Source organism: Carcharodon carcharias, chromosome 10, assembly GCF_017639515.1.
Source record: "Carcharodon carcharias isolate sCarCar2 chromosome 10, sCarCar2.pri, whole genome shotgun sequence".
Taxonomy (NCBI): Eukaryota; Metazoa; Chordata; class Chondrichthyes; order Lamniformes; family Lamnidae; genus Carcharodon; species Carcharodon carcharias.
In genome coordinates, this window is record NC_054476.1 from 40,080,129 (window position 1) to 40,224,307 (window position 144,179).

Consider the following 144,179-nt stretch of genomic DNA (forward strand, 5'->3'; position numbering starts at 1 on the left):
TGTGGCTGTTCCTTCACTGTCACTGGATTAAAAATTCCTGGAACACCCTTCTTATTAGGATTGTGGGTGTACCTGTATCAAATGGACCGCAGTTGTTCAAGGCAGCAGCTCACTGCCATCTTCTCAAGGGCAATTAGGGGTGTGCAACAAATATTGGTGTTGCCAGTGATGCCCATATTCCATGAAAGAATTAAAAGAAAGCTAAAAAAAGATAGTAGGAGGGATGACTAAAAACTGCCAAATAATGGGTGTTAAAGAGGGGCTTAAAGAAGAGGAAGGTGAAGAGATTTTGGGAAGGAATTCCAAGCTTAGGGCCAAAATGGGTGAAGGTACAGCTGCTAATAGCAGGGTGAAATAATGGGGGAAAAGTAAAATGCCAAAATTGTAGGAGAAAAATTGTACAAGGATTGTACGGCTGGGGTTAGATATAGAGATAGGAAGTGGAGTCATTATTTAGGGATATGAACTGTTTGATGGAGTAATTTTAAATTGAAGGCACTGGGGATCAGGAGCCAAAATAGGTCAGAAAGCACACAAGTGAAGGGTGAGGGGGGCAGTGAAGAATAGGACATGGCAGCAGATTTTTGGAATGACATGAAATTTATTGATGATCCTAGACAGATCAGCCAGGAGAACATTGGAATAGCCAAGTCTGGAGGTGGCACCAACACAAAGAGGGACTGAGGCAAGGCTGAAGGTGAGAGTAGACACTTAATGGAGATGAAATGGATTTAGAGGCTCAAATCTAGATAAATAAGGCGCAAAGGCTGTGAGCAGCCTGGTTCAATATGGAACAATTGCTGGAGAGGGGATGGAATCAATTTCTGCTGGGGGCCAAAGAGGATAGCTTTGGTTTTCCCAATGTTCAACATGAGGAAATGGCATCTCCTGCAGGACTGGATGTCAGACAAGCAATCTAATGACACAGGCAATGGAGGGGTTGAGAGGTGGTGAGGCAGGGCTGTGTTATCAGTGTACATGTGGAATCTAACTGTGGATGATGTCGCCAAGAGGTAACAGACAGATGAGGAAGAGCAGATAGATCCCCTTGGTAGACCCCAGAAGTAATTTAATCTGAAATACGAAAAAATATATACTGATTGATAAAACTTTAAAAGGAATCAAGTACTGGAGAAATGGAGAATCTGAGGCATTCTGATACACAAATTTGTTTGAAATTGAAAGCCAAAAGTTTAAAAACATTAATAACAAAAGTGGAAAGGTTTTATAACTAGGTATAGCATATAAAGCAGATTTGATACAAAACCAGTGCAAGACATTGAATAAACCATAATTGGTAATGTTGTGTCCAGTTTTGGCTGCCTTATTTTAGGAACAACACGATCATGGATAAGATGGAGAAGAAATATACAAAATAAATAACAAAAACAAGTTTACCCAATGTTTGGTGATTCTAAAGACAATTCAAAATTGCATCACCTAAGTAGCTCTGGAGGCAATAGAAATACTTGTCAAGAAGGTATGTCAATAAGGAAGCAAACAGAATATTTCTCAGTAATAAAAATTTTACTTATGCATCACTATTTACCATGCTTATATTTTAGCACATTATAATACAATCAGTTTTAATTACAAATAATCTTTTTACATAACAAATACTATAATTTTGTATTTATTGTCTTCTGTATATAGTAGAAAATAAAGCTCCAGTAACAATTCACCAGTTTATAAACATGATTTTGGAAACTTTGCAACATTAAGTACAGTAGTTTTTAGGGTTGGCAATAAAATATTTACATAATTAAAACTGGAAATAATAGAAATGCATGATACTGAACTGCTTCCAGCATTTTTTTATTTCAGATCTTCAGCATTTACAGATTTTTTTAAAAAATCGCTTACAGATAAAATAGACATGAATAATTTATTTTGAGTCACTATTCAAGAAGGGGAGCATTAAAAGAAACTGAGGCTGAGCATTTTCTGATACATTCTCATGGGAAAAAGTTTGATTCTATTGCCAATGATACTCAAATATAAGATTATCACAGTTAAAGGAATGGCAAACAATGGAAAAGGGAAGACATTTTTTTTTAAAAAGACTGCCACTGTGCTGTCTTTTATGGCCATAATTTTCACATTGGTGAACCTGGAGTATCTTGTGGTTACCACAAATTACTGCCTAAGACAATATTAAATCCCAAAACCCATGGGTGCTGTGGGAAATATTTTGGATTATGCCTGCAGTTAATTTTACAGTTAAATTGTAAATTTTGTTGCATTTAACCATAATATTCAAAATGACTTAAGCAAGATACACTAAAGAAAAATTTACAATCAATAATTATTAAAAGCATTCCAACATAATCAGACTTAAGTCTGAATTAACCTTAGCGATGTGAAGGACATGATCTGATACATTAACTGTTCTTAGCGATATCAAGACATGATCTGATACATTTGGAGCTAGGACTTGATTGGATACGCCATGTATAAGAAAAGTTAACACAAACTTCCTTTAAATCTTTTGGACAAACACCTCTAATTGCGTCTGGGAGCCTGTCTAGTGTAGGACAGAGATTGGCTGCAGAAGGCCTTTATTTATTCAGCAAACTTCACTTCGATTCAAAAAAGTTTCTTTTCTTATAAAGTTGGCACTTATGTTTATAGGTTTTTAAGGCCTTTATGCTGCCATAGGAACAAAATGGTAATATATCAGATGATGCATATGATTTTGATATAATCACCAGTACATTCCCATTCTGGAAGAAAATCCCAAGAATGGCAAAGGGAATCACAGAACTGATGAGGTAATTTCCTGCTCATGTCCATTTAAATTACATCAGTTTGCTGGTTTCAGTCCAGTAGGAAATCAATCCCATATGCAAAAAATGACAATACACTGTTTTCTTTATCACAATTTAACCTAATAGCATGTTTTTTGGATTCAAAAGGCACAATTTTTATGCTGTGATCAATACTAATGACAAAATTTGCCTTCCAGCCTCAATAGTTCGGTAAAAAGTATCTGTCAATAGTAACTTTACAAATGAATTACAACAAACAGTAATTTTGATCTGTTAACAGATGTGTGGGAATTCCTGGAGTACAGTTCACACTCATTCTGGAGTGACTGTTGGTCTACCTTCTGGTTCAGTGTGCCAACTGATGTCTTATTTGCTGGACTGCAGACCTATTCTTATGCAACTGAACTGTTTAATTACTTCACTTCTTAGCAGGCAAGAACTTAAGCTAGTCTATTTAAATGTGGTGAATGAGATCCCTAAACATTAGTCCTAATTAATATAAAATCATAAAATTAGTCTATTAATCGAAATCTTACAGTCCCCACCTTGAAAATTTTTATACTTGATTCCTCTCAAAATCTGAATCAAATCTATTTGTGTCATGTTCCCAGGAGGGCAGGTATATATTCTCTTCATATATCTGACTGCAATGATCAAACCAATGATCAACTGAATTGCAACCAAAATTTGTCATTCCACTTTAATCGATGATGGTATCTTAATGTTTAGACTAAAGTTCCACCAACATCTCTGAACTCCAATCTCAGGTATTTCTTCTTTAACTTCTGCATTCCATTGTTGCAACAGATAAAAATGTCAAAAACAAAAACAGAATTACCTGGAAAAACTCAGCATCGGCGGAGAAGAAAAGAGTTGACGTTTCGAGTCCTCATGACCCTTCGACAGAACTTGAGTTCGAGTCCAAGAAAGAGTTGAAATATAAGCTGGTTTAAGGTATGCGGGGGTGGGGGGGGGGGGGGAGAGAGAGAGAGAGAGAGAGAGAGAGAGAGAGAAGTGGAGGGGGTTGGTGTGGTTGTAGGGACAAACAAGCAGTGATAGAAGCAGATCATCAAAAGATGGCACAAACAACAGAACAAAAGAACACATAGGTGTTAAAGTTGGTGATATTATCTACCTAGATAAAAATGTCAGTTGGAGGAATTAATCCTTTGTATCAGTTCCACCAGGTGTTTAGGCAATGGGAAAAATATATCAAAATCTGCTAAAGTACTCATGTAACTGTGCCTGCACATCATGCCAAACAGTGATGTCCAACTGCCGGTGGTTGTACAGGCTGTGTAAAACTCATCAGTACGGATGGGGCATGGGTCAATCAAAAGATACCTGAGTCAGTGGGGCAAGCCAGATTACTATATTGATATCCTCTGAGGTAGCGGTTATATAGTATTTTGCTTTCTCTTTATGATCTGAAATTCTCTTGTACAGGAAATTCTTTTCCTCAGTTGCCATCATGGTGCAGTTAGGGTCTTTTTGGTCCCAGGAAAATCCACATGCTGGTGTTGTGTGAGAAATGTTATAAGGGCAGACCAAGTTATAACCTCTGTAGGTACAACCTTTCAAGTCAGGGTCTACCCAAATTGTTCCATTTATCAGGGCTATATTTTCTGGATTCTGATGGTCCAAGAGTATGTGACCTTTGTTTTTAATTTTGATGTTCTCAATCCTAAACAAGGGACTAGCTCTTTTATTTGTTTTCAATATGGGGTAATAATGGACTATTCCAATTATGTTTGTCTCATCCTTCAGGTGGCATCCATGTTTAACCTGCACTAAAGCTCTAGCTATACAGACGTCATGAGTGAGTCTGAGAGCAGGCATGTAGGTGCATGTCTGTGATCCAAGAAGGTAATTTCCCTTCTGGAATTTTTAAGTTCTCTCTAATTTGTTCTACAATCCAAGAACCACAAGCTATGAAGCTATCATTTTCTATTGCTTCTGATAATCCATCCTGATTTTACCTCAAGATCTTATTTATTTGGTGGGCACGTTTCTCAAGCTCTCCTTCTATATCATAGCTGTACCGTCATAATCTGACCCTCAGCAAGTTCTTTCTGATCTATATTATTTGCTTTAGTTAATATCTTTCTCAATCTGTTTCCAATGGTGCTTACAGAATAGTCTAGGCCAGCCAGGCCCAAGCTATTCAATATGAACACACCTGTGCTGAATGCTTCATTATATTGATTATACCTTGGGCTCATTTGTGTTCTGCACTAGTCTCTGATGCCTTAAACAAATCAGTGATTTCTTCCTCATCTACCATGGTACCTGTTCTTTCCCAAAATTCTTTAATTAGCTGATGTAACATTCTTTCCTGCAAGGTTCTGGTCTTGTGTTTACACCATTTTGGTAATCCCATATCAGTTAGATTGATCATTACTGGTACCACTTTATGGTGTACATCGTGATACAATACTGTGTTGCAAGGAATGACAACTAAACCACTGCCAGGACCCTGTCAGTGTTTGGGACACTCTACCTTTGCAACACTTTTTCCAAGTCCATTAACTAGAAAGGGTGGTTTAAGTGCGACAATGTGATAAAGTCTTCTAAAACATACTGTGGAGCAGCCCACTATGCCAATAACTGTGGGTTTCCAGGCATACAGGTATGATCATGATTGGGATTGCATAGAGCAAGTCTCCTTCACACGATGGGGGTGTGTTTACCTTGTTTGGGCTTCCTGGAGTACCAGGAATCTGGTTCACAAGCCATTTCAGGGGTTGCTCTTTTACTATGTCCCAATTTTGAATGTCTGAGTTCATCTTTTCTCCTCTTATGCACATGTAGTTACCTGAGTGGAATTCACTCCGCTATCTAGGCCAACATAATGTCACATAATTCTCAGGTGGGTTTGTCATAGTTAGGGTTGGGGTGGGTTTTTGTCCCGGGATCTCCTGTCTTTTCCTATATGTCCTTGTTTGTCACCTGTCTCAGGAACCAAATAAAATTGTTAACTTTAGATCCTTCCTTGAAATGCTTCCAACAGTATTCACACAGAAGACATACCCTTGCCCTTTTTTAATTATCCATGTATGTCGCCTACCTTTCAGGGTTCAGTTAGCAAAACAGCTCCCCTTAATTTTACCCTCTATAACCCCAGGGCTCTACCTTTCCTGCATTGTCTGGAATCACCTGCAGTCTTTCAAAAGCAATATCATAAGTCAGTTGGATCTGACTGACCGGTCAAGTGAGTGTCTTTCAAGTTCAAGTTAAGAGGGTGATGCAGTATCGGGTCTGAAAATTATGCAGTTCTATCTTCTTCAACATAAACAGTCATCAGCGACACGAGTCGATAACAGTATCAGACGGGGTCCACATTTCACATCTTCTCGCTGTGGCCTGTAAGGCAAGTGTAGTATTTAGTTTTACAGTTTTCAGCTGATTAATATGATACCACTTGGTTTTGTTACATTTCCCATTTGCTTTGACAAGTACTTTAATCAGACAGATTGCTGGGTTCAATTTGTCCATTACATGGTACAATCCCTTCCATTTGGGTTCGTACTCTAATTTATGACCTGATCCCTGACATGGTATTCTGAGAGATGTACCTTTTTGTCAAATTACTTTTTAATCTGTTTTGATTTTCTGAAATTCTTTGCTACAATCCTGTTCACAGTGTCTATATTCTGTACCAATTGCTCAAGCCTATTCATGTTACAGGCTTGAAGCATTGAAGGAGTTGTTCCAGTCAAGGTTCAATGGCCTTGAAATCTCATCAAGCTGCCTGTCATGGCTTCACAGGGGACACTTGTGTAGTGTGGTGTGGTGTGGACCAAATTGCCACCAAACAAAGGTAACATGTTGATCCACTGAGCGGGGTGTTCTGTACACAACTTGATTAACATTGTTTTCAGGGTAATTTGACCTATTTCAGTGGTAATTTTACCTTTTTCAGCAATCGCCTGATCTAGTTCCTCAATAATCCCTTCCTTTTCTTGCGCACAAAGAAAAGCTGCATAACTGATTGGTTTCATAACTCAGTCAACTCTCATCTTTTTACACTAAACTCAATCCTTGATGCTTGCCAAAATTTCCTTAAATGAAATGCTGACTGGAGAGCCCGTACTGTTCAAGCACTCATCCTGGAGAAACATAATGTCACTCACGTTGCATATCCTTTCCAGTCTTTCATGGAAAGTTGCCAACCATTTGGCATGATATTCTCTTCCTCCTCTTTCATGAGAAGGTTTTTCCTCTGGCTCTACCTCTGTATACCTAATTGAATTCCTGCTTAGAAATTTAACATCATTTCACTGCCTGTTTGGTCCTGATACAGGGCTCCCTTTAGGGGAGTTGATCAGATTAATTAGAAACAAGGCTCCATTATTATCGCTACTGATTGTTCTCTCAACACTGATTGCTTTTAGCTTTTACACAGCAAGACCCCATATTTGCTAGGCAGCATTTATGTAAGAATTTGGACCTGATTAAAATAACATGCTGTTATTTTTAGTCAATTTAACTTTGTATCCCAAATTCACAATTTCCATGGGTTTTGCTGAACTGACTGACAGAGACAATCAGGTATAGTCAACCAAAGTAGAATTGATTAAACAAAGGTAAATGTACTGAACTAAAGTCAGTAAAGAGAGCAAGGATATTCTTTTCTCCCACCTGCACTCTCCCCTGCCCCCATTCACCATACACCTGCCCCTCCCAAGAATCCAGAATCCCCTAGTTGCTGACAGAACATGAAGTCTTTGTCCTGATTTGATGTGTCTCAGGAAAGTTGTCACCATACAAGTGATGATGTGACTGTGCCAATGGTGTCTTGAAACCTTCAATATTTGTCTTTAATTCTGAGGGTGCTTAAGCCATATTTGAACATGGCTTGATGACACTTCCTCCAGAGGTCCCCAGCATCACAGATACTAGTCTTCAGCCAATTTGATTCAGTCCACATGATATCAGGAAACAGTTGAAGTCACTGGATACTGCAAAGGCTACAGGCCCTGACAGTATTCCAGCAATAGTACTGAATACACTAGCTTCACCTTTAGCCAAGCTGTTCCAGTACAGCTACAACACTGGCATCTATCCAGGCAATGTGGAAAATTGCAGGTATGTCCCGGACACAAAACACTACTCTCTATTAGCAGCAAGGTGCCATTCACAGTGCTATCCAATGGCACTTATTCAGCAATAACCTGCTCACTGACACACAGTTTGGATTCCGCCAAGGCCACTCAGCTCCTGACCTCGTTACAGTCTTAGTCCAAACATGACAGAAGAGCTGAACTCAAGAGGGAAGGTGACAGTGACTGTCCTTGGCCTCAAGGCAGCATTTGACTGTGTGAAACAAGGAGCCCTAGCAAAACTGGAGTCAAGGGGAATCAGGGAGAAAACTCTCCAGTGGTTGGAGACATACCTGACACAAAGGAAGATGGTTATGGTTGTTCATCCATCATTTCCATCCCAGGACACCACTGCAGAAGTTCCTCAGGGTAGTGCCCTAGGCCCAATCATCGTCAGCTGCTTCATCAATGACCTTCCGTCCATCAGAAGGTCAGAAGTGGGGATGTTCACTGATGATTGCACAATTTTCAGCATCATTTGGGTGACTTCTCAGATACTGAAGCAGTCAATTTCCATATGCAGCAAGACAACTTTCAGGCTTGGGCTGATAAGTGCCAAGTAACATTCACACCTCACAAGCGCCAGACAATGATCATCTCCAACAAAAGAGAATCCGACCATCTCACCGAGACTCCTTCGTCAGCACCCCCCAACCCTGCAATCTCTACCACCTAGAAGGACAAGGACAGCAGGTGCATGGGAACACCACCACCCACAAGTTCCCCTCCATCCGCATCAACCATGACCTAAAATTATATCGCCATTCTATCACTGTCGCTGGGTCAAAATCCTGGAACTCTCTGCCTCACAGTACTGTGGGTGTACCTACACCACTGCAGCTGTTCAAGAAGGCAGCTCACCATCACCTCCCCAAGGGCAATTAGGGATGGACAATAAATGCTGGCCAAGCCAGTAACACCCACATCCCATGAAAGAAAAAAAAAGCTTGTATTAACCCTCTCAATTGGTTAAAAGTGAGGTCACTAGCTTTCCCTCCCAATCTGCATGGCTAAAGACTCATAACCAGTTACTGAAAACAGACATTCATTCTTTGTACTTAATGCTATCTCTGGATATTACATGATTAAAAGTACAGATGACACTCCCATAAAACATGCTGCATCCTTACCAAAAAATATGGCTAGTTGGCCTTCTCAAGTTGTTTTCACATACACACAGAACTGGTCACGCATGACTTGAAAGCCATTTATACCAGGTGTTAAACAATGTCTCTCATGGTGAAACAGGATAAGCAAAGATGTCTTAAATGACTTACCCGACTGTTATACTTAAATGATCAACATGTTATTAAAAAGGTGTGCACATGTTCTACTAACCCTCATCCCTATAGGAAGGGATCTATATTGAGGGTAGAACTATTAGCACTGGAGCTGGTTCTTACTGTCACTTTTAAAATAAAAGGGTGCAGCAAACAGTTCAGACAAGCAGGTTCCTAGCTCTTATCAATAGCATTAGTACTGACAGTCTGATTAAAACTGCCTCACAGGTGCTTGCACCTTATCTAAACTGTTTAATTATCCATCCTCTCAGCAGGCAAGAAGTTAGGATAGTCTATTTAACATTAGGTTGAGATCTCAAAGTGTTAGTCCCAGTTAATATAAAATCTAAAATTAGTATATTATCGAAATCTTTCAAGGGAAGTATTTGGACAGTGCTTCAGACCTCAGTCACATCTTGTAGAGAGGTGTAGGATTAGAATGGGCTAGGTATACCCAATAGCAGACAGAGTAAGGGAAACCCAGGTAATAAAGAGAACCAAGGAACTGCAGAAACTGATCCTATCCACAGATACAATGTACTTGTTACCTATGAGGATATGGATGAAGACTGTTGGAAGGATAGCAAGAATGCTGATCACAGCACCTTCATGCAAGAGGATGTCCAAAGGGAGGAGATGAGGAGCATAATTTCGTAGTTGTAGGGGATTCAGTAATTAGGGGGACGAATAGTATCGTTTGTAAGCAGCATCAAGAGGCCCGACATGCTATAGTGCTTTCCTGGTATCAAGGTGAGGATCATTTTGAATAAGACTGAAAGGATATTAAGAGAGAGGGAGAAAGATGAAGTCATTGTGGCCCAGTTAATAAAAGCAAAATACTGCGGAAGCAAAAATCTGAAAGAAAAACAGTGCTAGAAATACTCTGCTTTGGATTTCCAGCACTTTCTATTTTTGTTGTGGTCCAATTGTTAGAACTAACAACATAGGAAAGAGGAGGCTAGTTTAGATAGTACCACAAAGCTAAATTTAAAAACTGGACTTCAGGGGTTATAATCTCTGGATTATTACCTGAACCATATGCAAATTGGCAGAAGGGTAAACAAAACGAAAGCAGAGAAGCTCAATGTCAGAAAGAATGCATTTCTTGAGTGCATTCAGGATGGTTTTCTACAACAATATATCCTGGAACCAACAAAGGTAGGAGTGCAGCAGGCCATATTAGATATAGTAATGAGCAATAAACCAGATTTATTTAACATGAACCTTTATCTAATTCTTCAATGAGAAGAGATTACATAAACTAGGGCAGTGTCCTCTGGAATTTAGAAGATCAGGGATGATTTGATCGAAGTTTTCACAATATTAAGGGAAACTGATAGGTTAGAGACAGAAACAATTTACACTAGAAGAGTTTAGGATGAAGGGTCTTTTTGTTGTGCACATGCTCCCCAATCTTAGAAGATTAAACAATCCACCAACAAGAGACAATGAGCGCAAAGTTTCTTGCGGAGCGTTTTGCTAGTGCTGTTGGGAGGGCTTTAAACTAACTCAGCAGGGTTGTGGGAACCAATAAAAAATATTAGAGAGGAATATCAGGGTGCATAAAATATTGGGAGGGACAGATAGCACTAGTATAGGGAATAGTAAGTTAATAGGTAAAATCTGGGTAAGGGAGAAAGTAACACAATCTAAATCAGGTTTACTATGCATATATGTGAATGCACAGAGTATAGTAAATAAGATTGGGGAGTTACAGGCACAGATTACCATGTGGAATTATAATGTTGTGGTGATAACTGAGACCTGGCTCAAGGAAGGGCAGAATTGGATGTTAAATATGCCCAAGGTATTCAGAAGAGGTAAGGAAAGGAGGAGGGGTGGTGGTATTGGTTAAGGAGAGCATTGCAGTGCTGGAGAAAGAGGATGTCCCAGAGGGTTCAAGGACAGAATCAATTTGGCTAGAGCTAAGGATCAAAAAGGGTGCAATTACATTGCTCGGTGTCATCTATACACCATCAAATAGCGAGAAGGATGTAGAAGAACAATTCTGCAGGGAAATCACAGAGAGATGCAAGCATTATAGAGTAGTTATAATGGGGAACTTTAATATCTGAACGTAGACTGGACAGTGATAGTGTAAAGGGCAGAGAGGGGCAAAACTTCCTAGATTGTGTTCAGGAGAATTTTCTACAGCAGTATATGTCCAATCCAACAAGAAGAGTCCTGGTTCTTGGAAATGAGGTGGGCTATGTAGATCAAGCGTCAGTGGAGGAACATTTAGGAGACAGTGATCATTATATGTTTTAGGATGATGATAGAGAAGGAAGATAGGCAATCCAAAGTAAAAATAATTAACTGGACAAGAGCCGACATCGATGGGGCAAGAACGGAACTGGGCCAAATAGACTGGAATTAAAGCTTGGCAGAAAAACTGTAGCTGAACAATGGGCTACCTTCTTTTCAAAAAAGAATTGGTTCGGGCGCAGTCAAGATTTTTCCATCGAAAGGGATAGGTAGGACAAACAAATCCAGAGCTCCCTGGATGAAAAAGGAGATTGAAGTTAAGATGAAAAAGAAAAGTGCGCTTATGACAGGTGTCAGGTAGAAAATACAATTGAGAACCAAGAAGAGTACAGAAGGTTCAGAGGAGAAGTGAAAAATCATATTAGAGAAGCAAGGAGGGGTTATGAGAGAGGGCTGGCAGCCAACATAAAAGGGAATCCCAAAGTCTTCAATAGGCATATAAATAGTAAAAAGGTGGTAAAAGGAGTAGGGCCAATTAAGGACCTAAAAGGGAATTTATAAATGGACGAAGGGGCCATGGTTGAGGTATTAAATGAATACTTTTCATCTGCCTTTACAAGGGAGGTAGATGCTACCCAGGCCATGGTGACAGAAGAGGAAACTCTGTCACTAGAAGGGTTCAAAATTATTGTGGAGGAAGTGTTGCATAGGCTATCAGCACTTAAAGTTGACAAAGCACCAGGACTGGGCAAGATGCATCCAAGAATATTAAAGGAAGTGAGAGCAGAAATTGCAGGGGCACTGGCCGTAATCTTTCAGTCTTTCCGAGACTCAGGGGTGGTGCCAGAGGACTGGAGAATTGCAAACATTACATCCTTGTTCAACAAAGGTTGTAAGCATAAGCCCAGCAATTACAGACCAGTCAGTTTAACTTCAGTGGTGGGCAAGATTCTAAAACCAATTATTCGGGATAGAATTAGTAGTCACTGAAAAATATGGGTTGGAAAGGAAGAGCCAGCATGGAATTCTAAAGGGGAAATCATGTTTTAACTACTTGCTGGAGTTTTTTGAAGAGGTAACAGAAAAAGTTGATGAAGGTAATGGTGTTGATGTGGCGTACATGGACTTTGAAAAGGGATTGATACAGTGCCACACAGCAGACTTGTGAGAAAAGTTATTGCTCATGGAATAAAAGGTACAGTAGCAACGTGGATATAAAATTGGCTGAAAAATAGGAAGCAGAGGGTAATGGTCAATGGATAGTTTTCAGGCTGGAGGAAGGTTTATAGTGGAGATCCCCAGGGGTCGGTATTGGGACCCTTGCTTTTCCCAATATATATTGATGATCTAGATCTTGGTGTGCAGGGGACAATTTCAAACTTTGCAGGTGATACGAAGCTTGGGAGTGTTGTGAACTGTGAGGAGGATGGTGTGGAACTTCAAGAGGACATAGATAAGTTGGCAGAGTGGGCAGGTAAGGGGCAGATGAAGTTCAATGTAGGGAAGTGTGAGGTGATGCATTTTGGTACAGACAACATGGACAGAATATAAAATAAGGGGTGAAATTTTGAAGGGGGTGCAAGAGTAGAAAGACTTGGGTGTATATGTGCATAGATCATTGAAGCTGGCAGGACAGGTGGAGAGAGCAGTTAAGAAAGCACATAGTATCCTGGACTTTATTAATAGGGGCATAGAATACAAAAGCAGGGAAGTTATGCTGAATTTATATAAGACACTCGTTAGACCTCAGCCGGAATATTATGTGCAGTTCTGGGCACCATTTTAGAGGAAGGATGTGAACACATTGGAGAGAATGCAGAAAAGGTTTACAAAAATGGTTCCAGGGATGAGAAACTTCTGTTATAAGGATAGATTGGAGAGGTTGGGACTGTTCTCCTTGGAGAGAAGGCGAATGAGAAGAGATTTGATAGAGATGTTCAAAATCATGAAAGGGTTGGACAGAGTAAATAGGGAAAAGATGTTCCCACTCCTAAAAGGATCAAGAATAAGAGGGCACAGATTTAAAGTGATTTGCAAAAGAAGCAAGTGTGACATGAGAAAAACCATTTTCACACAAGTAGTTCGGGTCTGGAATGCACTGCCTGGAAGTATGGTGGAGGCAGGTTCAATCAAGGCATTCAAGAGGGCATTAGATGATTATTTAAATAGAAACAATATGCAAGGGTACGGGGAAAAGGCAGGGCAATGGCACGAGGTCATAATGCTCATTTGGAGGGCCGGTGCGGACATGATGGGCCGAATGGCCTCCTCCTATGCCATTAAGATTCAGTGATTTCATAAGCAAGAACACATCAGTGCTGACTAGCAAAATTTATTTTGATACAACACATTTGTGGTAAATCTGCATTTGTTGTTATTTAATTATGTGAAAGTTTGACAAAATATTCCCATTTATGGAATTGTTCAGCTTAAATGAAGTTTAGTCCCAATTTAGTAATAGAAAAAATATGCGCTAAATTCTTACCTCCAAGACACAAGATGAAACTGGACCTTGAAGGCTTGTGTGAAGTTGGGAAATGAAGAACCTCAACTTTGAATTCCATCTGATGATATTCTGGCTTAATTAACAATTTCCATCGACTTTCACGGTAGAAGAAGCCAGTCGCTTCATCTAACTGGGGGTCGGTAGAAGTGATTCCTGGATCATCAGTTCTCTCATCATTTTTAAACCACATGAACATTGTTTCTTTTGGAAAGAAGCCATATGCGTTGCATACAATCGTTGCTTCTTTTCCTGCCTCTGGGAATTCTGGTTCACATCTTATGTATCCTACTAATGGAGGAGATACTGTAACAACACAAAATAAATGTTAGATGTTGTAGTATCTTGCAAGTTACTTCAATAACTGACAGAAAATAAAATTAAAAATGCTAGTAAAGTTATTTGTCACAAACATATAGCTGGAAGATGAGGTTACACTAAATCTCAAATTTTGGTCATTCAGATCCTATTGTACAACTATTATTTAGTGAATATCATTGTGTGCCATAATGATATACACAACGCAAATTCAGACATTTAAAATGACTATAGAACCTGTTGCTTGTTTGCATCAAAATTATGCACATAAATAATCATTTAAACTGATGTCCTACAAATACATTGCCAGCAAAACTACGCGACATGTCAATGAATGGAACAACGTGTGATTATATCAGGTTTTGGCATGAATGTGCTTCTATCCCTCAGTATAGATAATACATTGGGAAAACAAATATTCTGTTTGTATTATGATAAATTATACTATAAAGCAGATGTACCAAGCTCAACGCAAACTGGAGGAACAGCACCTCATCTACCAACTAGGCACTTTACAGTCTTCCAGACCGAATATTGAGTTCAACAACTTTAGATCATGAACTCTCTCCTCCATTCCCACCCCCTTTCCGATCCACCTTTTTTTTCCAATAATTTATATATATTTTTCTTTCCCCACCTATTTCCATTATTTTTAAATGTATTTCCATGCATTGTTTTATCTCCACCTTTTAGCCTATTTCGATCCCTTCCTCCCACCCCACCCCCATTAGGGCTATCTGTACCTTGCTCGTCCTGCTTTCTACCCTTAATGTTACCTATTAGCACATTTCTTAGCTACTATCACCACCGTCAGCACCTCTTTGTCCTTTTGTCTATGACATCTTTTGGCAATCTCCACCTATCAGTGGCCCTCTATCCAGCTCTACCTGTCCCACTTTCCCCTCCCCTCCCCCCCAAACCAGCTTATATTTCACCTCTCTTCTATTTTTCCTTAGTTCTGTTGAAGAGTCATACAGACTCGAAACATTAACTGTATTCCTCTCCACAGATGCTGTCAGACCTGCTGAATTTTTCCAGGTATTTTTATTTTTGTTTTTGTTTTTGTTTTGGATTTCCAGCATCCGCAGTTTTTTGCTTTTATCTTAGTGTACCATATTATATGCTGTGCTGATAAGAACAGAAATAAAAGTATCAAGCAGCTCATGATATGATTTTCTCCCTTTTATTAAACAACATGTAATTATATAACACCTTTAACATAGTAAAATGTACTAAGGCACTTCACTGGTGCATTGTTGAACAAAATTTGACACCAAGTGACATGAGATATTAGGGCAGACTGGTCAAAGGGGTAGGTTTTAAAGGAGCATCTCAAATGAAATAAGATGGGTAGCAAGATCAAGGAAGGAAATTCAAGAGTTTAGGGCCTCAGGAGCTGCAGAGAGGACCACAAATGATGGAGTGATCAAAATTGGGGATGCGCGAGAAGCCAGAATTGGAGGAGCTTCATTACATCTGTTGTAGAAAAATATGCATTGCTTACATGACACTAATGAATAAAGGTAAAATCTGATTGATGGCACAACTCTCTCCAGTTCACAGGCACTATCTTCCCTCCCCTCATATATATATATAGCCTAAAAGGATTCTTTTTACATACCCACTCAGCTGCAGGCCACAGGTCACAAATACACTACTCTTCCCACTTAATTTTAGAGGCTCTCCTTTAGCTCCTATACTTCAGAGGCATTTTTGTCTCTCCCCAAATGCTGGCTAACATTAGCTATACTGTAGGTCAAGAGTATAAATCAAGACATAATGCGAGAAAATGTGCTGCAATAATCATGGGCAACTTTAATGTTCATATAGATTGGACAAATCAAGTTGGTAAAGATAGCCTTCAGGAGTTCACAGAGTCTATTCAGGACAGTTTCTTAGAAAACTATGCTGTAAAACTAAGGAATGGGCTATTTTAAATCTGGTAAAGTGTAATAAGACGGGATTAATTAATGATCTCATTATAAAGGATCCTCTAGAGAAGAATGATTATAAACTGAATATGAAATTCAATCATGCTGAGGATGAGAAACTTGGGTCTGAAACCAGTGACTTAAATAAAGGCAATTACAAAGATATGAAGACTGAGTTGGCTGAAGCGGACTGGAAAAATGGATTAAAAGGTAAGGTAGATATGTAGTGGCAGGCATTTAAGGAGATATTTCATAATTCTCAACAAAGACATATTCCTGAGAAAGACAGACTTCCAGAAAGATGAACCATATATAGATAAAACAAATGTTGGTCCTTTGGAGGATTTGATGGGGAATTATTAATGGGAAACAAAGAAATAGCAGACTTTGAACAAATATTTTATTTCTGTCTTCATGATTGAAGACACTAAAAGCATCCCAACAATGGGAGAAAAATAGGAGGCAAAAGAAAAGAAGGAACTTAAAACAACTGTCACTGGTGGAAAAAGTACTAGGGACCAAAGGCTGACAAGTCTCCTGAACCTGCATCCTAGGGTCTTAAAAATATAGCTACAGAAATAATGGATGCATTGGTTGTAATATTCCAAAATTCCCTAGATTCTGGAAAGGACCCAGTGGTTTGGAAAACCTCAAAAGTAGAGCCTATAATTCAAGGAAGGAGGGAGACAAAAAGCAGGAAATGACTGTCCAGTTAGTCTAAAATCTATCATTGAAAACATGTTGGAATCCATTATTAAAGTAGTAGTAACAGGAGATTAAGAACATTAAGAAAAGTAGATTCAACATAGTTTTATAAAAAGGAAATTTTGTTTGACAAATTTATTAGATTTCTTTGAGGGTGTATGGAGCAGGGTGGATAAAAGAGAATGTCTAGATGTGGTACAATTGGATTTCCAAAAGGCACTCGATAAAGTGACACAAAAGATTACCACAAAATCAGAGCTCATTGTATTGGAGCTAATATATTAACATGGATTGAGGATTGGCTAACCAGCAGAAAGCAGAGTTAAGAAATACGGATCATTTTCAGGTTGACAAATTGAAACCAGTGGAGTGCCGCAGAGATTCGTGCTGCATTTACAATCTATGTTAATGACTTGGATGAAGGGACTGAGTGTGTGGTAGACAAATTTGCTGACGATATAATGATAGGTGCAAAAGCAAGTTAAGAGAACACAAATAGTCTGCGAAGGGATATAGATAGGCTTAAGTGGGCAAAAATTTAGCAGATGGAATATAATGCAGGAAACATGGTAGAAAGAATAGAAATGCAAGATTTTTTTAAATGGATAGAGACTACAGACTGCTGCAGTATAGAGGAATCTGTGCATCGTCAAAAACAAAGCACAAAAAAAGCATGCAGCTACAACAAGTAATTAAGGCAGCAGATGAAATGCTGATCTTTATTGAAAAGGAAATACAGCATAAAAGTAGGGAAGTATAGCTACAGCTGTTGGCAAAACTACATCTCAAGTATGACAAACTTGTTTTGGTCTCCTTATTTAAGAGGGATGCATTTGCATTGGAGTCAGTTCACAGAAGGTTCACTAGTTGAGTCCTGGGATGAAGGGGTTGTCTTAAGAGGAAAGGTTGAGCTGGTTGGACCTATACTCATTGGAGTATAAAAGAATGAGAGGTAATCTTATTGAAACATGTAAGATTCTGAGGGGGTCTTGTCAGAGTAGATGCTAAGAGGATATTTCAGAATAAGAGGTCACCCATTTAAGATGGAGATGAGGAGTATATTTTCTCAGAGGGTTGTGAATCTTTGGAGGGAACCATGCAGACTGAATATATTTGAGGCTGAAGTAGACAGTTTCCTATAGAGGAGTCATGGATTATGGGGAACAGATTGGATCTTGGCCTCAACTCCATTTTCCTATCAGCCACGATCTTATTGAATGGCAGAGCAGCTTTGAGAAGTTGTATGTTCTGAACCTGCTTCTACTTCTTATGTTCTGGCTCCATTCATTACTCTGAGATGCTATGCTCACAGGTCCTCGGTCTTACCTGAAGGCTTTTCCTTTTGAGCACACCACCTGCCACAAACTGCAGAAAAAAAATCCCTTATACAGCAAAATCTACTGCACGTTAAATACAGCAAAGAAACTAGCCTTGCAGCTAAGCATCTTCAGACAGTGATGATACCAGCAGAAAGAATGCTTCAGGGAACAAACCAGCAGGGAAGAAGTATTCGGGAAGAAACCAACAGGAAAGAGCATCAGGGAGCAAACTAGTGGTGATCCACTTCATTTGACCTTTGTCCAATCTTTTTATGAATTGAATGCAGATGGAAAAAAACTTGAATTTGATACACAAAGTTTAAAGCTTGTCCGATAAAAAATTGTGAAAATCTACTACAAGAAATAGGTGAAATGACTATAACAGATACATTCAAGGGGAAGCTAAATAAACACAAAAGGGAGAAAGGAACACAGGGATATGTTAATGAAATTAGGAGAAGGAGGGGGATGGGAGGAGGTATGTTTGGAGCATAAATACCAACATTGGGCTGAATGGTCTGTTTTCGTGCTGTTAATACTATATTGTAATTCAAAACTTTTAGTAGTGTTAGTTTTACTTTTGGAATGGTGGCCTTCAAGATGAAAATGGTCAGTATTAAAGGGTGAAATTATTTTTTCCAACTTCATCTCCAGTGTCAATTTCAAGTATTCCCAAATCAAGTCTAGTACAGCCAGCTACTGAGCAAACCCCATTCAGTCTGTCCAGGATTGTAGCTCGAGCCTCAGCCGGCATCAGTATGAATTTTTCTACTTTCTACGATATTCCTTCTGGCATTTCTGACTAGGTTTCCAGTTTTGTAATGAATAATATTAAGTTAAGGGTAATTTCGTGTTCGTGTCAACTAGAAACTGAAGTTGCCAATCTCATTTCACAGAAGACAACAGGCAACAAGGAAAAGAGATCTTCATTTCATCAATCTGGCTGTTATTGAACTACAACCCAGAGATTAAAATAAGGTGCATGAAACCAGTATGTTACCTGTTCCACTAAACAGTTTTTTTTTTACAAAAAAGTTAACAAAATCTACCATAGAGGAATTGTTTTCTAAGGCGAATATTAGAATGTTTTAAAATAATATGTTAACAATAAAACATTTTACTTACCCAAAGGAATCAGTGCATAATCAGTTTTTCTGCACTCTCTGATACTTTCATGTTGGAATTCACAAGTTAACATTTTCCCGATATCTTCCCTAACAGGAACAAATCTCAAACGACTTATGAAATTACAAAGGCCATCCTCTCCGAAGACCACTTCAGAATCAGCATTCGTTGTCTTCAGTAAGATACCATCCTTTTTCCAAATAACTTTAATAATTTTTGGAAAGAAGGAATATATTCTACAAGATGCATATGCAGGTTCATCTACAATTGGAATTTCTGGTGACAGTTTTATATCATCACATTTTGGGATAGCTGAAGAAAAATGAGAAAAGAAATTGTAAAATTTTGATAGGAATGAACAATAGTGAAACAAACTGCAACAATTTTTTGAACTAATTTTAGATTGAATCATCAAAAGGAAACAGATAACTGCTAACAGAAACTGACTTCAGCTCAGCAACATCATAAACAATGGTACAAATGTTTGATTTTAATTATACATCTGTATTGCCACCCCTCCACAAAATGCAATGAAGCAAAGTTAAAAACGAAAAAGCTACTATCTATTCTATCCCTGGATAAGGCCATTAGCTGTACCTCCCTGATCATTTCTGAAATGTAACCCCACTGGAAGGGATATTCTAACTTCACAGTGCTGGTCTGCATGCTTTGAAGTTCCCGCCCTAAACGCCTGCACCTCTCCACATCATTCTGCTCTTTCAAGATTCTCCTTACCCTCCTAATACCTGCTTCTCTAGCTTTTTTCTGATTACACCTCTATGAAGCACCTTCTCTTCAGGGGAATGGCAGACTAGGAAAGTGTGAATAAGTCAAGAGAAAGTAACTCCAGTCACAAAAATCAGTCTGATATCAAAGTTAAATTCACCATAAATTGAGGTTAAAGCAGATGAGTTCAAAATTTTAGGAAGATGTTCAATACATTAAAATTAATGCAAAACAGAATCCACTATATTTAATAACCAGAAACTCTTGGTTACAATTTTCAATTCTTCACTTGATTACTTTCACTGCAGAAAGATAATCCACGAGAAGTACTTCACATTATAACAAATGTCTTTCTCACCCCCAGGTGGAATGTTCCACTATTCTGAGTTGTTCCACCTACTACCTTATCCAAGATCTTATAAATCTTGTCACATCTTAAGGGGCAATTAGTCCTGGGATTGCAACACAAGCAATATTAGGTAACATTTTTATTGATAATCAATCATTTATCCTACCCAATATTCTTTTAACCGCTAAAAATGCATTTCAATTATTGATTCTGTGCTGAGACATGTTAAATATTGTAGCTAAATTTGTAGAAAAGCATTTTAAATAAAATGGAGAAATGCTGACAATACCTTTTATATTTAAATTAACCTCTTTACATATTTTTGAAGCTGTGGCTGGATGTGTTACTTCACAAATATATACTGCTCCATGGTCTTCATTAATGGTTGGTATAAAATGCAAAACACTGGTAACACTGTGCGTCCTATCTTCATATTCCAGCTCAGTTGTACTGTGGGCATATTTGGGTTGCTCGGTTTCACTCCCTTCAATGAACTCTGCTTGTTCTGGGTGCAGTTTCACAATTTCTTTTGTTACATTGTCCCGCTTTTTGGACCAAGTGATAGCCAGGGGTCTGGGTTTAAATCCATTAATTGGGCAGGTCACAGCCAGCACTTCTTCATGAATAATACAAGGCGGTATCACTATATCAGTCATCCTTGGTTCAACTTTTTTTTAAAAAAGGGAAAAAATAGAATTATGTTTTAAAAGTTCTCAGAAATTATAAAATATAAACTACTTAAAAAAGCACCCCAGAGTTTATAGAACCTACTACCCTATCAAGTATAAAGGGCAATTCTGAAATCCTGGCCAAAAAAAGCTGCTAATGTTGCTGCTGTAAGATTCAAACTGTGTGTTGGCAAACTGGTCAGCTGGCCTTGCCAGGTGCTACAAGACAGCCAGGATTTAAAACATGGTCTGCGCTACTTCAGTCATATTCAGAAAATGTAATATGGGAGACCATACAAAATATTGCAAATGTGCAGTTTTCAAGGCTCAAATTTAAAAGGATGTACCCACTTAAAAGAAATGGCCAAAGGAGAGAAAACAAAATTAAACATTTTAACCTTTACAAATGTAGCATGAGAGAAGAAAAAATGGCAAGCAAGAATTAATCGGCAAGATCTGAGAACAAGTGTGTGTGAAGATCTTAAACTTAGAAGAATCTCGTAAGTGAAGCCATTCCAACAGTACCATATATCTGCTAAACAGCCCAAAGTTCCAAGTCACAAAACATTGCCTTGCTCACCTATGCCAAGTCTTCTCTCAACATTACACTTCTTTCACTGTCTCTCATGCCTCTGCAGGGCAAGCAGTCAAGTTGCAGTACACTAAGATAAAAGCAAAAAACTGCAGATGCTGGAAATCTAAAACAAAAAATAAAAATACCTGGAAAAATTCAGCAGGTCTGACAGCATCTGCGGAGAGGAACACAGTTAACGTTTCGAGTTTGTATGACTCTTCAACAGAACAGGTCTGTTGAAGAGTCATATGGACTGGAAACATTAACTGTGTTCCTCTCCGCAGATGCTGTCAGATCTGCTGAATTTTTCCAGGTATTTTTATTTTAAGTTGCAGTACACAACTGAAAGCTTTATGGAACAGGGGCTTAATTCGATAATCCATTACAACACAAACGTAGCCACTTGCTTCATATAAAATGAGCCTTCAGTCTGGGCACATGTCAGCATCAGCATCTTTGCCCTTCCACCCTACTTTGCAAAGTGAAGCAGTGTGATGACATTGGGAAGCTGTGTCATGTGATCAAGTATGAAAGGAGATGAAAGTGCTGATCACCGTAATTGTTTGCTTTGGTGAGCATCACATTAGGTATAGGAATGAAGAGAAGGTGTAGTAGCATTTATTGGCAATTAGGGATGGGCAATGAACGCTAGCCTAGCCAGCAACGCTCTCATCCCGTAAATGAATAAAAAAAAGTAGCCTAATGGACTGGTGACCTTGCCTCCCACTAAGGCTGCCATATGTATGTTGTAAGGTGTCTGCAAATGTCCTTTTTGTAGATAGTATAGGCCAAGAACTGATTCCAGGTAATTTATAGTAAACAGGGACAGATGTTCTTGGCCATTTGCAAGATGGTGTGCCAATATCTATATTATGGTATAGTTCCTACTGATTGCCTGGTCATGATTTATTTTATTCTGTCAGTTCATTCAAAAAAAAAGTGCATGTGAGACAGTTTGTTAAAAAATTACAAATAGTAAATAAAAATTGGCTTCTAAAAATTGCTCTATAGATTCCAATAACATGGAATCAAAAACGGTCCTAAATACGACCAAAAGCTCCTTCGCTTATAGCTTGTTCTCATTCTCATCAATTCACAAAGAAAAATGAGCAAACCTGGCACAAAAGCTACAGAATTGTGTCTGATGCTTGTTCAAATATTCTTCCACATAACCTTGAGCTTAAATGACACTAAGACATAAAATCTGCACAAGTACTTCATCTATCTAAATCAGGGATTGGCAGCACCTGGCTCTGAAGCCACATGCAGCTAATTAACATCTCATTTTCAGCTCCCAACCTTTTCCAGTTTAATGGCATTAATTTTTTTAGGTTTTTTTCTAAGTTAAGTCAAGAAAATGACAAATCAAAGAGCTCGAGAGCAACATAATTTTCCTATTGAACTATTCAGTTGCTTCATCAAAAATTTAGTTCTGTGCCATTGGGTTTCAAAGTGGCATCTTTAGAAATTATTCTAAACAATATATGCTAATTGTCATCTTAAAAATATAATGTTCAAACCACCCTTAACATTACAGTCTCCTAGTTATTGACAGTTTATCTCATAATTCAATTCACAGATGTCAAAGAATTTAGCATTCACAATTATTTAATGCTGGAATTTATTAAATTATATCGAAGTGATATTAGGAGAAATATCACTGGGAATTTGCTTGCTCTTTTTAATGTGGGGATAAAAAGTTAATAAGGCTGCACTTTACGGTTTTGAAAAGTTTAACAAAAACCATCATTGTGCTCTAAATAAACTGTTTGAGTAGTATAGCTACAGCACAGTTATAAATAGTGCTTTTGGCTCAAGCAACAGGTTTTACGGTTGCAACCATTATTGTTTCTGGAATAGGGAAAGCGATAAATTAAATGTGCTGTTAAAATCTGTCCTTTATCATTAAAATCAATGGCTGGAAGAACTGTCACAATTCTACGTGAAAAGAAACATATCACTATGATTCTCCAGGATATAATTCAAAGTTGAAGGCAATTTGAAGATCGGTGTAGCATCAAGATTCAACTTTGAAAGCCAAAATAACTGTTTTTACCTATTCAGGCAATGTAGGAACTGGATTTTTTCCCCAATCTATATACAGGGTTGTTTTTTTTTTTTATTCATTCACGGGGTGTGGGCTTCGCTGGCTCAGCCAGCATTTCTTGCCCATCCCTAACAGCCCTTGCAAAGGTGTTGATAAGATGTCTTCTTGAACCGCTGCAGTCCATGTGGTGTAGGCACACCCACAGTACTGTTAGGGAAGGAGTTCCAGGATTCTGACCCAGTGACAGCGAAGGAACAGTGATATGTTTCCAACTCAAGATGGTGTGTGGCTTGCAGGGGAACTTCCAGGTGGTGGTCTTCCCATGCATTTGCTGCCCTTGTCCTCCAAGATAAAAGCAGTTATGGAAGGCGCTGTCTAAAGAGGCTTGGTGAGTCCTTGCAATGCATCTTATAGATGGTACACACTGCTGCCACTGTGCATCGGTGGTGGAGGGAGTGAATATTTGTGGATGAGGTGCCAATCAAGCGGGCTGCTTGGTCCTGGATGGGGTCGGGCTTCTTGAGTTGTTGGAGCTGCACGCATCCAAGCAAGTGGAGAGTATTCCATCACACTCCTGACTTGTGCCTTGTAGATGGTGGTCAGGCTTTGGGGAATCAGGAGATGGGAGAGGAAATTACCCGAAATTTACTTGTAACTGCAGTCATTCTTATAAACGCCAGAGAGATTAATGCAAATGACCTTTTACAGCATCAAATATGTGCATGATATTCCTTAGGCTCCCAATAAACAACTGCTTTCCTCTTAAAGTGTGCTTATGCTTTTAACCATTGCTTATTTTTGTTTTGTTGAGGTTCCCAATAGTTTGTATTTTTTTTAAACAAGTTGCCAACCCCTAGTCTAAATGTACAAGGTTAATGAATTACAGTCCAGTAAGTAATATAGTATCTGCTCTCCAAATATTGCGATCCTGCTGCATCTATTGCTCTTTATGTAAGGTTAATTCTAAATACAAGGGCAGTGGAATTAAAGGAGGCAACAAAAAACATACAGAATGAGTTGGATAAAAGACATAACTGGACAGAGCGATTAGGGACTTGACATGCCAGTGACAAGTTTATTCTGGAAACCATTCTACAACAAGATAGTTTCATTGTGTCAAAATAAATGTACATGTATATCTCTTTATGAACAATATTTCTTTGACTCTGTTCACTTAGCATCACTTGTAATTTACACTTACTTCCTTCAACTTTCAGCTTGACTTTCTTAATTACAGGCTTTTCAAGAGTACTATGTTGGACTTGAACCTGGAGGATAGCTTCATTATCTCTATGAATATCAGGCCAGAACATAACTTTACAATTCACACTGGAGCTACCATCATTGTTGTGTTCAACAGTTGGCATCTCAAATTTGAAGGATTCATCTTGTTCACCAAATTGAGATCCACAATTTGAAATAAGCTGCTGATGGTCATCTGCTACAGGATCCTGCAAGTCCCTCGGTGTATAGTTCCACTGATGAATGGTATTTGGTTTCTTGTCCCATTTTCTTTGTAGCAACCAGTGAACAGAAATATTCTCGGGCCTATACCCAGAAATCTGACAATTCAGAAGAGCTTCTTGAAAATGTATAATCCGTGGAGGTTTGCTGATGTCAGAAACTTTTGGAGGAACTAAAAAAAGAACATTTGGCAGTTAATCCATTCTTTATCACAGAGCCTGTCATTTCAAAAATATCAGCATGAATTCATCCTATGCTGGACATTATTACTGGAATAACAAATATTAACACAATACAACAGTTGAGGTAATCTCTAACTAAAAATGAAATAAAATAACCTGTTTCTTATTGAAACAAATTTGCTTTGATCAAATGATCATTAGGATTCCTGAGTTAAAATAAAAGTATGAGAGGTAGAAAGGCACAAATAGACAAATCACAAACCAAGTATGAAACTAAGGCAAAAGTATAGAAACATCAGGATAAAAGGACAGAAGTCAGTAACTAAACAGAACAGCAGAGATCAGTAAAGCATGAAGGAAACCAGTGTTCCACAAAATAGTGAGAAAATCATCCAAGAAAAAGCTAGACCCAGAGGGAAATCAAATAGGCATAGAGATCTGGGGAGAAAGATCAGTGGACATAAAAATCAGGCAACCACCACAATGAGCGTCACAAGAAGGGAGAGAGAGGACAAAATAGAGAGACATTATGTGTCTCACCATGAGCAACATTATAGGAGATTTAAAATATACTGGTATCTTAAAAACAATCTTACATCTCCAAATATGCCCCATGACACTTGACTTCCTGCTATCACTCTCTTATTACCCTTTTTATAAATTGTTCTGCTCAGATTTACAATGGTTTTGCTGATGCAACCAAGTCATTTTGTGAAATCTTGGAACACAAGTTCCCACAAATAACTCAAAATACTTTGTAAAATAGTTTTGCATCCAACATTATAACTATTAGTTTCTGCGGGAAATAATATCAAAATAAGATGTAAAAATACTTGTAATTATCATATCAACATGATTAAATTCATTGATGTCTTCTAATGCATTCATTAAAGTTTTTACTGAAGACTTCAGCCTGGCCCAAAGCTTTGGCTTAGAATTGACGCATTTGCTTGAATCTGTGACTTTCAGTTGAATTTATTTTTTGTACTATGGCCACATGTAGGGCACCGAATTTGTCTGGATACATTCGTACCAGTTAGCTGTACCGTTTTCATCAGCTGCTAGCACTTACACCTAGAAGTATTCTTGGGCAAGAAATCAAATGGGATACATTTCAAAAGCATAATAAAATATATTGATTTTTTTTAAAGACAATATTTATGAATGATCAGCACTGGTGTGTTAACAGAACACTGTATTGTGTTTATAAACTCAGAAAATATATTTAGCCAAATGTGAGACAGAGGTGAGAACACACAAAGGGGTGAAAGCATGAGCGCTCACAAACATGATAGTGGTGTGGTGGGAGGGCAAACAGGGAGCAGTAGTTTTCAAGCTCCTTGCATTTAATTTCTACATTTCCTGCTCCTCAGTTCAGAGCTGTTATTTCATTTTGAGTAAAATGTTCAAGCCAGAGAACAGAAGTTCATGATATCTTATGAATATTTATATTTCCCTCTTTTGATGGACATTGTAACTTTAAACTGAGCTGTTCAGAAGTAAACAAATGCAAAGTAGTATTTAGTCACATGCAGAGTAAAATAGTTATTTTTAAAAATGTGGAGTTTGGTAACTTAAGAAAAAAGCCTGGGTTATTACTTTGTTTACAGTACTTTTGATTGACTATTTGCAAATAATATTGATAAAACTAAGTTTATTCCCAAAAATCTAAAGTTTCTTATTTGAAAGACCTGCTATGTTGGGGCTCCTTGCCAATATACTGCAGTAATATCACTCATGCTGCTTGCTGCATAACTTTAGATGACCTCTGATAAAATCAATAGTTGCCCAGTTCTAAGAAAAGCACTCAAACAAAAACTCCAACAGAGATGAGCCATCTCAGTACAGATCAAGAATAATCCCTCTTGTATTTCTAAAGTGATTTGAAGAATATTTTACCTTTTCTGAAATACTTCAAGTACATTAAAAATCCAATGCCAATGATCGCTGTACACACCCATATGCTAACAATTACACTTGCAGTTATTATCCCCACTGGTATAACAACTTCTGGCTCTGTAGATAAAATAAACATGTATTTCAACTGTGAATAGCAAAATGGAGCAACATCTGTAAATTGAGACTTATTCCAAGACAATGGTTTATCTTAAAAGTAAAATAAAATACAAATGGACAGCAAGTTGATAAAGTTTAACGCCTCATGTTAAAGGCTCTCAGAGTTGTGATTAATATTAACCTATATCCCTCAAATGTTGATCAGTCTTTGCATCTTTTCAGAATTTCTTAATTTTACTTGAGCTCCAGAATTTGAAGTTTTTCTAAATCTTCACAATACTTCTAAGAAATGAAAACATTACTATGATGTAGCTTTCTTAACTCATTGTACACTGCACTGGACAGGAACAGTATGTCACATCAATTAAAAAAATTCAAAATTCCAGATATTAGAAATCTGAAACAAAAACAGAAAATACTGCAAACATTCTGCTGGTCAAGTGGTATCTGTGGAGAGAGAACAGAGAAGTTAATTTTTTGGGTGCTGAATCATTATCAAAACAGAAGAAAGAGGTAGACATGGGTGTTAGTACAATTAGTTGTGACGGGGAAAACTTTTTTTTAAACAACCGCCAAACCCAGTAAGGAATCATTAAGTTCAAAAGATCACTGAACTGGATTAAAACATTAAATAAAGAACATGACAAATGAATAGCATTTAAAAAGGAACTGCAGAAAATGAGACAAGAAGCCTGAGAGATATAAACAAATAAGGAATATACATTACACGGAGTACATGCAAACAGCTGAGGCTGTGGGAAGCTAGGCAGATAGAATTAAAGTACAGAAAACTGACAAAGCGAAGTTCAATCCAGCAGCTCAGGAACCTTGGAAAAAAATAAATAAAAGCAGGTTAACACCAAGAACGAAGGTTGCCTGCTAGTCGAGCATTTCCTAACCTGGAAACGCAAGCACATCCATCCCAATCACCAGTACCTCCTACCAAAGAGAAAGTGGGAACCGAAGCTAGTAAAGTCAATGTTAAGGTTAAAGGATTGAAGAGTGCTTGATAGAAAGGTAAGGTGCTCTATCTGGAGCTTGATTTGAGCTTCATTAGAACAATAAATGAAGGCTAAAGACAGACGTGACAGAGTGGAAATAGGATGGAGAAAGTAGCAAGCAATAGGAAATTTTGGACCACACCTGTGTTCAGCAAAATGATCACTGAATCTGATGTTGGAACTGATGGAAATGGAGGAAGATCACCTACTGGATATGGAAGTGGACCCAGCGTGGCTTAAAACAGCACAAGGAGGAGCAAGAACAGACTCAAAATCTAATGTGAACTTTTCAAAACATTCAAATTAAAAGACATGCTCTGAGTGTTTCTTTCAAATCTGGTTAAATAGTGATCAGAACTTGAAAATTGTTTCCAAAGAGATATGGGAAGTATTCTGTTCCTCTTCTACAGTTGGTCTGTACGATTATAATGTTTTTTTTGAGAAGCTGTCTTTAATTCTTTTGGTCTTAACATCCTGGCTACACCAAAAAATAATCTTAGGTGAGAAATGTCTTGCAAAACATTAAAAGATTTTGAAACAACTGCAATTTAATCTAAGTTTGAGCAAAGTTGAAGAAAGGGTAGCAAAATAATCTTTTGAAAAAGCAGAGTTTAAAATGAAGTTTGGATCTTCTGATCAGAGTGTTTAAAAATACTTAAACTGACAATTGTGAGCATTTGAGAATGTCTTCCTCTACCCCTTGGAAAAACAAGCAGAGAACCCTTTTTACTGACAGCTGTTTTTTAAACTCACCATACAACTTTCATATTGCTAAGTGCATATATTTTAGACCTTACTAAAATTTAAGTTTCTAAATTTATATATATTAAAGACATTTATAGACAGATTAACCCATTGGGCTCCTAAAAACAGCCAAAATGGATTCTGTTTTTTTTGTTTATTTTTTAAAACAGGTTTCCAGGGCTACATGAGTACTGATAATACAGCAAGGGACCAGGTGTCTTACAAATTCAAGAACTTATCTACAGACATCGAACTTGGACTAAAGGTTTGCCTTGTGACTTGGTTTTAAACATTTAGTCTTTTGTTACCACTTGTAATCTTTCGAGATAAAGTGTTTGAGTAGTAGGAGCTGGGGGAGGGGAGGCATGAAATTCACCTCTAAACTGACTGCAAACACTTCTGTCTCTAAATATAAAAACATCATTTAAAACCAATCCTGGCCATAATTATTTCTGAAATTGGAACTGATAAAATAACTTGCTATGAATTGCTATTTATTAGTATTCTTTGTGAGATCATAAGCCTCTTCCTTTAATCTAGTACTATCCTTTATCTCCTTAGTAAGCCACAGATGGATCTTTCTTCCTGAGTTTTTGATTTTCAATGGAATGTGTTTTTGTTGAACGGTTTGAATTGTTTCTTCAAAGAGTGAAGAAATTATGGTAACTAACATCAGTAAAGAAAAAGTATTGGAGAAATTTCAGGGACTAAAATCCCAGCACCTGTTGGCCTATATCTCAGAGTTCCAAAAAAGAAAGCTTCAGAGATAGCTGATAACGGTTTTCTGAAGTTCTCCAGATTATGGAACAATCTCGGCAGATTCAAAGTCAGCAAATGCAACACTCATATTCAAGAAAGGAAGGTGGGAGAAAAAAGGGAGAAAACTGGCCAGTTAGCTTGACATCGGTTGCTGGAATCTACGAAGGGAGTCTTAGCAATGCATTAGAAAATCACAGTATGATCAGACAAGGTCAACATTAATTTACAATTGTGTTTGACAAATTAATAGAGTTTTTTGAGGATGCAACTAATTGGGTAGATAAAGAGGAACCAGCAGATATAGCATACTTGGATTTCAAAAAGTCATTTGGTAAGGTGCCACATAAAAGCTTAATAGGCAAGATAAAGGCTCACGGAGTAATATATTAGCATGAATGGACATGAATAGCTAATGGACAGGAAGCGAAGGGTAGGGATAAATGCCACAAGGATCAGTGCTGGGGCCTCAGCTGTTTGCAATCTATATTAGTGACCATGACGGAGATACAGAGAGTAATGAATCTAGGTTTGCTGATGATATAAAATTAGGTGGGAATGTAAGCTGTGAAGAGGTCACAAAGAGGTTGCAAAGAGTTATAGATAGGTTAAGTGCGTGGGCAACAAAGTGGCAAGGTGGAATATAACGTGAGGTAGCGTGTAGTTATTCACTTGGTTGCAAGAATAGAAAAGCAGAATTTTTTTTTTAAAAGGTGTGAAACTTGTAAATGTTGATGTGCAGAGGGGCTTGGGTATACTCATAGAAGGAACAATTTAGCAAGCAGGTCCAGCAAGCAACGGTGAGGCTTGATGATAACCTAACTTGAATTTCATCCTTGATTGTAAATTTGGTGTTTAAGTATGGCTAGAGGCATGACCAGCGATTTAAGTAGCTGTTTAAAAGTAACAGCAGAAGCTATTCTGATGAGAACCACCATGAGAAAGTCCATGTGAAAAGCCCACCTGGAGATGGTTTTGGTGGGGAAAGAGATCATTGTCTACTTCCCTCTGGAGTGTGCCTTTGCAAACAATGTCCAGAGAGTAATGCAGCAGTTTATATTGAGGTTTATCCTGAGCAGATCTGTGATGCAGGATTCTGTGCTCTATAGTCTGTTCCCAGGAATGCACACCAAGATAAATATCAACTACGGCTGGAGGGCCATCAACTTGGTGAAAGATACTCATTCGTCTGCCTGAAATTTGGTGTCTTCCAGTGCAAAGAGTCGTCCTCAACTGAGTGTTGCAGACTGGCACATTCTAAGACCCAGGACTGCGTGCTAAAGGACACACTAAAGCTTGGGGCAGCTGCAGCAGAGGCAGAGGCACAATGGGGAAAGACTGCTTCTAAGGCCTTTCAGCCATCGTACAATGAGGGGCTGGAAACTGTATAAAACACCTGGGGCTGTATGACTGACTAAGAATGTACATTATGAACATCAAGAGTATTGAAAGGGTATTGAGGGGCCTCAAAGTGGAACATGCTGTATGGAGAAAAGTTGAATTCTATTACACTTTTAATTTTCAATTTTTAACGTTTTGGCCAGAATTTTATGTTCGGTCAGGCGGGCCCGACTGACTCGGTGGCGGATGGGCTGCCAATTGCCGCTGGCAAAACCGGCCGCGCCACCATTTTCCGTGGGCAGGCCTCAACTCCCGTAGAGAACGGGAAAATAGTCGCGGGGGCGGGCAGCCTGTTCAAAGAGTGGCCAGGCAGCCTGCTTGAAGCAGTGCACCATGGTCAATTGGCAAGTTAAGGGGCTTAATGAGCCCTTCAATTAATGGTGGTAAACTGAGCGTGCTCACCCACCGAAATATCGTGATGCCACACGCTGATGTCAGCACGCTCGCGCGACATTTTACATGCTGACGTGCAGGGTACGTCAGCTGGGAAATTCTGCCCTTTGCTCTATGGTTGTATTCTTGACATGGAATGTATATTGTAAATATCAAGGGTTTTACAACTCTATTGAGGCACCCTAGAGTAGAACCTGCTGTATGGAAACAAGATGAATTTTTTTGCACTGTCATTTCCAAGTTTTGTATTGTACTATTACAAATTTTAAAAATAAATTATATTCTTGGGGGGAAAAAAATCCAAAAAGCTATTAAACCAGCCACAAGACAATTCAGTCAAGCTAAAACAGCTATACCTGGAAAGAGAGGAAAGAAATCTTCGCCCCAGCTTGTTCCAACTTCAAGTTAACCTGAGAACTGACCTCCTGGCAATTCAACTACAAGAACCTCAGAGGTTATTGAGAATACTCTGCTTTTACCTGAGCTCCACTACAGCATTCAGTTAAGAAACAACAGGTCTGCTGCAAAAGAGGCTGAAATTACATTACAACTTGTAACTGTATTGCTTTTCTACTCATCCTTATCTATTGCGCGCGGGATATTGTATTAAAACCACAGGACAAGAGTGTGATAATAAATAATCTTTGTTTTTAAAATCGCAAAAGCTTGCTGCTGGAAATTATTTAAATTAAGACAAATCATTCTGAGGGTAACTAAAAACAAATACCTCACACATAAAAGACACTTTAATCACAGACAACAATAAGACACACAAATTGTGACCATGATATTATATAATCACAATTATTGAAATGCTCTGCATGCTTGTGTTGATTTTTCCCTCACCAAGTTTCTTCCAGAAAGTTCCATGGGCTATGGTCATCATCTAACACCTCACTCAAGCAATCATTGTTGAAATGCTAAAATTGACACTCCGTTTTGGAAGGCTATTTAACTATGGAGATCAAGTCAAACTTGATACAATCATAATACTCCAAAATCAGAAACTTTCAACAGGGGTCATTTAGTCCATATAAATTTCAGATTGTTTTGGGTTCCTACCACAATTGCCAATCAAGGGCACTGAAGTTTCAGTTGAAATTATAAGAATAAAAAAACTCAGCTTGAAATTAAGATAGATACTTACTACATTCCAATTTCATTAGAACTATTAAATCCAAACCGCAGAATTTCAGATGAGCACATTAAACTTCAATACACATTTTGATGATAAAGTAAAATTACAGTGTTCATCTTGCATCTGCAGTTTTTAACACAAACCACACTTCATGTGCAAGTACATAAAAACATAAACTTACCTTTGACAGTCAGTTGGGCTGTCAATTGTAAAGCTTCACTAAGTGATCGGTGTTTCACATAGCATATATAAGTATTGCCATCATCTTGGAGAGTTGGGCGCAACCTCAAACGGCTAGAAACACTGTAGGTTCCATCATCATTTTTAACTGGAGATCCTGTGCAGATGTGTTTTGAAATTATTTGTTCCCCATCTTTTGTTTTCTGTCTCCAATTCATCTCAATTGAGATAGGATAAAAGCCAACACTGTCACACTTCACTGACTTCTCCGTGCCATTCTCAATTGTGATTGTGGCCGAGGATAAGCTCACCTTTGGTGAGGCTGTGAAGATCAACATAACAGATGTTTAATATTTAAGGAAGGCATTTTTTTCACCCTTTCACATCATATGGACATGTAATGATGGCACACATTGAAATGCATAGAGCTGAAAATATCCTTTCCTCACAACTGGAGAGAAAAGCATACAATGTGTAGGGAAAAGCAGTACATTGGTGGAACATAGGATAATCAGGTGTCTCTACCTTCAGAAAACAAGCACTTGATGTTGTTGCCATTTTCTAGTTTAATGCAAAGAAAATTAATACAGTTCACTGAATGTCGGTGTCAATTAATCAGCTCGCTCTTTTGTTTATTTACATGTAACTGTGATGTGTGAAGATAACATTTTTTTTATCCTGCGGTAAGAAAACATTTTATTTCCCTGCAGTAAGAAAACATTTTATTTCCCAGGCATGAATGAAAACACAATTACTTCATTCTCTGACCTCAACTCAAGCAACATTCTCCCAAAATCCTTCAAAGAGCCATATGTACCCCTTCCCCTCCTGCATCATTTTTTTTTATTCATTCATGGGATGTGGGCATCTCTGGCTAGGCCAGCATTTATTTCCCATCCATAACTGCCCTTGTTCAGGGTGCATTTAAGAGTCAACCACATTGCTCTGGGTCTGGAGTCGAATGTAGGCCAGACCAGGTAAGGACTGCAGATTCCTTCCCTAAAGTACACTAATGAACCAGATGGGTTTAGGAGAGTAAGAGGCAACTTGATTGAAACATATGAGATCCCGAGGGGTCTTGAAAGGGTCGATGTGGACAGGACATTTCCTTTTGTGGAAGAGTATGGCACATTGTGTAAAAATATGGGGTCGCCCATTTTCTCTCAGAGGGTAGTGAGTCTTTGGTACTCTCTTCCTCAAGGAACTCTCTTCCAGCAGAGTCTTTGAATATTTTTAAGGCAGAGGTAATAGATTTTTAATAAGCAAGGGGGTGAAAGGGTAGCAGGTGTAGTTGAGAATGTGGAGTTGAGGTTACAATCAGATCAGCCATGCTATTACTGAATGGCAGAGCAGGCCTGAAGGGCCATGTGGTCTATTCCTGCTCCTAATTCTTTTTTTGTACGTCCTGTCTGATTCCAGGTCCCATGTCCAAAATCCAGGAAAAGCTGAAAATCCGGCACAGTCTCAATTCCAAAGGTGCTGGATTTTGTGACGTGTGTGTGGGATCATGAACATCTTTGCCTGCCCTGTTTTAAAATGAATGCAGTAGCTATTCAACAGATTGTATGATCAAAACAGGAAAGTGTGAGAGACTCTTACCTGAAACAGTCATTGATGATTTTCCACTTCCATTATCTGGGGTTATAAAAACAACACAAGTGTAATCTCCTTCTTCAGCAAATTGCACATTTGGAAGAAAAAGAGAAGCGATTCCCATCTTTAAGTCGTCATCAAGAATTGTTGCTCCTTTTCTGTACGGTGTATGTTTTCCACTAGTGAATTGATACACCTCTCGTCTGAGTGTATCTGGAGCACCTAATTTTTGGAAGAACCACTGGACCCCCACATTTTTAAGGTCAATTTCTCTCATATGACCAGACACTCGGCATTCAAGATGAACATCATCATTTACTTTAGCTTTCACAGTTCTTGAATTCATTGACACAATTAGGTCACCTTGCTCTGCAATAATTGAGACCAAAGTTATCAGTATATAAAATTAATCTAACAGTCCGACAAAAAGTCAATATGATGACTTATTCAATTGTTATAAATCAGTGGCTCTAAAGTTATTCCTTTCATCGCGTAAGCACGAATATCATCATAGAACAGTGTATCCTTTGACCTACTAAACAACTCCATTGGGAGGTTTCCTAACATTTTGACAAAGATGCTATGGGAATGATATGGATCTTTATTATTTAGTCTTGCACATAACATTCACGAGTGAAGTTCTTCCTGTCACTTCAGCCATTCTAACATCATCTTGCATTCATGTAACACCTTCAAAACAGGATAACATCCCAAGTGTTTCACAAAAAGCGCAGTCAAAATTTAACACCAAAACACAAGAGGAGATATTTGATGGGTTGACCGAAAGCTTGGTCAAAAGAAGTAGGTTTTAATGAGATATTTAAAAGGAGGACAAAAAGCTGAAGGGGTTTCAGTGCAGGAAGGAAATTCTAGAGGCATGGGCCTAAAGAACGGAAGATTCAGCTGCCAATGGTGGGACAAACGGAGTTGGGGCTGCACAAGGCCAAAATTGGAGGGACACAGAGTTAACTAAGAGTTTTGGGTTACAGAATTGAGGAGGGGTGAGGCTATGAAGGATTTGAATGATTGAGAATTTTAAATTAGAGGTTTTGGGGAGCCAAGAACAAAACTAGGTCAGTGAGCACAAGGCTAACTGGTTACCAGGATTTAGTAGCAGTTGGATGATGGGTAGCAGATCTTTCAATGAGCTGAAGTTTATAGCTGGTGGAAAATGAAAAGCAGGGAAGGAGTGCTTTTAGAATAGTTGAGTCTGGGAGTTGACAAAACCATGGTTGAGGCTTTTCATGAGGCCCAGGTAGAGACATGGAATATTATAATGTGGAAGTAGGCAGTCTTTGACATGGAACAAAATAGGATCAGAAACTCAGCTCAGGGTCAAATAAGATATTGCAATTTTGAACAGTCTGTTTCAACCTGAAACAGGAGCTGTAAAGAATTTGCAACTGAGATAAAGGTACCTCTACGTGAGTCTGTGGAAGGGGCATTGGCTTTACTGATGTCCAACTTGAACAAACTGCAGTCTATCCCTGATTGGGACTAGTTGTGAGAAAAAATGCTGATAGGGGCAGTGGAGGAGTTCAGACAGGTAGTGATGTCGAGCTGGGTGTCATCAGTGGTACATGTAGACAAAGACTGTCTTCAGATGGCATCACCTAGGCAACATTTAGAGGAGGAAAAGGTTGAGCCAAGGATAGATCGAGTAACTCCAGAGGTAATGCTGCACAGATATCATACTTTAACATATTTATGATCCATTTTGAGCAATGATTCATGGTGGCACATATTTGGTAAAATACAAAGGTGCTTAAATGCTAAAGGTAGTTGCTTTCCCCAAAGACAAGACACTAATCAATTAATTAGCTTGTCTCAAAATTCAATAAATATTTGGCAAGAATTGCACTTGGGAGTCTCAGGTCCAGGGCGCTTGACAAAGGAACAGTAGGCTTTCCTTTCCAGCTACTCATGGAGAAGAAAAAATAGAGACAATGACACATGAATCTAGTTCAGTAGAGGCTGCAGGGTGAAACATTGGAGTGGAGTATTTGATTTTTCTTAAGCCAAGAGAAATGATGTAGTGATGTGGGGAAAAATAGTGCATTCATTATTTTCTTTTACACAAAAACAAGTTGCATGGATTGAACCAACTGAATGTGATACCTGTCCTATGTTTATTTCTATAAAATAAAGTAACTTAACAATTTACATCTATCATCTGACCTATTGTTTGCTTCCATCCCTCTGAAGATGGACTGAATGTATGTACAAACATGATTATCAAGTCATAGAAGGGTACCTATGCCAAATCCCTGTCTCATGCAATCGTATGGTTAGATACTGAGCGCACAGGGAGGTGATGGCATAGTGGTACTCACTGGACTTGTAATCCAGAGACCCAGGGTAATGCTCTGAATACTACCATGGCAGTGAACTTTGAATCAAAAAAAATCTGGAATTAAAAGTCTAATAATGACCATGAAACCATTGTCGGTTATCGTAAAAACCCATCTAATTCACTAATGTCCTTTAGGGAAGAAAATCTGCCTTTCACACCTGGTATGGCCTACTTGTGACTCCAAACCCAAAGCAATATGGCTGACTCTGAAATGGCCTGGCAAGCCACTCAGTAGTATCAAACTGTTAAAAAGCCGAAAAGGAATGAAACCGGACTGACCACACAGCATTGACCTTGGCACCAGAAACAACAAAGGCAAACTCAGCTCTGTTAATCCTGCAAAGTCCTCCTTACTAACATCTGGGACTTGTGCCAACATTGGGAGAGCTGTCTCACAGACTAGTCAAGCAACAGCCTGGTACTCACAGAATCATATCTTACAGATAATGTCCCACAAACCACCAGCAAAAGTAGTGGCACATTGGTATACAGTCGGGAGGGGGTTGCCCTGGGAGGCCTCGGCATCGATTCCATGAAGTCTCAAAGCATCAGGCCAAACGTGGGCAAGGAAACCTCTTGCTGATTAGTACCTACCGCTGCCCCTCTCTCCCCACACCCCACCCACCCTCCCCCCACCCACCCCCACCCCGACACTCCCCACCCACCCCCACACCCCCCACCCACCCCCACCCACTCCCACCCACCCCCACTCACTCCCACCCACCCCCACACCCCCCACCCACCCCCACCCCCACACCCCCCACTCACCCCCACACACTTCTATTGATGAATCAGTACAGCTCCATGTGGACCATGACTTGGAGGAAGCACCGAGGGTAGCAAGAGCGTAGATTGTAATCTGGGTGGGTGACTTCATTGTCCATCACCAGGAGTGGCTCAGTAGCACCGCTACTGACCGAGCTGGCTGAGTCCTAAAGGACACAGCTGCTAGACTGGGTCTGTGGCAGGTGGTGAAGGAACCAGCAAGAGGGAAAAACATATTTAACCTCATTCTCATCAACCTTCATCTGTCCATGTCAGTATCGATAGGAGTGACAACAGCACAGTCTTTGTGGAGACGAAGTCCCGTCTTCACATTGAGGATACCCTCCAGCATGTTGTGTGATACTATCACTATGCTAAATGTGATAGATTTTGAACAGATCTAACAACTCAAAATTGGTCAACCATGAGGCGCTGTGGGCCATCATCAGCAGCAGAACTGTATTCAACCACAATCTATAGCCTCATGGCCTGGCATATAACACAGTCCACCATTACAACCAAGCCAGGGGGTCAACACTGATTCAATGAAGAGTGCAGCAGGACATGCCAGGATAAGCATCAGGCATACCTAAAAATGAGGTGTCAACTTAATGAAGCTACAACATAGGACTAGTGTGCCAAATGGCATAAGCAACAAGCGATAGACAGAGCTAAGCTACTCCAAAAGCAACAGATCAGGTCTAGGCTCTGCGGTCCTGCCACATCCAGTTGTGAATGGTGGTGGGCAATTAAACAACACTCTGGCAGAGGAAGCTCCACAAGTATCACCATCATCAATGATGGAGGATCCAAGCACATCAGCTCAAAAGATAAGGCTGAAGCATTTGCAACAATCTAGTCAAGCAACAGCCTGACACTCACGGAATCATCTCTTACAGATAATGCCCCAGACACCACCAGCAGAAGTAGCAGCACAATGGTATACAGTCAGGATGCAAAGATTGCAGCATTTGATCGACTATAGCATCAAGTCACAGTCTAGTCAAACTGGAGTCAACTGGAATCAGGTGGAAAACTCTCCACTAGGTCATACCTAGCACAAAGGAAGATGGTTGTGATTGATGGAGATCAATCATCTCAGTTCCAGGATATCAATTGCTGGAGTTTCTCAGGGTCATATCCTTGGCCCAACTATCTTCAGCTGCTTCATCAATGACCTTCCTTCCATCGTAAGGTCAGAAGTGGGGATGCTCTTTGATGATTGCACAATGTTCAGCACCATTGGCGACTCCTCAGACACTGTTGCAGTCCACGTCCAAATGCAGCAAGACCTGGACAATAGCCAGGCTTGGGCTGACAAATGGCAAGTAACATGCACGCCACACAAGTGCCAGGAAATGACCATCTCCAACAAGGGAGAATCTAACCTTCACCCCTTGACATCCAATAGCATTATCATCACTGAATCCCCCACTATCAATATCCTGAGCATTACCACTGACCAGAGACTGAACTGGACTAGCCATTAAATACTGTGGCTACAAGAAGAGGTCAGAAGCTAGGAATCATCCTGACTCCCCAAAGCCCATCCACCATCTACAAGGCACGAGTCAGGAGTGTGGTGGAATACTCTCCACTTGCCTGGATGAGTGTAGCTCCAACAACACTCAAAAAGCTTGACACCATCCAGGACAAAGCAACCTGCTTGATTGGCACACCATCCACAAATAATCAGTCCGTCCACCACCGATGCACAGTGACAGCAGTGTGTACCATCTACAAGGTGCACTGCAAGAATTCACCAAGCCTCCTTCAACAGCACCTTCCAAATCCTTGATCTATATCTTCTAGAAGGACAAGGGGAGCAGACACATGGGAACACCAACACCTGGAATTTCTCCTCCAAGCCAGTCACCATCCTGATTTGGAAATATATCACTGTTCCTTCACTGTTGCTTGGTCAAAATCCTGGAACTCCCTCCCTAACAGTACTGAGGGTGAACTACACCACATGCACCACCACCTTCTGAAGGGCAATTAGGGATGGGCAATAAATGCTGGCCAAGTCATTGATGCCCACATTCCATGAATGAATAAAAAGACATCAACATAAGACACTCAGATGGCTTAAATTGAGCTTGTAAACTCAGAGCTGTAAGTTTCAAGCTCTGTAAAGGAATTTCAAGGATCTAAATTCTAGATTAAGGAACAGAAGTGCCAGAGTTGTAATTCCTCGATTACTCCTTGTGCCATGCACTATACCAGACAGACAATGAAACATTTTGATTGTCATTGTGTGGCTGGGGGGGAAGGTTTTCAGATTCCTTTGACATGATGCTTCAATTGTAGAGCCTTGGTCAAAACCAATACGGGTTACTGCGTTCAGTTTTGAGCACTGAATCTTGGAAAATATAAATTGACTTTGGACGGGGTACAGCACAGATTGTCAGAATGATAGCAAGACAAAGGGTTAAATTATGAGGTTTGGTTGTATAAACCTGGCTTGTATTCTCTTGAATTTAAAAGGCTGGGGTAATCTAATTAAGGTGTTAAAATGGTAAAGTTTCAATAGGGTAGATGCTACTGCTTTTCTAGTGGGCAAATCCAGAACAAGAGAGCATAATCTTAAAATTAGAACTAAGCGGTTCAAAGGGAAATCAGGAAGCACTCCTTCACACAAAATGTAGCAGAAGTCTGGAACATACACTCCTCCAAAAAGCTATTGGAGCTCAGCCAATTGAAAATGTCAAAACTGAAATTGAGACTTTTGTTAGACAAGGATATTAGGGTCACTGTACCAAGGCACCGACATGCAGCTAAGATCCAAACTAGCCATGATCTGACTGAATAGTGAAATAGGCTCAAGGGGCTATTTCCCATTCCTATGTTCCAAGAAGTGTATAGCAACAGATCCGCACCTGATGAAAGTTTTACTTGATTGGAAGTGAAACAATATCAGCACAGCATCGCCTGGTGAAATTGGGAACTTTCACAAGCAGTACAAGTGCAGAGTCTCACCAGGCTATGTAGTTTGGAGAGAAAAAAATAAGGATGAGAAAATTAAAAAGCAACAGAGGAAAGATCTTCAGAAAATTCATCAACTTGGTTGCCTTCCATCTTTAAGCCCCTGTGCTGAAGTAGGCTGCTATGTTAGCTGATGTCACTTAGTACAACCACTGGGGCACCTCACAGCTTCCAGTCCTCACCCAGGCAGCAAAGGAGAGAAACCAGATACGACTTCTGGATACTACTGATCTGTCAAACAGCCCCTGGACAGTCAATGTTTAAGCACAGTAACAAAATATATTGTTTTAATGCATACAATTTCAACTAAAGTTCAACAAAATAAAAGTGAAAGTCAGGAATAATTCATGTACATTTTTTTTAATCGCATTAACTTCTGCTTTGCAACCCAATCCCCAAAAGGAACATCAGTAACAGACGAGAGAGGGTTGGCTCTGCTCCAATATCATTTTAAACCCGGGAAAATCCGCAGCCAAAGTACAAACCCAGCCTGAAGCCGGCCCGATAAGCGCTCCGCCCGCTCACTGCCACCGCCCGTCCCGTCCTTTACCTGAAAGCGGTGCCAGAGTCACCAGCGCGACCACGACCTGTACCAGGAACGGCAACGAGTTCTCGGCCCAGCCCATGGCCCCTCTCTTTCTCTCTCTCTCTCTCTCGGTCGGCTCCGAGTTTCTCTCACTGTCAGCAAGAAGCAGGAACAGCCTCGGCTCCGCGCAAGTTTCACTTTCGCCGGGAGCCGGGAGGGAGCGGGCGGGGTTTGCGCGCGCACCCTCTGCAGATTGAGTGGCAAAGATCACCTGGTGAATGTGGATCCCTCAATTAACATCACCCAAAAAAACAGATCAAACATATTAATAAATACGGTACAACATAACGTCCGTTTCAATAAGGAAATGTACAGCCCTCTCAAACTTTCCTGGGGTAAATGGATGAAATAAATGTATCCCAGGCTGTTGAGGGAGGAAAGGGAAGTGATAACAGCGGCCCAGGCAGTAATTTTCAAATCCTCTCTGGCCACAGGTGAGGTGGCAGAGGACTGGAGGGCTGCTACCGTTCTCCCATAAAAAGGGAAGAAGGGATAGACCAGGAAATTAAAGGCCATCAGTCTAACCTCAGTGGTGGGAAGTTACTCGAAAGAATTCTAAGGGACAGAATATATCTGCACTTGGAGAGACACAGATTAATCAGGGATAGTCCGCATGGATTGGTTAAGGGAAGGCTGTGTTTGACAAATTTGTTTGAATTTTTTGATAAGGTAACCAGGAGTGTTGATGAGAGTAATGCACTTGAAGTGGTCTACATGGACTTTAGCAAGGCTTTTGATAAGCTCCCTCATGGCAGACTGGTCAAGAAAGTAAGAGCCCAAGGCAAAGTGGCATGTTGGATCCAAAATTAGTTGTGAGGCAGGAAGCAGAGGTTTATGGTAGAGAGATGTTTCTGTGGCTGGAAGTCTGTTTCCAGTGGAGTTCCGCAGGACTCGGTGCTGGAGCCCTTGCTGTTTGTAGTGTACATAAATGATTTGGACTTAAATGTCAGGGGTATGATCAAGAAGTTCGTGGATGACACAAAAATTGGTAGGGTGATAGTGAGGAGGATAGCTGTAAACAGCAGGAGGATATCAATGGACTGGTCAGGTGGGCAGTGCTGTGGCAAGTGGAATTTAAACTGGAAAAGTGTGAGGTAATGCACTTGGGGAGGGCTAACAAGGCAAGGGGTTACACAATGAATGGTAGGGCCCTGGAAAGTACTGAAGATCAGAGGGACCTTCATGTGCATATCCACAGATCCCTAAAGTTAGCTGGGCAGGTAGTTAAGGTGGTTAAGAAGGCCTGTGAGATACTTGCCTTTATTAGCTGAGGCATAGAATACAAGAGCAGGGAGTTTATGCTGGAACTGTGTAAAACACTGGTTGGGCCATAGCTTGAGTACTCTGTGCAGTTCTGGTCACCACATTATAGGAAGGATGTGATTGCCCTGAAGAGGGTACAGAGGAGATGTACCAGAATGCTGCTTTTGCTGGAAGATTGGATAGGCTGGGGTTGTTTTCCTTGGACCAGCGAAGGTTGAGAGGGGATCTGATAGAGGTGTATAAGACTATGAGTGGGGTAGACAGAGTGGATAGGAAGGCACTTTTTCCATTTGTACAGGGGTCAATAACCAGGGGGCATAGATTTAAAGTAAGAGATAGAAGACTAAGAGGGGAGTTGAGGAGAAATGTTTTCATCCAGTGGGTGGTGGGAGTCTGGAACTCACTGCCTGAGAGGGCGGTTGAGTCAGAAACTCTCATAACATTTAAGAAGTATTTAGATATTCACTTGCATTGCTGTAGCCTCCAGAACTATGGGTCAAGCACTGGAAAATGGAATTAGTATAGTCAGATCTTTCTTGACTGGCATGGACACAATGGGCCGAATGGCCTCTTTCTGTGCTGTAAATGTCTATGAGTAAAACAACTGAATTTAAATCCATTAAAACAAAATTACAACATCCCAGCTAAACAACCTAAAGAAGTAGAAGTCCTTCAAGCTTATTTTGGTCCATCATTTTACACCATCTGTACTTCAGCTCATATCACACACCTCACAAAGTGTAAGGTGATTTACTTCTAGAGCAAGGGTACGTCTGATAGCAGGAGCAACATTAGAAATATATAAAGTTTACGCTGCAGAAAGAGGCCACTTGGCCCATCCTGTCTGCACTTTTGCAGCAAATGGAATCCACCCCCAGCTAAAGGTAAAGCAGTCTTAGCTTGGCCAAGGAGCAAGCTCTCACCATCGAGTCAGAAAGCTGAAGCCCATAATCTTGGCTGAGCTCAGTACTGCACCAAAAGAGTGTGGCATTATCAGAGGTGTCACTTCTTGGGGTGACATGTTAAAGTCAGGCCCTGTCTGCCTGTTTAAGTAGATGTAAAAGATCATATGACACTACTTAGAGATCAGGAGAACTGTCCAACATTTGATTTATTCCTCAGCTAATACCACTGAAACAGTGTGACTGGTTACTTATCTCATGTGGTTTGAGGAACTTTGTTACACAACTTAGTTTGTTTACCTACATGGCAACAGTGATTACATTTCAAAAGTAATGTGTTGGCTAAGAATGTTTTGGGATGACCCGGAATGTGAAAGCTGTTTCATGAATGCAGTTGTTGTTTTTTCATTTATGGGATGTGGGCATCGTGGCTGGACCAGCATTTATTGCTCATCCCTAATTGCCCTTCATAATGAGGTGGTGAGCTGCCTTCTTGAACTGCTGCCATCTCTGTGGTGTAGGTACATCCACAGTGCTGCTAGGGAGGGAGTTCCAGGATTTTCACCCAGTGACAGTGGAGGAACAGTGATATATTTCCAAGTCAGGATTGTGAGTGGCTTGGAAGAGAACTTCCAGATGGTGGTGTTCCTATGTGTCTGCTGCCCTTGTCCTTCTAGATATTCGTGGTTGTGGGTTTGGAAGGTGCTGTCTAAGGAGCCTTTGTGAGTTTCTGCAGTGCATCTTGTAGATGGTACACACTGCTGCCACTGTTCCAGGGTAGTGGAGAGAATTAATGTTTGTGCAACCTAGTGCCAATCAAGTGGATTACATTGTCCTGGATGGTGTCAAACTTCTTCAGTGTTGTTGAAACTGCACTCATCCAAGCAAGTAGGGAGAATTCCATTACACTCCTGACTTGTGCCTTGTAGATGGTGAACTGGCTTTAGGGAGTCGGGAGGCGAGATACTCGCCACCAGATTCTTAGTCTCTGACCTGCTCTTGTAGCCACAGTATTTATCTGGCTAGTCCAGTTCAGTTTCTGGTCAATGGTTACCTCCAGGATGTTGTTAGTGAGGGATTCAGTGATGGTAATGTCATTCAATGTCAAGGGGTGATGGTTAGATTCTCTCTTGTTGGGGATGGTCATTGCCTGGCACTTATGTGGCCTGAATACTAATTGCCACTTGTCAGCCCAAGCCTGTATATTGTTCAGGTCTTGCTGCATTTGGACATGGACTGCTTCAGTAACTGAGGAGACGCAAATGGTGCCGAAAATTGCACAATCATCAGCGAATATCCCATTTCTGACTTCATAATGGAAGGATTGATGAAGCAGCTGAAGATAGTTGGGCCGAGGACACTACCCTGAGGAACTCCAGCAGCGATGTCCTGGATCTGAGCTGACTGACCTCCTTTGTGCTAGGTATGACTCCAACCAGCGGAGAGACTTCCCCCTGATTCCCATTGACTTCAGTTTTGCTAGGGCTCCTTGATGCCACACTCTGTCAAATGCTGCCTTGGTGTCAAGGGCAGTCACTCTCACCTCACCTCTGGCATTCAGCTCTTTTGTCCATGTTTGAACCAAGGCTGTAATGAGGTCAGAAGCTGATTGACCCTCTCATCATTCTCTCATACACACCTTCATTGTCCTCATCCCGTCCATCAGAGTATGCACCACCCACACATGCCAGGCACACTTATCATCACACCTGGTAGGTGTTCTGCTTTCACTCCCTCCATCTATATTCATTCAGGACAAGCTGGCACACAACAAAAGTAAGAAGTTGCAGACTGGTGGAGGAATGCCTGAAATCAAGGTCCTCAGGACATTGAAAATAGAGTCATCCAGTTGGCTGGCGAGGATCTGGACCATTCCTATGCTGATGGTGAGGTCAGTGGTGCTCAACCAAGTGAGGATCCAGTAGTGAAAAATCCATTAGACACCCGTGCTGGGAGTAATGTGTCCTGTTTCACAGGACACTGCCATGAACTAATTATCTCTCCTTGTTTTCACAGGCACATCTAGGAAACAGTCGAGGGAATCCTCAATCCAAGGCCTTGACTCAAGCCTTGAAGATACCCCAAAAGAGGAATCTGCTGAAACCATCATTGAAAACCTGTCACAGTGCTCACCTACACTCTCCACCCGAGCAGAGACACACACCTCATGGGACCCAGCTTTAGAGTAGCCTGGCATCAAAATCTGGTGAGCACATCACACTGTCTGATCCACAGCAGTTAGCTGCAGGGACTTTCCAGGTTTCCGGCTCTCGGCGGGCTCCTAGAGACCAGAAATCTGCTGAGCCAAGTCAGATGATGAGTCTCTGGACTCAGTCATACCTCAGTTGCTGGACCTGCAAAGCCAAGCTTGGAAACATCAGGAAGAGATGTCTAGTGCACCCCTCAGATTGCAAGGCACAATGGAGGAGTTCGTCCACCTTCAGTCTGAGGTGATAATGCCAGCATGCCAACGCTCCGAGGGCAACACTGGTATGATGGTGGCCGCTCTGGAGACTTTGGTCCAGGGCATCGGTCCTGCACTTCTGTGCAGGCTGAACTCCATTGCTGACGCTATAGTTGGCTTCCAATAGTGTTTGACCCAGCAACAGTTAAGGAACAGCGATATATTTTCAAGTCAGGGTGGTGAGTAACTTGGAGGAAAACTTCCAGGTGGTGGTGTTCCCATCTATCTGCTACCCTTGTCCTTCTAGATGGTAGTGGTCGTAGGTTTGGAAGGTGCTGTCGAAGGAGCCTTGGTGAATTCCTGCAATGCATCTTGTAGATGGTACACACCGCTGCTACTGTGCATTGGTGGTGCAGGGAGTGAATGTTTGTAGATGTGGTGCCAATCAAGTAGGCAGCTTTGTCCTGGACGGTGGCAAGTTTTTTGAGTGTTGTGGGAGCTGCACTCATTCAGGCAAGTGGGGAGTATTCCATCACACTCCTGACTTGTGCCTTATAGATAGTGAACAGGCTCTGGGGAGTCAGGAGGTGAGATACTCATCATAGGATTCCTAGCCTCTGACCCTCTCTTGTAGCCACAGTATGTATATGGCTAGTCCAGTTCAGTTTTTGGTCAATGGCAACGTCCAGGATTTTGACAGTGTGGGATTCAGTGATGGTAATGCCATTGAACACAAAGGGATGATGGTTGGATTCTCTGTTATTGGAGATGGTCATTGCCTGAAACTTATGTGGCGTGAATGTTACTTGCCACTTGACAGCCTAATCCTGGATATTGTCCAGGTCTTGATGTCAACGCAAGAGGGGCGTGGGGCAGCTCGATCTCACTCCAGCTTCCCCTTCTCTTCAAGGAGTCAGCCAGGGGCCTCGGGCACCCTTAAGGTGGAAGCTTAATAGGTGCACTCCCAGGGGACATCCAGTCAGGTGACTCTGGGATTGTCCAGCCCATCTGAATCCCCTTTTCCTGTGACACCAGTAAATCCAGCTCCGTAAGTCGAGGAGGTTGCCATTGCCACACAGCAGAACCTTGAAAGTAGGCCCTGGCCTGCCATAGCTCAGCCCTCCAGAGGATGACCATCAAAGTTATCATAAACAGGGCATAGCAGTCAGCTGGCTGCCTCCACCTCTGCTGTGAATGTTGGTGTAGTTGACCGAGATCTGAGCGACACGTGAGCGGGGTCGACAGCACCCTGCACCTGTGGAAAACCAGAGATCTGGATAAATCCCAGTGCTGTTGCTTCTTGGCTTTCCTGATCCCAGGTGAAATGCAGAGAGTTCTGTGCCTTCATGAAGGTGAGGTCCATGACCTCATGAATGCATTTGTGCATGGAGGCTTGTGATATCCCACAGAGGTCATCTGTGGAGCCCTGAAAGGACTCACTGGTGTAAAAATTGAGCGCTGTGGTCACTTACATGGCCACTGGCAAAGGGTGTCCTCCATGTCCCCATGGCACCAAATCCTGCAGCAGGTGACAGGTGCGACCAACCAGTTCTCTGGACATGTGTAGGCTTCAGCGACACTTGTTCTCGGTCATCTGGAGGAATGACAAGCACTGTCTATAAACCCTGGGTCTAGCTAGGCAGCGACTAACAATGGCTCGCTGTGGCTCTTCAGTAGTGTGCCTGGGAGCACCAGCCACCCCTTCTTCCTGAGGGTGCTACTCCTCACTCTGCCCAGCTAGGTGTCTCCATCACTCTCTTCTCCTTCATCTCCACTCTCTGTAAACTATAAGGCATACAGTTAGTTCACCAGGCTCCATGCTCCTGATGTACTCCTCCTGCAGGATGGAGAGACATGCGAGTTAGCTTGCGTGTACTAAGAATCTCTCTTGGTTATGTCTGAACGCCCCTTAATGCATCCTGGAAAGTGTTGGCCACCAGTTGGATGGCCAGTGCATAGTGCGTTGCACAGCTGCCTGCAAGCCCACCCACCTCTGCCTTACTCCGACAGGTGGCAGCTTAGTCCACTGGACTCCATGCTGTGCTCTCATCTCAGGCATAGACATTCTCCTAACCCACACTGCAAAGTTGCGCTGTTAGCTTGAACACTGGGGCAGACCAATTGTTCTGCAGTCCACTAAAATGCTCATTAGTTTGCAGCCTGTGCCTGAGGGGTGAAAAGCTCTGGAGCATTTGTTGGCACTTTCAGGCCTCTACGTTGTTCGAATGGGCACATAAGCTAGAGGCCCAGCTCCAAGCATGTCAATGTGGCTGTACCTGAACTGTCTCAGTTACGGAGAGTGAGCGCTTTATACAAGGTTTCCCTTATGTGTGGTTGCTTCCCTCCACCACCCCCACCCCCCACACACCCCCTCCGCCCCCCCACCCCCCACTGCCAATAACCCTGCATGTCCTTTGTCCTTGAGCACTACCATCAACAGCAGTGCAGCCCTTGCCCCGGCAGTGCACTGTCAGCCAGCCAGGAAAAAACAACTTGCCTGTGCCCTCACCTGAATACGTGACACCTCAACCTTGAAGTCCAACAGGCAACCCTCGCAAACACTGCACAATGTTACTGTGCACTCAGCTCCGAGTTCCCCTTGAAGTGCAGCTCGCCAGGTGCCAGATGCATGCCTTAGAAATCCTTTTGTGAAACACGTAGGCACAGACGTGCCCAGATGATCCAGCGTGGAGGGATGATTTTGCTGAGCAGAGCTTATAATGATATGCAGATGTATTAAAATGAAGTTCCTAATGTATAGTGGCAGGAAACGAGGCCCACCATTGTTGGGCTGAGCAGACAATTGCAAACTGGTTTCACAACGTTGTGAAACGTATTTTTGGCCTTCCTGCCATATTGTCCGCTCACAGCACCTGCCATGAAGCCCAACGCCAACCGGCGCAGAAAATTCCACCCCATGAATGAAGCAAGAATGAGTTGGAAATTATTCTGTTTAGGTTGATGTAGGAAAACCAAACTGTGAAAGTCCCTCACCTTTAGAGTTCTTCTTTGCACGAATATTCATTTGCCAACCTGAAGGATTCCAATTCGTCTGCTCACTCATCTATCCTGATTACTTCTCCACTGTCCTTGTTGGAGTTTGTTCCATTGCTGCTCCTTGCCCACCTACCAACTTATCCGCCTGCCCAGGCAATAGCAAGTACCTGCAGACTCACTGGCCTCGCTTCCATGCTTCCTGCCCACAAACTCAGCTATTTGCCTCACACTTTTCCTACCCATTCACCAGACTAAGTGGATCTCAGCATACCTCACTTCCTCAAATGTTTCTTGGCCCACCTAGAGTGTCTAGAGTGCTTGCTGACCCACCTATCAACCAACTCCCACTAGCCAAATGCGTCCTCAGCTGTCCAACCCAAATGAATTCCACCTTGCCAAACAAGTTGTTTGTTTTTATTCATTCTTAGGATCTGAGCGTTGCTAACTAGATAAGCATTTGTTCTGTTAGGGGGAATACAATAAGAATTTATTGAAAGGGAATTACTTAGAATCTCCAGGCAGACAGTGCCATCAAGTACATTAACATTTAAGGGTTACCAGAGGAATTTTGCTCACCCTTAGGGCCTGCAATCACCAGGAAGTCTCTGGGAGCCAAACTGGAGACGGAGGATGGAAACAAGATAGATTAAGTGTGCTCGACAACAGATGAAGAAAGGACAGATGGTTCCAGATCAGATAGGGGGAGAAGGCTCTGCCTGGGTGAAGGCTGAACAATGTTCTTGTTAGTGATGTATAAATAAGCTGTATATTTGTAATTTGGTAGAGTGCTACCTCAAGCTGCTTTGGGGTGGTTCTCTCCTTGCAATTGCTTGAATAAACAATTGTAACCTGTACTTGAGACTCCTGTGGTTCATTTGTCAAAGTTACAACAGTTCCCTAATTACCCTTGAAAAGGTGGTGGTGAGCCAGGTTCTTGAACTGCTGCAGTCCATGTGTTGTAGGTACACCAACAGCACTATTGGGGAGGGAGTTATGGGATCTTGGCTCACTGAAGGAGTGGCATTAGAGTTTCAAGCCAGGATGGTAACTTGGAGGGGAACTTGCAGGCGTTGGTGTTCCCAAGCAAGTGCTGCCCTTGTCCTTCTAGTTGGTAGATGTTGCGGGTATGGAAGAAGCTGTCAAAGGAAACTTGGTGAATCAATGCAGTGCATCTTGTAGATGGTACACACCATTGCCACTGTGCGTCGATGGTGCAGGGAGCAAATGTTTAATGTGGGGGGTGGGTTATCAATTAAGTGTCATGGATGGTGTCAAACTCTTGAGTATTGGAGCTGCACTCATCCAAGCAAATAGAGATAATTAGAATCTCTTGTTGGAGATGATCATTGTTGGGCACTTGTGTGGCGCAGATATTACTTGCCATTTATCAGCCCTAGCCTCAATGTTGTCCATCCAGGTCTTACTGCATCTGGGCACAGACTGCTTCAGTAACTGAGGAGTACTGAATGTTTCTGAACTTTGCACAATCATCAGTGAATATCCCCACCTCAACTTGAGATCTTATGATGGAGGGAAGGTCACAGCTGAAGCAGCTGAATATGGTTGCACCAGGGGAACTACCCTGAGGAACTCTTCCAGTGATGTCCTGGAGCTGAAATGATTGGCCTTTAACATCCATTACTTTGATGATGATTGAAAGTAGGCTGATGGTATGGCAATTGGCCATGTTGGATTTGCCTTGCTTTTTGTGAACAGGATGTACATGGGCAATTTTCCACATTGGCTGGTAGATGCCATTGTTGTAGCTCTACCAGAATAGTTTAGCTACAAGCATTGCTAGTTATGAACAATAGGTCTTCAGTGCTACAGCCAGGATGTTACCAGGACCCATAGTGTTTGCTATATCCATGAGCAGGTTATTGCTAATCCAGTGTGACTTGATAGTACTGTCAATGACACCTTCCATCACTTTACTGATAATTGAGAATAGACTGATGGGCATAATTGGGAATTGGCCCAACAATGCTGTTCCTAATTACCAACAACTGGAAATGATGGACATGCTGAATAAGGACAGTATTTATAACAGAGGAAGAGGTCTGTATGCCATACATTCCAAGGACACTGATATTGGAAACAGCAATAACCTGCTCACTGATGCTCAGTTTGGTTTCACCAGGGCCACTCAGCTCTTGGCCTCATTACAGCCTTAGTCCAAACATGGACCAAAGAGCTGAACACTCAAGAGGTGAGGTGAGAGTGACTCCCCTAGACACCAAGGCAGCATCTGACTGAGTTTGGCATCAAGGAGCCCTGGGAGAAGTTAATGGGAATCAGGGGGAAAACTCTCCGTTGGTTGGAGTCACACCTAGCACAAAGAAAGATTGTTGTGGTTGTAGGTGGTCAATCATCTCAGCCCCAAGGCATTGATCCATGAGTTCCGAGGGTAATGTCCTATGCCCAGCTAGAAATCTAACTGGACTAGCCATTTAAATACTATGGCTACAAAAGCAAGTCAGAGACTGGGAAGACTGCGGTGAGTCACCTCCTGACTCTTCAATGCCTGTCCACCATCTTAAAGTCACAAATGAGGACTGTGATGAAATAATCTCCCCTTGCCTGGATGAATGCAGCTCCAACAACACTCAACAATCTCGACACAATCCAGGACAAAGCAGCCCACTTGATCAGCACTCCATCCACCACCTTAAACGTTCACTCCCTCTACCCACCGATGCACAGTGGCAGCATTGAGTACCATATAAAAGATGCACTGCAGCAACTCACCAACGCTCCTTCAACAGCTCCTTCCAAATGCACAAAATCTACCATCTAGAAGGACAAGGGCAGCAGACATATGGGAACACCAACATCTGCAAGTTCCCCTCCAAGTCACACACCATTGAAATATATCCTATTTCTTCTGTAGCTATTCTAAGTGCTATTCCTTCACTGTCATGAGATCAAAATCCTGGTTCTCCCTTCCTTATAGCATTGTGGGTGTAAATGCACGAGGTGAACTGCAGTGGTTCAAGAAGGTGGCTCATAACCATCTGTTCAAGGGCCATGAGGGATGGACAACAAATATTGGTCTTGCCAGTAACATTACATTCCATGAAAGAATATATATAAAAAAACAGGGCCTCTCCAAAATTAACGTCAGCAAAATAACAGTAAAGAAGAAAATAACGGTACTGATGAGTGACAAATCCTCAGGATCAGATGATGTATATGTTAAAGGAAGTGGGCGAGAACATTGCAAAGGTCCGAACTATAAACTTGCAAATTTCTCTCAAATCCATTTCTTAAGCAAGGTGACAGAGGGATGTCAGAGAATTATAGGCCAGTTTGCTTAATGTCCGTTTTCAGGAAATGATTTCATAATTAATGATAGGCTGACCGAGGGCCTTAAAATGTCTCAGCTCATTAGAGCCAGTATGGATTTGAAAAAGGGTAGATCATGGCTGGGGAATTTAATTGATCGTTTGAAAAGGTTAACAATTTATTGGTAGGGGAATGTCTATGGATGTCACTTACATGGATAGAAAGCATTTGATAAGGTCCTTGACAGGGACTGTTAGCTAAAGTTTAAGTTCATAGAACTGAAAGTAAATCATTCAACCGATTAGAAAATTAGCTGAGCAGCAGGAGATAGAGCAAGGAGAGAATGGGCAGCTACTCAAATTTACGGGATATGACAAATTACACCCCATATAAACCTGTGTTGGAGCTTCAACTATTCAACATATTTGCTAATAACCTAGCTGATAGAATAGAAAACCACAAATCTAAATTTGCTGATGACATAACACAGCATTATAAGCAGCATAGATGGAAGCATAAAATTACAAAGAGATATTGATAGATTAAGTGAATCAGCAAAACTGTGGCAAATCAATTTCAATGTAGCCAAATGTGAGGTCCTCAAATATGGACCTACAAAGCTTAGAACAGGGTCCTTTCTAAATGGTAAAAAGCTAAAAATGCTGCAGGTCCAAAGAGCCTTGAGGAGTCCAGATACACATATCACTAAAATGTAGTGAACAGGAACAGAAAATAAGCAAAAACCCTAATGAAATGCTGGCCTTTCTATCCAAAGGGGGTAGAAGACATGATTCAGCTACCCAAAGCCCTGGTTAGACCATTCCTGGATTACAGTGAGCAGTTGTGGGCATCACACCATAGGAAGGATATATTGGTGTCAGAGAGAGTGCAGTGTAGATTTACTAGAATGATGGTTGGACTTGATGGTTTAGATTATGAGGAGAGATTACAAAAACGAGAGTTGTACTCTCTGGAATTTAGAAGGTGAAGAGGTGACTTGAGCAAAGTTTTCAGATATTATGGGAAACAGACAGGGTAGATAGATAGAAACTATTCCCTTTAGTTGGGGAGTCCAGGTCAAGGGGGAATAGTGTAATAATCAGAGACATGATATTAGGAAAGAGTTCTACACACAAAGAGTGGTAGAAGTATTTTTTATTCATTTACACGGATGTGGGCTTCGCTGGCTAGGCCAACATTTATTGCCCATCCCTAGTTGCCCTTGAGAAGGTGATGATGAGCTGCCTTCTTGAACTGTTGCAGTCCCTGTGTAGGCACACTCACAGTGCTGTTAGGGAGTTCCAAGATTTTAACCCAGCGACAGTGAAGGAACAGTAATATATTTCCAAGTCAGGATGATGAGTGGCTTGGAGGCGAATTCTTGGAGGGTGGTGGTGTTCCCATCTATCTGTTGCCCTTATCCTTTTAGATGGTAGCTGTCATGAGTTTGGAAGGTGTTACCTAAGGAGCCTTTGTGAGTTTCTGCAGTGCATCTTGTAGATGATACACACTGCTGCCAATGTGCGTCAGTGATGGACGGAATGAACGTTTGTGCAACCTGGTGCCAATCAAGCAGACTACTTTGTCCTGGATGGTGTCAAGCTTCTTGAGTGCTATTGGAGGTGTACTCATCCACACAAGTGGGGAGTATTTCATCACACTCCTGACTTGGGCCTTGTAGATGGTGGACAGGCTTTGGGGAGTCAGAAGATGAGTTACTTGCCACAAGATTCTTAGCCTCCGACCTGCTCTTGTAGCCACACTGTTTCTATGGTTAGTCCATTTCAGTTTCTGGTCAATGGTAACCCCCAGGATGTTGATAGTGGGGGATTCAGTGATGGTAATGCCATTGAATGTCAAGGGCCAATGGTTGGATTCTCTTTTGTTGGAGATGGTCATTGCCCGACACCTGTGTGGCACAAATGTTATTTGCCACGTGTCTGCCCAATCCTGAATATTGGCCAGGTCTTGGTGCATTTGGACATGGACTGCTTCAGTATGAGGAGTCGCGAATGAAGGTGGTGCTACAGCAATGAATTTCAAGCCCATTCCGTTTCCTAGTCACAAGAGTGTCCTACGCATGGCACATGATTTATTATGGCTTTCCTGTGGCATTGCTCAAGAAGAAGAAAAAAGCATTCTCGCAACAATTGCTACTTTCTCTGAACACTGTGCAATCATCAGCGGACATCGCCACTTCTGACCTTATGATGGAAAAGTCATTGATGAAGCAGCTGAAGATGCCTGGGCTGAAGACCCTACCCTGAGGAACTACTGCAGTGATGGCCTGGAACTAAGATGATTGACTTCCAACAATCACAACCATCTTCCTTTGCACTAGGTATGACTCCAACCAGCAGAGAGCTGTCCCCCTGATTTCAATTTTGCTAGAGTTCCTTGATACTACACTCAGTCAAATGTTTGAATCGCTGTTGCATAAATGCACTGTCAATTGTTTATTTTAAAACTGAAATTGACAGAATTTGTTAACTAGTGTATTAAAGAATATGGGACAAATTAAGACAGGCACATGGAGTTAGGTTGTAGATCAGCATTAAGTGGTGAAACAGGCTTGACGGCCTAAACAGCTGACTATTGTTTCTCGAACTCTGCCACACTTAGCACTGTTCCAAGGTATTTGAAGTCCATGCACACATTCTGCAGTTTCCAATCTCTCGGTACTTAATGTTTCACTCAATGTTCCCACACTCCAATCCAGTGACATCTATCCTCAGCATAACACACCCAGATACTTAATTGTATCACTTCTCCCTATCCTGTCCATCTCATTGGTCCAAACCCTTCTATGATCAAGAACTGTGAAATAGTATGGTCTGTAGTCCAAAATCTCTAAACATTTGAATCCTTTTTAAGCACATCACCTCTCTAGAGTGGTCAGAGGCAATTGTATCCTTGCCCCTATTGATCCCAGGCCTTACTGTGCAGACCTATCCACGTGCTGCCAAATCTAACCCACACTCAAAAGTTTTCCCAGACTCTTTACTGCAATCCCAAAGAATACCCTCACTCCGAGAGATAGTAATTAAAAATGCGATAATGGGGAAAGAAAGAATTATGCAATGAGAGAAGCAAGTCAAAAATATCAGAGCAACACCGCCTTCAAAGGATTGGGAAAGTGAATGAACATGGACAGGAGGTAGAAGCAACTTCCACAGTGACCTTTTAATTTAGATTCCAGGAACCTGCTATCATAACCAACTGACAGCATTTGTGTTGTTAAGCCCAATGACCATAAACCAAAGCTGACATCCATATGCAGTTTAATATATTTGTGGCCAAGTCCAAGGAAAATAGATTTAGTGGCGTAAGTTCTGAAAACCAAGTCATGGATCCCAGAATCCAAATTAAAGACCAATACAAATGGCTCTATAGACAGGAGGGAGTGGGGAGAAAGCAGCAATTGTTGTGAGAATGCTTTTTTCTTCTTCTTGAGCAATGCCACAGGAAAGCCATAATAAATCATGTGCCATGCGTAGGACACTCTTGTGACTAGGAAACGGAATGGGCTTGAAATTCATTGCTGTAGCACCACTTTCAGTAGTGCCTACCTCTGTTTCCAGGGGCACAAAGCACCGCTTGCAGATCCCTGCATGACCCTTGAGGTGTTGCTGCAGAATAAGAGTGCAAGCTGATGCATCCCATGTGTGTGCTGGAAGACGTTAATTTGACACTATTCTTATGTTAAACAGCTCAACCAGCTGATGTAACAACAGGATCCCAAATTTGGACACAATATGCAGACAGCATCTGTGTTTACATATGACAAAAGAAGTATGAAGCTGCAAAATGAGCCCGGCAGTTGCATTATTTAAAAAGTCAGGTATCCTGAATGAGGCAAGTATGAGGCTGGCAGCATTGGTAGGTGTGTGAAGGGCACGTTGAATATTTATATGGATGTTAGGTGTGAGTCCTAAATTCCAGGGATTACTATTGAGTAAGTGATGGTGTATTGATTGGCATGAGAAGTTGGTGGTGGGTAGCCAGAGGATATCATGTGAAAATGTATTCATTGATGTTGACCACCTGAATGAGATCATTAGACCTCTTATAGCACTATTACTAGGTCCACGGGTCCAAACTCCACTCATGCTGCTAGCACCAAATCCATCACTATGAATTCCTCCGTCTGTCCTGGTGTTTACTTTGCAATAATGTATACTGCAGCAAGTCTTCTGTGCAGGCTCCCTTTGAGGTATTGATTGTCTTTAACAGCAGCAAGCTGGCTGTACTATTTTGTCTACAAATCAATGCTGCTAGGGCCTACTGCTCCACACACAGCTCACTGGCAGCACACAAGAGCAGACAACAGTGCTGGGGGTGCTCTAGATAGTGTAGTTCAGATAACTTGGGAACAAGAATTTTGCAGATTGCCCACGTCGATCAGAATGGGTATAGGCAGGTCATGAATCACCACCAGCATGCCCAAAAACTGGGCTAACCAGCTTCTAGCTCAGTATCTTCCAATCTCACCTTAAGCAGCAATACAAGATCATCTAGTAGTTTGTGAAAGTCTTAGAAGCAATTCATGCATGTTTAAACCAATAATACAAAATCTTTATTAGCTGCTTAATCCTATATCACAAAAGGAACAAAGATTTATAGCACAGTAGGTGATCGTGCCCATGCCAGCCAAATTTTGCAACTTCAAGCTTTAGCAAATTTTCACTTCAAATGACACACTTCTGTCTTTTTGACCAACATCAATTTATTGCTAAAAGCAAGCTCTGTTAAATTTGTATTTTAGCTATTCTGTTCTACTTCTCCATTTTGGTACACATCAAAACATATAAAAAGTATTTAAAACATTTGATTACTAAAATAGAATTACATTTGCTGTTCAGTCAAATGCAGAAATAGGTATACACCAAAAGAGATACAAATGCATTTTTTTTAAAAAAGGGTAAAGATTTAAGTAAAGCATGAATATACAGTGAAATTCTTGGCAGTTAAATATCACAAGGGTACTAAAAATCCCAAATAATTTGTTTGTAATAAATTTTAATAAAACAATAAATCTCAATTAAAAACCTTTGAGCTATGAGACCATATCTGCTAAAGGTCTGTTTGTCAATTACCAGTCTTACAATTGCACTTTTGAGGTTACAAAAAGAAACTGAAGAAAGAAATGCTGCCACAGGATAAAGGAATGAATGAAGCAGTAATAGTCATTCCCACAATTGTGGCTGATCTTCTGCCTCAACTTTACTTTCCGGCAAGCTCCCGATATCCTGACTCCATGAGAGACCAAAAATCAATCAATGAAGCAAGCTATCCTAGCACTATCCTAGTGGCAACACTGAAGGAGATAACACCACATTCTCTTTTTCTCTTCTCACTTCTTTCTTACCCAACACACACTGTATAGCAAAGTGTAGAGATCATTTTAGCAGCCACTCCCCTCTCCTCGTCCTTCACAGTATAATATAACCCTCTTTCATTCAGTTATTCTGTTTTCACAGAGTGGCTTTGAAGGTCTGTCCTCAAAACTCATTCTTTCAGTTTCCAAATACAGTATCTAATTAATGGCTTTTCTTCATGTATTTCATCATTCATTCATTCATTGTTAATATAACCTAGAGATATATATCTTATGAAGACTCAGGATAAATGTATTAATGAATAGAAAATTCAGTCGATAATGAAGAAATATAAAAATAAAACTGATATTGGCCATACACCATTTCAGTCACCCATGGGAAACATTTTAATGCATTATACATGACGTGAGGTCAAAACAAGGAAGCTGTTTCCATTTTTCACATCAAATCACAATGCATTGCTACATTTTCCAGAAAAAGCCACACCAACTCAACTTAATTTCAGCTTGAAATATCTGCTAATTGGGTCCATCTCAGTGATGACATCAACTTGCAGCTGACGGTTGTGATCTTCTTGCTTTGGTATATAAGTTAGAGCTGTGGTGAAACCTGTACCAGATTGAAGTGGTGTGTTTGCAATGCAGCTTACATCGTAAAAAGGGTAAGCATCTCTGAACCAAGTGATGTGAGATTCTTCTATGGTGGCTCCTTCAATCGTACAGGAAACTGTTATGGGCTGGCCAGCTTTAGGACAGTTTGGTTGGCAAGTTATCTGTGACACCTTCGGAAAATCATCTATTGGAATAAAATTTGAAATAAATAAAAATCTTGATAACATTAAAAAAATATAGATTTTACTATATTAAAAAAAACAAGGAAAGTTGGTAGTTCTAGCAGCAGAGCTCTGCAATCCTACACTCAGGGCCTTTTCATCTTAATCCCAACTGTTTCTGACATTCTACAAGAAATGAGCCATTTTATTAAGAATCACCAAATCCTTGCATAAATCATGAGCCTTGATGTCCAAGGAGAGAATAAAAAGATGACAGCAATCAGAGAGTATCTAGCCATCCTTTTGTCTCAATTAATTGGACACGGAGTTGAAAGAATAATGAAGATGGAGTCATAGAAGAGAGAAGAAACAAAAATATTCAAGAATGAGATAAGAAGGAATTCTGTTCTTCAAACTGGGAACTTTGAGTGCGAGATTAAAGTTCTATATATACCCTAATCCTAGTTAAATAGTTAAAAACCAAATTGTAACAACTTATTCATTTGTGGGCAAAAAATTGTGTGTCACAAATCAAAGCAGGCATGTTTCCAACATCAGAGATTTTACTAAATTTGATACAATTATGGAACATAAGCAAACGTTGGGAACTGACAAATGGGGAGTCACAGGAAATATGCAGGGCAGTTAGCATGACATCAACTATTAAGCACACAGTCACCCCATGCCACAAAAAGCTTAAAAACCTTGAGCAGCAGCTCAGGTAAGATACAAGGAGCCAGCCAATAATGCACTATCTACCATTTATCCAAAGTTTTCACTAACTGTATTAAAATGGTTGAATAACTTACCACAGGAACACAGACACAGGAGTAAACCACTTAGTACTTCGTTTTAATGTTGGAATCATGCTACGATAGTGCATGCTTTAGTTTGTATTTGAGAGCAGCTGGCTCCAATTGGGGAAAGATTAGGGAATTATTCCAAGTGTATAAAAAACTTTTATTGGGTTTAGGGGAGTAATAAAGAACTCTATGCTTACATCCTGTGGTCTTGTGACTAAACCTGGATTAAGGAAAAGAGTGGCTCCAGATTCATCCTTCCCTCAATGTATGAACTTAACATAAAAACAGAGAATGAACATTGAGCTCTGGTGATTGGACGTTGAATAGGAGTTTTTATTTTGCCTGCATCCTATGAAAAAAAATAAAATTATGACTCCTGGCAACCTTTGGTGCAAAATGGCTGAGGCCTGATGCAAATTCTCAATTTGATTATTTACTCTTTTTTTTCAGCGTCTGGACTCTACGGCAGTGGAAAAATAAGGCGGAATTATGGACATGGGTTATCTTGTTCTCCTGGAGGAAGCAAAGTATGGCTTTGGCTTTGTTATTACCATGAAAAAGAAAGATTAGGAATGTAGTATTTTTGGAACTGGATATGAGTTACTTGGAGACTGAAGAACAATCAAATCTCTTCTGTTATGAGGATATGAATTAGGAGCAGGAATAGGCCACTTGGCCCTTTAAGCATGCTCTGTCATGCAGGAATGTGGAATTGAGGTTATAATGAGATCACGGTTGATCTGATTATAACCTCAATTCCATATTCCTGCCCACCCAGTTAAAACCTTTCACCCCCTTACTTATCAAGCTTCTACCTACCTCTGCCATTGAATATTCAAAGACTCTACTTCCACTACCTTTTGTGGAAGAGAATTTCAAAGATTCACAACCCTCAAAAAAATTCTCATGTGTCACAGAATTGTAACAACACAAAAGGAGGCCATTCAGCCCATCATGTCTGCACTGATTTCCAAATGAGCATAATAACCTAGTGCCATTGCCCTGCCTTTTCCCCTGCACATTGTTTCCATTCAAATAATCATCTAATTCCCTCCTGATTGCCTTGATTGAACCTGCCTCCACCACACTTCCACGCTGTGCATTCCAGACAAAAACCACTCATTGTGCGAAGAAGCTTTTTCTCACATCAGATTTGCTTCTTTTGCAAATCACTTCAAATCTGTGCCCTCACATTCTTGATCCTTTTATGAGTGGCAACAGCTTCTCCATATCTACTCTGTCCAGCCCCTTCATGATTTTGAACATCTTTATCAAATCTCCTCTTAGCCGTCTTTTCTCCAAGGAGAACAGTCCCAACCTCTCCAATCTATCTTTGTAACTGAAGTTTCTCATCCCCGGAATCATTCTTGAAAACCTCTTCTATACTCTCTCTAATATGTTCACATCCTTCCTATAATGTGGTGCCCAAAATACTTCAGCTAGGTCTAATAAGTGTTTTATATAAATTCAGCATAAGCTCATTGCTCTTGTACTCTATGCCCATATTATTAAAGCCCAGGATACTATATGCTTTATTAACTGCTCTCTTCACCTGTCCTTCCACTTTCAATGATCTATGTACATATACACCCAGATCTTTCTGCTCCTGCGCCCCCTTCAAAATTTCACCCTTTAGTTTATATTATCTGTCCATGTTTTTCCTACCAAAATGCATCACCTCACACTTCTCCGCCTTGAACTTCATCTGCTACCTAGCTGCCCACTCCATCAACTTGTCTCTGTGCTTTGAAGTTCTGCACTGTCCTCCTCGCAGTTTACAACACTCCCAAGCTTTGTATCAACCACAAACTTTGAAACTGTCCCATGCACACCAAGATCTAATTCACTGGTATATATCAGGAAAAGCAAAGGTCCCAATACCGACCACTGGGTAACTCCATTACAAACCTTCCTCCAGCCCGAAAAAAATCCTGAATATCCTGAATGGGTGACCACTTATTTTCTGAACAGTGGCCCCAAGTACAAGATTCTCCCACAAGAGAAAACACCGTCACCACATCGACCTTGTCAAGACCCCTCAGGATGTTTTGTTTTTCAATCAAGTTGCCTCTTACTCTTCTAAACTCCAGCAAATACAAGCCTAACCTGTCCAACCTTTCCTCATAAGACACCAACCCATTCCAGGAATTAGTCTGGCAAACCTTCTCTGAACTGTTTCCAATGCATTTATGTCCTCCCTTAAATAAGGAGACCAATACTGTACACAGAGCTCCAGTTGTGGTCTCACCAATACCCTGTACAACTGAAGCATAATCTCCCTACCTTTGCATTCCAATTCCCCCTGCAATAAAATGTAACATTCTATTAATTTTCCTATTTACTTGCTGTAGCTGCATATTAGTCTTTTGCGATTCATGCACTAGGACCCCTAGATCGCTCTGCAATCTTTCAACATTTGGATAATATGCTTTTTTATTTTTCTGCCAAAATGGACAATTTCACACTTTCCAACATTTTACTCCATTCCATTTGCCAGATCTTCGCCTGCTTACTTAACATATCTATATCCCTTTGCCGTTTCCTTGTATCCTCTTCACATCTTGCTATCCTATCTATCTTTGTGTCATCAGCAAATTTAGCAACCATATCTTCTGCCCATTCATCCAAGTGACTTATATAAATTGTAAAAAGTCGAGGCACCAGCAATGATCCCTCTGCCACACCACTCATTGCATCCAGCCAACTAGAAAAAAAAACTGATTTATGCCTACCTTCTGTTTCCTGTTAGCTAGCCAATCTTCTATCTGCTCCACACCATGAGCTTTTATTTTTCACAATAACGTTGAAAGTGGCACTTTATCAAATGCCTTCTGGAAATCTAAATACAGTATGTCCTCCGGTTCCCCTTTTTTCGCAGTGTATGTTACTTCATCAAAGGACTCCAATAAGCTGGTTAAACATGGTTTGCTTGTCACAAAACCATGTTGACTCTGCCTGATTACCCTGAGTTTATCGAAATACCCTGCTATAACGTCTTTAATAATTGCTTCTAAGATTTTCCCAAGACAGATGTTAAGCCTGTAGTTCCAGGTTTTCTGTCTCCCTTTTTGAATAAAGGAGTTACATTTGCTATTTTCCAATCTAATTGAAGTTTTCGCGAATATAGGGGATATTGGAAAATTAAAACCAATGCATCAACTATCTCACTAGCTACTTCTTTTAAGACCCTAGAATGAAGTCCATCAGAACCCAGGGACTTTCAGTCTGCAGCACTAACAATTTTCACAGTGCCACTATCCTAGTGATTGTAATTTCCCCCCCCCCCCCCCCCCCCCCCCCCCGGGTTCCTCTCTCCTTTCCATTTCCCGATTTACAGCTATTTCTGGGGTGGTACTTATATCCTCTGTGGTGAATTCCAATACAAAATACCAGTTCAGTTCATCTGCCAGCTACTTATTTTCCATCATTAATTCACCAGACTCTTTTTCTATGGAATCAACACTCACTTTGTTAACCATTAACTCTTTTCTTTATTAAATTTCTGTAGAAACTCTATCTGTCTTTATATTTCTAGCTAGCTTTCTCTCATCTTCTAATTTTTCCTTCCTTTTCAACCTTTTGGTCATCCTTTGCTATTTTTTATATTCTGTCCACTCTTCTGACCTGCCATCCATCTTTGCTCAATTATATGATTTATCTTTAAGTTTGGTGACTATCATTAACTTTTTTAGGTAACTATTGATAGAGTCCTCCCCTTGGAATTATTCTCTCATTGGAATATATCTATTCTGTAAATTCTGAAATATCCTCTTAAATATCTGTCACAACATCTATATTGACCTATTCCTTCATCTAATTTGCCAGTTCACTTGAGCTAGCTGTGCTTTCATGCCCTCATAACTTCCCTTATTTAAGTTTAAAATATTAGCCTTGGATCCAGTCTTCTTTCCCTCAAACTGAATGTAAAATTCAATATTATGATCGTTACTACCTTGGGGCACCTTCAATATGAAGTCATTAATTAATCTGATCATGTTTCAAAATACCAGCTTTAGTATAGTTGGCTCTTTGGTTGGCGCCAGAACGTGCTGTTCTAAGAAATTATCCCGAAAACATTCTCTAAATTCCTCATCTAGGCTACCTTTACCCATCTGATTTTCCCAGTCTATATGCAGTTTAAATTCCACTATGATTATTGTCATATCTTTCTGATAACCTCCCATTATTTCTTCCTTTATACCCCATTCTACTGTGTGGTTACTGTTAGGGGGCCTGTACTCCACTCCCACATGTAACTTCTTGCCTTTATCATTTTTCATCTTTACGCAGATCATTTATACATCCTGGACTCTTGGACTTAGGTCATGCCTCTCTATTGTGCTAATAGCATCATTATTAAACAGAGCCGCCCCTTCATCTTTTCCTAGCTTCCTGTCCCTCCTAAATGTCACATACCCTTCAATATTCAGATCTCAATTTATATAATCCTTCTATAATCTCTTTGTAATGGGTTTCAGATCATACTTATTTATTTCTATTTGCGCTCTCAGTTCATCTGTTTTGCTTCAAATGCCAAGTGCATTCAGATACAGAGCCTTTAGTTTTGTCCTTTTATTATTTTTGTAACCTCTAGCCTTATCTGCTGACTTACTCCTAGATTTGTATTCTATGTACTCTCTGTACCTTCTTGTTATGGTGTGGTTATCATTTCTCACATTAATACCTTTCTCTCATCTTTTCTCTGCACTTTGATTTACCATATCTTGCCAAATTTGATCCTTTGATCCTGCTATTTAGTTTAAAGACCTCTCTACTTCCCTAGTTATGAGGCTTGCTAGAACACTGGTCCCAGCACTGCTCTGGTGCAGACCCTCCCAACGGAAAAACCCCACTTTCCCCAATACTGGTGCCAACACCCCACGACCTGGAACCCACTTCTCTCACACGTCTTTGAGCCACATATTCATCTCTCTAATTTTATTTATCCTATGACAATTTGCACGTGGCTCAGGTAATAATCCAGAGATTATTACCTTTTGAGGTTCTGTTTTTTAATTTGGTGCCTAGCTCCTCATACTGTCTATGCAGAACCTCTTTCCTAGTTCTACCCATGTTGTTGGTACCTCAACGGAGCACAATTACTAGATCCTCCCCCTCCCACTGCAAGTTCCTCTCCAGCCCTCAGCGCATATCCAAACCCTGGCAACGAGCAGGCAATGCAGCTGTCTGGATTCTTGCTCTTTGCTATAGAGAACAATGTCAATCCCTCTCACTATACTGTCACCTACTACCACTACATTCCATTTTGCTTCCCCCACTTGAATGGCTTCCTGTACCCCGGCGCCATGGTCAGTTTATTCATCCACCCTTCAGCCCCCTCACTCATCCAAACAAGCTAAGAGAGCCTCAAACCTATTGGACAATTGCAAAGGCCGAGATTCCTCCCCTCTGGGTTCCTTTACCTGCTTCGCTCACAGTCATACCATCCTGTCCCTGACCAAATCAGAAGACCCTATCCTAAGTGGTGTGATTTGGACAGGCTTTACAAGAAAGATGATTTGCTGGAAGCTGATGAAGTGTAGCCAACTTTTGATGTCAGTCAGTCCATGGAAGAGTATATTATGGACTTTGATAGGTGGTACAAGAGACTGACAAAGTTTGACCTAGAAATGATGGAGTCTGTGCTTACATTCAAGTTCCTGGATTGTGCAAAGATTTCACACATAGATCGATTTCTGGTATTTTGGGGGTTCAGTTTCATGGAAAAACTCTCTTAGACCAAATGTCTGCTGCCCTGAAAAAATTTTGGGAAAGCAGACTTTCCAACTACTTTCAAAGCAAATACAGGCAACAGTCTGACTAGACTACACAGTAAAATGGAGAATGCAGAACCATCATGACACAATAGTAGAAGCAGAATTATATATGACCAAGAAGTTTTTATAACGGAGAACAAATTAGGAAATAAAACTATACAGGAGACTAAACAGAGAGTGGGAGGGAGTTTGGCGTGTAGTCAGAGGTCCCAAATAGGGGTCAGCCAACACTATCGCATTATCTGCATCGAAAACATCCTATCAGATGGAGCTTAAAGCCAAGGCTAGGTTAGTAGCCTGATGATTTGAAGAATGTTTAGCAGATAGAGCTCAGAGTGGACTCGACCACAGCAGGAAAGGTAATGCTCTTTTTGCAATGTTTACTTGGGAATGCAGGGGATCACCTCCAGGGGGATGTTTTCAAACCTCCTCAGGAGGCACCAGATGTAGAGGGAAAATTTTGGAAGCATTGTCAAATATACACTTATTTAAATACCATAGATACACTAATTTAACTTACAGAGTACCATGGTGGAAAAGAAAGAACCATGGTGTGAGAGAGAGTGAGAGATTGTTTCGCCAAAAGGAACACCTCTAATGAGAAATTATTAGCAGTATTATAAGAGGGCCAATTAAGGATGTGAGTCTTAAATGTGAGTTATATCTTCAGTTGATTTTGTCTACAAAAAATGCATTTAAGTTTCTTTAAGAAAGGAACCTGTTAATGTTGGAAGCATGCTACAATGGAGTGCATGCTTTCTTGTAATTGAGAGCAGCTGCCACCAATTGGGGTAAGATTAGGGAATTATTCCGAGTGTATAAAAAGCTTTTTGTACCAAGAATAGGGGAAGATACATGCTCTCCTGCAAACTGCTCAGTTTCCAACATAAAAGGAGGAAAGGATGCAGGTGGGCCAAATTTCTCAGGCAGCCTACAACAGATCCACCTTAGAACTGTTCTGCCTTCAGGAAACTGTTCATACTGGCATAAAATCCAGCCTACTCACACCACCTTGTTACTTAGATGGCACCTAGGAAAACCGCTAAAACTGTGGTTGCATTGAAGTTGCATGTACAGACATTGTCCATGGCAATGTTTGAAAGGGATTTGATTAGATGGCACGAAGAAAAACTATTAGTTAACGCATTCAGCAAAAAGTTGTGGGGTAAAACGCGCACAAGAGGGTTGTGCAATGACCAGATGTGGTAGATATGAGAGCCTCTTGCCTCAATATAGCAGAAATATGTTCTGCATGAGGGAAATGGTTGTGCTCTATTTCATCCTCAAGCCTCTGCTGCTGTTCCTTCTCTTCCTCAAGTAAATGCAGAAAAGGTCATCTCTTTCCGTATCCTCAAGTGTGGGTTACTATTGGGGAGATGTCATGGGCTTCCAGTGCAACCTCACCAACCCAATTTCCTTTCCCGTCCAGGGAACATACTGACATAGAAATCTATGTTATGTCTTAGCTGAAGGTAGGGGCTCGTGGTGAAATGGCAGAGAGTGAAGCATTAGGAACAGCAAACAAAAATACTAAATTACTGAAGAAATAAGGATTTTACAAGGCTTTAATTATGTGCTTGGCCTTTCAAATATGTTTTTGTCTTTTCCCCAGCATCCTAGGCAGCCATTGTATATGGGTATCTTTAGAACTCAATGTAAATAAGGCAGTAATGATGGAAAATGGGATGCAGGATGTGGTCATATTATTATGGCCTTATTTTAAAAGGACTACCCATTTAGGGTGGATACTTCTGCCATAAACAGACCTAAAAAAGAACATCTGGGTTATTCTGTATAATAAGCTGAAATGCCACGTTGACATCACTACGGATTACATCAAACACACACAAAACAGGAACTTAGCAAAATCTTCACTTTACCTTCATCACTGTGTATGTTTTCATAAAGCACATCTTCATCTTTAACACCTGAACATAGAAACAACACTGGTCAAATTAAATAAAGTCTTACAATGTTAGAATATTAAGTAACTCTCTAATAGTATTGCAACAAAATGAAGTCACCAAAATTAACTATTCTCAGCAGTGAAGAAACGTTGTTTATTGAATATAAAGTTTCAATGTCAAATACACATTCAAATGAATGCTTCGAGCTCAGCAAAAACATCAATTTTACAATGACAACAATTGTAATGAAATGCTTTGTTCTGAATCCAACTCCAATAAAACAACACTCACCTTTAAGGGATAATATGAATTTTTCCTCCTGAATTTCTTTTGTTGCTAAGTGAAACACCGCACATCTGATTAAACTCTCATGATCCTTCTCAGCTACAATAAATGTTAAGCTTGACTCTGATGAAAAAAGACCATCATCAGCAATCTTAGGCAGACTGTTAGTCACTCCTGTACAAGATGTCCCATTTTTAAACCACTTTACTTGCACAGCAGCAGGAGCATAGTTTGTAAATGAGATACTGAATGTGATAGGCTCATTAACTTCAGGCAGTTTTGGATCAACTTTAATTGGAGACAAGGTAGGAGAATAAGCTGAAAGACAAATAAAAAGGTTCATGAATGTTTAGTTATTGAAGCCAACTGATTAATTTCTGAATATAAGAAAATAAAGGGTGCTTTTCTAGTCTGAATTATACACAAATTTATGAAAGAAAATTTAAGATCTTATGAGTTTGCTCAAAAGTTACTATTAGAATTATTCTAATATTTTCTATAAATAAACAACTTACATAGTTACAGAAAAGATTTTTTGAAAACAGCACTGATCTTAAAGTGAAGATGGTGGTGGTGTATTTTTTTATTCATTCACGAGCTGTGGGCTTCGCTGGCTGGGCCAGCATTTATTGCCCATCCCTAGTTGCCCTTGAGAAGCTGGTGGTGAGCTGCCCTCTTGAGCCGCTGCAGTCCATTGGTTTACTACATTAAAGCAGCATGTAGTAACAGATACTTTGACAAATGGATATCGAAGGGACGTCCCAAACAACAATGGTCACTGAATTAATGGTCAGGCAGGAAGTAGTGTCAGACAGAAGGGAAATAAAACAAATTCAAAAATCATAATTATAATAATTTGATCCAAACCCTATTGGGATGATTAGGATAATAAAAGTTAAATATTTTTAGCAAACCGAAGAACTGATGTCTTCAGGTAAGAAAAGCTTCCGAACTAGTGAGAATTAGCTCCAATAAATGAAATTACTTTAAAAGATACATTTATTTGGAATCTGATTTTACAGTGAATATAATGATCTTAAATCAAATATCCTTCCTTTAAGTAACTTCAATTGAAGTTTTTCTTCTCCAATTTATCGAATTTCAATTTGCTCACATTTCACATTTGATGTGAAATGACTCCTAATTGTGTCTCCCCATAAGCTCCCCCCCCTCCCCCATCACCACCACCCAGCACATTGCACTACCTCTAGTATCTAGTCAAATTCTTCCAGGTTATTTCTGGGTGACCTAGTGAAGTATATTCACTTAATCACAAATATTTAAATATGAAGTGGAACTTTTCAAACTTGTGGAGAGAAGCATCAGGGTAAAACCTACCTTTAAGTGTTAGAACTGTCCACTTTGTAACTGGAGTTTCTAAATTAACATGCTCCACACGGAAAGAAAATTCTTCATCAAAATCTAGTGCAGTTGGAGTTACTTGCAATCGGGAAGTCAACCGATAAGATTTATCGTTCTCCATCACAGGTCCTTCAACCGTAATCCCTTCGACTATCCGGTTTCCATTTTTTAGCCAAGCTGTACCAATGGCTTGTGGGTAAAAGTTAGTGACGTTGCAGATCAAAGCAAGAGCTCTACCATACGTGGCTTCTGGTGGGTCAAGTTTGATATCTTCAACAGATGGATTTCCTGTAAAAGTTGCATGAATCCACAGTTGATTACTCTACCAAATAGCCATCATGTTGAAGGATCAAAAAGGAGATTCAAAAGATCTATCTTTTCCCCCCAAATGTTGAATGTTTAAACAAGGGCAGTCATCAAATCTTTCATTGTGCAAGTTAGACCTTTATCAAAGATAACGACAACTTAAAAAACCCTTTTCCTTACAGAACATTTATGCTACTGATTTGATAATCACAGCCATGTTGGAATAGCAAAATTTAGGGCCAATGCAGCCACAGAAAGCAACTTGGAGGTCACAGACAAACAAGGAATGTAATGTGAGGTGGCACTGTTCCTGAAGGTTAGGCTGATCTCAAAGAGGTAGCACAAGCCTGTGGCTCCAATGGCAAAGTTATCATCATCCCCAAAATAAAAGCAATGCTAGCATCCTGTTAGAGATAGCTATGTAGGGGGAGGAGGTGTCATAGTGGTATTGTCACTAGACTAGTATTCCAAAGACCCAGGGTAATGCTCTGGGGACTCGGGTTCAAATTCCACCACGGCAGATGATGAAATTGGAATTCAATAAAAATCTGCAATTAAAAGTTTGATGATTACCACCATGAAACCATTGCTGATTGTTGTAAAAACCCATCTGGTTCACTAATGCCTTTTAGAGAAAGTATTTTCTGCTTTCCTTGCCTGGTTTGGCCTACATGTCACTCCAGACCCAGAGCAATGTGGTTGACTCTTAAATGCCCTCTGAACAAGGGCAACTAGAGATGGGCAATAAATGCTGAACGGAAAATAAAAAAATGTTTTTGGCCACTAGTAGAGTATATGTTTGAAGACCTTACAGCTGCATGTAAAGCTTTATTTAATACAAGCGTATTGCACTACAGAACTGATTCAGGAGTCATTCCAGTTATGTTGGTGTAATATTTGTAAAACCAAGTTGATCCTCAACAATTATTGCTATGCCATCAATTTAGTCCAGGCTTGTCCAACCTGTGGCCCCTGGGCCGCACTGCAGTCTGCGAAGCCCCCCCAATGTGGCCCCCGGAACGACTGTTGAAAATGCCAGCTCAGTACATTTGAAGATTTCTTCAGGAGCCTGTTCCTCCTATCAAAGCCTGCTTTTCTCCTGCGTTTGCTGCTGATAGGCAACAGCAAGTATTTGAAGTTAGACAGACACACTTTGGAGCACATGTTCACCATGCTTTCCCCAGGCTATTGGTGCTCTAGCCCAGCTCCGTTCCTCTGGCTCTCCCCCAGTACTCCCTGCATCCCACCAGTTCTCCCCTGGCCCTCCACATTTGGGCACCGCTAGGCCTCAGGCTTTGCTCCAGCTCATATCACACCTACCCCTGCCACCAAGCCAAGTTCATGAGTGATGGTAAGTGAGCATAAGGGTGAGTCAGCGAGTGAGTGAGGGAGTGAGTGCAGATGAGTGAGTGTTTGTGGTTGAGTGTGTATGTGTGCATGCCCACACGCGAGACGGAGGGGGAGCGCACGCGCGAGAGGGAGCGCACATGGGAGCGAGGGAGGGAAGGGGAGTGCGCGCGCAAGGGAGGGAGGGGGAGCGTGCGCACGAGGGAGGGAGGGGGACCATGCGTGCGCCAGAGGGAGGGGGAGTGCACGTGCGCGAGGGAGGTGGGAGGGGGAGTGTGCGCGCGCCAGAGGGAGGGGGAGCGCGCGCAAGAGGGAGAGAAAGGGTGACAGAAAGGGTGAGCACACGTGCCTGCGCATGATCGAGAGAGCGAGAGACGGGGGGACAGGGCTGATAAGGAGCAGACAGTATGTGTCTGGCTCCCAGCTACAGGGTTCTCATTCGCCCTCACCTCCGCCCACCAACTGGCACTCTCACAGGGGATGAAGGTGAATGAGTGAGCACCCTGAGACTCGGAGACTGAATCGCTTCTATTAAAACATGTCATTTTAATGAATTGGAAACATATCTGGCCATTTCCAAATAACCTATTCAATATTCTACAATTGTTACTGTGAAGTTGCACTTCTTGTTGAAATGAGACTTACCCATTATTTTCAAAATATGACTGGATGAGACAGGTTTGTTTGAAGTTGCAGAGTGAAGGATTTGCATTTTGAACTCTTTTCCATGGTCCTGACAAGTTGGAATGAATGTCCTTTTGGACCATAGATAGTACGAATCAGTTGTTTTATCAAACTGGACTTCAGATGTTTCAACTCCATCCATGGTTTTAACAAACCCTTTGAACCAGGATATTTGATTGTCTTTTGGAGAGAAGCTGTGTGCTTTGCAGGAAAGTTGTACAGATTTTCCCACTTCTGGGTGTACAGGATCTGCTGTAACTTCTGTTACCTTTGGCATTGACACTGCACACATACAACATAAACAGTGTTAATAAGACTGCATAACTGAAAGAACACCAAAATATTTTTAAAAGACTAGTGCATCTTGACAAATTGTCAACCATCAATTTCTTCAATAAAAAGTATCCTTTCTCTCTGCCGCTGTTTTTCCTCGCACCCTGTTACAGGCCACGATTGCTCCCATATCTCTCGGAAATTTCCACTCACTGCCTGTGAGATTGAACATTGAATACTCGGAGGCTATTCAAGCCTAGCCTTGCATTCAACAGGGAATCATTAGAAAGTGATAATTCATCGAGTCCATGGAAGGGGGGTGGGGGGGCGCGGGGGGTGGCCCAAGGCAGATTGTAGCACTCCACCAATACCTCAGCTGGGATCAGATAACTCGGGGATTGGACTTGTAACCTTACAGTTTTAAATCACTAGTTAAGCCCCAGTTAGAGTATTGCATTCAATTCTGGGCACCATACAGTGGGAAGGATGTTTAGGAGCACGGGCGAGATTTACCATAGTGGCACCAGGGATTGAGGGGTTTCCATTATGTGGAGGGGCTGGAGAAGCTGCAACTGTTCTGCTCAGAACACAGAAGGTTAAGAAAGGATTTGACAAAAGGTGTTTACAGTCATGAGCTGCCTTAGGGTGTCGTGGAGGCAGAATCAATCGTGGTTTTCAAAAATGAATTGAAAAATTATCTGAAGATAAAAAAAATTGGAGGACTAATGGAAAAGATGGGGGAGTGAGAATAGCTGAGTTGCCCCAGCAGAAACCGGCACAGACATGACAGGCTGAATGGCCTCCCTGCTGGAGCCATTCTATGGTTCTACTTCTCAGTTGTTCAGGCCGAAGTTGGGTGACATGTTCTCCCAATGAGCTAACAGAGAGCTGCAAACAATCCTTTCCAACACCATTCACCTTGGTTCACCTGTACTACCTTTTGCCTCTGAAGAAGGCCTAGTTTCTACTGCTGCTCCAGGACTTGAAGTAATTTGCAGTGTTAGGTCAGCACAATACAAAAACAGTACTGCAGCACTGAAAGCAGCTGGATCCACCTCTTCAGGTGGACATAAAAGATCTCATTGAACTTTTTCCAAGAGTAAGGGATTCTCCTGGGCTAGCCAACATTTCACCCTCAAACAAACTCAGCAAAAAAACAAATTAACAGGTTGTTCCTCACATCATTGTTGGTGGGACACTGCTTTGTACAAATTGCCCTGTTTGCCTACAAAACCACAGACAACATTCCAAAAAGAATTCATTAACATGATGGAATCGTCCCAGATTTCCACTAAGTGGGGTAAAAGGCAGGTAAAATGTCAATTTACCTGCCATTGTGGCTGGTGGGTTTTCACGCCATATTTTCCCAAACTTGCCACACTATTGACGCATTCCCGGGAAACACGTCGTTTCCATGGCAGGAAAGCTCTCATTCACCCACCTGCCATCACCTCGCCACTTTGTCACGCCAGGAGTCACATTTAAAGTCCAGCCACGCGCACACATCTCAGTGCTTCCAGCCCATGACTGCTGCAGAGAAGATGTCCCCGAGCCCCCAGGTTTAGCGGTGTTTCACTGGAATGCCTTTTGGATGCTGTGGAGTCCCACCAGGATGTCCTCTAACCTTGCTCTGTCCGCAAGATGGGCAGCAGAGTGATCTACCTGGCTTGGGAGGCGGTGGCAGTAATGCTCAGCTTTCAAAAGAGGATAAACATTCAGTGCTTCAAGAGGGTGAATGATCTCCTTGGTTCTGCCAGGGTAAGTCACTCTTTTCATCACTCTCAACTCACACACACACAAATCCATCTCACATCCACAGGGATCTCACTCACTGATAGTTCAAGAGACATCACCATTCAATCTCTCGCACTCACCGTCATTGTCCTCATCCCATCCATGGGACCACTCACCACCCACACATGCCAGGCATACTTATCATCTGGCCTGACAAGCATTCTGCTTACACTTTCTCCATCTCTATTCATGCAGGACAAGCTGACACACAACAACGAGTGGTGGCAGACCGATGGGGGACTGCCTGAAATCAAGATCCTCATGGACTTTGAAAGCTACCATCCAGTTGGCCGGTGAGGATCTGGACCGGCCCTGTGCTGACGGAGAGGTCAGCGCTGCTCTACCAAGTGATGATCCAGCAGTGCAACATCCATCAGACAACCATGTGAGTGATGTTCCCTGTTTCACAGGCCACTGACATGCACTAATTATCTTTCCTTGCTTTCACAGGCACATCTGGGAAACAGCTGATGGAGTCCATAACCCAGGGCTTCCAGTCAAGCCATGAAGAAGCCTCTGATGAGGAATCTGGAGGCACCCTCCTTGAAGTCCTATCACAGTGCTCACCCACACCCTCCACCAGCACAGAGACATACGCCTCAATGGGCCCCAGCTTCAGAATAGCCTCAGGATCACAAACTGGGGAGCACATCACGATGTCTGATCCACAGAAGGGACTTCCCAGGTCCTCGGCACTCAGAGGACTGCTGGAAGCCAGACATTTGCTGAGTCCAAGTCAGATGATGAGCCTTTGGACTCAATCATATCTCAGTTGCTGCAGCTGCAAAGGCAAGCGAGGGAACATCAGGAAGGGATGTCCACTGCACTCCTCAGATTGCAAGACATGATGGAGAAGTCCATCTGCCTGCATTCTGAGGTGATAGCGCCGGAATTGCAATGCACCAAGGTATAGGAAGGTGGCCTCCATGGAGGCCTTGGTCCAGGACATTACTTCTACACTGCTGCACGGGCTCAACACCATCACTGATGCCATATTTGGCCTCTAACAGTCTGTACGCAAGAGGGGTGGCAGGCAGCTTGATCTCACTCCAGCTATCTCTGCTCCTCAAGGGGGCAGCCGGGGCCCTCGGGCACCCATAGGGAAGAGAACCAGCAGGTGCACACCCCTGGGCCAACCATCCAGGTGACTCTGGGAGTGTCCATCCCATCCTAATCCCCTCTTCCTGTGTCCTCAGCAGCTCCAGCTCCACAGGCCGAGGAGGGTGCCACTGCCACACAGCAGGACCCTGAAAGCAGGCTGGGGCCTTCCAAGTCTTGGCCCTCCAGAGGACAGGGCATTGCAGTCAACAGGCTGCCTCCAAGAGATGGCATGGAGCACTAAGACGTAGTGGCAGGATTTGGAAAGTTAAGAAAAATTAGCTGTTCCGCCTGGACATAGGTGTTAATCACTTGTACATACTGTTCACTATTGTCAGTGAACTCCCAAGAATGTTTCCCTGCCTATGGCTCCTTGTTCTGTTGAGCAGTGTTCTTGTCACTCAGATATGAAACCTTTCTGCACAAGATAAAGGCGGGTGTCTCAGTCCAGGGCCTTTTCCCTGTGCTCTGTGCACCTTCAAACCAAAGTGTTTGTATGGCCTCACACTCCCTGGACACATTACTGATGCCAGCACCCCGACGGTGCTGGTCATTGCTGCCAGAATGTAGTGGGCAGGCGCCACCGAGCTCCATCATTCTCTCTGTGCGCTAAAAACCTTCAAGGTGGGGCTGGCCCCCATCTCTTCAGTATCTGTGACCAGTGACGCTGTACTCCTGAAGGGGTCAGGTGCTGAAGGCACCTGACGAAGGGTAAGAAGCTTCTAAAGTCTCATGGCTGCGTCTTTATGATATGACCCTGATCATGGAGCGCAAACGAGCTGCCCTCGGCCAGACAGGAGTCAGACATTCTCAGGGGCTACGTGAAGATCTATGGAGTGTCCTCACTGCATGCCGTCATCATCCTCCTGCAATCGAGCAGCTTCGAGCAGCTATTAGGGCCTCCACTGTGTCTCCATGAAAGGAGCATTCTCATCGAGGATATTCGCACTGCCATAAGCCAGACTGGAGTCAAACGTTCCTAGATGCAATGTGAGGATCTATGGGGTCACCTCACTGCATGTTGTCATCACCCTCCTCAAATCGAGCAACTATGAGGGCCTCCAAAGTCCACTTGCCTCATCTAGCCAGTGCGAGGGCCTCATCTTCATCATCATCGCCTTCGAGCACCCCCTCACCCTCATCCCCATCGGCTTTCTCCTCATCGGAGGAAGCCTCCAGCTTCCCCATCTCCTCCACAGCCAGCTCGTCTTTCCATTGCAGCGCCAGGTTGTAAAGGGCGCAGCAGACAACGACGATGCAATGCACACTCTGTTGACTGTATTGCAGGGCTCCACCAGAAAGCTCCAGGCACCTGAACCACATCTTCAGCATCCCGATGGTCTGCTCCACCAAGTTGTGAACTGCAGCATGAGCCTCATTATAGTGTCGCTCTGCTGCAGTCTGAGGCCGCTGCACAGGTGTCATCAGCCATGGCCTCCGCAGGTAGCCCTTGTCCCTAAGAAGCCATCCCTGCAGCTTCCGTGGACCCTGGAAGACTTCAGGGATCTGTGACCGACTGAGGATGTAGGCGTTGTGCATATTCCCTGGAAACCATGCGCCGACCTGCAGGATGCATTTCCGGTGGTCACACACCAGCTGCACATTCAGTGAGTGGAACCAATTGTGGTTGATGTAGGTCACCGCGTGTTGCGATGGAGATCTGAGTTCTACCTGAGTGCAGTTGATCGCACCCGGAACCTGTGGGAAACCCAAGATCTGGGTGAATCCAATCGCTCTTGCATCCTGGATGTCCTGGTCCCGGACAAAATGCACAAAGTTGTGTGCCCTTGTGAAGATGGCATCCGTGACCTCATGGATGTATTTGTGGGTGGCGGATTGTGAAATCCCACAGGGGTCACCTGTGGAGCCCTGAAAGGAGCCATTGGCATAGAAATTGAGCACCATGGTCACTTTCACAGCCACTGGCAGTGGATGCCATGTCCCTGTGGCGCCAAATCCTGCAGTAAGTGGCAGATGTGACTGACCGGGACCCTAGACATGCGCAGTCTTCAGCGATTCTGGTTCTTGGTCATTTGCAGGAATGAAATGTGGCCTCTATGGACACTGGGTGTCACTCGGCACTGACCAGTGACAGCTCTCTGGGGCTCTTTGGCAGACAGGCACCTCGGTCACTTTCTCCTCTGTCATCTTTGCTCTCTGTAGGCCAGCAGGGATACAGCTGGTTCACCAGAACATACTAAAAACCTGTCCTGGTTAAGTGTGATGGCCCCTTAACACTTCCCAGAGAGTGTTGGCCATCATCTGGATGGCCAGAGGTCAGTGTGCCACCTGGCTGCCTGAAACCCCACCCAACTCTGCCCCAATCCACCTGACCAACTGGTGGCAGCTTTGCCCATTGGACTGCATGCTGCGCTTTCAGCCCAGGCATTCTCCTAACCCATACTGCAAGGCTGCACTGTTAGCTTCAACCATCGAGGAGACTGGTCCAAACCGGGATGCTGACATTACAAGGGGCTGCGACGCCTCCACCAGTGACTGCTCCATGGCCAGCTTTAGCAAGGAGATTGTACAACATGTGCAGTCATCCAACTGTTTTGCAGTCCACTAAAATGATTATGACTTTGCAGTCTGTGCCGGGTTCGGGGGGGCGGGGGGGTACAAACCTCTGGAGCACTTGGTGAGTTTAACACCTCTGAGTTGCTCAAGTGAGCACATAAGCTAGAAACCCAACTCCAATCATATCAATGTGGCTGCACCTGAACTATCTCAGCTGCTGAGCAATGGTTACCTTATACAGGTTTCCCTAAGGAGTGGCTGCTTCCCTCGCCCACCCTACCCCCACCTCGATTGCTTGTGCGCTATATTCAATGGCAGGTTGCCCTTGTGCTACCCCCATGTCGCCTCAACCGCAAGGAAGCCCTTGCCCCCACCCCACCCCCACAAGTCACCTCAACGGCAGGGCTGCCCTTTACGTACCCCCAACACTCCTCAAGCTTGAATTCTAACAGGCGACCCTGGTGAGCGCTGCACATTGTTGTTGTGTGCTCACCTCCGAGTTACCCTCAAAGTGCAGCCCACCTAGTGCACACCTTTTATGTGCTGTTGTGAAACACAGCAGCGTACTTTCCTGCCGATGTGGATAGAGGATCCAGCAGGGGGCTGATTCCAGCGGGCTGGCCTAATAATGAGATGCTGATTGCTGATGTATTAAAAATGAGGTTCCTGACGTCCGATGGTGGGAAACGCGGCCCCTGTTGTTGGGCTGAGCAGACAATCGCGCCATATTGTCCACTCACTCCATGAAACACGCCCGACGCCAGCAAACAGGGAAAATCCTAGCCCTAGTGTTTATGGACTTAGATGGGATATGAGGGGCAAGATTTAAATGCAAGGTCTTTCTTTGTTACAATTGTTCGCAGCTATTCTAAGCTTTCGTATTATTGTTTTCCTGAACAAAAAAGAAAAGAATGCAGGTGGAATATATTTCATAGACAGAGAAAAGACCAATACAGATTTTCTCAGTTTGCTAAAATATAGGAAAAAACAACCAAGTTGAAATAGAAATCTTGACCCAAGATTTGGGTTTCTTTACTTCCCTTGTCTCTAAACAAATCACTCTAGGTCTGGGCCTTCACATGGACCTTTTCTAATGCAGGAACAGACCAGCAGAATTGTCAGTCATCAACTTAAATCTGCATATGAATCTCAGCTTGTTAACATTTTCTCATTTACAAATATTCACTATTTTTGCATTTTTAAATCAAATCAGAGAATTTAAATACCCAACTCAAGTATTCCCCAGATTGTGCTGTTGATAAAATGATGAGACGAATGACACATGCCACTATTTATATACAAATTGCACAACATCAGGCAGTGGAAGGGGGTCGGGGGGAGGGCGCGGCGGTGGTAGATGTGGGGTTAAACAGTTTAAAAATGAAATGTCCCAAGGCACATCAGAAGAGCATTATGAAATAAAGCATCTCACTGAGCCGCAAAAGATGATATTAGGTCAGGTGACCAAAAGCTTGGTCAAAGAGGTAGATTTTAATGAGGAAGAAAGCAAGGGGCAGAGGCGTTGAGGTATATTCCAGAGCAGGGTATTCCAGAGTTTGAGGCCAAGGAAACTGTAGGTGTGGCCACCAATGATGATGTATTTAAAACTCGGGATGAATAGGAGACTAGAATTAGAGGAGCACAGATATCTCTGAGGGTTGTGGTGACGGAGGAGAATACTGAAATAGAGATGGGCGAGGCCATGGAAGGATGTGAAAACAAGGATAAGTCCTGAACCAGCAACAGGATAGACCCACCAGACATGACAAGGATTTGCCCTGGGAGTCTTCTACTTCAATTCCAGACCCCATGAAGTCTCATGATAATAGATCAGACAGAGGCAAGGAAACCTCCTGCTCATTACCACCTACCACCCTCCCTCAGCTGATGAATCAATACTCCACTATATTGAACACCACTTGTAAAAAACACTGAGGGTAGCAAGGGCACAAGATATAGTTTGGGTGGGGGACTACAATGTTCACCGCTAAGAACAGCTTGGTAGCATTACTGAACAAGCTGGCACAGTCCTGAAGAACGTAGCTACTAGACCGGGCCATCAGAAGGTGGTGGGCAATCTAGAAAGAAGGAAAAGTCTTCTTGAATTCATCTCCAACAATCTGTTGCACCAGTCACTCTCATATTGTTAGGAGTGAAGCACAGTTTTCACCAAGGTCACCTTCTATCATGTTACATGATACTAACAGCATAGTAAATGGGATAAATTTAGTACCAATCTAGCAACTCCGAACTGAGCATCCACGAGGTGCTGTATTCCACCACAGTCAGTAACCTCATGGCTGTGCATATCCTTTACACTATTATTACCAATAACCCAGGTGATCAACCCCAGTACGATAGGGAGTATGGAAGAGCACAGAGGAGCAGCACTGGACATACCTAAAAATGGAGGTGTCAACCTAGTGAGTTACAACAAAGGACAACATTCACGTGGAACTGACAAAGCAGATACTTTATATATAGCTGAGCAATTCCACTACCAATGGATCAGATCAAAAGCTCTGCAAACCTGCCACATGCAGTCATGAATGATGGTATCCAATTAAACAATTAATGGGAGGAGAAGGCTCCATGCATCTCCCTGTCCTCATTGATGACAGTCCAGCATGTGAGTGCAAAATAACATTAGGCTGAAAGTTTCACACCCATCTTCAGCAAGAAGAACCAAGTGGATGATTCATCGCTGCCTCCTCCCAAGATCCTCACCATAACAGAAGTCAGTCTTCAGCCAAATTGACTACCTCTGAGTTTTAATCACAAAATCACTGATTGCACCGGATACAGCAAGGACCATGGGCCCTGACAACATCCTGGTTGTAGTACTGAAGACATGTGCTTTAGAACTAGCTGCACTCTAGCCAAACTGTTCCAGTACAGTTACAAAACTGGCATCCACCTGGCAATGTGGAAAATTGCCCAGGCATGTCTTAACCACAAAAACCAGGATAAATGCAATCTGACCAATTACTGCCCCATAAGCCTCCTCGCAATCATCAGCAAAGTGTTGAAAGAGATCGTTGACACTGTTATCAAGCAGCACTTACACAGCAATAACTAGCTCACTGATGCTCAGTTTGGGGTTTGCCAGGCCCACTTGGCTCCTGACCTCATTACAACCTTGTTCCAAACATGGACAATAGAGCTGAACTCAAGAGGGAAGGAAAAAGTAACCGCCCTTGATATCAAGGCAGAAATTGACCAAATGATCCTTGGCAAATCTGAAGTCAATGGGAATCAGGGGAAAAACTCTCCGAGGGTTGGAGTCATACCTAGTATAAAAGAAGATGGTTCTGCTTGTTGGAGGCCAACCATCTCAGTCCCAGGACATCGCTGCAGGAGGTCCTCAAGGTAGTGGCCTAGGCCCAACCATCATCAAGTGTTTCATCAATAACTTTTCTCTCAATAATATGGTCCAAAGTGGTGATATTTTCTGATGATTGCATAGTGTTAAGTACCATTCCATCACATTCCTGATTTGTGCCTTGCAGATCAAGTCAGGATGTGAGTCATTCACCTCATAATTCCCAGCCTCTGACCTGCTTTTTAAGTATTCACTCCCTCAACTACCAGTTTGGCAGTTGACAGCAGTATGTACCATCTACAAGATGTACAGCAGCAACTTACTAAGACTCCTTTAGAAAGGCACCAGGCACATAGGAACACTGCCACCTAAAATTTCCCCTCAGGATGATAAATGATAAATAACATGCGGGCCACACAAGTGCTAGGCAATGACTATTTCCAACAAAAGAGAATCTACCCATCTCTCCTTGAGGTTCAATGACATTGCCATCACTGAATCCCCCACTATCAACATCCTGGGGGTTACCATTGACGAGAAACTGAACTGGACCAGCTGCATAAATATTGTGACTACAACAGCAGGAGTTCAATATTCACTCCCTCCACCACTAACACACAGTGGCAGTAGTGTGTACTATATACAAGATGCACCGCAGCAACTCACCAAGGCTCTTTCGACAACACTTTCCAAACACCCTACCTCTGCCACCCAGAACAAGGGCGGCAGATGCATGGGAACACCACTATCTGCAGTTCACCTCCAAGCCAAGTACCGTTCTGATTTGGAATTATATCGCCGTTCCTTCACTGTTGCTGGGTCAAAATACCGGAACTCCCTCACTAACAGCAATGGGGGTGTAAATGCACTAGATGGATTGAAGCAGTTCAAGGGCAGTTAGGGATATCCAACAAATGCTGGCCTTGCCAGCATCACTCACATCCCATGAAAGAGCAAAAAAAAAAAATCCCAACCTCAGGCTAGTGTCCTAAGCCCAACTATCTTCAGCTGCTTCATCAATGAACTGCTCACCTTTATAAGGCCATAAGCGGAGATATTTGCTGATGATTGTCCCATATTTAGTTCCATTTGCAACTCGTCAGATAATGAAGCATTATCTGTTCACATGCAGTAAGACACGAGAACAACATTCAGGCTTGGGTTGATAAATGACAAGTTACATTCAGACCACACATGTGCCAGACAATAGCACAGACATAAATGAACGATACCAATAATAATAATAAAAAGAAAAGACACTGATTAATGACTCTTTAATGACAGAAAGTGTCTAATCACCTCCCCTTAACATTCAATGGCATCATCATCACTGATTCCCCCATGATCAATATCCTGGGGTCACCATTGACCAGAAATGTAACTGGACCAGCTTCATAAATATTGTGGCGACAAGAACAGGTTAGAGATTAGGTACAAAGCAGCAAACATCCAGCATCAGATGGCATTAGTGATGGAATACTCTCCACTTGCCAGGATAAGTGCAGATCCAACAAAGCTCAAGGAATTCAACACCATCCAGGACAAAACAGTCCACTTGTTTGACATATTATCCGCCACTTTAAATATTCACTCCCTCAACTACCAGCGCAGTTGTTGACTGTGTGTGCCATCTGCAAGATGCACTGCAGTAACTCACCAAGATTCCTTCAAAAGCACCTTCCATTAAACCAGCAACCTCTGCCACCTACAAGTAGAAAGGTAGCAGGCACATGGGAGCACCACCACCTACAATTTCCCCTCCATCCGGACTTGAAAATATGCCACCATTCTTTTATTATTGCTTAAATATGGGTGAAGACGATCAGCGCACAGGTTAAAAATCTGGAACACTCTGTCCCCACAGCAAGGAGCACAAACTGCAGCAGTTCAACAATGTGGCTCGCCACCACCTTCTCAAGGGAAACTAGGGTTGGGACTTTGTTAACCTTGTTCAGTGACACCCACAGCCCATGAACAAGTAAAAAATCTTCAATCTGGAATGCCAAGGAGATAGATAGCTGCATTCCCAGTGCAATTAGGCATCAGATACCCAGTTTCGTGTGCTATGATGTCATCAACTCACAGAAACTTGCCATATAAAACATGCAAAAATCTGAATGTGCAAGAGAATTTCCAACTAACGCTATCAGATGTTCGATTGCTGCAATTTTTGTCTTTTTTTTGTCTAAATGTTTGGCAAAAATTAGTAATCATATGCTCTGGTCAGATGATGTGATGACCTTTGACCAGAAGCAGAACAGTAAGGAAAATTTGTAAATTCTTTAAAAGGTCTGTGGAATCCAAAATTATTTTTAAGAATGTTTGAAAAGGACTTTGGCGAGATCGCATCAGTTGTAAAGGAATTAACTATAATTTTCTTGGATAAAAAAAATACATGTCCATGTGACCTGGCCACCCTTGACCTGGAAATAGTACAAACAGGGAGGAAGTTAAGTAAGAAGCAGTGTGGCTGGCAAGCACAAAGGAGATCTGCAAGCAGAGGTATTGGAGGGTGAAGGCGATCAGTGCACAGATGCAGGCACCAAGAAAAAGAAGACAGAGATAGTGAAAGAAAACACAGAATTCTTGTGTGGAGAAGAAGCAAATTATTCTCAAGGAGAGGTCAGTTTTTCTGTTTGGCAGAAAAGGAGACAGGGGCTCTTGGGAGGTGCTGTGTAAGCTGGCCAAAAGGGTCGAAAATCTGGAAAGTGATGCAAATAGCTTGGAGACACATAAGAGCTGGGTGGTTTCCCAGAAGTGGCCAAACTGAACCAGGGTGTTTTTGGTTCATCAGCTGTAAAGGAACTCTGGAGAGCATCAGGACGGTGACCCAAAGGAGAGAGGGTTAGTAGAAGTGTGCTTGCTGGTGAGAATCATACCATGAAACTTGAAGGTGAAAGCTATTGTGGGATAGGACTCCTGACTTACCTTGCGTGAATAAAAAACAGCATACTGCGGAATTTGTGTAAGGAGTGATGCATATGCTGTGGTTGCGCAAGATCTATTTTTGTTGTAAATCTAGGTGAAGTGAAATTTGATTTGAAGTATCATTTACCTGTTAATTCATGTTTAATTTCTGTTGGTTCTGATTCATGTTGAAGTGAAGGCTACAAAAAGTGGATTTTGGGAATTTTTTCCATTTCGGGGTCATTCAGTAAACTCAGTTATTTTGGTTTATGGTTTCCCCATGGGGATTGTAACAATGGTTACTTACCCAGCTGATCGAGTACCCAGTCAACCTCCAATGGCTCCATTAGGCTTTTATGTTCTACTCGGCACATATATTTCTTCTTAACATCAGCCCTGGTAGGTGTACTCTTCACACTACTTGTCAAGTAACAGAGTCCATCACTTCCCACAGTTGGCTCACATTCTTCAGGTTCTTCTATCATTTTTTCACCATTTTTGAACCATGTTACTGTGATATTATGGGGATAAAAAGAATGTATTTGACAGCTTAAAGTCATGGGCTCTCCTGCAAGTAGTTTTTCTGCTCCATGTGTTATCTTGTCCACTTTTGGAGGGGCTGAAAAAGAAACATGTAAAACAAATTTACTTTAACAGTGGGATGTTAGAGATATTGGAGTGTAGATTCTATCTAACCTGCAGTCAATGGCCAGAAAATTTAATCCACTGTGTTCTGAAAATTTGGAAATAGGACTCAAGTATAAAATAAAAAGTTACACAATGACCTCAATTAGAGAAATATGGTGCTCAGGGCACTTCATTCTTCACAGGATTTTCCAAATAAAATCAGCAATTTTGTTGCATTGTAAAAAACAGTGTCTGTAAACAAATTTAATTCATTGTTCTAAATAAGGAAATGTCAAAAATATTACATACCTGTAACATTCAGAGTTATTTCTTTCTGCTCTTCACTGTGAGTGCAGTCATGCTGTACCACACAAATGTACTTTGTACCTGTGTCTTGCAGTATATCTGGCCTAATAACTAGTACACTGGTGATACCGTATGATTTATCTTCATACTCAACTTCGCTTATTTGATGGTTACAGTTAGACTTCTTCCCATTGTCAGAGGCAAAGGTTGTTCTGTTGTTATGATCCAAACGAACAATTTCATTCAACTCATTATTCCTCCGTATTTGTTGCCATATGATTGTTAATGGTCTTGGTTTAAAACCATTAATTGAACAAGTCAAGGCCACAAGGTCATTATGATGGGTGTGAAGTGGCACCACAATGTTTGAAACCTTTGGTGGGACTTTGGGAAAGAGAAACAAAACAAATAAGTTGTTTATTTAAACCGAAAGAATTTTTCAGGTGTTAATAAGAGCAAGAAAATGTTATTTTCCAGGCTGAACCTTCTATTAATTTAGGGACTACAGATGACAGAACTGCATTACCACAGTTAATCACATGTCACTTCATATTTACAAATACACAAGTTAAGAAAGGAAATACAGAATGGATTCAAGGAGCATAAATAATAATGATTAAAATCAAATGCTCATGGAGTTACCTCCTTTAACATCCAATGTTATAGATTTCACAGCAGGTTCTGCAAGAGTTTTATGGTGAACGTGAAGAATTAATTCAGCCTCATCATCTCTGTCCACATCAGGAAATATTTTGGTTTCACAATGTAGTTTGTAAGTTCCATTTCTGTCCTTAGAAAGTTTTGGCTGCAAAGGCTCAAAGGACGTGTCTGCTTCACAATAGTTCATGAGAAGCTGCACGTCATCTGCATTTCCATTGGACGCCAAATAACTTCTGTTCTTTGCGATATCCTCTGGGATACGCCATGTACCAATTTGTGTTTTGTGTTGATCCCCTTTCCTCTTTAAGCTTAAAACAATATTAATTTTCTGAGGTCTAAATCTGTTAACTCTGAAACAGATGCTGGCTTCTTCGAAATGGCGAAGGTCGGAAAGTTTACTGCATTCAATTTCTGGAGGAACTAATAGAAAAAAAACAACTTGACAATCTAAACGTTCTCATTTGTTTTCTCTTATTTTCTTGCTAAGCTACAGGCAGAAGTATATATAGAAGACATGATACTTTGTGTATCTCCACAGGACAGGAGTTTCAGTCGTGCTGTGCTTTTCTTTTAATCATTTCAGCCAAAGACGGCCAATGCAGTGCAAATTACATCTAGTGGAAATCGAATTTCTGTGATCTTTTGTGCTTGTTTCGAACATGTTGCACTAGAAGCCAGCTGGACCCACACAACTGGCAACGCCCCAACATCAACTTAATCCCCACTGCCAGCTCTGTTAATCGGACTCATTTCGAGGAGGCTCTTAAAATGAAGAAGAATGAAAACTCAGCAGGTCCGACAGCAGCTATGGAGAAAGAAACAGTCAATGCCTCAGGTCAGTGATCCCTCGAATCAGTTGGACCTGTTGAGATTTTCCAGCATTTTCTGTTTCTATTTCTAGCATCCACAGTGTTTTGATTTTTTTAAAACTAGCCTTTTTTTAGGCACAAGAACACTAATAGTCACATTTTGAAAGCTTTTGAATATGACTTTCCTGTTAATTTACAAATAAATTGACTACTCTACAGCAATAAAACTAAAAACATACAGAACTATTCGAAGTAATTTTCAGTTATTTAAAGTTGGGTCATTCACAGGACACTCCTATAAAAAATCTTTTTTTTGAAATGCACAGCAGAAAGCTGTATTAAACACACTGCACCAAGTTTCATAGTTATATCCTGAAATACAAGCGTGGTGCCTAAGAACTGGAGAATTGCAAATACTACGTCCTTGTTCAATACAAGGTGCAAGGATAAATCCAGCACTTGCAGGCTTTTCAGTTTAACCCCAGTGGTGGGGAAGCTTATAGAAATGATGTTCTGAGACAAAATTAATAATCAGTCGGACAAGTGTGGATTAATTAAGGAAAACCAGCAGATTTTTTTAAAGGCAAATTATGTTTAACTAACTTATTTTAAAGAAGATAACAGAGGATTGATGAAGGCAATGGGGTTGTTGCAGTATATATGGATTGCCAAAAGGTGTTTATAAAGTGTCACTTAATTAAGAGAAGTTAAAACTCATGGAATAAATGGGACAGTGGCAGTGTGCTTATGAAATTGGCTAAGTTATAGGAATCAGTTTTTTATTCATTCACGGGATGTGGGCTTCGCTGGCTGGGCCATCATTTATTGCCCATCCCTAATTTCTCTTGAGAAGGTGGTGGTGAGCTGCCTTCTTGAACCGCTGCAGTCCATGTGGTGTACTTACACCCACAATGTTGTTAGGGAGTTCCAGGATTTTGACCCAGTAGTGAGAATAGTGGTGAACGGGTGTTTCTCAGACTAGAGAGAGGTTTACAGTGAGGCTCCCCAGGAATCAGGTAGGAAACTAGAATTACAAGCCAAAATCGGACCAGCCATGAACTTACTAAATGAATCAAGGTGCAAGGGCAAGGACTGGAACAAACTGGACTGCTCTTGCAGAGAGCCAGCATGGACCTGATGAGCTGAATGGCCTCCTTCTATATTGTAACCATTTTATAATTCTAAGTTACTATGTTTAAGTAAATGAAGCAACATTTCTCAAAGCAAAATTTAAAAGAAAAACACTCTTAATCTCTAGCTGATTGTTAATGACAGGGTTTCACATCAGACAGCATATAAATTAGTTTAAGTAGAAACACGCAAAACAATTTTGGGCTGTGATTTGCAGCTAGACATAAACCCCAAGTTCTTTTCTCTAACACCATGGTGGCAGCACAAAAAAACCACGAGAACTGTTACGGGGGAAACAATAAACAGCCAAAGAAATTGAAAGAACAAGGTCCACACAAGTACCAATAGTCATTGCACAATTAAAAAAAAAAAGTTTCACCACTATATACATTACCTCCTTTAAGTCTGAACCAATAGAAAAATCCAACAACAACCAATAGTGCACATAGCAGCAACGTACAAATTATGCTTGCAACAACTGGTCCTACTGCTGAAGAAGGTTCCTCAAGTTCTGAAATTTGAAACATAAATACAGAAGCATTGAGATTACACTAAATTATCACTTGCACCAAATATATTATGGGGTTGTTCCATTTTTTTAAAGTTAGAATTTAAGATACTTAAACATAGACTTTAAAGAATTTGAAATGACAGACGTGCAGTTAATGACCTCTCTAAACAATAGCATTCCTTTTTCACCAATGAAAAATAAGCTGCAGTTACCAATGACTTGGAGGGGTGTTTACTCTGTATTTCATGGGTCAGTTCATTTGCTTGTGTATTGGCTACTGAAAAACAGGAGTAATTTGCTGTGTTGCATGGAAATTACAGTAAAAGTTTTAAAAAGCTAGTTTTAGCTGAAGACTGCAGCAGCAGCAGGGAAATAAGGAACTGTGCTCAACTAAGGCCTGAATTTTCACAATGACTGAGATCCTTTCTTCCAAATGCAGAAGTCCCACCTCCAAACACAGCACCTTTTGCAGGGGGGAAGAAAATGGGGCAGGTTCCAAATTGCACATCCATGGTTCACAGAGGCAGCTACTCGTATAATACAGCCTCCAGTGATTGTTAGCCAGAAGCGGGAAACACAAGGTTTGCAGCTTAGGCTCCGACCCATGGAGAGCTAACTGCACCACCCCCGAACAACCCCACATCCTGCTCCAATCTCATTCACTTCAGATTTACCAGGGCTCCTTGGTGGTATTTTTATTGAAGCCCATTGTAGGTTATAGCTTATACATGAAGTTATAAAATGATAACTAAAGCTAAATATAATATCAATAACGTAGTCTTCATACACAAAATTTATAAATTCACCCTATCAGCAAATTTTGTTGGATAACTTAAACAAACAGCAATAATTAAGAAAGATATTTACTCACAAATCCAATATGGTTATATTGAATTTTGATGCATCTCTGTCTCAACCCAGGGGAATTCTCAAAAAGAGAACTCTGGCCCTTTATGCGGGGGGTGGGAGGGGTGGGGTGGGGGAAACTACCTCCTGAATGCATACCCACTAGGCTGCCATCTTTGATGGATCTTCCCTGCTGATGGGGCAGGACATACCCAAGTCTGGTGATGGTGGTGTCTGGGACATGATCTGTAAGGTATGATTCCATGATATGACCATGTCAGGTAGATTCTTGACAGCCTGTGGGGAAGTTCACCCAATTTTGGCACAGGCCCCCAAATGTTAGTAAGGAGGTCTGTGCAGGGCTGACAGGGCTGGGTGTGCCATTGTCGTTATCGGTGCCTGGGTCAATGTCAGGCGGTCTATCCAGTTTCATTCCTTTTAGGCTTAGTAGCGATTTGATACAACCAAGTGGCTTGCTCAGCCATTTCAGAGGGCATTTAAGAGTCAACCACATTACTGTGGGTCTGGAGTCACATGTTGGCCAGACAAGGTAAGGGAGGAAGATTTCCTTCCCTAAAAGGCATTAGTGAACCTGATCGGTTTTTACAACAATTGACAATGCAAGTCCTCGCTTTAGGTTGCCCAACTTAACATTGTTTGTTATTTAGGGCCTTTTTTTCTGACACGTGTCACCATTTTCAAGTTTACATCATTTGCACTCTCTCACCCCTCACCCCCCCGTGCCAAAAACACACCACATGTTGCACTCTGGGCCAGCTGCCACCATGTTCTGATCCCGGAGCCGCCACGATCTTCATCAGCGGCCAAAGCTGCAGCAAGTGAACAGGGCACGGGACCCAGGAGGAAGAGCGCAAGGCAGGGGGCCTGACAGAGAGGCTCAGCCAGGTCAGGGACAGTTAGCGCCTCTTGGAGCAGTGCCAAGGCAGCTTGGGATGGGAAGAGAGCAAGTGAGCTCTCCAGCTAAATCCACAGCCTCCTCCCACCCCACCCCTACTCAATCCATAGTGCAGGACAGGGGCTTTGCCCCTGTGAAAGGAGGGAGATCAAGAAGACAGAGTGAGAATGGGAAGGAGCAAAAAGTTGAACTGAGTTTCTGTGGATCAGACAATGAAGCAGTGCTACTCAGGGTTTGTCTGGGTGATTTAGTGTCATCTAATTTGAATTTCCACAGTATTTCTCTTATATTCAGTGATTTATTTTATTTTGCAAGTTAATCCAGGTAGGAGTGCACCCTGTTGCACATGTACGGTACAGTATTCAACTTTTACTTTGGCTCCTTCAGGCATTTCTTGCCCAGAAAAACCAAACTCCACCTTTAATACAGGAATCAATGATTTGCATAAAATTGTTTCACTTAAAGTTGCAATTTTCAGGAATGCAACCACAACTTTAAGTGAGGGCTTACTGTTTTTATTGTTCTAAGTATTTCCAGTATTTTCAAATTAATCCGGTCACCATATCCGCATGGGCACAAGCAGCTTCCACTGTACAGACTGTTTAAAGGTTCTAAAAACAATGTGCACATAACTCTAATGTGCAATACCATTAAACAGCTTTTAAACACAGATTACTCCCTCCCATTATGAAATTTAGACTTGTTATGTCTGGTTAATTTGGATAACCATTATTGTGTAGAATAGTAATTTAATTGTGGAATAATAAGGGATGAATTCCTGATTTAAGTCAGATGCAAATCTCTGTAGAACTTCAGTGTTAAACAATAGGATAAACTTTTTAAACTTTTGTGAGCTTTAGTAAAATCACACTGAAAAATCTTTTGCAAAGATGAGAACATACCTTGCACTGAGAGTTTAGTTTCCTCTGAAAGACTGTCAGGAAGTGACCGGTGAGTCATGACACATCTGTACACATTACCATCATCATCCAATGTTGGTTCAATTCTTAGTCTACTGGAAACACTGAAGGTTCCATCATTATTGGAAATTAGAGCGCCAGTGCAGATATCATCTTTTAGTTCCCTAGGTTCCTTAGGTTCCTTATTTGGTATCTTTTGCCAGATGAGTTTGTGCTGCTGTGGATAAAATCCTGTAACATTACAACTCACTGACCCCTCAGATCCAAGCAAAATAGTGATCTCCTTTGTGGACAAATGGACCACTGGTTGAGCTGCATTAAAGATAAATGTAAAAATAGGTCAGACTGGCATAAGGCACATTACCAAATATATATAAAGGCAGCCCTACGTTAATCTGTACAAACAATGACTGAAAACAACACTTTCCTTCCTTCAGCAATTTCATTCATTTAATCATCTACTTGGTTTCTTCAAGAGAGTGCACAATTATATCCGGAATAAATTAAGTAACTGCTCCAATGCCTCAAATTCAGACTGAAACACTCCAGATTTCTCCAACACCAATACACATGAGGGGAAATGGGTGAAAAGATAAGTACAAAGTGGAGGAGATGAAGATCAGGAAGAGGAGGACAACATCTTTACATAACTTCTAAAGTATGAAAAGGAAATGAAAGAAAAAAGACATGCATCAAAGTATCACCTTTAACAACCACAGAACATCCCAAAGCTTTTTACAACAAATGAAGTACTTCTGAAGTGTAACTGTTGTAATGCAGGAATCACGACAGCCAAATTGCACACAGCAAGCTCCCACAAACAATGTGGTAATGACCAGGATGATCTGTTTTTGTGATGTTAATCGAAGGATAAACAGTGGCTAGGAAACCAAAGGCAACTCTCCTAATCTTCCTGGAGATAGTGCTGTCCGATCTTTTACATCCATCAGAGATAGACAGGACCTTGGTTTAATGTCAAATCAAGAGACCACACCTCTGACAGTGCAGGATCCCTCAGTTTTGCACATTGCAGTGTCAGGTTTTGATTCTTTTGGCTCAAGTCCTAGAGTAGGACTTGAATCCACAAGTTTCTGACTGAGAGGCAAAAGTACAACCAAATGAGCCAGAGCTGACACAAAAGTTGTTTTGGAAGGAAGTACTTAGGTTACTGAGAGAAAGGTGGGATGGGGGAGTACAGGGTACTTCAGCGGCCACAGCCAGAAGAATGGTGTATTCTGGATGGGGTTTGTAAGCCTGGAGGAGATTACAGAGATATGGAAGGCGAAGACCATAAAGGGGTTAAACCACTATTTATACCACAGTGTTTTTTTAAATATAAAAATATAACAACATAAGAAATAGCAGCAGGAGTAGACCATATGGCCTGTTGAGCCCAATCCGTCATCCAATGACTGATTTCCCACTTCAGCTCCACTAACCTCTCCTCGTATCCTTTAGTTCCCTGAGACACCAAAAATCTGTGTAACTCATCCTTAACTAAATTAACTCCAAAGATTCACAACCCTTTGAAGAAATTTCTCCTCATCTTTGCCCTAAATGATCAGCCCTTTTGTCCCAAGACTGTGCCCCCATGTTCTAGACTCTCCAGCCAGGGGAAAAACTTTACAGGAACTATCCCATCAATCCCTTCATAATCTTGGAGGTTTCAATCAAATCACCTCTGAATTCTTCCATTCTTCCAGAGAATACAGACCCAATTTACTCAGCGTCTCATCATTGGTCCCTGTGATGAGAGGGTTGTTCTATATAATGAACCCTCAGTGTACTGCCTCCAATGAAAGTATATCCTTTCTTAAGTATGGGGAACAAAAGTGCACACAATATTAAACAATGCAATTATGGTAAGACTTGTTTATTCATGTACTCTAATCCCCATGCAATTAAGGCTAAAATACCTTTTGTTTTCCTCATTGCTTGTTGTATCTGCATGCTAACTTTGAGTTACTTGTACGAGTACACTCAAGTCTCTCTGAACATCAACATTCATAAGTTTCATGCCTTTTAAAAAGCATGCATTCCCAACTGGATTTGTAAAAACAGCAAACTTAGACTGATCACTCTCCGATTCTTTGTCTAAGTCTTTAACATCGATTGTAAATAGCTGAGGCCCCAGCACTGATCCTTACGGTACTCCATATTGAAATTTCCCAAATCGTGGACACAAAGTAGACAATATTTTCATGCCATTGAATTTGGTGAGAATTGCTGCAGAAATTGGGCATCAGTAGACAGATTTTTCAGTGCTATGCAAATAATACACAATCAGAGCAGCATTTTCCCCCGTCCAGGGGGGTGGGGGGTCGGGGGGGGATTGTGCGGGCGCGGGCGGATGGATTTTGCTGCCATTTTACGTGGGCATGATGTCTGCTTGTAAGCGCTGAGCGCTCAGGGGGATTCCTTGAGCCGGGAGTGCGCTCTTTCACACATGTGCATGAAAAAGCACACAGATCTCCCTGAGGCAAAGTGCTGCCTCGGAGCACGGCTCAAATTTGAAAACTTTATTAGAAAGAGAAAAAAAAAAAATTCCTGAAATTTACCCTCATGTGACACTGTCATACGAGCAGGGACATGTCAATCACTTTTATTTTTAAATTTTATACACATTTTAAACCCCTCATGAAACCTCATCCCGCCTGCGAATGAGGTTTCATGTTTTTCCTGAAGGCCGCCTAGGGTCTTCGCCTGCCCACCAACCTTAAGGTTGGACGGGCAGTATCATTAATTGGGTTAATTAGTTGTTAAAGGCCTTAAGTGGACATTGACAGTTCAGTGGACGCACAGCCGACTCCGGTGCGCGCCCGCCGAACTAAAGATCAGAATGACGCGCAGTGATGTTGGGATGCACACCCGATGTCCCCCTGTGTCATTTTACGCTCAGCGAGTGGGTCCTGTTCCCAATCACCATCCAGAAAATGCAGCCCTTAGTGATAGTGATGATAAAGAAAGCCCTCAGATTCCCATTAGTATATCCCGCAAATTAATATTAATTTCTTGTGCAACTTTTTTAAATGATGTTTTATAATGAAAATCTTGGAATTGTTTATAATTTGTATTTGTCCCCACTGGTTATATCGGCTTCATTTTTTCAATATAGGGAGTATTCTCATTGCTGATTTTAGGTCACCAGTTCCTTCATGGCTGTGTGGGGACATTTCTTGTGCAGCTTACTACTTTTGTGTTCTGATCAGTTAAGCTTGTCGGAACACTCTGAAAAAATTTTTGAACATTTTTTGTACTCATCACAGTTCGGCATCAGAAGATTTTTCAATTGTTTTAATCAAGTGTCAGCAAACAAATACATGTAAATTGTGTTGTTACCAATTAAAACTCTTCTACTCTGCCCCAACATTGAACCTTACCTTTAACCTACGTTCTAAGTTTCCAATTTCCCACATTGCCTTCTTGCTGACCTTAAGGGTAAAATTGCTCATTCCACACCAAAATTAAGACTGTTCAAATTCATTTCATACACACTGCTAGGAGATGGAGCAGAATATCATTCCGTCAATATGGATTGCATTAAGAGCCTGGCTTCATAGGAGAAAAGGTAGTGTGCCAATCCAAAGAACCATTGATTCTATTTGGAGCATGTTTATTTTACAGCTCTAATTTAGCATTTTACCCAACACAACAAAAGATAACATTTCGGTACTCTTACCTGACACCCGCAGTTCTGAACTCTTTTTTACCTTTTCAGGTGTGACAAATACAATACATGTGTATCTCCCTTCTTCATCTAGCTGTATATTTGGAAGATGAAGTGAAGCATCTCCTTTCTGTAATTGCAACTGAGAAATTCTTGCTCCTTGTCTCTTTGGAGAAAATTCATGTCCATCAAACTCACAGATCATTTCATTTTTGGCCCCAATCCACTGGACACCTACATTTGTTAAGCTGAGGTTTACTGTGCTATGGCCAGTAAATTTACATTCCAGAGAAACATCATCATTCACTAAGACATCCTTTGGGCTCGCAAATATGGTCATGTCCAAAGTTTCTAAATAAAAAGAACATTAAATATTAGTATCATTATTCAATTGTCAAAACTATAAATAAAAAAGATTCAAAATATATGATTTAAAGTGACACAGTAGCACTTCAGAGACTCATCTTCAAAGCACTGCCATGGAACGAATAGGTGCAAGTCACATCTATAATTCCCTAATGTGTTTCCTTTTTTAATGCTGTAATGGGATGTGGACATGCATCGCAAGGCCAGCATTTGCTGCCCACCCCAATTTCCCTTGAGAAAGTAGTGGTGAGCCACCTTCTTGAACTGCTGCAATCTACCTGGTGTAGGTACACCCACAGTGCTGTTAGGTAGTGAAGGAACGGTGATATAGTTCCACGCCAGGATGGTATGTGGCTTGGAGGGGAATTTGAAGATGGTGGTGCTCCTCCTTGTCCTTCTAGCTGGTAGAGGTTGTGGGTTTGGAAGGTGCCGTCAAAGGTGCCTTTTGGAAGCTTGGCACGTTGTTGCAGTGCAAGTTGCAGATGGTATACACTGCTGCAACTGCGCATAGGTGGCAGAGGGAATGAATGTATAAATTTCTGGATGGGGTACCGATCAAACAGGTTGCTTTGTCCTGAATGGTGTTGAGCTTCCTGAATGTTGGAGTCATAGTCATTTAGGCAAGTGGAGAGCATTCTACCACGCTTGTGACTTGTGCTTTGTAGATGGAGGGCAGGCTGTTGGGATCATATGATTGTAAGAAATAGGAGCAGGAGTAGGCCATTCAGCCCATCATGCCTACTCTGCCATTCAATTAGATCATGGCTAATTATCTACCTCAACCACTTTCCCACACTATCTCCATAGCCATTTATGTCGTCAGTTACCAGAAATCTATTGATTTCTGTCTTCAACATATCTTGTGGGGTAGAGAATTCCAAAGATTCACTAGCCTCGAGTGAAGAAATTCCTCCTCATCTCAGTCTTAAAAGGCCTGACTCTTATTCTGAGATAATGTCCCCTGGTTCTAACTCACCAGTCAGGGGAAACATGCTACCTAGATCCATCCTGTCCTTCCCTGTAAGAATTCTGTAAGTTGCAATGAAATCACCTCTAATTCATCAAAACTCTTGAGAATACAGGTCCAGTTTTGCCTTTATGTTTTTCATTAGTTGGCATTCATATTCATTTTTCCCTTTTATCAGTTTCTTGGTCATCCTTCCCTGGATTCTAAACTGTTCCCAATCCTTGGCCCTATCACTTTTTTCTGGCAACCTTATAAGCCGCTTCCTTTGATCTAATGCAATCTTTAAACTTCTTTTGTTAGCCATCTTTCTATTGGATGTTTGTGCCTTAGAGGAACGTAGATCTGTTGTAGACCACGTAATACTTCTTTAAATACTAGCCATTGTCTGTCGACCATTAAATCTTTTAGTTTGTTTTCCCAATCCACTATGGCCAACTTGCCCCTCATTCCTTCATAGTTTCCTTTGTTCCGATTTAAGGCCCTAGTTTCAGAATGAACAATATCACATTCAAATTTAATGTGAAATTCTATCATATTACAGTTACTATTTTCCAAAGGCTCCTTCACAGCAAGGTTATTAATTAGCCCTTTCTCATTACATAATACTAAATCCCTAGTTAGTTCTTCAAAGTACTGCTCCAGGAACCAGTTTGCTCCAGGAATTTATCCTCCACAGCATTAGTAGTGATTAGGTTTTTATCCAGTCTTTTTGTAAATTGAAGTAGCCCATTATTACTGTATTACCCATGTTATATGCATCTCTAATTTCTTGATTGATACCTTGCCCAACATTACCACTACTTTTAAGTGGCCTATAAACAACTCCCACCAATGTTTAGATAAAAGCCAAATACTGCAGATGCTGGAAAGCTGAAACCAAAACAAAAATTGCTGGAAAAGCTCAGCAGGTTTGACAGCATCTGTGGAGAGGAAGACAGAGTTAACGTTTCAAGCCCACATGACTCTTCATCAGAAGAGTCCTACAGTTCTGATGAAGAGTCACACGGACTTGAAACGTTAACTCCGTCTTCCTCTCCACAGATGCTGTCAGATCTGCTGAACTTTTCCAGCATTTTTTGTTTTCGTCCCATCAATGTTTGCTGCCCTTCGCTGTTTCTACATCTTGATACTTCTATCCAAGATAATCTCTCACTAATGTACTGATCTCTTCCACCTCTTTTTTTTTTTCTTTTTGCCAATCCTTCCTAAATGACGAATAGCCTTGGACATTCAGTTCCCAATTCTGATTACCCTGTAGCCACAACTCTAATGGCAATTAAATCATACCCATTTATCTCAATTTGTGCCTTTAAATCAAGTGTTGCGAATACCGCAAGCCTTCAGAAAGCATGCCTTGAATTCTGACTTTTTAACAATATTCTGCATTCTGATCCTATTTGAATCTTGCCTTTGCTTCGTCTGTCTCCTAATTTTGCTTGCTACTTTTCCACTTCCTATTAGCAGTTTTGCTTCCCTGCAATCTGAGCTCCCTTTCAGGTTCCCACTCCCCTGCTCATCTCATCTAAACCCTCCCCAACAACAATAGCAAATATCCCTGTAAGGGTATTAGTCTCAGTCCTGCGAAATTGCAACCCATCCATCTTGAACAGGTACCACCTGCCCCAGAACCGATCCCAATGCCTCAGAAATCTGATGCCATCCTCCTACACCATGTGTTTAATCGCTCAAATCTGTTAGCAGGTAGGGCTGGGGGTAACCCTGAGGTTACTGCTTTTGATTTCTTGCTTTTGGACCACTGAGTCTGCTCTGCCATTCAATAAGTTCAATAAGATCACAGCTGATCTGAGAATGGCATTAAGTCAGTGCTTTCCACTGGGACCCCATTTCGAGGCTTCGAGATTGCCATGAGTCCTCAGTGGGAGTTGTGAGAAGAGGTTACAGAGGTTTAAATCTTCACATGTCTTTAAGAACTTACCTTTTCAGTTCTTGTTTTTGGAGCAGTGATCAGGTCTCAATCATCAGCCACTGAGGCCGCATCCACCATTTTAAAAAAGGGGATTTAAAAGGGGCCTGTTGAGATTCATCTGACGCTCCACAGCAGCACTTATGACCCTAGAATTTCCTCCCAGTTGGGAAGCTCTGCCTTAACTCCACTTTCCTTCCTGACCCTCTTAACCCTTACACATTACCTTGTAAATCAACAATCTGTCTAGCTCAGCCATGGATATATTCAACTCAGCCTCCACTGCCCTCCAGGCAGCAAATTCCAAAATGGGAGACAAGAAATAAGTTATTTGCCAACGAATTCCCAGCCTCTGACCTCCTTTGGGAAGTCAGAGTATTTTTATGGCTGGACCAGTTCAGTTTCTGGTCAATGGCAATCATCAGGATGTTGATAGTGGGGGATTCAATGATGGTAATACCATTGAACGTCATGGGGAGATGGTTAGACTCTGTCTTGTTGGAGATGGTCATTGCCTGGCACTTATATGGCATGAATGTTACTTGCCACTTACCAGCCCAAGCCTGTATGTTGTCCAGGTCTTGCTGCTTACGGACACGGGCTGCTGCTGTATCTGAGGAATCATTAATGGTACTAAATACTGTGCAATCATCAGCAAGCATTCCCGCTTCTGATGGATGGAAGGTCATTAATGAAGCAACTGAAGATGGTACATCCTAGGATATTAACCTGAGGAACTCCTGTCACAATGTCCTGGGGTTGAGAGGATTTGCCTCCAACAACCAAATAGATTTCCTTTGTGCTTTATATGACTCCAACCAGTGGAAAGTTTTCCCCCTAATTTCCAGTGACTCCAGTTTTGTTAGGGCTCGTTGACACCACACTCAGTTGATGTCAAGGGCAGTCACTCTCGCCTCACCTCAAGTTCAAGGGGAGGGGGAGCAGGAGAGGGGATGTCAATTTATTCTGAAACAGGAAACCAGATGCCAATCTTTTACTTAATACTAGATTTATTCACTAAATACAACATAACAAGTGTCTGCCTCCATCTTACCCAACGCCCAGTGTCCCAGAAGACTCACTTTATACAGTTTAAAAGAAACCAATGAGAATGAAACAATTAAACAAATAAATAAGACAAATGATCAACACCTTAAAGTCTTCATTATTTAAACAGAACCTATAAAACTTTAACAGAAAATCGTCAAATTATAATTTCACTTTGGGTGCTTTGATGCTCTCCAGCAAACCACACTGCCCCCTGCCCCCACCCCCACCCCCCCCCAACTCCTGCTGGCACCCAGCAGACACCATGTGCACCATCTCCAGATACCCCAGGCATGGATGCAACCACGGAAGCGAGACAGACAGTCAGGATAAACAACGCCCTCAACTGTCCATGGCCTAGACCTGTTCATGGACACCTTGGCCAGTCGCAAAGGTAGACCAATGAGGAGGTCCTCTAATCTGGCTGCCAACCCCACTCCCTTCGTGTGCACTGCATGGCCAAGATCACGAGTGTGGGACTAAAGTGCAACTAAATACTGAGAAACAGCCCCTTTGGATAATGAAAACCTCTGCCCTCAACATAAACATGGAACACAGATTTCAGAAGGCTGCAGAAAACATGGGCAGCCTGGGAATTTGTGAACCGATTTAACTTTCTATTGCATGGGACTGTCACATGCAACATCCTCCGTGCCAAATCCCTGGTGTGCAGAGGGAGACTCCACTGAGAGTGCCCTCCCCGGGGCTCTGCCTCCTCTGGAAGGCAGAATGGAATACCACATGGAATGTCTGGACAGCTGACAAGAGGGAGGAAGTAGAGGTTGTGCAGTAACAGCCTGTACAGTAAACCCCTCTGAAATATGGCTTAGACTGTGGGACTAAGGCTCCTGAGGGAGGTTTTGTCTGGTCCAGTGAGAAATTCTGTCTGAGCAGGGGTCAATTTGGACAGAAGCGCTCCACAAGCCAGTGCCACCTCGACATCACAAGTGCAGTTGGGGCTGAGCGCCATGATTTTGAGGCTCTGGATGGGTTTGGCTACAAGCTCCACATTGACTGACTCACATGACACAGGTACATCTGGCGACATCCAGCCTGCTCCTCCACCATCCAGTATGTCCTAACTCCGGTCACCTTGCAGCCCAAGCCACATGAATCTGCTTTAATGCAGGTGGCATATGAGACCCAATTGGCACCATTTTGGAGCAGTCTCTCCCGCTACCTGTGACTCTCTCCCACTCCGAAGTCTCATCCACTCACCCAGACTCTCCCATTCACCACTTTCCTGCCCAACACTCCCACTTGCCACTTCCCTGCCCGACTCTCCCACTCACAGTCCCTCTTGCAACCTTCCTCCTTCTTGCCACCTCTCTCGAGTTCTCGTTTACAGGATGTGGGAGGCTCAGCTTACGGGGAGTCAACTTGCATAAGGGAGTTAGCCTGTGTGAGGCCAGTAGAAAAAGCTAGTCTATTTCATATTTTAAAATGTATTTGAAAAAAGTTATTTCATTTTCAAACGTAGGAATTTGGGAAAGTACTGAACAGTATTTCAGCTTAGAGTCCAACAGAACCTGACTGCAGTTTTTACATTGGTTGCTATAGGAAAATCTTATTCACTTGAAATTTGTATTTTTTTGAAAAATATACTTTCTTCATAAAATATCTGGAAGAACATTACAAAACATTTCTAAATCGCCATCACAAAAAGTACAATCAGATCCAACTTTTACACATGGATCACCAGGTGCTTCAATACAATCAATGAATATTGCAATCATTTCAATATGGTCATTACAGAAAATCAGACAACTCCAATACCATTGCACTATCAACATACATCATGTTGTACTCTGAGGTGCTTCAATACAATTATAATGTATTCAATGCATACACATTCATTAGTATTCAATGCATATATTCATTGTGAGCCGTACAGCCTGAGGGGTCTATATCATTCCCAGCCCCTCCGTGCACTATGGCTGAAAGGTCTTAGACAGCGACCTTTCCCCCTTGTACTGTTGCGGCGGCTGCCCCAAGCTTTAATGCGTCCCTCAGCACGTAGTCCTGGACTTTGGAATGTGCCAGTTTGCAACACTCGATCAGGGACAACTCTTTGCACTGGAAGACCAACAAGTTTCAGGCAGACCAAAGAGCATCTTTCACCGAATTGATGATTCTCCAGCTGCAGTTGATGTTTGTCTCAGTGTGTGTCGCTGGGAACAGCCCGTGGAGCACAGAGTCCTGTGTCACAGAGCTGCTCAGAAGAACCTCGACAGAAGCCACTGAATCTCTCTCCAGACCTTCTTTGCAAAGGCACAATCCACAAGGAGGTGAACAATGGTCTCATCGCCACCACAGCCACCTCAAGGGCAATGTGCAGAGGGGGTGAGACCCCTGGTGTGTTGGAAGGGTCTGACGAAGAGGGCCTTTCTCAGCACCAGCCACCCTACACCTTGGTGCTTATTGGAAAGTTCTGGTGATGAGGTATTCTGCCAAATGACTTTGACAGTCTGTTTGGGGAACCATCCCACAGGATCTACCCTCTCCTTTTCCCGCAGGGCCTCTAAGACGTCATGTGCCAACCACTGCCTGATGGACTTGTAGTCAAAGGTGTTTCTCTGCATAAATTTTTCCATGAGGGACAAGTGGTACAGCACGGTCCAACTACTTGGAGCGTTCCGCAGCAGCGTGGCCAGAGCCATCCTTCACAACTCCGGGGACAGGTAGAACTTCAGCACGTAGTGACACTTGGTGTTTGCGTACCAAGGGTCTACGCACAGCTTGATGCAGCCGCACAAAGTCAGCCATGAGGGCGATGTTGGGCACATTTTTCCCCCCTTGTCTAGAGGCTTGTACATCGTGTCCCTGCGGAGACGATCCATTTTCGACCTCCAGATAAAGCGAAAGGTGGCTCGGGTGATCACTATCGTGCAGGAGTGTGGAATGGGCCAGACCTGCGCCACGTATAGCAACAGTGAGAGTACCTCATGCCTGATGACCAAGTTCCTAACCGCAATGGAGAGGGAGCTCCCACATGCCCAGTTTTCTTTTCACCGTAGACACTCACTCCTTTCGGTTTCTAATGCATGCTCCAGTCCCTCACAACCATATTCCCAGCACCTTCAGGCCGTCAGCCCTGACAGTGAAGGGGACAAAGGATCGGTCAGCCCAGTTCCCAAAGAACCGGTCACAGATGTGGATCAGTCTGCGTGCCGACAACGGATCCGAGCAGAAGATGGCGACATTGTCCATGTACAGGGAGGCTTTGACCTGAGTACCTCCACTGCCTGGGATCGTCACTCCTCTTATGTCCGGATCCTTCCTGGTGGACTCAGCAAAAGGTTCTATGCAACACAAAAACAGGACAGGGGTGAGAGGGCAGATTTAATAGGAAAGCTATCTGATTCCCACCCATTGATTGAGACTGCGCTACTGATATTAGTGTAGAGCAGTTGGATCCAGTTGTGGATTCCCTCCCCAAACCCCATTTTGGAGAGCACATCCATCATGTAGGTGTGCAATATTCTGTCAATGGCCTTCTCCTGATCCAGGCTGATGAGGCAGGTGTCCACACCCCTGTCCTGTACATAGGCAATCGTATCCCTGAGCAGCGCGAGGCTGTCAGAGATCTTCCTGCCGGGCACAGCGCAGGTCTGGTCAGGGTGGATCACCAATTCCAAAGCGGACTTGACCCGACTGGCAATGACTTTGGACAGAATCTTATAGTCCACATTCAATAGTGAAATGGGTCGCCAATTTCTAATTTCCTCCCTTCCCCCTTGTGCTTGTAGATGAGGGCAATGATGCCTTTCCTCATGGATTCCGACATGCTACCGGCCAGAAGCATACTCTCATACACTTCTTGCAGGTCTGGGCTGATCCAATCCCACAGAGCTGAATACAACTCAGCTGGTAAGCCGTCGCTTCCGCGAGTCTTACTCTTCTCGAAGGACTCAAAGGCCTTAGTCAGGTCGTCAGGAGTTTGTGGTTTCTCCAGGCTCTCCCATGTACTGTCATCGAAGATCTCCATGATAGAGGACAGTAAGGACTGGGAGGCCGTGCTGTCTATGGGCTTCACGTCATACAATCCAGCATAAAAAGGATTTGCTGATCCTCAAAAATGTCGGACTGCGATGACTTTATCGAGCCGCCTTCTTCCTTCAGGCTGCTGATCACAGAGCTCTCTCTGTGTACGTTTTGGAAGCAGAAACAAGAGCACATCTCATCCTGCTCCACGGAGCGGACTCTGGACTGGAAGATGATCTTGGAGGCCTCTGAGGCAAAGAGCAAGGCTTGTTGGCTCTCCACCTCTTGGAGGTCCTCCTTGATATTGAACCCCATCAACTGCAGCTGGAGCAGATTCTGCATGTTTTTCTGGAGTTGGGATATTTCCCTCTGTTCCTTTCTAGCTTTCTGGATACCTTTGAGGATGAAAAACCTCTTGACATTTCCCTTGATCGCTTCCCACGAATGTGTTAGGGACTCAAAGAGGGGTTTCACGGTTCTCCAAACTTTGTAATCCCTCGAGCTCCTCAATGTTCTCTGGGATCAGCAGTTGCACGTTCAGCTTCCAAGCCCCCCTGCCAACCCTCTGGTCTTCCTGTAAGCAACAGTCAGCCAGCAGCAGGCGGTGGTCAGAGCAGAACACCGGCTTGATGTCGGTGGATCTGACTGTGAACGTACGGGACACAAACAGGAAGTCTACCCTGGAATGGATGGACCTGTTTGGCTGCGACCAGGTGTATCTACGCTGCGCTGGGTTGCTGAAGACATCGTGCAGCTTGGTATCCTTAACTGTTTCCATCAGGGATCTGGACGTAGCGTCCAATCTGTCGGCCCTGCTGGATCGTCCAGCCACATCGATGATGCAGTTGAAGTCACCGCCCAGAATGATCGGCCTGGAGGTTGCCAGCAGCAGTGGGAGCTGCTGAAAGACCGCCAGCTGCTCGCCCTTTTGTGCCGGGGCGGACACATTAATTAACCGGAGTGGAGCATTATTGTACATTACGCCTGCGCTTGGCCTAAATAGCCAAGTGGTTATCGTCCTGGGTTTGTAACCCCAAGATCAAGAGTTCAAATCTCACAATGGCCAACTATGAAACAATGTAACTTCATCTGAATAGGAACAGATGGAAACGTGTTTGTGCTCGAAAGAGTTACATCTTACTCGAAAGAGATACAACACAGGTTCTTGGCTTGGCCTAAATAGCCAAGTAGTTATGGTACTGGGCTTGTAACCCCAAGATCAAGAGTTCAAATCTCACAATGGCAAAACTATTGCTACCGGGGAGATGCCCCTTTCGTGGCGCAGGGCCGTGATTGCCCTGCTGCCGAAGAAGGGGGATCTCCGCCTTCTTAAAAACTGGCACCCGGTCTCCCTCCTCAGCACGGACTACAAAATCTTCGCCCGAGCCATGTCTTCTCGGCTCGGCACCGTGCTGGACCACATGATCCACCCTGACCAGTCCTACACCGTCCCGGACCGAACCATTTATGATAACATCCATCTGGTCCGGGACATCATCCACCATTCCCAGAGGGCTGGTCTGTCGAGCGCCTTCCTGTCTCTCGATCAGGAGAAGGCGTTCGACAGGGTGGATCACGAATACTTACTCGGAACTCTGCGAGCTTTCGGGTTCGGGACGCATTTTGTCGCCCGGATCCGACTTCTGTACACTGCCGCGGAGTGTCTAGTGAAGGTTAACGGGTCCCTGACGGCGCCCCTTCGCTTTGGGAGAGGGGTACGTCAGGGCTGCCCCCTGTCTGGCCAGTTGTATTCTATTTGCGTGGAGCCTTTCCTGCGCCTCTTGCGGAGGAGGTTGTCGGGATTGGTTCTGCGCGGGCCGGGCATCGGGGTGGTCCTTTCGGCTTACGCCGATGACATGCTCCTTATGTTTAGTGACCCGGCTGACCTGCGGAGGATGCGCGAGTGCCAGGAGGTCTACTCTGCCGCTTCTTCTGCCAGGATCAACTGGGGTAAGTGTTCTGGACTCCTGGTCGGTCAGTGGCAGATGGATCCCCTACCCGAGGAGCTCAGGCCTTTCACCTGGAGCAGGACCAGCCTCCTCTACCTGGGTGTCCATCTCTGCCCCGCTGAGGAATCCTGGCCGGCAAACTGGCAGGAACTGGAGACGAAAGTCACCGCTTGCCTGCGGCGCTGGACAGGACTGCTCCGAGTGCTATCTTACCGAGGTCGAGTTCTGGTCATAAACCAGCTGATCGCCGCCATGTTGTGGTATCGGCTGGTCACTTTGACCCCTCCCCCGGACTTTGTCACAAGAATCCAGAGATTGTTAGTCGACTTCTTCTGGGACAAAAGATTGCACTGGGTCGCTGCCGAGGTTCTGAGTCTCCCGCTTAGGGAGGGTGGTCAGGCGCTAGTGTGCCTACGCACACAGGTGGCGACTTTCCGCCTTCAGACCCTGCAGCGATACCTCTACGTTGAGCCTCCTCCTAGATGGTGTGCCCTGATGACGTATTTCTTCCGTCAGGTGCACGGCCTGAATTATGACGTGCAGCTCCTGTTTATAGAACAGCTGGGCCTCGGTGGCTCCTTGCAGGCGTTGCCCGTCTTTTACCAGGACCTGATCAAAGTCTGGAAAGTGGTCGCCTCGCGACGCAGCTCTCCCCCGTCAGGAGTAGCGGCTATCGTCAGAGAGCCGCTGCTCAGGAATCCGCCCCTCCGTCCTTTTCAGTGGTTGGCGGAGAGGAGGGCTGTGGCCGCAGGGGTGACCAGGATCGGGGACGTGCTGGGTGGCGGAGGACTGGGCTGGATGCTCCCGCAGGAGTTGGCGCGACGCGCGTCTGTGAGTGTCCAGGTCGCAGCCGATGCCATCCAAGACCTGAGAACGGTCGTGCTCGGACCCGACGTTATTTTGGGTCTTGAGGTGGCCCAGGTGCGCGGTGGTCTTCCGTCTGAGCGTTCCCCTGTTCGGACGGAATTCCACATTGGCCCCAAGCCCCGAACCCTCCCTCGGGTGCTGGTGCCCCGCAATATGAGCCGCCTCGGGGACATGCCCTCTGTGCCTTTTGGCACAGGCAAAGAGGGGCTTTTTGTATGGACTGCTGCTGCACACCTTCCATTTTCTCGCCCTTGTCCGTCGACCGGACACGCCCTGGCGTGCCTTGTTGCCGTCCGGCGGCGGAGGCTCTCGATGGGAGGCCCTCTACGGAGGTGTCCTCCCCCTTTCTATCGGGGACCTGGGTTGGAGGGTGTTGCATGCAGCAGTCCCTTATAATAAGAGGATGCATAGGTTCACGGACTCTCAGGACACATGCCCTTTTTGCGGTCTTGTGGAGTCCGTGGACCATGTATACATAGGGTGTTGTAGGCTGCACTCCCTTTTTAGTTATTTGAAAAACCTTTTATTGATGTTTTGTTTGCACTTCAGCCCCATGCTCCTGATCTATGGACACCCGGTGCGGAAGGGGGTCGGGAAGGAGGAGGACCTCCTCGTGAACCTGCTCCTGGGCCTGGCCAAGTTGGCCATTAACAGGTCCAGGCAGCGGGCGATCGACGGGGGAGTCCCGCCCGATTGTTTGTCCCTCTTCCGCGGCTACGTTCGCTGCCGGATGTCCCTGGAGAAGGAGCACGCGGTGTCTGCTGGCACTCTCGAGGCCTTCCGTGCTCGGTGGGCACCGCGGGGACTGGGGTGTTTTGTTGACCCCTTTAATCACATTTTGATTTAAAGTTTGTAAGTTTCCTTTAAACTTTGTTCTTGGTTTTACAGCTGACCTGAATTAGGGGCTGTGCCTGATTTATCCCAATTTTGTTGATTTGGTTTTCATTTAAAAGATTATCAAGAGTTCAAATCTCACAATGGCAAAACTATTGCTACCGGGGAGATGCCCCTTTCGTGGCGCAGGGCCGTGATTGCCCTGCTGCCGAAGAAGGGGGATCTCCGCCTTCTTAAAAACTGGCACCCGGTCTCCCTCCTCAGCACGGACTACAAAATCTTCGCCCGAGCCATGTCTTCTCGGCTCGGCACCGTGCTGGACCACATGATCCACCCTGACCAGTCCTACACCGTCCCGGACCGAACCATTTATGATAACATCCATCTGGTCCGGGACATCATCCACCATTCCCAGAGGGCTGGTCTGTCGAGCGCCTTCCTGTCTCTCGATCAGGAGAAGGCGTTCGACAGGGTGGATCACGAATACTTACTCGGAACTCTGCGAGCTTTCGGGTTCGGGACGCATTTTGTCGCCCGGATCCGACTTCTGTACACTGCCGCGGAGTGTCTAGTGAAGGTTAACGGGTCCCTGACGGCGCCCCTTCGCTTTGGGAGAGGGGTACGTCAGGGCTGCCCCCTGTCTGGCCAGTTGTATTCTATTTGCGTGGAGCCTTTCCTGCGCCTCTTGCGGAGGAGGTTGTCGGGATTGGTTCTGCGCGGGCCGCGCATCGGGGCGGTCCTTTCGGCTTACGTCGATGACGTGCTCCTTATGTTTAGTGACCCGGCTGACCTGCGGAGGATGCGCGAGTGCCAGGAGGTCTACTCTGCTGCTTCTTCTGCCAGGATCAACTGGGGTAAATGTTCTGGACTCCTGGTCGGTCAGTGGCAGATGGATCCCCTACCCGAGGAGCTCAGGCCTTTCACCTGGAGCAGGACCAGCCTCCTTTACCTGGGGGTCCATCTCTGCCCCGCTGAGGAATCATGGCCGGCAAACTGGCAGGAACTGGAGACGAAAGTCACCGCTCGCCTGCGGCGCTGGACAGGACTGCTCCGAGTGCTATCTTACCGAGGTCGAGTTCTGGTCATAAACCAGCTGATCGCCGCCATGTTGTGGTATCGGCTGGTCACTTTGACCCCTCCCCCGGACTTTGTCACAAGAATCCAGAGATTGTTAGTCGACTTCTTCTGGGACAAAAGATTGCACTGGGTCGCTGCCGAGGTTCTGAGTCTCCCGCTTAGGGAAGGTGGTCAGGCGCTAGTGTGCCTACGCACACAGGTGGCGACTTTCCGCCTTCAGACCCTTCAGCGATACCTCTACGTCGAGCCTTCTCCCAGATGGTGTGCCCTGATGACGTATTTCTTCCGTCAGGTGCACGGCCTGAATTATGACGTGCAGCTCCTGTTTATAGAACAGCTGGGCCTCGGTGGCTCCTTGCAGGCGTTGCCCGTCTTTTACCAGGACCTGATCAAAGTCTGGAAGGTGGTCACCTTGCGACGCAGCTCTCCCCCGTCAGGAGTAGCGGCTATCGTCAGAGAGCCGCTGCTCAGGAATCCGTCCCTCCGTCCTTTTCAGTGGTTGGCGGAGAGGAGGGCTGTGGCCGCAGGGGTGACCAGGATCGGGGACGTGCTGGGTGGCAGAGGACTGGGCTGGATGCTCCCGCAGGAGTTGGCGCGACGCACGTCTATGAGTGTCCAGGTTGCAGCCGATGCCATCCAAGACCTGAGAACGGTCGTGCTCGGACCCGATGTTATTTTGGGTCTTGAGGTGGCCCAGGTGCGCGGTGGTCTTCCGTCTGAGCGTTCCCCTGTTCGGACAGAATTCCACATTGGCCCCAATCCCCGAACCATCCCTCAGGTGCTGGTGCCCCGCAATATGAGCCGCCTCGGGGACATGCCCTCTATGCCTTTTGGCACGGCAAAGAGGGGCTTTTTGTACGGACTGCTGCTGCACACCTTCCATTTTCTCGCCCTTGTCCGTCGACCGGACACGCCCTGGCGTGCCTTGTTGCCGTCCGGCGTCGGAGGCCCCCGATGGGAGGCCCTCTACGGAGGTGTCCTTCCCCTTTCTATCGGGGACCTGGGTTGGAGGGTGTTGCATGCAGCAGTCCCTTATAATAATAGGATGCATAGGTTCATGGACTCTCAGGACACGTGCCCTTTTTGCGGTCTTGTGGAGTCCGTGGACCATGTATACATAGGGTGTTGTAGACTGCACTCCCTTTTTAGTTATTTGAAAAACCTTTTATTGATGTTTTGTTTGCACTTCAGCCCCACGCTCCTGATCTATGGGCACCCGGTGCGGAAGGGGGTCGGGAAGGAGGAGGACCTCCTCGTGAACCTGCTCCTGGGCCTGGCCAAGTTGGCCATTAACAGGTCCAGGCAGCGGGCGATCGACGGGGGAGTCCCACCCAATTGTTTGTCCCTCTTCCGTGGCTACGTTCGCTGCCGGATGTCCCTGGAGAAGGAGCACGCGGTGTCTGCTGGCACGCTCGAGGCCTTCCGTGCTCGGTGGGCACCGCGGGGACTGGGGTGTTTTGTTGACCCCTTTAATCACATTTTGATTTAAAGTTTGTAAGTTTCCTTTAAACTTTGTTCTTGGTTTTACAGCTGACCTGAATTAGGGGCTGTGCCTGATTTATCCCAATTTTGTTGATTTGGTTTTCATTTAAAAGATTATCAAGAGTTCAAATCTCACAATGGCAAACTATGAAACAATGTAACTTCATCTGAATAAACAGATGGAAACGTGTTTGTACTCGAAAGAGTTACATTACGTCTGCTATGAGGAGGCGCCCGCCCACCGCCTCCTTAACCTCGTAGACGATGAAGTTGCCTCCCCGCAACAGAATACCTAGGCCGGAGGAACGTGAGTCGTTTCCTGCTGACCAGATCGATGGCCCATGGGACCACCATTGTGACCATTGCCTGTAGGCTTGAAGTTGTTTCACTTAAAGTTGCACTTTTCAGGAATGCATCTACAACTTTGAGAGGAATTACTGTATATCCACAATGCCACATCACTTCTTACTGCACTGCCTGTTTACCAAACTGTAATTTTTGGAACTCTGGGAACCACTCGACATAACACAATTAAATTAAATACCCACTTAATATGTAGGAGGGCTTCAGTTATTTTCAATATTCATTCACAGGCTGTAAGTGTCACCAACAAGGCAAGTATTTATCGCCTTGATGTGTTGGTGGTGGGCCTTCTTATTGAACTACTACAAGCATTTCAATACAACTTAATGGTTTAGGCCACTTCAGATGGCACTTACAGGACTCACATTGGGACAGGATTTCTTCACTGAAGGTTTCGTTGAGTATTTTTACGACAACATTCAAGGTCATTTTTGACCACACTGGCTTTTTTATTACAATTTTTTAAAAAAACTACTGAACTTATTTTGTTTGAAACTAAAAAATGGCACCACAGCAAGACAATGGGCGGGGCTGGACTCGTAGAACATATAATATCCTAAACGTTTCCACAGAAATAGACATATTGTTAATCACAAGGACTCACTATAGCATACACATGCGAACGTTCTAAAACTGCTTGTTTAAAGTATTCAGTTCCCGAGAAGAATTATATGGAAAATACTTCTGGTGGGGTTTAAGACTCCATTTTATCAATCAGGTTTTCTTTTTTAATAACACAATTCACACGGGAGAACTCAGCACCGGTCAGTTTATTTACCTGTCGGAGAGCCACACCACACTGTGAGCAGAGCCCATACCAGGAATGAGCTCCCCCCAGCCCAAACCCTCGACTGACGATGGTTTATTTCGAGCACATTTGCTGCAGCCATTACGCGAAATAAGAAAAGACAACTTCACTTTCGATTTCGCATTCTTAGTGATCACGTGGCCAATTAGAAGACCTGCTGCAACATTTCCGCACTGCTTATATGTTTCAATACTGTCGCCTCTTCGACATGTTCTTGATAAGTCAGTTCAACAAAGATGTTTCGGGTAAAAGCAAAATACTGCGCATGCTGGAAATCTGAAACAAAAATAACAAAAGCATGTTTTTCCTTAGTAAAGATGTTTCAGGGACGGAGGCTTTGTGAAGTCCTTACACAACTCCCATACTTGATTAAAAAGCAAAATACTGCAGATGCTGGAAATCTGGAACAAAAACAAAAATACCTGGAAAAACTCAGGTTTTTCTGTGGAGAGGTATACAGTTGACGTTTCAAGTCCCTATGACTCTTCATCAGAACTAAGACATGTAGAAATGAGATGAAATATAAGCTGGTAGAAGGGGGTGGAACAGGTAGAGCTCGATAGGGGGCCAGCAATAGGTGGAGGCCAAGAAGAGACTGCCAAAGATGTCAGGCAAAAGGACAAAGGGGTGTTGATGGTGGTGATATTATCTAAAAGATGGGGACGTTAAGGGAAGCAAGCTAGTGGCAGATGGCCCCAGTGCAGATGGAGTGGGGGGAAGGAATCAAATTGGGCTAAAAGGTGGAGATGAAACAATAGATCGAAATAAATTTAAAAATAGGAGGGAAAAAACTATAATGTGAAAAAATTATAAATTATTGAAAAAGGGAAATCGGAAAGGGGGTGGGGATAGAAGAGAGAGTTCATGATCTGAAACTGTTGAACTCAATATTAAGTCTGGCAGGCTGCAAAGTATCCCTCTCCGCAGGTGCTGTCAGACTTGCTGAGTTTTTCCAAGTATTTTTGTTTTTGTTCCCATACCTGACCTTGTCCACATGCCATAACCAACTTGTGGAGGGAGCCACAAATGATCCGAATGACCTAACACTGGATTTCCATTTACCACCATGAAATCAATCATTTTTCTTGTCTGCTAATCGTAATCAAGTCCGTTTTTAATACATTTGTTTGAAAGGGTTTGTTTGTCACCATAAGAACCAGAATCATTGAAGAACAAAACTGATCAGTATAAATTGCTGAGTTGTTGCAGGCAGCTGAGGGAGGTACTGTGAAATTGATGAAAAAGCTGTTGAACAAATTTATTTTAGAAGAGCATGTGCCTGAAAACTGGGGAAAGCTAATAACTATTATCATCTTAAAAGGAGACGAGTAAACACAGCAATTACAGAATAATCAATTTAAGAAAAGCCTTTGGCAACAAAGTTGGAAAAGATACACTGAAATGAGACTACATGAAGAAAAAAGCTGTTTTTAGACCAGGGTGAAATATTATAGATCAACTGTTTATCAAACAGATTTTGCAGAAATTTATAGAATGCAATGTTCATTATTACAACAACTTCATAGATTTTAAGCAACAACATAGCACCTTTAACTGAATAAAACACCCCAATTTGCTTCACAGGAGTACTATCAAACAAAGTCTGACACAACTACGTAAGGAGGCTTAGATGTAAAAATTGATCCAAGGGTTTTAAGGGGTGTCTTAAAGGAGGCCTTACATGGTGCAAGCTGTTAGGAGATAAGGAATGTCCTAAGGATGTATGGTCAGGCTGATAGAAAATGTATGTAACAAGTCACTGAATCTTCTCAGCGTGTATATAATTGTAAAGGAACTGTTTATGTCAAGCGTTCACAAGCTATGGTGTGAGTAGCTTCTTCTTTGGGAGGTATGCAGATGAAATTGCCCAGTGATGGTTTTGAAGTATGATGCAAATAATTAACCATTTTCTTATCTAATTTTTAAAAATTCATTTTTTAATTGTGTTTTACGCATTTGTGCACCTGTAAAAGAAATAAAAGGTTTGAATATTTCTTGCTAGATATTAGCTCTGCCTGTTGTATTTTTTCCGAAGTGTAAGGGAAACAGCCTGGCTCACAGTCGGGCTGACAGCTTTGTCTCTGTCCCACTGATCATCAGTGAACCCTCAGCTTGTTCTATGAGTTTCCTTGAGCAGGCCGGCGGTCTCAACAGAGGACCTGTTCTCTTCCAAACTACTTGGAACTGGCAAGGCTACCTGAAGCACCACATCATTGAGAAGGAGAAGACCATCACTCATATTTATCTGGTCATTTGCCCGGAGAAGCAAGACCTCTAAACACTGGCACTTTCCTGGGAACACAAGACTTGCAGGGTTCAGAAGGGCAAAATCTAAGTGCGGGGGCCTCCAGCATATATTGCCCATTCCTAGTCGCCCTTGAGAAGGTGGTGGTGACCTGCTTTCTTCAACCGCTCCAGTCCATGTGGTGTAAATACACCCACAGTGCTGTTCAGAAGGGAGTTCCAGGATTTTGACCCAGTGACAGTGAAGGAACGGCAATATATTTCCAAGTCAGGGTGGTGAGTGATTTGGAGGGGAGCTTCCAGGTGCTGGTGTTCCCATCTATCTGCTGCCCTTGTCCTTCTAGATGGTAATGGTTGCAGGTTTGGAAGGTGCTGTCAAAGGAGCCTTGGTGAATTCCTGCAGTACATCTTGTAGATGGTACATACTGTTGGCACTCTATGTTGGTAGTGGAGGGAGTGAATGTTTGTGGACAGGGTGCCAACTGCTTTGTCCTGGATGGTGTCAAGCTTCTTGAGTGTTATGGGAGCTGCACTCATCCAGGCAAGAGGAGAGTATTCCATCATACTCCTGACTTGTGCCTTGTAGATAGTGGCCAGGCTTTGAGGATTCAGGAGCTGAGTTACTCATCACATGATTTCCTTCCCTAATGGACATTAGTGAACCAGTTGGGCTTTTATGACAATCGACAATGGTTTCACCTTTGCCATTAAACTTTTAATTCCAAATTTTTATTGGATACAAATTCACCACAACTTTATGTGACAGCTAAAGAAGGCTAAAGGTATTTTGGTTAAAAATGAAAGTGAGACCAAAATGTGGTTTGGTGATAAAGGTCACACCATCATCAGGACTCAGCATCCTGCCCATTGCAATTGCTTCAATGGCATATGTTGTTGGCAGAAGAGAATACTAAATATGGCAAAATCTCTGGATGATTAGTTAGCTGTGAGACAGGACCATTGAGAAATATAAAGATATAACATTGGATGCAAGACTATTGCCTGACCATTCATTCTGAATCAGAGAAAGATTTTATGCTTAAATAAACCATCTGCAATCTGGGCTGCACATTGAGAATTTTTATTTGGAGTTGAACGAAAATCAGACTTTTTTTACACTCGACATCCAGTGGGGTAAAAGCTTTATTCTAGTTTGCATTCATATCAGTTTCCTGAGCATGATGGATGCTTTCACAATGCTCTAAGCATCAGGTCCACTGTCTGCTGACAGCATCTCAAGTCCAGATAAGATTATTAAGTCCAGGTGCAGCCTTTTATAAAGTTAAGACCTGCGGAGGCAGGAGCCCTGGTAGCTCGACAGGGAACATTGAATCCTGCTCCAAAGAGTTCTGGCCAATCAGAGGCTGGTAGTTTTCCATTACTGGCAGCGCAATCAGGAGTGGCCACTGCTGCTGCTAAATTTACTTGAGCCTTCATCAAGGTTCATTATTGGATCCCTGGAGAAATTTAAGTGATGGTGGAATGGGGGTCGCAGGGTGGGGTCGCCGGCAAGGGGAGTTGGGTGTGGTCAGAGGAAAGAGCAAGGGGATGGCTGGCAAGAGGCACCCCACTTCCCAAAGCCAGGACCCTCGATCAGGCACTGAGTGTCTCTGAACGAGGGACTGAGCCTCCTCCACAAGGCTTTTGGTGGGTTTACTTATTGGCCTCCCTTGCATGGTGAGACCCTGCTCACTGTTGGCTTTAATTGGGGACAGGCAGAAGGCTCTCCAACCTGCGCCCTCCAACTCGATCAAACAGCACCTCTAGGCTCGGAACATACCTCAGTGGTGAGGGTGTGGAGGGAGGTGGGAGTCAAATTTTGCACGTTAACTCTGTTTCTCTGCACAGATGCTGGTTGAGATAATGTGTGTTTCCAGCCTTTTCTGTTTTTACTTCAGATTTCCAGCACCTGCAGTATTTTGCTTTTGGATTTATATCGTGGCTGTAATGTAATAAAACATCTCAGGATGCTTCACAGGGACAGATGAATGGAGTTTGAGGCCAGGACTGAAGACAATGGATTTAGTTTTCCCAACATTCAAGTGGAGCAAATTTCTGCTCTGCCTCGAGAACCAGAGGTACAGAATTAAGATAATTGGCAAAAGAAGCAATGGCAAAATAAAGGAAAACATTTTCAAGCAGTGATTGGTTAGGACCTGGATTGAACTGTCTGAGAGTGTGATGGAGGCAGAGTCAACTAAGATTTTCAAAAGAAGATTGGATCATTATCTGAAAAGAAAAAAATTTGCAGAAGTGGCAGCTGGTGAACTGCACCTCAGAGGGCCAGCACAGATATGATGGACTGAATGGCCTCCTGTGTTATCACCTTTCTACATTTCTATGATTCTATTTAATGCGCAGAATATATTTTACATTTACAAAGCTGGTCAACACCTCTCTACCTTTTAAACAGTGATAGGATTTCAGGCTGATTATTAGTCGATTCTCAGCGTAAAGAAAAGACCAAATATGTGACCATTTAGAACAGACTAAAACGTAAAAGTTTCCACATTGAAATTCAGTATTGCTTTAACAACTCTTGCATATAATAACCTAAGAATGATTTCCTTCAGAAAAATTAGCTCAGCCATCTGAGTGACTAAGCTGATTTACAGAGTTAATACTGATTCTCGAGAACCGCCTAGTTCCCATTTGATGTTGTCCTGAAATATCACTAAGAAAAAAGGCAGAAGTTGCATACAGGAACAACCCTTAAAGGGCTACAATCCGAACTTAAATAGATACAGCCATTTGAAGGACATGAATGTAATGTACAATGTGATCTTTTCCTACCATAATGGAACGATGCGCCTTTAAGGATGCATCCACACTATAATTGTAATGTTGCGGCACATGGTTTCAACTGATCCTGTGATGATCTAGGCAAATATAGGGAACCCATTTAGTGCTAAAAGGGTTAATGGAGAAATTGAATTATATGCCTAGGCCTAAGAGAAAAATACTGCAGCCTTGAGAACAATGCCATCTTGTCTGACCACAGTTGTAGGATGAGCCCTGAGACATTCCAGTTTGTTTTTTCTCATGCTGAACGTAATCAGGATTGTGGTAAGTATTTGCGTAAGCACCACATCTGCTGTGCTGGGAATGGAAATTTACTGAAATATGGATTGGTCAGTTAACTTATGCAAATAAGTGGATAGGTTTGTGCAAAATTTACTGATTGGCTGTAAAAATGAAAAAATGGTACAATAGCTCTCATTGTATTATCTCCCTTATGCACAAGTAATAAATGGGGTTTCTATGCATTAATGTTGCCTTGGTGTGATTAATCTCTGACAATCTGACTACCCTGACATTAGAGCAAAGAAGTAGATTCACACTGCTTCACTTCAAATTCAATTTGTCTCTTGACAACCAATTTACTCTCCACGGAGTTGCTTTTGAGTACCTTCACCTTGCCATCAAAACCTCCCAGCAGAGGAAAGAGTGCTAACTATAGAACCATAGAAAAGTTACATCACAGAAGGAGGCCATTCAGCGTATCTTGTCCATGCCAGCCCAAGGACACCCAGGTGCCCTTTTTAATCCCACCTTCCTGCATCTGGCCCAGAGCCCTGCAGCTTACAGCACTTAAGATGCAGATCCAGCTACTTTTTAAAAGAGTTTAGAGATTCTGTCTCTACCTCCAACTTGGGCAGTGAATTACAGACACCCACTACCCTCTGCGTAAAAAGGTTCTTCCTCATGTCCCCCCTACACCTTCTGCCACTTATCTTGAATCTATGTCCCTTGGTTCTAGAATTCACCACCAAGGGAAACAATTTTATCCTGTCCACTCTATCTATTCCCCTCATAATTTTGTACACCTCAATCAAGTCACCTCTCAGCCTTCTTTTGCCAAGGAAAATAACCCCAACCTATCCAATCTCTCCTCATAGCTACACTTTTCTAACCCTGGCAACATTCTTGTAAACCTCCTCTGCACTCTCTTCAGAGCTATTACGTCCTTCCTGTAATGTGGTGATCAGAACTGCATACAGTACTCCAGTTATGGCTTCACCAGTGTTTTATAAAATTCCGACATTATATCCTTACTTTTATATTCTATACCTCTGCCAATGAAGGAGAGCATTCCATATGCCTTCTTTACAACACTGTCTACTTGAACTGCTGCCTTCAGGGACCTGTGTACTTGTACGCCAAGATCTCTCGATTCATCTACCCCGCTTAGTATGTTCCCATTTATTGTGTAATTCCTGTAACTGTTTGACCTCACTAAATGTATTACCTCACACTGTTGAAGGAGCCTTGGTGAATCCCAGCAGTGCATCTTGTAGATGGTACACTCTGCTGCTACTGTGCATCGGTGGTGGAGGGAGTAAATATTTGTGGATATGGTGCCAATCAAGCGGTCTGCTTTGTCCTGGATGGTGTCAAGCTTCTTGAGCGCTGTGGGTGCTGCACTCATCCAGGCAAGTGGGACGTATTCCATCACATTCCTGACTTGTGCCTTGTAGATGGTGGACAGGTTTCAGGAGTTAGGAAGTGAGTTACCCATCACACGATTCCTCACCTTTGACCTGCTCTTGTAACCACAGTATTTATATGGCTAGTCCAGTTCAGTTTCTGGTCAATGGTAACCCCCAGGATGAAGATATTGGGGGATTCAGTGATGGTAATGCCATTAAACATCAAGAGGCGATGGATTGTCCAGGTTTTCCTGCATTTGGACATGGACTGCTTCAGTATCTGAGGAGTTGCGAATGGTGCTGAACATTGTGTAATCATCAGCAAACATCCCCACTTCTGATGGAAGGGAAGTCATTGATGAAGCAGCTGAAGATGGTTGGGCCGAGGGCACTACCCTGAGGAACTCCTGCAGTGATGTCCTGGAGCTGAGATGACTGATATCCAACAACCACAACCATCTTCCTTTGTACTAGGTATGACTGCAACCAGCGGAGTGTTTCCCCCCTGATTCCCATTAATTCCAATTTTGCTAGGGCTCTTTGATGCCACACTCAGTCAAATGCTGTCTTGATGTCAAGGGCAGTTACTCTCACATCACCTCAGAAGTTCGGTTCTTTTGTCCATGTTTGAACCAAGGCTGTAATGAGGTCAGGAGCTGAGTGGACCTGGCAGAACCCTGAGCAAGTTATGTCTAAGCCAGTGCCGCTTGATAGCGCTGTTGATGACCCCTTCCATTACTTTACTGGTAATCAAGAGTAGACTGATGGGATGGTAATTGGCTGGGTTGGATTTGTCCTGCTTTTTGTGCATACTTGGGCAATTTTCCACATAGCTGGGTAAGTGCCAGTGTTGTAGCTGTACTGGAACAGCTTGTTTAGGGGTGTGGCAAGTTCTGGAGCACAAGTCTTCAGTACTATTGCTGGAATATTGTCAGGGCTCATAGCCTTTGAAGTATCCAGTGCATTCAACCATTTTTTGATATCATGTGGAGTGAGTCGAATTGGCTGAAGGCTGGTAACTGTGATGCTGGGGACCTCCCGGAGGAGGCCAAGATGGATCATCCATTTCTGGCTGAAGGTTGTTGCAAATGCTTCAGCCTTATCTTTTGCACTGATGTGCCATGCTCCTCCATCATTGAGGATGTGGATATTTGTGGAATTGTTTAATTGCCCACCACTATTCACGACTGGATGTGGCAGGACTGCAGAGTTTAGATCTGATCCGTTGGTAGTGGAATTGCTTAACCCTGTCTAATGCTCTGCTGCTTCTGCTCTTTGGCACTAGAGTAGTCCCGTGTTATAGCTTCACCAGGTTGACACCTCATTTTCAGGTATGCCTGATGCTGCTGCTGTCATGCCCTCCTGCACTCCTCATTGATCCAGGGTTGATCCCCTGGCTTGATGCTAATGGTAGAGTGGCAGGATATGTTGGACCATGAAGTTACAGGTTGTGTTTGAGTACAATTCTGCTGCTGCTGATGGCCCACAGTGCCTCATGGATGCCCAGTCATGAGTTGCTAGATCGGTTCCAAATATATCCCATTTAGCACGGTGGTAGTGCCACACTATACGATGGAAGGTATCCTCAATGTGAAGGCAGGACTTTGTCTCCACAATGATTGTGCGGCGGTCACACTTACCGATACTGTCACGAACAGATGCATCTAAGGATGAGGTCAAGTATGTTTTTTCCCTCACCACCTGCCACAGACCCAGTCTAACAGCTATGTCAGTTAGGACTTGACCAGCTCAGTCAGTTGCAGTGCCACCGAGCCAATCTTGGTGATGGATGTTGAAGTCCCCCACCCAGAGTACATTCTGCATCCTTGCGACCTGAAGTGCTTCCTCCAAGTGGTATTCAGCATGGAGAAGCACTGTTTCATCAGCTAAGGGAGCGAGGTACATGGTAATCAGCACCCTGGTTGGGTTCTCCAGTGGGCTGGCAGGTGACATTCATCAACTTGTGGTTGTACAGTCAAAGGTACTTGAGTCATTGGCATGTAGCCCCTCAGTTCTGATGTGAACAACCTGTTACTCCAGGGTGTTGCTGCCGTCAGAACTTTGCTGCTATGTGGACACGTTTATCAAAATCCATCTGGTTTAAATATTGCAATGAAGTGCACCCAACACCAGTAATGAGACTTCATGGGGTCCAGATTTGATGTTGAGGACTCCAAAGGCAACACCCTCCCCATTGTATACCACTCTGCTGGGCCTGTCCTGGGACAGTGTTGTCTGGGACATTATCTGTCAGGTATGATTCCATGCAGATGACTAGTCAGGCAGCTCTCCCAATTTCAGCATTAGCCCCCAGATGTTGGGGAGGAGAAGTTTGCAGGGTCAACAGGGCTGAGATTGCCATTTCCCATGCCTAAGTCAATGCTGGGTCATCCATCTGGTTTCATTCCTTTCTTGTGACTTTTTAGCAGTTTGTTACAACTGAGTGGCTTGCTAGGCATTTCAGAGTCAACCACATTATTGCTGTGGGTCTGAAGTCATGTGTAGGGCCAGACTAGGCAATGTCCTTCCCTGAAGGGGCATTCGTGAACCAAACAGGCTTTTACAACAATTGATATTAGACTTATTAATTCCAGATTTTTACTGTATTCAAATTCCACCATCTGCCTTACCAGGATTCGAACCCGGGTACCCGGAGCATTACCCTGCACCTCTGGATTACCATCCAGTGACAATACCACTACACCAACTCTTCCCCATTAATAGCCAGCCAGCATGAAACACACACTGAGAAATGCTCAGTGTTGCCGGGGTGGGGTCAGGAAGAGGGTGGGCACCGACCTGAGGGTGTGGGTGAGCACTTCTCGCAAGCTCCCTGAAACAGGCAGCTGCCCAGGGAGCTGCAGATCTCCACAGAATAAAGGAATTGACAAAAATGCTGCAAATATATGTCCATGCAGCAGAATCAGACACCTGAAAGAAACCTCATAAAATACTAGTCCCCAGATGTCTCTTTATTTTATTTCCCCATGGAGATTTCATCCCGCCCTGGATCGGGGTTTGAGCAAAAATGTGAATGTCGCCTGGGAGAATGGCCTGTCCGCCAACTGTAAATGTGGCTGGGCCACATAAAACCTCTGTTATTTGCATCGTTAATGGGTTTAATTGTTCACTTAATTGTCGGCGGCAGTGCTTCCGGCTGCTGTGCGCACCCACCGAGTGAAATATTGTGCAAGTGCATGATGATGTCGGGAATGCTCACGTGACGTCACCTCGCGCGATTTTATATCCGCTCGGGTTGGGTGTGCACTGGTCTGTGGGGCATAAAGTTCTGGCCAAGGGCTGAGGTAATCCAGTTTGCTCATTTAATCCCTAAATTTGATGAAGCAGACCTGAAAGCCTCCTTTATCTCTTTCAAACGTTTAGCACAGCAGTTAAAGTGGCCAGCCCAACATTGGACCATGCTATTGCAAAGTAAGCTTTCAGGCAAAGTTCACAAGGTTTACTCCCACTTGCCTGAGGGAAGTGCCATTGACTAAGAGGCAGAAAAAAGGACCATTTTAAGTGCGTAGCAGCTAGTGCCGGAGGCGTACCATCAGAAATTCCATACTCTCAGGAAATGCCTGACCGATACATCTGGAACTCGAAAGGCTTAAGCAACTTACTTTTGACCAGTGGGTGCAGTCACTTAAAACAGAAGCCACTTACAATAATCTCTGTGAGGCAATTCTCCTCTAGGACTTTAAAAACTCCATAGCCTTCCCGATAATAATGCACGTGGAGGAACAGGGGGTAACAGGGACCAGGCAGGTAGCCATGCTGACTGATGATTATGAACTGATCCACAAACCCTTGTCCCAAAAGAGACCCTCCTCTTTTCACCCCTAGCCAATGGGAAAGGATTCTCCAGAGTATAATTCAAAGTTGAAGGCAAATTGAAGATCGGTGTAGCATCAAGATTCAACTTTGAAAGCAAAAATAACTGTTTTTATCTATTCAGGGGATGTAGGGACTGGATTTTTTCCAAATCTATATACAGGATTGTTTTTTTTTTATTCATTCACAGGTTGTGGGCATCACTGGGTCAGCCAGTATTTCTTGCCCATCCCTAATTGCTCCTGCAAAGGTGGTGATGAGGTGTCTTCTTGAACCGCTGCAGTCCATGTGGTGTAGGTACACCCACAGTGCTGTTAGGGAAGGAATTCCAGGATTCTGACACAGTGACAATGAAGGAACAATGAAATGTTTCCAAATCAAGATGGTGTGTGGCTTGCAGGGGAACTTCCAGGTGGTGGTCTTCCCATGCCTTTGCTGCCCTTGTCCTCCTAGATGATAGTGGTCATGGAAGGCGCTGTCTAAAGAGGCTTGGTGAGTCCTTGCAATGCATCTTGTAGATGGTACACAATGCTGCCACTGTGCATCGGTAGTGGAGGGAGTGAATGTTTGTGGATGGGGTGCCAATCAAATGGGCTGCTTTGTCTTGGATGAGGTCGGACTTTTTGAGTTGTTGGAACTGCATTCATTCAGGCAAGTGGAGAGTATTCCATCACACTCCTGACTTGTGCCTTGTAGATGATGGACAGGCTTTGGGGAGTCAGGAGATGGGAGAGGAAATTACCTGAAATTCACTTGTAACTGTGGTCATTCTTATAAATGCCAGAGCAAATGACATTTTACAGCATCAAATATGTGCATAATATTCCTTAGGTTCCCAATAAACAACTGCTTTCCTCTTAAGGTGTGCTTATGCCTTTAACTGTTGTTTATTTTTTGTTTTGCTGAGGTTCCCAATAGTTTGTTTTTTTATAAACTCTTTTGCTAAAACAAAAGTTGCCAACCCCTAGTCTAAATGTACAAGATTAATAAATTACAGACCAGTGAGTAATATAGTACAAAACAAAAACAAAAATACCTGGAAAAACTCAGCAGGTCTGGCAGCATCTGCGGAGAGGAACACAGTTAACGTTTCGAGTCCGTATGACTCTTCAACAGAACTAAGTAAAAATAGAAAAGAGGTGAAATATAAGCTGGTTTAATGGGAGGGGGGGTGTAGAGGGGAGGATAGAGCTGGATAGAGGGCCAGTGATAGGTGGAGATAACCAAAAGATCTCATAGACAAAAGGACAAAGAGGTGTATCTGCTCTCCAAATGTTGCAATCCTGCTGCATCTATTGCTCTTTATGTAAGGTAATGCCTAAGTACAAGGGCAGTGGAATTAAAGGAGGCAACATAAAATATACAGAATGAGTTGGATAAAATACATAACTGGACAGAGCAATTAAGGAATTGACATGCCAGTGACTAGTTTTCCACTATATGTAATGATGGATTATTTTACCTATAATATTCTTGAAACCATTCCACAACAAGATAGTTTCATTGTGTCAAAATAAATGGACATGTATATCTCTTTATAAACAAGATTTCTTTGGTTCTGTTCACTTAGCCCCACTTGTAACTTACATTTACTTCCTTCAGCTTTCAGCTTGACTTTCTTAATTATAGGCCTTTCAAGGGTACTATGTACGACTTGAACCTGGAGGATAGCTTCATCATCTTTATGAACATCAGGCCAGAACATAACTTTGCAATTCACACTGGAGCTACCATCATTGTTGTGTTCAACAGTTGGCATCTCAAATTTGAAGGATTCATCTTGTTCACCAAGTTGAGAACTGAAGGGTTCTCAAATTTCCCACATTTTTCATATCATCAACAAGGATATGACTTTTGGACTTTTAAACTGTTGAGTTAAATGCAAAACCCTGCAGACAGGAGGCTGGGCCCATGAAGGCCTGGGGCTGCACATGCCCGGGCTTATTGTGTGTGGATTGTTTTGCCTGAAACCAGACAACGAGAGGAGACAGAATATGCATTCTTCCCTTTAATACAATCAACCCGGAGAAAGATGTCACCTCACATGAAACTGAAGCCCATCAAAATCAAAACGAGACATCAATCACCGGGGGAAGCCCACCAAGATCAAACAAAGAACTAACCTTGATTTGGATTGAGATAAGAAATTTGAAAGACAGATAACTGGGCAGTCAGCTATGACTGAGAGAAAGAGAAATCAGCTAGCAGAAAGGTGAGGGAGGGAAACCAGCTAGCAGGCAGTGAGCAGTTGAGAGCGGTTGAAACAGAGTTTAAGCAAGAAGATCTGGAGGTTTTGCAGGCCCGCAGGCAACATCATGGCGAGGGGCACAGGGTGGCAGGCTCAACCGAAGACAACAAGGCTGCAACCGCAGCCCTCCACGAAGATCGACCACCCACAAATGCGTCCTCCATTCAACTGAAGAACCTTCGCAGATTCCACAGACCAGGACCACGTGGGGACGGCAGGCCCCAGAGGACACAAAGAGCGTACCCCAAAGCTGCAACCGGCTTACCTGGCTGGATTTCAAACTGTCAAGGAGCCCTGGGTTGGTGAGGATGATCACTGACCTCTCCTAGTTCAATTTAGTTAGTCTTTGGGGTTGGGACAAGGGTAAGGGGATTAGGAGCGTGATCTTTCCCTCATTATGCCATGTGTTCCCCATTCTTAAATAAGTGTACTTTGTAAGTCTGTTTAATCTCACTGTAATCCTATAAATTCATTTGTGAGTTCAATAAACACAGTTTTTCTTGCACCAAAACCAGTTGTCTGCTGCACTTTGTCACAACTTCCAAATAAGTTCAAGGTCTAGAACCCAGGGAGTGGGAGCAATTCAAAGTGCTCAGGAGTCAGAGGTGAACCTGACTCACACCACCACCCCCTACAGATCCACTTTTTGAAATAAGCTCCTGATGGACATCTGCTACTGGATCCTGCAAGTCCCTTGCTGTATAGTTCCACTGATGAATGGTATTTGGTTTCTTGTCCCATTTTCTTTGTAGCAACCAGTGAACAGAAATATTCTCAGGCCTATACCCAGAAATCTGACAATTCAGAAGAGCTTCTTGCAAATGTATAATCCATGGAGGTTTGCTGAGGTTTGCTGATATCAGAAACTTTTGGAGGAACTAAAAAAGAACATTTGGCAGTTAATCCATTCTTTACCACAGAGCCCATCATTTCAAAAATATCAGCATGAATTCATCCAATGCAGGACATTATTACTGGAATAACAAATATTAACACAATACAACAGTAGGGGTAATCTCTAACTAAAAATGAAATAAAATAACCTGTTTCTTATTGAAACAAATTAGGATTCCTAAGTTAAAATAAAGGTATGAGAGGTAGAAAGGCACAAATAGACAAATCACAAACCAAGTATGAAACTAAGGTAAAAGTACAGAAACATCAGGACACAAGGACAGAAGTCAGTAACTAAACAGAACAGCAGAGGTCTGTAATGCATGAAGGAAGCCAGTGTTCCACAAAATAGTGAGAAAATCATCCAAGAAAAAGCTAGACCCAGAGGGAAAATCAAATAGGCATAGCAATCTGAGGAGAAAGATCAGTGGACATAAAAATCAGGCAACCACCACAATGAGCATCACAAAAAGGGAGTGGGAGGACAAAATAGAGACACATCATGTGTCTCACCATGAGCAACGTTATAGGAGATTTAAAATATACTGGTACCTTAAAAACAATCTTACATCTCCAAAAATGCCCCATGACACTTGACTTCCTGCTATCACTCCCTTATTACCCTTTTTATAAATTGTTCTGCCCAGATTTACAATGATTTTGCTGATGCAACCAAGTCATTCTGTGAAATCTTGGAACACAAGTTCCCACAAATAACTCAAAATACTTTGTAAAATAGTATTACATCCAACATTATAACTATTAATTACAGTGGGAAATAATATCAAAATAAGATGTATAAATATTTGTAATTACATATCATATCAACATGATTAAATTCATTGATGTCTTCTAATGTATTCATTAAGGTTTTAACTGAAGACTTCAGCCTGGCCCAAAGCCTTGGCTTAGAATTGATGCAATTGCTTGAATCTGAGACTTTTAGTTGAATTTATTTTTTGCAGTATGGCCATGTGTAGAGCACCGAATTTCTCTGGGTACATTAGTACCAGTTAGCTGTACCATTTTCATCATCTTCTAGCACTTACACCCAGAAGTATTCTTTGGAAAGAAATCAAATGGGATAATTTCTAAAGCATAATAAGATATAATGATTTTTTTAAAAAGAAAAAGACTATATTTATGAATGCTCAGCACTGGTGTGTTAACAGAACAATGTATTGTGTTTATAAACTCAGAAAATATATTCAGCCGAGTGTGAGACAGAGGTGAGAATACACAAAGGGGTGAGAGGATGAACACTCACAAACATGATTGTGGTATGGCAGGAGGGCAAACAGGGAGAAGCAGTAGTTTTCAAGCTCCTTGCATTTAGTTCCTACATTTTCTGTTCCTCATTTAAGAGCTGTTATTTCATTTTGAGTCAAATGTTGAAGCCAGAGAACAGAAGTCCATGATATTTTATTAATATTTATACTTCCCTCTTTTGATGGACATTGTAGCTTTAAACTGAGCTGTTCGGAAATAAACAAATGCAAAGTATTTAGTCACATGCAGAGTAAAATAGTTATTTTTAAAAATGCTGAGTTTGGTAACTTAAAAAAAGCCTGGGTTAATACTTTGTTTACAGTACTTTTGATTGACTATTTGCAAATAATATTGATAAAACTGAGTTTATTCCCAAAAATCTAAAGTTTCTTATTTGAAAGACTTGCTATGTTGGGGCTCCTTGTCTATATACCGCAGTTTTATCATTCATGCTGCATCTTGCATAATTTTAGATTGACCTCTGATAAAATCAATAGTTGCCCAGTTCCAAGAAAAGCACTCAAACAGAAACTCCAACAGAGATGAGCCATCTCAGTACAGATCAAGAATAAGCCCTCTTGTATTTCTAAAGTGATTTGAAGAATATTTTACCTTTTCTGAAATACTTCAAGTACATTAAAAATCCAATGCCAATGATTGCTGTACACACCAATATGCTAACAATGACACTTGCAGTTATTATCCCCACTGGTATAACAACTTCTGGCTCTGTAGATAAAATAAACATGTATTTCAACTGTGAATAGCAAAATGGAGCAATATCTGTAAATTGAGACTTATTCCAAGACAATGGTTTATCTTAAAAGTGAAAATAAAGTACAAATGATAGAGAAAGTTTAATATTTCATGTTAAAGGCTCCTCAGAGTTGTGATTAATATTAACCTATATCCCTCAAATGTTGATCAGTCTTTGCATCTTTTCAGCATTTCTTGATTTTACTTGGAGCTCCAGAATTTGAAATTTTTCTAAATCTTCACAATACTTCTAAGAAATGAAAACATTACTATGATGTAGCTTTCTTAACTCATTGTACACTGCACTATAAAGGAACAGTATGTCACATCAATTAAAAAAAAAATGAAAAATTCCAGATACTAGAAATCTGAAACAAAAACAGAAAACACTGCAAACGTTCTGCTGGTCAAGTGGTATCTGTGGAGAGAGAACAGAGAAGTTAATTTTTTGGGTCCTGAATCATTATCAAAACAGAAGAAAGAGGTAGACATGGGTGTTAGTACAATTAGATGTGATGGGGAAAACCTTTTTTTAAACAACTGCCAAACCCAGTAAGGAATCATTAAGTTCAAAAGATCACTGAACTGGATTAAAACATTAAATAAAGAACATGACAAATGAATAGCATTTAAAAAGGAACTGCAGAAAATGAGACAAGAAGCCTGAGAGATATAAACAAATAAGGAATATACATTACACAGAGTACATGCAAACAGCTGAGGCTGTGGGAAGCTAGGCAGATAGAATTAAAGTACAGTAAACTGACAAAGCGAAGTTCAATCCAGCAGCTCAGGAACCTTGGAAATAAATAAATAAAAGCAGGTTAACACCAAGAACGCAAGTTGCCTGCTAGTCAAGCATTTCCTAACCTGGAAATGCAAGCACATCCATCCCAATCACCAGTACCTCCTACCAAAGAGAAAGTGGGAACCGAAGCTAGTAAAGTCAATGTTAAGGTTAAAGGATTGAAGAGTGCTTGATAGAAAGGTAAGGTGCTCTATCTGGAGCTTGATTTGAGCTTCGTTAGAACAATATAGAAGGCTAAAGACAGATGTGACAGAGTGGAAATATGATGGAGAAAGTAGCAAGCAATAGGAAATTTTGAACCACACCTATGTTCAGCAAAATGATCACTGAATCTGATGTTGGAACTGATGGAAATGGAGGAAGATCATCTACTGGATATGGAAGTGGACCCAGCGAGGCTTAAAATAGCACAAGGAGGAGCAAGAGCAAACTCAAAATCTAATGTGAACTTTTCAAAACATTTTTACCACAGTTAAAGAACTGCTAAAATTCAAATTAAAGACGTGTTTTACTGAGTGTTTCTTTCAAATCTGGTTAGATAGTGAACATCAGAACTTGAAAATTGTTTCCAAAGAGATATGGGAAATATTCTGTTCCTCTTCTACAGTTGGTCTGTATGATTATAGTGCTGTTTTTTTTGAGAAGCTGGTGTCTGTCTTTAATTCATTTGGTCTTAAAATCCTGGCTACATCAAAAAATAATCTTAGGTGAGAAATGTCTTGCATAACATTAAAAGATTTTGAAACAGCTGCAATTTAATCTAAGTTTGAGAAAAGTTGAAGAAAGGATAGCAAAATAATCTTTTGAAAAAGCAGAGTTTAAAATGGAGTTTGGATCTTCTGATCAGAATGTTTAAAAAATACTTAAAATGACAATTTTGAGCATTTGAGAATGTCTTCTTCCACCCCTTGGAAAAACAAGCAGAGAACCCTTTTTACTGACAGCTGTTTTTTAAATTCACCATACAACTTTCATATTGCTATGTGCATATATTTTAGACCTTACTAAAATTTAAGTTTCTAAATTTATAGATATTAAAAAAAATTATAGACAGATTAACCCATTGGGCTCCTAAAAACAGCCAAACTGGATTCTGTTTTTTGTGTTTCTTTTTTAAAACAGGTTTCCAGGGCTACATGAGTACTGATAATACAGCAAGGGACCAGGTGTCTTACAAATTCAGGAACTTATCTACAGACATCGAACTTGGACTAAAGGTTTTGCCTTGTGACTTGGTTTTAACCATTTAGTCTTTTGTTACCACTTGTTATCTTTCGAGACAAAGTGGTTGAGTACTGGGAGGCGGGGGAGGGGGGGGGCATGAAAGTCACGTCTAAACTGACTGCAAACACTTCTGTCTCTAAATATAAAAACATCAGTTAAAACCAATCGTGGGCACAATTTCTGAAATTGGAACTGATAAAATAACTTGCTATGAATTGCTATTTATTAGTATTCTTTGTGAGATCATAAGCCTTTTCCTTTAATCTAGTACTATTCTTTACCTCCTTAGTAAGCCACAGATGGATCTTTCTTCCTGAGTTTTTGATTTTCAATGGAATGTGTTTTTGTTGAACGGTTTGAATTGTTTCTTCAAAGAGTGAAGAAATTATGGTAACTAACATCAGTAAAGAAAATGTATTGGAGAAACTTCAGGGACTAAAATCCAAAAAATCCCCAGCACCTGTTGGCCTATAACTCAGAGTTTCAAAAAAGAAAGCTTCAGAGATAGCTGGTTATGGTTTTCTGAAGTTCTCTAGATTATGAAACAATCTCAGCAGATTCAAAGTCAGCAAATGCAACACTCATAGTCAAGAAAGGAAGGTGGGAGAAAAGAGGGAGAAAACTGGCCAGTTAGTTTGACATCAGTTGCCACAAAGGTGCTGGAATCTATGGAGGGAGTCTTAGCAATGCATTAGAAAATCATAGTATGATCAGACGAAGTCAACATGGATTTACAATTGTGTTTGACAAATTTATTAGAGTTTTTTGAGGATGCAACAAATAGGGTAGATAAAGAGGAACCAGTAAATACAGCGTATTTGGATTTCAAAAAGACATTTGATAAGGTGCCACATTAAAGCTTAATAGACAAGATAAAAGCTCATAGAGTTGGGGGTAATATATTAGCATGGATAGAGATTGGCTAATGGACAGGAAGTGAAGGATAGGGATAAATGCCACAAGGATCAGTACTGGGACCTTGGCTATTTGCAATCTATATTAGTGACCACGACGGAGATACAGAGAGTAATGAATCTAGGTTTGCTGATGATACAAAATTAGGTGGGAATGTAAGCTGTGAAGAGGTCACAAAGAGGCTGAAAGGAGTTATAAATAGGTTAACTGGGTGAGCAACAAGGTGGCAAGGTGAAGTATAACGTGAGGTAGCATCAAGTTATTCACTTGGTTGCAAGAATAGAAAAGCAGAATATTTTTTACAAGGAGTGAAACTTATAAATGTTGATCTGCAGAGGGACTTGGGTATACTTATATAAGGAACAGAAATTTAGCAAGCAGGTGCAGCAATGAGGCTACATATCAGTGAGGCTTGATGATAAACACCAAATTTACATCCAAGGATGAAATTCAGGTTTGAATAAGTGTGGCTAGAGGCATGACCAGTGACTTAAGTAACTGTTTAAAAGTAACAGCAGAAGCTATTCTGATGAGAACCACCATGAGAAAGTCCATCTGAAAAGACCACCTGGAGATGGTTTTGGTGGGGAAAGAGATCATTGTCTACTTCCCTCCGGAGTGTGCCTTTGCAAATAATGGAGAGTGATCCAGCGGTTTGTGTTGTGGTTTATCCTGAGCAAATCTATCTGTGGTGCAGTATTCTGTGCTCTCTAGTTTGTTCCCAGGAACGCACACAAAGATAAATATCAACTACGGCTGGAGGGCCATCAACTTGGTGAAAGGTACACATTGGTCTGCCCGAAATTTACTGTCTTCCAGTGCAAAGAGTTGTCCTCAACTGAGTATTGCAAACTGGCACATTCTAAGGCCCAGGACTACGTGCTAAAGGACACACTAAAGCTTGGGGCAGCTGCAGCAGAGGCAGAGGCACAATGGGGAAAGACTGCTTCTAAGGCCTTTCAGCCATCGTGCAATGAGGGGCTGGAAACTATGTAAAACCCCTGGGGCTGTATGACTGACGAAGAATGTACATTATGAACATCAAGAGTATTGAAAGGGTATTGAGGGGCCTCAGAATGGAAAGTTGAATTCTATTATGCTTTTAATTTTTAATTTTTAACATTTTGCCCGATGGTTGTATTCTTGACGTGGAATGTATATTGTAAATATCAAGAGTACTATAAATCTATTGAGGCACCCAAGAGTAGAACATGCTGTATGGGGACAAAATGAATTTTATTGAACTTTCTGTAATTTCCAAGTTGAAATGTTTTGAATTGTACTACTACAAATTTTATGAATAAAGTATATTCTTGAGGGGAAAAAAATACAAAAAACTATCAAACCAGCCACAAGACAATTCAGTCAAGGTAAAACAGCTATACCTGGAAAGAGGTGAAAGAAATCTCTCCCCCACCTCCCCCCCCACCCACCCAGCTTGATCCACCTTCAAGTTCACAACCTCGGAGGTTATTGAGAATCCTCCGCTTTTACCCAAACTACACTACAGCTACAGCATTCACTTAAGAAACTACAGGTCTGCTACAAAAGAGACTGAAATCATCACAACTTGTAATGGTATTGCTTTTCTACTCATCCTTATCTACTGTGTGTGAGATATCATGTTAAAACCACAGGACAAGTGTGTGATAATAAATAATCTTCTTTATTTTTAAAATTGCAAAAGCTTGCTGCTGGAAATATTTAAATTAAGACAAATCATTCTGAGGGTAACTAAATACACACACGTCACACATAAAAGACACTTTAATCACAGACAGCAATAAGACACACAAATTCTGACCATGATATTAAATAATCAGAATTATTGAAATGCTCTGCACACTTGTGTTGTTTTTTCCCTCACCAAGTTTGTTCCAGAAAGTTCCATGGGCTATAGTCATCATCTAACACCTTATTCAAGCAGTCATTGTTGATATGCTACAATTGATACTCAGCTCTGGAAGGCTATTTAACTATGGAGATCAAATCAAACTTGATACAACCATAATACTCCAAAATCAGAAACTTACAACAGGGGTCATTTAGTCCATATAAATTTCAGATTGTTTTGGGTTCCTATCACAGTTGCCAATCAGGGGCACTGAATTTTCAGTTTAAATTATAAGAATAAAAAAACTCAGCTTGAAATTAAGATAGATACTTACTACATTCATATGAAATTCCACTCTCTTCCAATTTCATTACAACCATTAAACCAAAAGCGCAGAATTTCAGATGAGTACATTAAACTTCAATGCACATTTTGATGATCTCATAATAAAATTACAGTGTTCGTTTTGCATCTGCAGTTTCTAACACAAACCATAATTAATGTGCAAGTACAAAAAAAAACATAAACTTACCTTTGACAGTCAGTTGGGTTGTTAATTGTAAAGTTTCACTAAGTGATCGGTGTTTCACATAGCATATATAATTATTGCCATCATCTTGGAGAGTTGGGCGCAACCTCAAACAGCTAGAAACACTGTAGGTTACATCATCAGTTTTAACTGGGGATCCTGTGCAGATGTGTTTTGAAATGAATTGTTCCCATCTTTTGTTTTCTGTCTCCAATTCATCTCAATTGAGACAGGAAAAAAGCCAACACTGTCACTCTTCACTGACTTCTCCTTACCATTCTCAATTGTGATTATGGCCGAGGATAAGCTCACTTATGGTGGGGCTGTGAAGGTCGATGTAACAGATGTTTAATATTTAATACAGGCATTTTTTTCACCCTTTCACATCATGTGGACGCGTAATGATGGCACACATTGAAATGTATGGAGCTGAAAATATCCTTTCCTCACAACTGGAGAGAAAAGCATACAATGTGTAGAGAAAAGCAGTACATTGGTAGAACATAGGATAATCAGGTGTCTCTACCCTCAGAAAACAGGCACTTGATGTTGTTGCCATTTTCTAGTTTAATGCAAGGAAAAATAATACAAAAAATACAGTTCACTGAATGTCGATGTCAATTAATCAGCTCGCTCTTTCCATGCCATTCTCAGTTTATTTACATGTAACTGTGATGTGTGAAGATAACATTTTTTTTATCCTGCAGTAAGAAAACATTTTATCCCCCAGGCATGAATGGAAACACAATTACTTCACACTCTGACCTCAATTCATGCAATATTCTCTCAAAATCCTTCAAAGAACCATATCAGATTTTACCATATCATATCATACTGCATCATGTTAAATGGTCCCTGAACAAGGGCAGTTAGGGATGGGAAATAAATGTTGGATTATGCTTGAAATGCCCATGAATGAATAAAAAAAAGATGCAATATATGATATGGTAAAATATGATATGGTTTTCTGAAGGATTTTGTGAGAATATTGCATGAGTTGAGGTCAGAGTGTGAAGTCAATTGTGTTTTCATTCATGCCTGGGGGATAAAAAGTTTTCTTACTGCAAGATAAAAAAAATGTTATCTTCACACATCACAGTTACATATAGGCCAGCAGATTCCTTTCCTAAAGGACATTTGTGAACAACATGGGTTTTTATGGCAATAGTCATCATCAGACTTTCAATTCCAGATTTTTTTTATTGAATTCAAATTTTGGCATCTGCTGTGGCAGGATTCAAACCTGGGTCCCCAGAGCATTACCCTGGGTCTCTGGAATACTAGTCTAGTGAAAATACCACTATGCCACCGCCATCACTTCCCCCTCTGATTCAGCAACATGAGTAGCCTGCTAGTACACTAATGTTTGCTAAATAAACTTAATGACAGGATGATGTCAAGTTTGAAATGCTACCTTGATTTGAGAACTGTGCATTGTTTAAATTCATTTACAGGGTTTGGACGTCGCTGGCTAGGCCCATCCCTCATTGCCCTTCGGAAGGTGGTTGAACGCTTCATGTCGATAAAAGAACAATGATGGACAGGGAAAACCCCACTCGTCCAGCAGCTTGTCCCACACAGTTATGATACTTGTGTATAACAATATATAACAGACTCCACACAAAATCATGAGAACTCCTGGCAAGAGTTGAAAAAAGATACAAATCCTCCCAACCCTCTTATGCAATTGAAAATAACCCTAGGGATCACCTTGGCCCTGATAAATTTTATGCTGTCCCTACCTTTTGTATGAGGTGGCCCCCATTCCAGCCAAAAATATCTCCAGGTCTCACCTGAAGGGATTCAGCACATTGGCCGAGCATATATGTTATCACATGTAGGTTCAGGGTGATGGTGCCAAGTTTGGGGGTGGGGGGAGCGGTGCAGAGGGGTAGATGGGAAAGGCAGTTGCTCAGGATGCATATGAGCTATCCTGTAATACCATACCAATAGCTCCAATTACATAACATTGTTTCAACATGGGCTTCTCAAATGCCCATAAAAATTATTCAAATCCAACTTTTAGCAATCAAACAGCAAAAGGTCTGACCCAGATAAAAGATGGGTGGCATTTTAAAAAATTTTTGTAATTAGTAAATTAATTTAATTTTTCAAAAAACATTCAACGCTGCAGTGATACCAGAGGACCAATATTGTCCAATAGGATTGACGTTTTCCAAACTTGTGGCAATCAGGTCACTACATTCACCAGATCATGCAAAATATGTAGAGTAATAATAAACCAAATGTGTAATCTTTTGAAAATAGGTTTCATGTTTTAAACCAACAGCAATGAAGATCAAAATAGACACTGTCAAAGCCAGGAAAACAGCTTTAAAAGGGTTTTGCAATTCAATTGTTCTGCAAAGCAAGCCTCCTGTGTACACTCTCAAAAGGTAGTGACAATCTGTTACCTGAAATGTTCTGATTCTGAGAGTGTGCTCCAGTTTATTTCAAAAAACACTTTTTTACAAGAGTAAACCATATTTATTTTATCAGATTTGATATTTCAGGAGACTTGGTGGGGGAACAGACAAATTTCTATGTTTGGTGTACATACAGTGTTGACTCTTGCCTTGCTTATGATGTTGCCTGCCATTCCTGAACACAGCACCTGAATGTGGCTCATGGCCAACCTCCTGCAAGCTCTTCTTTTATGGTAATAGTGCCCTATTCTTTTCAATTGCATATTTCAACAGATCTATTAACATGAAGACTGAACACATTTTGCGTGTTGCTCCACCACCTCAGCTAGCCAAAATTGCACATTTCAATCAACATTGTTAGGCTTGCAGTGTTGTCTGTCATTCACCTCAACCATTTTGCAAAAATCATCTTAAGTACTGTGAAAACACAGGCTGCTGTTGGTCACTGGTTACCCCCATTTCTGATTGCTACTTTCTTCTCCTTCCTGGTCAGTGACTCCCATTTCCAGGCCACCCCTGTCTTCCAATACCTACCTGAGAGTTACAGTGGCCAGAAATTAATATAGTCTTGCCAAGCTGCTTGTGGGTACCCAGCAGGCATGTGAAGTTTGCCAGCCTCATGTTGGAAGCAGTTTAGAGAAGGTTTACAAAACTATTACCTGGATTGGATGGGGTGTTTGGTGAGGAAAGGTTGGACAGGCTATGCTTGTATTTGCTGGAGTTTAGAAGAGTAAGAGGCAACTTGATTGAAACATAAAAGATCCTGAGGAGTCTTGACAGGGTGGATGTGGAGAGGATATTTCCTCTTGTGGGAGAGTGTTATGGTCACTTTGACAAAAGGACCACAGGAGTCTCAGGTACAGGTCACGATCATTTATTCAAGCAATTGCAAGGGGTGAACCATCTCAATGCAGCTTGAGATAGCATTCTGCTAAATTACAAATGTTCAACATATTTATACATTATTGATCATGTGCAAGAACAGTTTCCAGATTCCGATCTCGTCAACATATAGGTTTACATTAAACAGACATCTCTGGTAACAGGTACATGCATTGTATGTCCCTATTTTCACCCAGGCAGAGACCTTCCCTCTTACCTAAACTAGGACCATCTGTTCTTTCCCTATCTGTGGTAAACAGGCTCAATCTTTGTCATTTTTTACAATCAAAGTCTCCAGTCTGACTCACTTGCCAGTGATTGCAAACCCTGAGGGTGTACAAAGTTCAAGAGTGTATAAAGTTCATCTGGTGCTTTTTCACTGTTTATGTACTTGCAGGCACAGGCTGCTTGGAGATTCCAACACTATCATTCCCTTACAATGAATTCTCTCTTACCGTAAATTCTCATTTATTTTCTTCCCCCAAACAGTCCCCCCTTTTGGCCCTTGGCTTAGCCCAAGGTAGCCAACTACGGTGGTGTTGTCCGCTCCCCCCCACTTTACGTACCACCACCCATTGATACTGGCCAGGTATCCAGTTTTGGGACGTAAAGGATATGGGTACTGGTCAGACCATCTGTATCATCCGGTCCTTTAATCCAAACCTCCGGCTTACCAGATTCCTGCTCCACCTACTAAAGCTCCCCCAATGCCATCTTTTTTGTGACCTCCGGGTGCGGTATATCAAGGACGTTAGATACATCATCAATATTAACTGTAAAATAACTAGGGCGTGGGAGATAATCTGAATCCAGGGGTGTATCTGCACGTTCGAGCCCCAGTTCCACAGATCCTCCCATCAGGTGGAAGCATCCATTTGTTTAATATCCGTCTTTAAGGCCCTAACCTGTTGCTGCAGTGTATAATATGTTCTGTATATCTGCTGAGCCTGTCTTCGAATCATGGTTAGGTGCTCTGGTAATAGGGGAATAGGGAGAACTGGTTCAAATACTGTGTCAGGTTATCCTTAAGGCTTTCCTTGACCTGAATAGTAGTCATTCCTCTCTTGTATATTTCAGCCAGTTCCACTTTCCCCACCCTTGCTGGCACCTGTGGGTGTAGGCACACCGAATGATTGTGGATGGGTTATATCTGGTTACCCCCATACTGGATTCTTTCCTGGCACGTGGTGATACAATATCTCCCATTCCCTGTATAAGCAACATGGGTCAGTTCTTTTGCAACCCATATAGTTTCCATTGTACAGTTTGCTGCTGCTTTAAATCCACACTTCGCTTCCTCCATCTCATATATTGGATGTGCACATACTACTGCGGTGGCTTCTATGCTCCTAATGCTTCTAATGTGGTGCTAACTATATTTCCTTCTCTGACTACTGCTTATGGCAAAATATCTTGATACTTAATGTGGTAATCCCCCCGTATCACCCCAATATTTTCTACTCTATATAAGGTCTTGCCGGGTGTTGACATAGGTATGACAGGTATTGCTAATACAATGCCTATTAGCATATTACTATTCACTATACATTCAACATTCATTCTATATGCGCGTGTTAAACCTCTGAGCTGGCAACTGGTCAAGTCATGATCCTTGTGTCGTGAAAGATTAAATAAATGCTCATTAGTTATCCATAAGGGAACTACCCCTTCATTAATCTGTCTTAAATTCTCTCGGGTTTGTTCCAGTGCCCAAGATCCATAGGTGCTGCAAACATCATTTCTGCTTGCTTCCTCTGAAATATTTTTCATCCCAATCAGGTCATTGATAGTCCTCGCATGACTTTCGAGCACGGTAGCCAGGTTTTGGATTAACTGTGTCATGTCCTGGTCTGTATTTAATTGGGTATTATGAATTCCCTATCCCCACTCTAGAATCTCCTTAAGCTTAAAGCTCAGGGTCCAGACCTTCTGCTCAATAGTTGCCAGGTTCTGAATTAACCACTGATGTCCCTATATTAAATATCGTAGTGGCATCATTTATCAGGCTGCGCTTAATGCGGTTCCCTCCCAAGCCTGATTGCATCTCGCCATTGAACTGAGATGCTTCAGTCATCTGCTGGCCCATTAAAGCCTTATATAGTGCTCGAATATGTGTTGAGTACCACTGGGCCAGGACAATTCTGGATATGTTCAAGACTATGGATACCAGCTCGTGGTGTACATTATCATACAAAACTTCTGATTAACCAGTACCAAACCATTCGTCGGTCCTGGATGCATAGTCGGACAAGGTGGGTCAGTTGGTGTGGTTTGAGTGGCTTCAATTATCTCTACTTGGACTGTGGAAGTAGATGTGGAAGGTGGCTGGATAGTGGTGGACCTCCATGCCCAATCTGAAGTAAACCCTTACTACAATTCAAAAGCACTTGTTCTCCTCCTGTTACATTTATCATTCCCCGTTGCATGTCGCATTCGGCAATGTCCGTGCTGTACCAAGGTTTCTCCTGCGGTGCGGGATGAGTACTGATGATCCCTGACCTTGTTGCCAGTACTGATACGCCCACAACCAGGATCGTAGATCGTGGAGACATTAACATTGGCTCCTGTTCTCCGGGTTACCGCTTGGTCAATTGTCATGTATCCTTAACCGTATGTAATGCCTCCATTGACTTCCTGTTTTCATATCTGCAAGTGCGCATGTATCACCTGTCAAAATTACCTCATATGGCTCATGCCTGTTTGCTCCGGGCTCACCTTGACCATCACCTTATTTCCCACTTGGGGGGTGGGGGTCCATTGTTGCTCTTTGGATTTGCCTGTTTCCATATCCTTAATCACCTGTCAGTCTCTGACTTCCTTCCTTAACTCGTGCAATTGCTTACTTATTTCCCTCACATAGTCTCGCATCCTTCCTTTTAGTGGTCCTACAGCTCCCACTCCTACTATGATTCTCTCAGATAACTGTATTGCTCTCCTAGTCATTATTTGAAATGGGGTGAACCTGGTGGTCCTGCTTGGGGTAGTCCTAAGGCGCATTAGAATATTGGACTATTCCCTGTCCAATGAATTGCTTTTGTTATTGATGTTTTTTTAAAGTTTGGTTCATCCTTTCCACCATTGCTCTTTGGCTGGTAGGGAATGTGGAATTTCTGTTTAAATTTAAATTTATACATTTCTTTAATGACTCTTCCTGTGAAATGAGTTCCCTGATCTGAATCCATCTGGATAGGCACCTTCCACTCCTTCCAGTCTACTGTCTCCTGCTGCTTCCCACGTCGGACCTCAATTCCTTAAACTGCCGACACAACTCTACAATGCACCTTCTTATCCTATCTTTCAATGGCCACTTCCAGTGACGGTTCTCTCTGGGAGCCGCTTAACTCTGTCTGTCATTATAGTGTTAATCCTGTGGTCTTACTTTTTGTAGCTCGCAGGCACATTAATACAATCATTAATACATCTTTTTAGCCTTTTTCCAGCTTTCCCTTTACCTATATCCATCTTGTGGTAAATTGTTGTTAAGTATTATTTCTCCTTGCATTTCAATTTCTGAACTCCAGATTCCACATAGTTTTACTTCTAATTTTTTTCCCCTGACCATGATCATCCTAAGATTCTCTTGATGTCAGTTTCTCTATTGTCTTGATCGTTTATAATCTTTCCTTGCTCTTTAGGCCGTATTAACTATTCCATGTCAGCGAGGATCCCAGTCTCTAGATCTTTGCTTATCTCCCCCTATGCGTTTCCAATGTCTCAGTTGATGGCCAGGTTATCAAATTCACTTCCCTTAAAAAAGTTTGTATATTGTGTCCTCTTTCCCAAACTCTTTCTCCTACTTGCCTCATACATTTTACACATGCAACAGCTACCATCTTATCTTGTTTAGGTTGCCTGGAGAGACTTTAAAATAAAGAAAATATTCTCATAACAGTTTTAAAAACAGAAATCAGGCATTGACATGTACCTTATCTTCTTCTCAAACAACATTTTATTGTCTCAAAAGTGACCCACTAAATTGTGTCTGACCCGTTTCTTTTAGAATTATCCCAGATTCATTAACTCGGCCAAAAATTGAATTTCTGCCAAACTTGGTCAAAGTCTTGAGCTTAGCTTCATATTTTGGGAACAGACTTACAAATACAAAAGCTTGCAGCATTTGAATTAGTGCCAATTGTTGTCAAACCTTTTAAAATGAAAATTCCCTTTTGAGAAATTATCAGGAAACAAACCTCAAATTTTAAACTTTGTAAGAAATATAATTTACTCTACCAAAATTAAAACAATCTCTTTCTTATGTGTATTGATTTGCATCCAAGTTATAATTCCTGTATGTTTATCGACACATTCATTATCTTAAATAGCATCCTAGTAATCAAAAGTAATCTTCTAAACTACACTAAACTTTACACCACGAGCCTTGTCCCAACTTCAAATAACAGTGCTACTGGGATGCAGATTACCTTTCATATTTAATTCATCTCTTCAAAAGAAACCCTTTTTTATCCATTGGAACCACCTAAAATGTGTGTTTATGCCTTTTGGTTTTCCTAGAATCCCTTGAACTTCAGATAATGTTTCCCCTCAGAATTTTAGAATACTAACTCGTAAAAGTTAATGCAACTCGTATGTATCAATCCCAATCAGCTCGGAAGCTGGTGATACTAGTCTGCAAGGAGGAAGTACAAAGGTTGGTTCATCTAACCATGTTTAACGACTTAAAACTCTCATATTCTAAATGATACTTCAAATAGCTGTGGGGGAAATAAAGGGATCTTGAAGGCTCCACCTATAGGGTCAATCAAACTGACGAAAGCTCATGTTTCCCCAGCTCCAGCCTGTTAGTGCTTATTAACTCCCTAGGGGTACCCTCTTTTTTCTCTTTCTCTCTCTCCTCTCTCTCTCTCCCTCTTCAGCACAAGCAGCTCTTGTAACTTAGATCAATTCATTTTTTTAAGTTACAGAAAATTCAGTAGCGGACCTTTCGGGTCCCAATCAGCCTTCCACATTTTCAGGAAAATCTTGTCATCCCACACGGGCCATTATACACCCCCAAGGCTTCCTTAACTGCCTCCTCAAAGTCCCCGTGCAGGGCTGTCACCTTTTCCTGATCTAGGACGTCCCCAGGTTTTGCCCAGTCCCCACTTCTAAACTGCAGGGGAAGTCTTCCCCAGATATCCCCTGGGCATTTAGCCTTCACCAGTATGTGGGTATCAAGAGGGTGCATGGCTTGGAATTCTTGCATTTCCCTCATTTTGGTCCAAAAATCTGGGTTGCTATGCCAAGTTCTAAGTCTCGGCAGTTCTTTAAGCAAAACCTGCTTCTCCCCCGGGCTGAATGGTACCTGCTTAACTTTCTCCGTAACCCTCTTAATCTCCTCAATGCCTTCTCCTGATCTGGGACATCCCCAGGTTTCTCCTTTGGAGCTCTCCTCCTCTTGATCAGTATCACTACAAGTTGCCACCACTGCCCTGATCTGTCCTGAATGTGACTTTGTCTCTCTCTCTCTAGTCGAATGGAACTTAATATTAACCCGTCTGCACAACTGCAGGTACAAGATAATAATAACCATCACCCCTTTCTTTTCCTTATTCTTTTTCTGCTCTATCCACTACTGTTTTTGTTCTCCTGGGGTTCCCTGTGGATTCCACCCCTCCTTCTGCATTTTTAGTGATTAGTTTTGACTGCTGTTCTGCTATGAACCTCATAATGGAGTCCGCAGTTCCCCAGTTGAGTTCCATAGCGCTATTTTGTTTCCCTGACGGCATTCTGTTCCTGTTTTCCGTCTATCCCTCCGCAGTACGTTCGCACTGTCCTAACAACTTAATTATCTGAGGTATGTGTGGGTTTCACCGGGACCTGGCCTCCCTGCGCGGCTTTGGCTAAGTTAATATTTCAAACCGTAACCCGCCAGCACGGCTCTGCCTCCTATCTCTGGTAATGGTCCAGCCCTTCCTGCACGGCTTTGGCACTGCTAGCCTGCCTGCAAGACTCCGCCTCTTACCTCTGCTGCCTCCTATCTCCTGTCCTGAGTCCTTCTCCTGATTCCTTGACATTTGACCGGATCGTTTTCGGGTAGGCTTACTACACTAACTACGGGTGATAAATATACTCACCCACTTTGCAGAGCTGTCCCGAGGATCTGATCCAAGTATCCTGCCGCCTACGCCCAATTGTTGTGGTCACTTTGACAAACGGACCACAGGAGTCTCAGGTACAGGTCACAATCGTTTATTCGAGCAATTGCAAGGGGAGAACCATCTCAGTGCAGCTTGAGATAGCACTCTGCTAAATTACAAATGTTCAACATATTTATACATTATTGGTCACGTACAAGAACAGTTTCCAGATTCCGATCTCGTCAACATATAGGTTTACATTAAACAGACATCTCTGGTAACAGGTACATGCATTGTATGTCCCTATTTTCACCCAGGCAGAGACCTTCCCTCCTACCTAAACTAGGACCATCTGTTCTGCGATAAACAGGCTCAATCTTAGTTGTTTTTTACAACCAAAGTCTCCAGTCTGACTCCCGGGCCTTGCTGGTGATTGCAAACACTGAGGGTGTACAAAGTCCGAGAGTGTATAAGGTTCATCTGGTGCTTTTTCACTGTTTATGTTCTTGCAGGCACAGGCTGCTTGGAGATTCCAACAGTATCATTCCTTTACAATGAATTTTCCCTTACCGTAAATTCTTATTTACTTTCCTCCGCCTAACAGAGAGTATGGTATGAGGGCCCATTGTGTAAAAATAAGGTGTCGCCCATTTTCTTTCAGGGGGTAGTGAGTCTTTGGAATTCTCTTCCTCAGAGAACTCTCTTCCAGCAGAGTCTTTAAATATTTTTAAGGCAGAGATAATAGATTCTTGATAAGGAAAGGGGCGAAAGGGTAGGTGGAGGTGAGAATGTGGAGTTGAGGTTACAATCAGATCAGCCATGCTATTACTGAATGGCAGAGCAGGCCTGAAGGGCCATGTGGTCTACTCCTGCTCCTAATTCTTTTTTTGTATGTCCTGTCTGATTCCAGGTCCCATGTCCAAAATCCAGGAAAACCTGAAAATCCGGCACGGTCTCAATTCCAAAGGTGCTGGATTTTGTGACCTGTGTGTGGGATCATGAACATCTTTACCTGACCTGTTTTAAAATGAATGCAGTAGCTATTCAACAGATTGTATGATCAAAACAGGAAAGTGTGAGAGACTCTTACCTGAAACAGTCATTGATGATCTTCCACTTCCATTATCTGGGGTTATAAAAACAACACAAGTGTAATCTCCTTCTTCAGCAAATTGCACATTTGGAAGAAAAAGGGAAGCAATTCCCTTCGTTAACTCGTCATCAAAATTATTGCTCCTTTTCTGTACAGTGTATGTTTTCCACTAGTGAATTGATACACCTCTCGTCTGAGTGTATCTGGAGCACCTAATTTTTGGAAGTATCACTGGACCCCTACATTTATCAAGTCAATTTCTCTCGTCTGACCAGACACTCGGCATTCAAGAAGAACATCTGCATTTACTTTGGCTTTCACAGTTCTTGAATTCATTGACACAATTAGGTCACCTTGCTCTGCAATAATTGAGACCAAAGTTATCAGTATATAAAATTAATCTAACAGTCGGACAAAACAAAATCAAAATGATAACTTATTCAATTGTTATAAATCAGTGGCTCTGAAGTTATTCCTTTCATCGTGTAAGCACGAATATCACCATAGAACAGTGTAACTTTTGTCCTACTAAACAACTCCATTGGGAGGTTTCCTAACATTTTGACAAAGATGCTATGGAAATGATATGGATCTTCACACGTGAGTGTTGTGTGCAAGACTAAATAGTAAAGTTCTTCCTGTCACTTCAGCCATTCTAACATCATCTTGCATTTATGTAACACCTTCAAAACAGGATAACATCCCAAGTGCTTCACAAAAAGCGCAGTCAAAATTTAACACCAAAACATAAGAGGAGATGTTTGATGGGTTGACCAAAAGCTTAGTCAAAAGAAGCAGGTTTTAATGAGATTTTTAAAAGGAGGACAGATAGCTGAAGGGGTTTCAGTGCAGGAAGGAAATTCTAGAGGCATGGGCCTAAAGAACTGAAGATTCAGCTGCCAATGGTGGGAGAAAGGGAATTGGGGCGCACAAGGCCAAAATTGGAGGGACACAGAGTTAACTAAGAGTTTTGGGTTACAGAGTTGAGGAGGGGTGAGGCTATGAAGGATTTGAATGATTGAGAATTTTAAATTAGAGGTTTTGGGGAGCCAAGAACAAAACTAGGTTGGTGAGCACAAGGCTAATTGGTTACCAGGATGTAGTGGCAATTGCATGATGATTAGCAGATCTTTCAGTGAGCTGAAGTTTATAGCTGGTGAAAAGCAGGGAAGGAGTGCTTTTAGAATAGTTGAGTCTGGGAGTTGACAAAACCATGGTTGAGGCTTTTCATGAGGCCCAGGTAGAGACATGGAATATTTTAAATGTGGAAGTAGGCAGTCTTTGACATGGAACAAAATGGGGTCAGAAGCTCAGCTCAGGGTCAAATAAGATATTGTAATTTTGAACAGTCTGTTTCAACCTGAAACAGGAGCTGTAAAGAAGATGCAACTGAGATAAAGGTACCTCTACATGAGTCTGTGGAAGGAGCATTGGCTTTACTGATGTCCAACTTGAAGAAACTGCAGTCTATCCCTGACTTGGACTAGTTGTGAGAAAACATGCTGATAGGGGCAGTGGAGGAGTTCAGACAGGTAGTGATGTCGAGCTGGGTGTCATCTGTGTACATGTAGATAAAGACACGCCTTCAGATGGCATCACCTAGGCAACATTTAGAGGAGGAAAAGATTGTGCCAAGGATAGATTGAGTAACTCCAGAGGTAAAGGTGCACAGGTATCATACTTTAACATATTTATGACCATTTTGAGCAATGATTCATGGTGGCTCATATTTGGTAAAATACAAAGATGATCGATGCTTAAATGCTAAAGGTAGTTGCATTCCCCAAAGACGAGACACTAAGCAATTAATTAGCTTGTCTCAAAATTCAATACACATTTGGCAAGTCTCAGATCCAGGGCACTAGGCAGGGGAACAGTAGGCTTTCCTTTCCAGCTACTCATGGAGAAGAAAAAACAGAGACAGTGACACGTGAAAATGGTGTAGTGGTACTGTCACTGGACTAGTAATCCAGAGACCCAGGGTAATGCTTTAAATGTCATCATGGCAAAAGGTGAACTTTGAATCAAAAAAAATCTGGAATTAAAAGTCTAATGATGACCATGAAACCATTGTCGATTGTTGTAAAAACACATCTGGTTCACTAATGTTCTTTAGGGAAGGAAATCTGTCTTTCTCACCTGGTATGGCCTACTCATGACTCCAAACCCAAAGCAATATGGCTGACTCTGAAATGGCCTAGCAAGCCACTCAGTTGTATCAAACTGTTAAAAAGCCGAAAAGGAATGTAACCGGACTGACAACACAGCATCAACCTTGGCACCAGAAACAACAAAGGCAAACTCAGCTCTGTCGATCCTACAAAGTCCTCCTTACTAACATCTGGGGTTTGTGCCAACATTGGGAAAGCTGTCTCACAGACTAGTCAAGCAACAGCCTGGTACTCACAGAATCATATCTTACAGATAATGTCCCACAAACCACCAGCAGAAGTAGCGGCACATTGGTATACAGCTGGGAGGGAGTTGCCCTGGGAATCTTCAGCATCAATTCCAGACCCCATGAAGTCTCAAAGCATCATGCCAAACATGGGCAAAGAAACCTCCTGCTGATTAGTGCCTACTGCTGCCCCCTCGCAACTCCTGTTAATGAATCAGTACACCTCCATGTGGACCGCCACTTGGAGGAAGCGCCGAAGATTGCAAGGACGCAGATTGTAATCTGGGAGGGGCACTTCAATGTGCATCACCAGCACTGCTACTGACCGAGCTGGCTGAGTCCTAAAGGTCACAGCTGCTAGACTGAGTCTGTGGCAGGTGGAGAAGGAACCAACAAGAGGGTAAAGCATACTTAACCTCATTCCCATCAACCTGCATCTGTCCATGTCAGTATTGATAGGAGTGACAACAGCACAGTCTTTGTGGAGATGAAGTTCTGTCTTCACATTGAGGATACCCTCCAACATGTTGTGTGACACTATCACTGTGTTAAATGTAATAGATTTTGAACAGATCTAACAACTTAAGACTGGGCAAAAATGAGGTGCTGTGGGCCATCATCAGCAGCAGAACTGTATTCAACCACAATCTATAGCCTCATGGCCTGGCATATAACACAGTCCACCATTACAACCAAGCCAAAGGGTCAACACTGGTTCAATGAAGAGTACAGCAGGACATGCCAGGATCAGCATCAGGCATACCTAAAAATGAGGTGTCAACTTAATGAAGCTACAACACAGCACTAGTGAGCCAAACGGCATAAGCAGCAAGCGATAGACAGAGCTAAGCTACTCCAAAAGCAACAGATCAGGTCTGGGCTCTGCGGTCCTGACACATCCAGTTGTAAGTGGTGACGGACAATTAAACAACACTCTGGTGGAGGAAGCTCCACAAATATCGCCACCATCAATGATGGAGGATCCCAGCACAGTGCAAAAGATAATGCTAAAGCACTTGCAACAATCTAGTCAAGCAACAGCCTGACACTCATGGAATCATTTCTTACAGTTAATGTCCCAGACACCACCAGCAGAAGTATTGGCACAATGGTATACAGTCAGGAGGGATAGATTGCAACATTTGACCAACTGTGGCATCAAGTCACAGTCTAGTCAAACTGAAGTCAACTGGAATCAGGTGGAAAACTCTCCACTGGTTGGAGTCATACCTAGCACAAAGGAAGATGGTTGTGGTTGATGGAAGTCAATTATTTCAGTTCCAGGATATCATTGCTGGAGTTCCTCAGGGTCATGTCTTTGGCCCAACTATCTGCAACTGCTTCATCAATGACCTTCCTTCCATTGTAAGGTCAGAAGAGAAGTCAGTTGTTCACTGATGATTGCACAATGTTCAGCACCATTGGTGACTCCTCAGACACTGTTGCAGTCCATGTCCAAATGCAGCAAGACCTGGACAATAGCCAGGCTTGGGTTGACAAATGGCAAGTAACATGCACGCCACACAAGTGCCAGGCAATGAACATCTCTAACAAGGGAGAATCTAACCTTCGCCCCTTGACATCCAATAGCATTATCATCAATGGATCCCTCACTATCAATATCCTGAGCATTACCACTGACCAGAGACTGAATTGGATGAGCCATTAAATACTGTGGCTACATGAGCAGGTCAGAGGCTAGGAATCATCCTGACTCCCCAAAGCCCGTCCACCAT

At 42.4% G+C, this 144,179-nt stretch overlaps 2 protein-coding genes and 2 long non-coding RNA genes across 6 annotated transcripts; 2 read left to right on the forward strand and 2 right to left on the reverse strand.

Annotated features, from left to right (window-relative positions):
* Positions 1-3,659: 3,659 nt before the first annotated feature.
* LOC121283126 lies at positions 3,660-19,434 on the forward strand. The gene is made up of 4 exons (XR_005944193.1): positions 3,660-3,722; positions 4,536-4,634; positions 19,028-19,109; positions 19,353-19,434. It is a non-coding gene; the product is annotated as an uncharacterized LOC121283126 (long non-coding RNA).
* On the reverse strand, positions 3,794-41,315 carry LOC121283124. Of its 2 annotated transcripts, XM_041197261.1 has the most exons (9): positions 41,142-41,315; positions 34,495-34,857; positions 32,897-33,217; positions 27,166-27,282; positions 24,822-25,256; positions 20,621-20,998; positions 19,257-19,568; positions 13,841-14,164; positions 3,794-6,131 (listed from the first exon to the last, which is right to left on the reverse strand). In XM_041197261.1, the coding sequence occupies exons 1-9, from the start codon at positions 41,215-41,217 to the stop codon at positions 6,112-6,114; spliced, it is 2,346 nt and encodes a 781-aa protein (XP_041053195.1). In that variant the 5' UTR covers positions 41,218-41,315; the 3' UTR covers positions 3,794-6,111. The 2 variants fall into 2 exon arrangements, with proteins under 2 accessions (XP_041053195.1, XP_041053196.1); XM_041197262.1 differs by lacking the exon at positions 27,166-27,282.
* LOC121283125 lies at positions 23,949-32,198 on the forward strand. Of its 2 annotated transcripts, none has more exons than XR_005944191.1 (4): positions 23,949-24,008; positions 24,858-28,783; positions 29,198-29,292; positions 30,893-32,198. It is a non-coding gene; the product is annotated as an uncharacterized LOC121283125 (long non-coding RNA). The 2 variants fall into 2 exon arrangements; XR_005944192.1 differs by having other exon boundaries at positions 24,858-25,390.
* Positions 41,316-56,581: 15,266 nt separating the features above from the next.
* Positions 56,582-108,738, reverse strand: LOC121283083. The gene is made up of 12 exons (XM_041197165.1): positions 108,553-108,738; positions 92,927-93,265; positions 89,230-89,559; positions 86,449-86,565; positions 84,097-84,534; positions 83,458-83,838; positions 82,829-83,140; positions 70,572-70,892; positions 68,250-68,561; positions 66,918-67,229; positions 66,600-66,647; positions 56,582-58,162 (listed from the first exon to the last, which is right to left on the reverse strand). Exons 1-12 carry the CDS (start codon positions 108,662-108,664, stop codon positions 57,858-57,860), a joined length of 3,327 nt encoding a protein of 1,108 aa, XP_041053099.1. The 5' UTR covers positions 108,665-108,738; the 3' UTR covers positions 56,582-57,857.
* Between the last annotated feature and the right edge of the window lie 35,441 nt (positions 108,739-144,179).

Bases quoted from the DNA above. Each gene is read 5' to 3' on its own strand.
- LOC121283124 (XM_041197261.1), bottom strand. From the start codon at position 41,217: ATGGGCTGGGCCGAGAACTCGTTGCCGTTCCTGGTACAGGTCGTGGTC. The intron at 33,218-34,494 runs GTAAGAGTCTCT...TGATCTTCACAG, and splicing joins ATCATCAATGACTGTTTCAG to CCTCACCAAAGGTGAGCTTA. The intron at 20,999-24,821 runs GTAAGTGTAAAT...TTTAAAAAAAAG, and splicing joins CAAGCTGAAAGTTGAAGGAA to TTGAACCAAGGATGACTGAT.
- LOC121283083 (XM_041197165.1), bottom strand. From the start codon at position 108,664: ATGGCTGCAGCAAATGTGCTCGAAATAAACCATCGTCAGTCGAGGGTT. The intron at 68,562-70,571 runs GTAAGTCTCATT...CAACTTTTACAG, and splicing joins TCATATTTTGAAAATAATGG to GAAATCCATCTGTTGAAGAT. The intron at 66,648-66,917 runs GTGAGTGTTGTT...TTCTATGTTCAG, and splicing joins ATTCATATTATCCCTTAAAG to GTGTTAAAGATGAAGATGTG.